This window comes from Amphibalanus amphitrite, unplaced genomic scaffold, assembly GCF_019059575.1.
Source record: "Amphibalanus amphitrite isolate SeventyFive unplaced genomic scaffold, NRLGWU_Aamphi_draft 001810F_arrow, whole genome shotgun sequence".
NCBI lineage: Eukaryota > Metazoa > Arthropoda > Thecostraca > Balanomorpha > Balanidae > Amphibalanus > Amphibalanus amphitrite.
The window spans coordinates 1-105,340 of NW_024883303.1; the positions used below are offsets into that span (position 1 = coordinate 1).

General features: G+C 50.7%; 5 protein-coding genes across 6 annotated transcripts; 4 read left to right on the forward strand and 1 right to left on the reverse strand.

Moving 5' to 3' along the window:
- Nucleotides 1-6,681: 6,681 nt before the first annotated feature.
- On the forward strand, nt 6,682-17,412 carry LOC122375282 (visual system homeobox 2-like; the record flags this gene model as incomplete). Its single annotated transcript, XM_043354577.1, has 2 exons — nt 6,682-6,859; nt 15,980-17,412. Coding segments are annotated over 2 exons (504 nt in total), but the record flags the coding sequence as incomplete, so codon positions are not given.
- Nucleotides 17,413-19,300: 1,888 nt separating this feature from the next.
- On the reverse strand, nt 19,301-27,879 carry LOC122375281 (GDP-D-glucose phosphorylase 1-like). Its single transcript, XM_043354576.1, has 8 exons — nt 27,863-27,879; nt 23,564-23,809; nt 22,941-23,350; nt 21,176-21,278; nt 20,827-20,927; nt 20,533-20,684; nt 20,225-20,290; nt 19,301-20,012 (listed from the first exon to the last, which is right to left on the reverse strand). The coding sequence occupies exons 2-8, from the start codon at nt 23,807-23,809 to the stop codon at nt 19,870-19,872; spliced, it is 1,221 nt and encodes a 406-aa protein (XP_043210511.1). The 5' UTR covers nt 27,863-27,879; the 3' UTR covers nt 19,301-19,869.
- A 1,038-nt stretch (nt 27,880-28,917) lies between these two features.
- LOC122375283 (ubiquitin carboxyl-terminal hydrolase 34-like) lies at nt 28,918-69,223 on the forward strand. Its single transcript, XM_043354579.1, has 49 exons — nt 28,918-28,984; nt 30,557-30,844; nt 31,188-31,290; nt 31,444-32,392; nt 32,701-32,814; nt 33,787-33,891; nt 34,212-34,361; nt 34,729-34,874; nt 35,185-35,298; nt 35,616-35,771; nt 36,173-36,319; nt 36,602-36,935; nt 37,392-37,598; nt 37,800-37,987; nt 38,515-38,649; nt 39,004-39,179; nt 39,515-39,716; nt 39,911-40,289; nt 40,654-40,827; nt 41,192-41,407; nt 41,565-41,670; nt 42,066-43,027; nt 43,404-43,688; nt 44,056-44,169; nt 44,407-44,610; nt 45,031-45,203; nt 45,586-45,755; nt 45,987-46,192; nt 48,642-48,761; nt 49,361-49,659; nt 49,981-50,158; nt 50,565-50,698; nt 51,105-51,216; nt 52,086-52,244; nt 52,792-53,032; nt 53,416-53,570; nt 53,919-54,189; nt 54,513-54,637; nt 58,965-59,099; nt 59,386-59,576; nt 59,933-60,110; nt 60,422-60,541; nt 60,992-61,234; nt 61,645-61,753; nt 66,450-66,682; nt 66,882-67,085; nt 67,480-67,614; nt 67,862-68,192; nt 68,809-69,223. Exons 2-49 carry the CDS (start codon nt 30,793-30,795, stop codon nt 68,973-68,975), a joined length of 10,107 nt encoding a protein of 3,368 aa, XP_043210514.1. The 5' UTR covers nt 28,918-28,984; nt 30,557-30,792; the 3' UTR covers nt 68,976-69,223.
- A 777-nt stretch (nt 69,224-70,000) lies between these two features.
- On the forward strand, nt 70,001-88,594 carry LOC122375285 (mesocentin-like). Of its 2 annotated transcripts, XR_006255373.1 has the most exons (8): nt 70,076-70,190; nt 72,461-72,602; nt 72,846-74,575; nt 75,042-75,245; nt 76,296-76,493; nt 76,800-76,860; nt 87,436-88,007; nt 88,218-88,583. XR_006255373.1 is itself a non-coding variant. In XM_043354581.1 (7 exons), the coding sequence occupies exons 2-7, from the start codon at nt 72,497-72,499 to the stop codon at nt 87,636-87,638; spliced, it is 2,502 nt and encodes an 833-aa protein (XP_043210516.1). In that variant the 5' UTR covers nt 70,001-70,190; nt 72,461-72,496; the 3' UTR covers nt 87,639-88,594. The 2 variants fall into 2 exon arrangements, 1 of the variants encoding a protein (XP_043210516.1); XM_043354581.1 differs by having other exon boundaries at nt 70,001-70,190; nt 87,436-88,594.
- Nucleotides 88,595-91,175: 2,581 nt separating this feature from the next.
- LOC122375284 (mastermind-like protein 2) lies at nt 91,176-92,733 on the forward strand (the record flags this gene model as incomplete). The annotated part of the gene is made up of 2 exons (XM_043354580.1): nt 91,176-91,848; nt 92,584-92,733. Coding segments are annotated over exons 1-2 (823 nt in total), but the record flags the coding sequence as incomplete, so codon positions are not given.
- Nucleotides 92,734-105,340: the final 12,607 nt, after the last annotated feature.

Consider the following 105,340-nt stretch of genomic DNA (forward strand, 5'->3'; position numbering starts at 1 on the left):
TCCTATGGGACTCGGGACTGTTAAATTAATCCCTTCACGGCCGAGCCCCCGGCGAAATATTTGCACCCTTTGCCGCTCCCCAGCGAATTATCATTCATGAAAGATCCTGTCGCCAACAGGTGCCCACCAAATGGGTGCGTAGTCACAAAGGGGGATTAATTGGTAACGGGCGGGAATCGATGGGTGCTTAAAGTCACTTTATTGACCGTCTGTTGGCACCGGGGTGGTCGGGAGGAGTCAGTCAGTCAGGGGGCAATTATCGAGGCAGCGGCGTTCCGAAGGAACTGTATTGCTTCTGTTAAATATAGATATATTAGTAATCTACATTCCAAATGTGCTCGACATAAGAATATATGAATTCGACGTGCGGACTAATCTATTCCAGTTGCAGTCGTTGCAGATACCAAGCGAATCAAATATCGTAATCAGTCAATCAACGTCGAACGATTTTCTTTCTTCCACGAGCGTCGAGCACTGAGTATATGTATTTCCAAGCTGCTCTATTTCACCGGGTTATAAATTTGACATCTTGTTGGCGTTTGTTCGCTAAACCATCTAAAACTACGCTTCTCCATTTAGAATATAGACTGAAAAATGCAACTTGCGTATTGTCTAACCAAACCAGCCCCCACCCGGAACTTCATTTAATTCCTAACTACTTTGAGAAGCTGCCTTCGTCGCATCCGTGTAACAAGATGGCGTCGGTAACACTTCGTTAAGTGTCGGTGGCGGCCTGAAATGGGCACTTACGTGTTCCTGCTGACATGACCCAATTTGGACACGCTACTTATCTTGCATATAACCACAACGTCTAGCAGCCACGACACTCCACGGAACAGTGAACTTAATTGAATCGTTCCTCTGAGACTGCCGCTCTGAGCCATACATTGCATTACTCTCAGTACGTTTAGCGAATCATTTAAATACACCGTAAGCTCCCTTGCTGGAAACGGGCACGCACTACCTTAGTTGGACGGTACTGGAATTAGCAAACCGTTAAAAAATCTAGTAAATCAGTAAGGACGGCAAAAACAAGTCTGCCACCTGCGATGCGAATGAACTAAAGATCCTCTTCAATAAAATACGTGTTAGAAAAGCGTTAGAAAAGCATTGCCCACCTCTTTTCACATTTATCGGACACATTTTTTGCTTAGTTTGCTTCTCTTAAAATTATATTGCCTTCCTCTTCTCAGCTGTGTTCAGCTACTAAGAGCGGCTGGCTTTCTCCTTGGGACGGCCATTAGCGAGCGCGATACCTGACCCGCCATATTGGCTGGGCAGGCTGCATTAGCCCGAGGAGGCCCCATCTGGAGGTAGGAGTGGGCGCGCAGCGACTACCATCGACCCGGCCCGACAGGAGAGAGGGAGGGAGAGAGGGAGAGAGAGAGAGAGAGAGAGAGAGAGAGAGAGAGAGAGGGGGAGAGAGAGGGAGGGAGAGAGGGAGAGGGAGAGAGGGAGAGAGGGAGAGAGGGAAAGAGAGAGAGAGAGAGAGAGAGAGAGAGAGAGAGAGAGAGAGAGAGAGAGAGAGAGAGAGAGAGAGAGAGAGAGAGAGAGAGAGAGAGAGAGAGAGAGAGAGAGAGAGATTTGCTCTTCTACACATTGTGGTCGGTAAGGCAAGTCTATATCATAGGCCTAGATTGAAGCGACGACCTTTTAGCTGTCCCTCCTTATTCCTGGCGTCCTTACAGTCAGGTCAGGTGGGACCCAGCCACAGCGGTACCGTAAACCGGCCCTCTACCCTTCCCTCCCCCTCTGCCTCACGTCAAAGTGCTCAGCCTAATGAAGTGGCCCGGCCCTCCCCGGCGGCTATTTACCGTGCAAACAGGGACAGCACGCGAAACTGGCAGCGCTCCTGTGTGCATACCTCCGGCATGCATGCATGCATGCATGCATATGCACATGATGGGAGTGGGCACTGACGCTGACCAGGCCATTCATCTGTTGCATCGATCGGACGATTTTCAAAACGGACCATATTGTGGCCTGAATTAACGAAAGAAACTCCTACATAATGGGCATTGCAATGACATTGCAAGATAAGTGGCATACGCCTTAACTGACGCGGCAGCCCTTTGGGCCCACACTTAGTGCCCTTTAGCGTCTACCCAGGTGTGAACGGTATCATGATATGCTTCTAAAGTGGAAAATCGTGTTAAAGTCTTCACCAAAATAACTTTTCCAGCTCTTTCTTCCACGATTTTCCACACTGTCCCCCACCCAGGTGCTTTGTTTGGTTCAATTAGCCAGAGGCCTCTTCAAAGCTGTGCATCAAACGTGAGTTATAGATTGAATGAATGAATGCATGGATGAATGGGCACCGAACATCTAGCTCATGAGCCCTGAGGGCGTACCTTTTAAGCATCAATCAGACTTAGACAGAGGGAGGATCCCCGATAAAGCCGAGTCCCGTCGCGCTCACTCGGCTCGGTACATCCATCCTCCCGACATCTCATCCACCGTTTACCAAATACGCCCACCTACGTAGCCCGCCCGTAACGAGCCGTGACAAACCACTAATCACGTTTCACGCCCATCGCCGGTTACACAGGGCCCCTAGACCGGGAGGAAGCCAATGGTCCTGCCAATCACTATACCAGTGCGGTGATTTATCGTGGTCTGACCCGAGTGATTGTGGTTTGTCTGTCGAATAATCTGAATGCACTGTCCCTTCCGACTGTCATCATAGGTATCATTTGCTGACTGGACGAGTCCCAACTCTATAGATGCAAGGTACTAGGCAAATGGATAGTTGGTAAAAGGGAAAACTTAATTACCTTCTAGATAAATAGCCTAACAAATGTGCCTAAGTAACGAACGTTTAGGTAAAGACCGTCTTAGTGTGATAAATAGGCTTATATATGTAATTATACCTATCGGCATCCGTTAACCGTATAGCGATACAACTTTCCGGAAAAATTGTGCCTGGCAAAAGCACCGAGCCACGGAGAAAATGCGCTGTTTCGGATTATGTTCAGTGTTGTGTTCCGACAAACACATGTCTAACCAAAACGGTGTTTCTCCCCTGTCTACAACTGAACATGTCTGTTCGCACTTCAGAGCGGCTGTCGTCCCCCAGTGATAGCGATTCCCGGCGTCAGCAGTCAGCACTGAGAGGGGGCCGATCTCTGCCCCTCGCCCCCGGGGACAGTCCACAAGGCAATCCAATAACAATTAGCCGCCGTTACACTGTGGGGTTTCCAGGCCGCCGCGCCGGGCCCTCGTGCTAAAACCGCTTCGGCGCCAGGGGCTAGGGGCTGGTGACTGGAAACGTTGTAAAGCGCCAACGATGTGCGGGAAATGGAGAGTACGCAAGGCATGCCAGGCTCCGAATGGATCAAGAGGATCGAGGGTCATGCTGATATAAGATATTGAGGCATATATTGGTATTTTATTGCGCCCCGACTGACATATGATTCATGGGCACAGTTAGGTACTGGTTCAGGAAGATTGGTCGTTGAATGCGTCACCAGTCTGACAGAAGTATCATAAGTTTTGGTGTTCTTTCGCTTGAATAGGTATTGCTTAGATTAGAATGGAACATCATTGAAAAGTAGAAAATCGCCTGCGAAGAGATGCTACCCTATGTATTTTGACCGATAAGAACCTCTTTTAGAGTGCATTGGCTCAAGATCGTATCACAATCATCCATAACTATTTTCTCCAGATCACAATGTCTCCAGCTAACAGGCTGTTCTGCAGCACAGTCACCTGCCCCCGAGACTGACACATGACAAGTATGTCGGCGGTCCAGCTGTCCGCCGTGTGGTGGTGAGAACGCCGGTCCGCCGGGCCGGAACGTCTCAATAGTAATCGGATCATCCCCGCCCCGTCCTCAGAACGAGAGGGACGCGGGCCGGGTCCGGCCGCCAGTCAATCCATTGGCGCGTTCCTCAGAGTGGAGCCAGTTAGGGAATTGCCACCAATAATAGTCAGTGTTCGATGGAGGCCTGTTCTATCTAACCGTTGGGAAGGGGAGGCGAAGGGGTTAGCAGCAGGGGCGGATCCAAGGGGGGGTCACATGGGTCATGGCCCCCCCCCCCTTGAGGCCCGGGGGCCCAAAGACCTGCCAGGGGCACCACCGGCCTATCAGGGGTATCACAGTCCTGACAGGGGCACCACAGGACCGCCAGGGGGACCACAGGCCTAGCAGGGACACCACGGGCCTGGTGCCCCTGGGCCCTGACAGGACTGTAACGCCCCTGACAAGCCTGAAGTGTCCCCGGTAGGCACGTGGTGCCCCTGACAGGCCTGAGGCGCCCCTGCAAGGCCGGTGGTGCCCCTGGCAGGCCTGTGGTGTCCATGGCAGGCCTGTGGTGCCCTTGCTAGGTCTCTGGTGCCCCTGACAGGCTTGTAATGCCCCTGGAAGGACTGTGGTGCCCCTGGGCCCTGACAAGCCTGAGGTGCCCCTGACAGGCTTGCGGTGCCCTTGGAAGGACTGTGGTGTCCCTGGCCCTGACAAGCCTGAGGTGCCCGTGACAGGCCCGTGGTGCCCTTGTTAGGCCTGTGGTGCCCTTGGCAGGCCTCTGGTGCCCTTGCTAGGCCGCTGATGCCCCTGGCAGACCTCTGGTGCCCTTGCTAGGCCGCTGGTACCCCTGCGCCCGGAGAGGACTGGTGCCCCTGAAAAGTCTGAAGTGCCCCTCGGCAGGCCCAAGGTGCCCCTGCGAGGCCGGTGGTGCCCCTGGCAGACCTCTGGTGCCCCTGGCAGGTCTGTGGTGCCCCTGGCAGGTCTGTGGCGCCCCTGGCAGACCTGTGTTGACTGGTGCCCCTGCTAGGTCGCTGGTGCCCCTCACAGACCTGTGGTGCCCCTGGGCCTTGACAAGCCTGAGATGCCTGGCTATGACAGGCTCGTGGTGCCCCTGATAGACCAGTGGTGCACTTGCTAGGCCTGTAGTGCCCCTGGCAGGCCTCTGGTGCCCCTGGTACCCCTGCGCCCGGAGAGGACTATGGTGCCCCTGAAAAGCCTGAAGTGCCTCTCGACAGGCCCGTGGTGCCCCTGGGCCCTGACAGGCCCAAGTTACCCCTGCGAGGTCGGTGGTGCTCCTGGCAGGCCTCTGGTGCCCCTGGCAGGTCTGTGGTGCCCCTGGCAGGCCTGTGTTGACTGGTGCCCCTGCTAGGCCGCTGGTGCCCCTCACAGACCTGCGGTGCCCCTGGAAGGACTGTGGTGCCCCTGCCCCTAGTTGGGCAGGGGCACATGAGCCCAACATGAGCCTAGTTGGGCTCATGGGCCCAACAGGCCCGTTGTGCCCCTGACAGGCCTGTCGTGTATACTTGCTAGACCTGTGGTGCTCCTGCTTCCTGGCAGGCCTGTGGTGCCCCTGGCGGGCCTGTGGCGCCCCTACAAGGCCGTAGGTGCCCCTGACAGGTTTGTGGTGTCCCTGGAAGGACTTTGGTGCCCCTGACAAGCCTGAAGTGTCAAGGACAGACCCTTTAGACGCCAGGTTCAAGTTCGTCGGACTGACAATTCGATTTGCTTACCTGATAACGTTCCTGGTAAGTACTTACTACTCAGCGTCCACAACATATATACACATAGCACATTCATATATACTTGCTTACAATTGGTAAATGTGGTTGTGGCTAAGAGTTAAGATACTGACTAAAAAAAAAAAAGAAAAAGAAAAAAAAAACTGAAAATGGGGGCCCCACCAAAATGAAGTGAACGAAATCCGTTGAGTTTTTAATTTTGGGTATAGGTAGGGGCACCACTTCGATTCATGACCCTCCCCTTGGAGTTTTCCTGGATCCGCCCCTGGTTAGCAGGGTACCTACACGGAAAGGAGTGGTAGTTTTAGAAGGGAAGACGCATTACGTTTTTCAGCTGACTGTTGTCATCCTGCTCACGCGGTATATGGTGGGCAAACTTTACTACGTGTGTAAGTTAGATAGGTATTACAGATTATATTTGTGTCTGCACTTGCGACAGATGAATAAGCAAGCTGCTCATCAAAGCCAATAAATAAAACACGCACAAAATAAATTATAAAGCACATGTCAATGTGTTGCGCAATGCGCGGTGCGAATCTTACTTAATAAATATCTCATTAAAACCGGCGTAGTGGTGGCATGGGTGACCCGTGTTAAGTGATAGTATAATCATTAATCACCCATTGTTCTCACTAACAAAGTTAGCGCCGAGCGCGCCACTGAATGTCCCGTCACTCCGCACCTCCTCTCGGCGCGTCTTCCGACGGATCACGCGCGATACACTGATTACCGGTAACGAGGCCACATATTGGCCCGGGCCGCCTGCCGGCGCGCCGGGACACAGGATCAGTGAGTCGTTAGTGCCCCTAACGAGACCCTGTTTTCAGCCGCTCGGAGACGCGCGACGTGTTGGCCGCCGTGGGACGCCATTATCGGCGCCACGTGCCGCCGTGGCCGCACGTGTCACGCGGCACGTCCCGGCGACACGGGCGGTCCGCACAGATATGGAGACGTGACGCCGCACGGGACACCCGGGCTTTGCGAGCGGCGGCAGCGGCGACGCCCTTGTTCTGTTTGTTTCTCATTAGGGAGAGTGAATTTGACGACAGTGTCAAAATACAAGCAGGAAGGCGCAGAGCACAGGCAGTGTCATAAACTACCCTGCACATGCACATACATATCTTTTACGTGCTCTTCTTCAAAGTATTTTCGCGCACAATCAGCCGCTCACGCCCTCCCCTACCCCTCTGTCCTCAGGTGTGGTTCCAGAACCGGCGCGCCAAGTGGCGGAAGACGGAGAAGACGTGGGGCCGCTCCACCATAATGGCCGAGTACGGCCTGTACGGCGCTATGGTGCGCCACTCGCTGCCGCTGCCGGAGACCATCACCAAGTCGGTCAGCGAGGACAAGGACTGCCCGGCGCCCTGGCTCCTCGGTACGCCGGGCGACGGGGAGGGAAAAAATCGGGGTTGGGCGGAGCGACCCACTATGCCCGTTTTCATGTGCACACATTCAGGTGTCAGTAATTGAAATTTTCTTATGAAGCCGCCACCTATAAACTGGTGACCAGAGTCTTAACCCTCGCCGGCCGAGGGGGGGGGGGGCGGGTGCCGCCCCCCCCCCATAGGGTTTTTCGCGATAGCTCCGAACACGCTGGAGATAGAGAGCTGAAACTTGGCATACTTGACCTTTGATCCAAGCCGGATCTTTTGACACCAACCGCATTTTTGGGTCAGGTCAGGTCACTGACCTATGACGTCATAAGTGAACCTCTGCACGGTCTTCAGATGTCGCAACTTTGCAACGCCCTCACTGCCAGAGGAGATGTCACAGGGAAATGAAACTTGCAGGATCTAGTATCCATTATGAGTCCCACAACTTTTATATCTCGGATTTTTCCTAAAGGTCATATGAGGTCAGGTCATTTTCGTGACCTCACCATTATAAGTCAATGGGGAAAAATGAAAACTGCTATTCTGGCGCCGGGAACGATCTCCAACTAGCTCAAGCACACAGAATCGTGATTTGATGCCACTGGCGGTCCCAGGGGGGGGGGCCACGGGGGCCATGGCCCCCCTTTGGTGCTGAAAGATGGGGCCATACTATCTTTTGGCCCCACCTTTCAGATCGAACAAAAGCCCTAGAAAGTTTTTTGTATGTTTCATTTTCTTTCTTGCGCCATCAAAGGACGTAAATTTCACTCATGGAGTGGGCTCAGTTTCGCATTCTGTCAATTTGGCGGTCAGCGTCGCTGACACCGATTCACGAGTATGGCCGGATCTTATATGGATCAGCGTGGGTTTACTTGAGGCTCTCGTAGGCCCAGCAATGGCTGGCATGAGACCCTCTTCGGCAGTGCCGGGTGGGCCCTGCCAAATGAGCGTGGCTCTTCGACATGCTAAAGTAAGACCTCATGGGTTGATGCTGTGCACCTCAGAAGCCCGGTGGTGACGCCGTATGCTGGCTTGGTTTCTTAAGGATTAGCGTGGGACCTCCGGGGCCTGCATAGTGCATAGAGTTTGCATGAGCTAGTAGGTATGCAATCTCAGAGGCCTGTGTGTAATGTGTACACAGTGGCGGTCTCGGGGGGGGGGGGGGACATCAGGGCCATGCCCCCCAAAGGCCAATAAAGGGGGCTATCATATCATTTGCCCCCCTCAAACAACCGATGGGCCCCCATAGGTGTATGGGGCCCTGGCCCTTATTCGATCGTCACGAGGCCTAAAAAAAAACACTCCCAGCTATCAATATAGCTCCCACGCCGGTCTTTGAGTGTCCTACACTGACCTCTGAGGGAACTTCAGTGGCGGTCAAGCGCCCATGTTGGCCGCTTAGAGCCCACATCGACCTCTGAAGCCCCACATCTGGCCTATGATGGCCCCTAACCGTCCTCAGGGGCCCCAACCGGCGTCTGAGCGTCTCACACCGGTCTCTGGTGGCCTTATTTCTGTCTCTGGCGTCCCAAGACGAACCTTTAGGTGCCAATGAGGCCCCGCACTGGCTGTTACAATTCCAAGTTAACCCGCGCGGGGCTGGGGTCTCCAGCCGAACGCGCGGGGCTGGGGGGGGGGGGTAAATTTTACCCCCCCTGTTATCTCCCGAACTAATGGTCTGATTTGGAAAATTCAAACGCCAATCGAAAGATCTCATCACGAACAACTAAAAACATGTACTTAATTTTAAGTTTGAGGTCAAGGTCAAGGTCAGGTCAAGGGTACAAATTGCAAGTTCCTACAGTATCGGCCTTGCACCGTAGTTGCCGAAGAATGGAGTCATGGACTGAGACTGATCGCCCAAAACGTGTTCTTAGGCTACCAAGACAATATTCGTTGCATACAATATCATTCAGAAGTCAAGGTCAAGGTCAGGTCAGGTCAGGTCAGGTCACCAAAAACAAAATATAGAAAAGGGCATGTGCGACACATGTTTTATAGGTCATTTTACTCATAGAATTCAATAGGCACACTCAATAAGTGATATGGACCACCTCTGGATGAATTTCAGGTCGAGGTCAGGTCAAGGTCAGGTCAAGTGAGGTCAAATTTTGAAGTTGGTTGTTAAGGCCTAAAAAGGTGGCTATCTGATGCAGTTTTTCACGGCGAATCGAATGGTGCTATTTTTGTTTCCGTACGAGGTCTATAACTTCCAAAAAAGTCATTTTTCAAAATTTTTGTGTGTCGTGACGTCATACAATTTTGAATAACTCCCACATTTTTGAACCGATTCTTCTAAAACTTGGTATGTAGGTGCACATAGACCACTTCTCTGACATATATTCCGGTTTTTTCGATAGACCCAAAATTTTGAATTTTATAGTTATTTTCCCAAAAAAGTCAGTTTTTTGAAAAAATTTGGGCCAAAATTCAAAATTTTCAAAAAACCGAGATAGCCATTTGATAGACACAGTAGAATTACGTATATCCTTTTTTGTTACGTCTTGATTCCTTTAAAAATGAAGATGTTAGCGGCGTTTGAACTTTTGCCGTTTTTGAGGCGAAAATGGCGAACATGACGTCACTAAAACGTCAATTTCTCAAAAATTTTCCGACGGATTTCGCTCAAATTTTCAGGGAACGTGTCAAATTGATGTAAGAAAAGGTACTGAAAGTTTGGCGGCGCTGCGCGCCGCCGTTTTTGAGATATTGCAAATATTCGCGAGGGGGGGGGGGTAAAATTTACCCCCCCCCCAGCCCCGCGCGGGTTAAAGAGTGTATAGATACACCAGGAGGATGTATTTTAGCAACCAGAAAACCAGACAAACCAGATCACTCACCAGAAAACAACGCCCACTGTCAGAGACTCTAGAGCCACCAATCGCCAGCGGAGCAACGGCCGCAGTGCCGGCTCTACCCTTAACCTATATGACAAATGAATCCCGAGAAGATATGCTCGAGGACTACCCCAAAATTGCCGCCCTTCAAGCCGACATGATGTCGGGTACAAAGTGAAATGGTTAAGTTGGTGCGTTGGGTCCAAATCTGTCACAGAGACCGGCAGATCAAACCGATCCCTTAATTTTGCAGACGCACGTACAAACGAGCCTCCTTACCCCGGTAGACAGCCAGGCAGACCGACTACCGATTTTCAGACACCCGTTTATACATGAATCTGTGGATCTGAGTTTCTGAAACGGCCGGGCAGACCGATCCTTCCACTGCGATCCAGCGACGCACCCGGCCGCGTCCAATGCTGGAGCCCAACTCCCCGCGCACCGCCGCGACCTAACTCGACTACAGCTCGAACCACGTGATTCAACCGGCCAATCCCGAGGCACGCGTGCCCCTGAACGCAGGCTGTGCCGCAGAGCGGCGCGGCGGCTCTGCTCGGCGGCCGGCTGGCGAGCCCAGCGCCGGCACGGGGTACATGATGCACACAATACACAGAATAGAAGAGTCAGACATTTCGTTTTTCTCACAGTCAATGACAATTACATTGTTTTTGGATTGTCATTGACTGTGAGAAAATACACAGAATAAAAGAAAACACTTCTTAGGCTAAAGTAGCAAACCTTAACATCCTCCCCACCAAAATGTGGGAACAAAAAGTTAACACATTTTCCACACTAGTCACAACGCGCGCACAAATCACAAACAAAACACACATCACGGCACTGGCCGCACGCCAACTTGCGGCAGTCCTTGTGGGCCTGGTCAGGCCTTCCGCAGCCGGCCATGGGTCCTTGGACCGGGGGGCCAGCGTCCTCGGCTACGTCCTCTTCTTTCTCCTCTTCCACAGACGTGGGAATGCTGTGAAAAGAGACGGTGCCCCCAGTGTGGCAGCCGTCCTCCAGCTCCGGCTCCACCTCCATCTTGCCCCGTCGTTCCTCCAGCGGCTCCGTAGACGTCGGCTCTTCGGAGGCGGCTGCCGACGGTCTCGCGTCGGAGCCGACAGGCATCGTCGAGACTGCCGGGGTGCTACAGCACTCCATTGGCTCCGGTCTGTCTCGTCCACGGCAGATGATGGGACGAACTCCACAGGAACATGCGAGGAGGGCTTCAGACCCTGACTCCGGGCGACAGCCCAGGAGTCGCGTTTACCAGGCGACAGCCCGGCTCCGCCATCGCCATTTTGTGTTGTGTCATCATTTGACCCATTGATAGAGAGAGTCGTCTCTCCATCCTCGGTAGCCATCGTTTTATGCAGGTCGTCACCGCTCAGGTGAGGCTTTTTTGCATTGAGCAGCTCTTGCTGCGGGGTTCCCGCCTTTGCGGAACCATGATCGGATGGTGGAAGCTCATCCGACTGCATCGTCAAATTCATCTCATTGGAACAGCCCACAGGCTTGTCCCAGTGTGGCTCAGGCAGCATGCCATCCACATCCATGGCCTCATTTTGGCCGACCCTCACTTCATCCAGACTCCTCACCTGTCTCAGCTGACAGTGGGAAGACTGGTGACCGGTCGGTATCAGCGAAACGTCGCCGCGGTACCCGTGAATGGCGTAGCCAAAGACAGTCTCTATGGCTCTAAGCCCTTCTTCAAGTTCCACCTGTCCCCACAGCACGATTCGATAAAGATTGTCGAGGCCGATCAATGCATGAACTTCGCCACCACCAAAGTCGTCGGCCAGATCCAGACCGGCAGGAACAGGGGGTGGCGAAGAGGTGGGAAGGGGCGAGCACAGCTGATCTGTGCTCCACATGTCAAGTTTCAGAGAATAGTCACCAAACAGGCTTCTGAGCTCCACCTGTACCTTGTCGTACGAGCGAGCCTCCTCAGCCTTCTCCTGAAATCCGAGGCAGGCAAAGGTAGCCGTGCCAGTGCTGGGAAGACCGAGTTCCTCTGCCAGCGAGCTCCTGATGTAGGAGGAGTCGGACCCTCCGTCTAGGAGGATACGGACCTTCCGGCTACCCTTGGGTCCCACAGCGTTTACGAGAGCCGTCTGGAAGAAATGTGCTTTCTCATTTGCCGTACTGGCACTGTACCGGTGGCGACTCTGCCCCGTGAGTTCACTTGGGCTGCCATCAGGGCGCGCCACTCTGTCAGTAGGATGTGCTGGAGAGAAAGGTACAGCCCCGGGCGACAGTTCCGACTGGTTGCTGGGTGAATTCGATGGCGAGGGACGATGATTGTGGAGCAGGGGGTGGTGCGGCCCGCCACACTCCGTGCACCGACTGCACTTGCAGTCCCGAATCTGATGTCCATACTTCAGACACCGAAAACACGCCCTCACTGCCTTCACAGTCTCCCAACGGGCTTTCAGATTGAAGGTTTGAAACTTGTCACACCTCTCTAGACCGTGCTGCGCCTGCTGACAAACAGGACACATCACGGTCCTTGGCCCGTGAGGGGGCCTCTGCTTCTCAGAGCCGGGCTCTCGCCGCGCAGTGAGAATGCTTGTGACAGACTGAGTGGAAGCGGACGGGGACACGGGTCGTGTCTGCACCATTGACACCCCTTTTGCCGATTCTCGGAGCCGTATTTCACGGTTGAGGAAGTGAAGAAATTCCGTAAAGTCTCCACTCTCTCTCCTGACCCACTCTAGACGCCAATCCTCAGGGATCTTATCCTTAACGACTGGCAGCAACAGGCTCGAAAAGCTTTCCGGGTGGACGCCAAGTGTACTGAGCGCTCGAGTACGCGCAGACAAGTGATCGATCAATGACCGCATGCCTTTAAGGTCGCCGTGTCGAACGGGTTGCAGGTTCAGGAGGTCACGCATCAGTGTCTCCCGCCGCACATCATCCCGTTCAAACCGCTCCTTGAGCGCGGCCACGGCCTGAAGGTAGCCGTCACTCGACACTGGAATGCCCTCAATGCAGCGCAAAGCATCACCTGCCAGGTGCGATTTCAGTACCACGAATTTCTGGACAAGAGCGTATCCTGAGTTGTTGTGAACAGATATGGCAAACAAGTCCCAGAATTCAGACCACTGCATTACGTCACCATGAAAAATGGGAATTTTCACGGTGAGGGACGTTTTGAAGTCTGCGTTTCCCGCGAAGTTTGAAGCGTCAACCCTGACTGGCGCTTGTTCAGCTTTCTCAAGGCGAGAAAGGAGGCGCGAACCGAGAAACATCTCGTCCTCAAGAATCTGTAAGTGGTTGGTATCATCTGACTGATCCAGCTTATCCAGGTCACCCTGGACACCCTCCATCTCATGGCGCAGCTTCTCCAGGTGGTGAAGCTTGAGGGCAAGCTGGTCAGGATCCACCGTCGTACGATCTGCCTCTCGATACGATCGGAGGTCATTACAAAGTCGGGTCGCCTTTGAGTGGAGTCTGGTTCTGGTCGCCAACAAATCCTCCATGGTTCAAAGCTAGGCCAAATTGTATGCCAAGTATTTAAAGTGGACTGTATCAAACAACTTAGACTACAAACCAATCCAACCGACTGATAACAACACAGCCGACCGGACCGTGTCAAACAAAACTAGACCGGCAAACCAATTCAGCCGACTGATGACAACACAGCCGAATGAACCGTTTCAAAGAATCAGACCGAAACGTCGATCCAACCGACTGATAACAGCACAGCCGATCGAACCGACCATCCGGCCCCAGGAGGACTATGTTACAATTCCAAGTTAAAGAGTGTATAGATACACCAGGAGGATGTATTTTAGCAACCAGAAAACCAGACAAACCAGATCACTCACCAGAAAACAACGCCCACTGTCAGAGACTCTAGAGCCACCAATCGCCAGCGGAGCAACGGCCGCAGTGCCGGCTCTACCCTTAACCTATATGACAAATGAATCCCGAGAAGATATGCTCGAGGACTACGCCCAAAATACCGCCCTTCAAGCCGACATGATGTCGGGTACAAAGTGAAAAGGTTAAGTTGGTGCGTTGGGTCCAAATCTGTCACAGAGACCGGCAGATCAAACCGATCCCTTAATTTTGCAGACGCACGTATAAACGAGCCTCCTTACCCCGGTAGACAGCCAGGCAGACCGACTACCGATTTTCAGACACCCGTTTATACATGAATCTGTGGATCTGAGTTTCTGAAACGGCCGGGCAGACCGATCCTTCCACTGCGATCCAGCGACGCACCCGGCCGCGTCCAATGCTGGAGCCCAACTCCCCGCGCACCGCCGCGACCTAACTCGACTACAGCTCGAACCACGTGATTCAACCGGCCAATCCCGAGGCACGCGTGCCCCTGAACGCAGGCTGTGCCGCAGAGCGGCGCGGCGGCTCTGCTCGGCGGCCGGCTGGCGAGCCCAGCGCCGGCACGGGGTACATGATGCACACAATACACAGAATAAAAGAAAACACTTCTTAGGCTAAAGTAGCAAACCTTAGCAAAAGACCTGATGCCGGCCTCTAAGGGCCTGCATTGGCCTCTGAGGAAGGCCCATCTTGGCCTTTGAGGGCCCTCTGCTAGCCTCTGGGGTCCAACGACGGCTCATGCCGGTCTTTTAGAGCCCCACGCTGACCTCTGAGGGCCCCATGTTGGCCTGTAATGAGTAAGGACCCACATTAGCCTCTGAGAGCCCAACTCGGTATCTGATGGTCTCAAACTACTGGCCTTTGCAGTTTGCAGGCCCTGTACTGGTCTCTGAGGGCCTTAAACTGGCCTCTAAGTGAAAACATACATATGCATGGGCTTCTGAAGCTCAGAGGGCTCACGCAGACTCCTGCACAGCCTTACGTTGGTCCTGATCGAGATCACTTTACGTCCTGATGGTCCCGCGTATATTCCCTCATATTTCGACGTCAGGACCCCATGAGCCGTTGTGGGTCCTGGGGCTGGCAGAGACTGATGAAGTCCTCAGGGCTCAGGGCCAGTCTTCTTAGCATGAGGACTAGGCATTTGAGTGAGCCCCAATAGAGCCGTTGCGAAGCCCACAGGAGTCGCGCGCGGCCCTCAGATGCCAATTTTGAAAGCCAGGAACCTTTGGTCACCAGAGGTCGGTGTACCTAGCTTCTCTCTCCCGCCGCCACACAACTACTCGTATATGGGTAAATGTCATAGTCTGAAAATGCTCTCTGGGTTTCACATGCTTGTTCAAAGCAAGAGGTAGGTATCTGTACCTACTTTTCCGAATTGTTTTATACTGGTAAGGTAAGGTCATGAATCCGCGTGCCCGACCTTCCAGTATATGCTACACCGATCCGTCGCCATGGTGCAGTGGCCCGACCGGTGGAAACACCGTGGGACGAGAAATGGTAGGTACTGGTGATTTTGCCTTAAATTGAGCTTAAAGATTCCACGCAAGAACGAGATGAATGAAGCATAAGTATGGCCAACTGCGCGGCGCCTCGCGGGCGTAAAAAATGAGCCGATCACCCTCCGGTGACGGATAAATGTTATGTCCCGCGAGTGTGAGTTTGGCCCCCCCCCTTTTGCTAGCGGCTGCGACCGCCAGTGTTTGATGCACTCCTTGCAAGGTTAGATGCGTCACTTTTGCAATCTTGACCTTGCGTGACGTCATTTATGACGTCATCAAGGTCATATTAGTTTTTCGTCAATAACTCTTGATCAAATTGAGCTAGCGAGTCGGGAAAGCCACCAATGGACTTAGGAAGGCCTGCCGAATCGAATGATATGCGACATGACCTCTTTCGACCAACTTCGTGACCTGGGGGTGCTGACCTGACCTTGACCTGAGGTCAACACCCCAAGTTGACCTGACCCGGACAAAAAGTATATCATTCGACGCGCCTGAGCGAGGCGAGCACGATGCTGCCAAAATCGGCGCTCTGCGGCCGTTTTTTGTGAAGTTATTCACCAAAAACGGAACCGTACCTTGGGGCACTTGACCTGACTTCAGAGGTCACCGGTTGACCTAAGACCTTAAAATCGGGTATCAATCTCTGCGTCTCGTGACGGCGCACACGCTCGTTTTTTTCCGCGACGCGCTAGCTCCACCAGGGGCAAAACGACGAGGGGGGGGGGGGGTCGTACCCGCCCCCCCCCCTCGGCCGGCGCGTATGTAGAAAACCAATAGGTCCGGCGAGGGTTAAAGCGTCTCTCCCTGAGATGATCCGATCAATTGCTAACTGTCGAGTGTTCAAGCGAAATAGCCACCAGGTTCACGTAAGTAACTAGATAACGACACTTCAACCTCCGAAGCACAGGCTCCTCAGCTTTGCCACTACCCCCAGGCATGCACCGCAAGTCCATGGAGGCCGCCGAGCAGCTGAAAAACGTCGCGGACGACGACACTGGCAGTCTGCCGGGCAGCGGGGACGAGCGGCCGCCGGCCGAGCTGTGCCTGCCGCCGCCGCCGGGCGCCGCCGAGTCCGAGCCGCCCGCCGGACCCGACTTCCGCAGCAGCAGCATCGCGGCGCTGCGGGCGCGCGCGCAGGAGCACAGCGCCCGCCTGCTCAGCGACGCCGCCCAGATGACCTCGGCCATCCTGCAGCGGGGCGCAGCGGACGCCACAGCGCCCCCTGAGCAGCCGGCGGCAGGCATCGGCTGCCTGTTCTGAGGGAGGGTAGGCAGGCTGTCTATTTGGAGGGAGGCTGGCTGTGCCTCCCTTCTCTCCATCAAGAAGGGAGGCAGCTGCTCTAAGGGAGGGTGTGGCAAGCTGTCTGTTCTGCGGGAGCAAGCAGGCGAAACTTGAGTATATGATGGCAGGGAGTTTGATGGGATGGAAAAGTGAAACGCTTTGGATTTTGAACAGCTCAGGAGCACGATCGAAGGCTGAGCTTTTTGGAACGCAAGGAACCCAGGGAGTTCGATCTGAGCTAGAACCTCAGCTTCTACACCCCAAAACTATCACAGCTTGGGTGAGTCGCCAAAACTGGGACTGGTCCTGAGCGCTGTCGAATGTCGATACAGGAATGCCGATGTCGATGTCGAATGTCGATGTCGATACCATGGTAAGCGGTACGCTCATGGTGTCTGTTGCTATAATCAATAATAGTCCCTCAGCCAGGCAGGCCGGTTTATGGGAGCGTCACCACTCTGCAATGTCGGGCCCGGTCAGGTGTATTCGTATTATGAACGGTCACAAGAGGTCCGACGGGAGATGGGTGCGGTGACAAAACAAATACGGTCAATATTTGGTCGGAATAGAGCGCTACGACCGTCATGTCATGTCATTACTGTCAGCTTTAATGTCTAATGGAATGTTGAAGCAGGATGCGTAGGATGAGTGAGCGCAAGAATAACTGATTTTAACTATTGTCGGATTGAGTGTATATGAGTATACATACACTCAGTTATGTCGGAGTTTTATTGTGACAACGCGACACTAACCGTCAGCAGTTGTATGTCAGAGACAGCTGCTGGGTCTTATTCGTGTACCTATGAATGCACAGTGAATGCATGCGTCAGGAGTTTTCAACACATGTTAACACTACAAGTACACGTGTGTATTTACTAGTTGCGCATATTTGTAATACTTTACTTGATGTAAATGTGACCCCACCCCTGCCAGTCAGCTGGATGCCAGTGTTAACAAGTGTGAGACGCCGTTCTTCATAGAGAATCAGGCACTAAACTATACCTAAACTTGTGTTTCCGGTTACCTCGTGTGAACCTGTTGCAAAACTCGAGCAATGATGAATGTCAAAATAAAACTAAACACAAGTTTATCTGCAAAAGCATAATATCGACTGTGCATCAGTTCGTCTGGGTACATGGCTGAATTGCCGTCTTATTAAACCGATACTTGGTAGGTCGGTTGTAAACTATGTCTCTCGGAGGGCCGCAGGCGCTGCTAGAGGGACACGAAGGGCCAGGGGTACGTGCTCCAAACATGCCCTGTTCCCTGGCTTCCAAAATACCAAACCGTTCTTAGGAGCAGCTATTCTTCCAGACGATGCTAATGTCGATATAGTATAGTCGACTACAGAATGATGTTCAACTTTTCACAGGCAATTATTTGCCTGGAGTGGTAGGCTGTGCCGCATCACACGGGCTAAGTTCACAAATTATAGCTTTGTCCCAATGCTCACAATCGACACGCTTAATTGCGCGATAAACGACACAACTTAGCGCTCCGGTCAACTGATAGCTTCTGAGGAGTGGAACATCATTCTGTAGTCGACTATACACGTCACTCCCTATATTCAACATCAGATGGTAGCCAGTCATCGTGCTTACCAGAGTCATGGACAATGCGCAAGGGTGGTACAACCACGCCAATGCTGTTACTGCGTCAATTGGAAAAAAAAGTAGGGGAGACCCGGGAGGTATGGGCCGGTTTTGTGAAAAGGCAATTTTCTTCCAGTGGGCAGTGGCTAGACTCGCTTTTTCACTCAAAGTACGTGAAATTGCCTTTCGCCTGCAACTTGCGCCTGATATTAGGCATCTGGGATCAACTATTTTGTCTCGAGATAACCTTCAATAAATCATTTGCTTTTCGACCCATCAAAATACACCGGGAGGTATGGGCCATGGCCCGGGAGGTATGGGCCGTTGCCATGTTTCATATTCTTTTCTCGACAATGAGAATAATACTCGTAGCTGGTATCCACCTTGATCTCTCTTAGAGCCCAGGAACCGCATAAGCGGCCAACAGCTTGCTTCATGGAGGTCACTTGGGCCCATATGTATTTTGGTAAACTCAATCATGCACCATGAAATAAGATCAGTAATATTTTTCTGTTGGAATGAAATTTGAAGTTAATTTTTCGACCTTGCGCGACAAAAATAAAACTTATTGAAGAGGACATTCAATGAAAGCATCATTTTATTGATTTAGGATCAACAGGGGTGGGTGACCCGAACCTCCCGGTAAGGACGCCATAATGTGCGTAGCATCTCAGCTCAAAATCTTGCAAGAAAGCTTCATATTATCTACCCAGTCTTAATTTGCATGCTTTAAACTTTATGTTAGCGATGGTCTAATATCATAAAACGAGCCTGGTTCAAATTTATCACGAATGTTCTGTATGCACCATATTTTACTCGAAGAGGGCAAAAGCGCTTTATCACCGCTCATTGCCAAAGAAGACTGAGGAAGGTTTTGAAAATCACGGATGCATAACGGAATGGCTGCTACCAGTTTACGTGGTCAAATGTGTAAAAATACGCAATACTTCTTCAAAACTGCGATGGCCCATACCTCCCGGGGGCCATACCTCCCGGGTCTCCCCTACCATATGGAACGAAGAAAGCATGTTCTGGAATCTGGATATTTGGCGAAGTGTCACAAAGCCATCAAATTTTCCGATTATTCTTTTATGCAACTCTAATGCATGACAAGCTCCGCCATCGTCATCGTCCCACCGCACCGCTCGGAATGGCCTGCACGCTGCTTACCTTTTCTATGCAAACAGCTTGTGGACAAAGCAATGGGTGCAATGACGACTCAGACGACCAGCTGAATCCTTGATAATTCTATCACTTTTAACCGAAAAGGATAGCGATAATCCTCATAAGTGTATTTACGGGTTCTTTTCATCGACGTTGCCACTAGTGACTATAAGGAAATCGTCATGAATTAACCAATAAATTAACAAATAAATACGATATGCAGGTAAAATAGACAATTCCAAAAACAATTTATACACAAGAGGGTCAAGTTTCACAACCAAGCTAGGCACTTATGGCGTAATATGAAACTGGGCCGAACAAATAAAGAAAACATTGTCCATCTTAGAGCTAAAAGCAGATGCAATGATATCACATCACCCATAAAACCGAAAACATAATCCGCATACGAGTATGTGTCTTATAATAATTCACGTATGTGACACAAGGCGATACTAGCTTCCACTGGACCTAACTCAGCTGCTACCTCATCCCTGAGAGTGGAAAACAACCCCGCACCGAATACTGATCTGTCCTTGAGCTTCAACATGCGGACGGCATGGTTAGCCCTGGCCCGTAATATCTCTACCCCACCACCCTTCCTGTAATAGTAATCGAGCCAGTCACCTCATGTCTTAACGTTTGCATCGCTGGGTGCAATAGGAGGTAAGAATACATAAAATGACGATTCGGGCGCACATAAAAAACCAGTAAAAACAAAAGTAAAACTCCTATTATTTAACTTCAAATAGACTCGCCAATCACCCTACCATTAACCCCCGGTTTCCACTCAGCTGTCGGTCGACTCCCCACTGGTTTTGGGCAGGGCCTCCGCGACCACCAGCGACCGAACCTGGTCAAAGGCCGCCTCAGTGACAGACCGGAGACTCTCCACGATGGAGCTCTCGGTGAGGACGTCCAGCGCCTCGGCCGCTGCCGGGGGGAAGGGGAGCGGTCAGTTGTGTGGGAGAGCGCGGAGCTACATAAATAGATATGTAGAGATTGATAGAATAGTAGGGAAGATGAAAACGGACGGAACTATAAAGCGACGGGCGGGCGCGCTTATAAAGTTCACGGTAAAAATGTAGGTAAAGTCACGTAAGAGCACTTAGGGGCAAGACTGTGTGATGGAGAACAGAACTTACAAGTAACTGCGATGTGTCCCATCATTTCGCAGGAGGCCAGCTGGAAATGTTCCCGGGGCAGTTGAGCTAAAACAACATTGACATTCAGTTATAAACGGGACATATATGCATCATACACAAGCTGAGAATACGTTCCATACACGACGAACGAACAATATTAAACCGAAAACATTGCTATAACTTGGCTAGGCAGTAGGAACAATATATCATCGAAAAAAAATGAAACGACGCGAAAAATGGACAAAATGGAAACAAACGGACAGTTCGCCCTTAATAACACCGCGGAATTGGCTGCACTAATCACTCACGGAACTCGGGCTGTCGGGGCCACACCATCACCCTGAGGGCGGTGTACAGGTCAGGTCGGGTCGGTCGGCTCGAACACGGGTGTCCGCGGGTCGCCACCAGGTTAAACGCCAGACCCCGGTCCAGAATGAGTTCCGTCAGCGACACGACGCGACTGGAAAGGAAGACATATGAAACTTAGCGTCATCGCACCGAATCTGTTGAAAACACAATAAACCCAGTTACACAGAAACATCGTCAAAACATTCATCATAACATAAAAGGCATTGGTCGGTAAAAATCGCATGGTCACACACCTAGCGATCGAGTTCAAATTAGTCGGGCTGACCTCGAACACAAAGGCTCGGGCCGGGTAGTCCGTGAACTCGTAGATTTCATCGACCACTTTTCGTACGTCCTGCAAACAAAAACAAATTCCTGTAGTCATAAAAACACCATGTAAACGTAAAATATGTAGAATATCGTCGATTCATATCTTTCGGCTCTACGCCCTGTAGAAAATAAGGCAAAACGAAACGAGTCTGCGGAAATGTTCCGATCGAAAACTGTTGGGAAAGAGATAAGCTCACGAGCACTACGGACGACGTTTATTCACACCATTCCCAATTTATAGTTCATATCGCGACGCTATACACTGATACGCACGGCCGTTTCGACGTAGAGAGTCCGAGGCAGTCGGTACAGATGCAGGTGGTAGTGGTTAACGGAAGCCAGCGCGCCCAGACTGTTAAACATGCCTCGCAGACCACTGAAACAGCCGACGGCCAATCCAATCACCAAGTGAGACTGCACCAAACGGAGACGTCGGGTATATTTATTATAGATCGAACTTCACGATACAAGGTTCACTAAATTAGGCGCTTGAGCTCATGTTGAGCAGCTACTCTACACATAAGTACAAGCTGTGGTAACAGACGCAAGCTACAAGCTAGTTCGCTAGCTGTAAAGCTATTCTCACAACGGTAGAGCAACTCAACAGGACGCAAGCAACAGGGCGCGGGTTAACCCGCGCCCTGATGGGGGGGGGGGGGCATTTTGCCCCCCCCCCTAAGATCTCGAGAACCACGCAACATAGCGACAAGCGGTAAACGGCGTTGGATAGCCCCAACGGGGAACTACCTTGTGACCCAATTTGATTGACCTCGGTCAAACCGATGACGTCACAGGTCAGGTCAAAGGTCGAATTTTCACCATTTACAGGCATTTCAAGAAATGCGCTGTAAAATCCAGTAAAATGCATTTCATTGAAAATCATCGATGGGGAAATGTTCTTCAAACACATATTTTTCTATTTGAGGTCACTGATACCAGGTCAGGTCACAGAGGTCAGGTCACTGGGGGGGTCATAATATGAAAGTGTCGTGTGATACATGTTTTATGGTCCATTTTACATGACAAATGCGATTATGTGGGTCAGGCAGACTTTTGGGCCAGCTTAGGTCACGTTTTGGTCAAGGTCAGGTCAAGGTCAGGTCAAGGTCAGGTCAAGGTCAGGTCAAGGTCAGGTCAAATTAGGTCAAATTTCAAAGTTGATATTTTTGCATTAAATTGGTATCGATTCGATGCAGCTCGTCACGGGGAGTTCAATGGTGGTCTTCGTTTTGCGCTACGGGGTCTAGAATTGCTGAAAATTGAGTTCAAAAATTTGACGTCATCAATTTTTAACAGTTTTTTTTTCGCTATAACTTGGCCAAAAAAAGAGGTATCGATCTAAAATTTGGTATGTATATCGAAGAGCGCAGGGACTATCACATATATTCCGGTTTTTTCGAAATTCGAAAAAATTTTGGAATTTTTTTGAGTTTTTCTAAAAATCATTTTTTTTTTAATTTTTGGGGGTCAAAATCCCAAAAGTTCGAAAATCCGAGATGGCAGTTTTGTAGCGCCGTCTTTTCTCTACAAAACCACTTAAAGAACTTTAAAAATTGCTTGTTAACTGTAGAATTAGTGAGCGTTTCAAGATGTCATGCTTTTTGCTAATTTTTACTCGAACATGACCTCAGTTTGACCTCAATAACTCCTGACCTGAGGTGACCTGTGACTTGAAATTTTGTGTGAAGGTGTCAAATCGATGCCCGGTAAGGTACCCAAAATTTGGCGGCGCACACGCTGTGCGCCGCCGTTTTCTCGCTATTTAACAAAAACCACAGGGGGGGGGCAAAATGGCCCCCCATCAGGGCGCGGGTGAAATCTGAGCAGTATGGTAACAAAATGTGAAACGTTATTCACACTTTTCGGGTCTGCATTTTTCTCTTATGCTAAGTCCAAATAAGTAGGTATAGATTTCTTGCGAACATGAATCATGCTTTAATTGCTTTATGCTTAGCTTTAGTATTTCCCTTCAAACCAAACGATGTAAGTCGAGCCCGCAGTGCGCCGGTATGTCTCCCCGATCTCCCTGATATCTCACCTGTCTCGGCTGAGCAGCAGGCAGTGCAGCATCATCTGCAGCCCCCGCGGATCCAGCAGCTGCGGACGGAGCTGCGAGAGCCGCGGCAACAACAGCACGTGACTGCGGCCGATCGGACTGACGTTAATCATCACCCAGTCGTCCCCGACGTCAGCCGGCGCACAGTGGTCCGCTGGCCCATTCTGCCGGTCTGTCGGTCCATTCTGCCGGTCTGTCGGTCCATTCTGCTGGTCCGTTGGTCCATTTTGCTGGATCTTTGGTCCGTCCTGCTGGTCCCCGGGAGCGGAGAGCCGGAACAGGCGCTCAGCGACCGGCGCGCGTCCGAAGTGGAACCGGCTCGGGTCGAACGGGTGCCGAGTGCCGGTGAAGGCGGGCGGCGGCCGCCGGGTGGAGTGGCGCTCGCCGTTTACCTGCCCGGTCACACGGCGCACAGTGGGGCAACCTGCCACTCAGATCTCAAAACAGGCCCAACACATGACCAATGCGGTATGTACCAACCAGAGCGAGGTGAAATGTGTGCCTACTGCCTACTTGCTGAAAGTTAGCATGCAACACCCACACATCTACTGCATAAAATATATTAAATAACTACACAACAGGTATCACAGGAGACACTGACTCACCTCTAAAAAGAATCCGAATTTCCCAGACAAACGTCTTTGGGGCATTCCAGGATTATAAGCGAAACGAAACAATCCCTTATTCATAGCTTCTCTCCATTTCACCTCTAAAAGGGCGTCAAATTCGCTTTGCCCCGCATCAGGGAAGTCTTTGAGGGACTTCACCTCGGACACAAAGTCATTTCCACTGTAGCTAAAAGTCGCCGGGTCACCCGGCATTGAGTTTGCATCCACGCAGTTGCCCTCCATCTGAAAGGTGGGTCACCGCACGATCAGAATAATGCGACATTTCCATGTTGGCGTCGAATGAGCAGCTCTTCGCGTTATATAGCAGTTCAAACAACTATTCTTCCATTTTTCAATTAAACTGCTGGGGCCTGGGTAGTGGCCAGTGGGTATCACTCATCAGCGATATAGAAGACCTATGGCGAAATGCTAAAATGAATAAATGAATGAATTGAGTGTATGAATGAATTGAGAGTATGAATGAATGAATGAATGAATGAATGAATGAATGAGTGAATGAATGACTGCATTAATGGCATGACATGAAGCTGCCCGTTCCCATTTTTCCAGGAAGCGAGAAACTATCAGCTTCCAGGGAGCTAACTTCCATCACATTGCAAGGTCGTGATCATTGACCATGGCCCGATCTTCGATGCCTATTGCGAAATCCAGGTCAAGACACCTTGATGCCGGGAACGTCCTCTCTCCGTTCTTAGCTCTTAAACTTCCCTCCGACCTGGTTTGAACGTCTAGGAATCATCTGGGTGGGGCGGAAAATTGCGTAATTATAGGGCGGCGTTTCATATGATCGACCCTTTCTATACTCGTATGTCTGTCGAGATCGACTTCCGAGGCATACCTACACTACAGCAAAAGCCGTTCATTTCTCAGCGATCATCTCATGCATGCCCTGCCACGTGGCTCGGAACGGCGCCAATGCAGCGCTGGACGGCGCGGTATATAGTAACATATACAGGGTGTCCCATAATTACCCGGACATTGTTAATTAGCGAATAAAATAAGGCAAACATGATTGCGCTTTTTTCTTTTTACCGTCCTATATAGTCAACTAGGGTGGCTGTGAAATAGCACATGCAATAGATACGCTTGTTACAAGATCAGCCGACAATGATGGAAAATGCCAGCCATTGCTGGTTTCAGTTGTTTTACGGGTCTCCCGAAACTGGTTGTAGGCCTGTTTTCTTTGACCTCTTGCCGGAGGATAATACGATCATATAAGATAAACTTGACATCAAAGTGTTCACAGGCCATAAGGTATTATCCCCCAAAACGAAAATTTCTGCCTACGCCACTTTTGCTGCGTTTTTTACATCTGGAGTGGAGAAGCTCCATGTCTGAACATTGCGCAACCTTTGGCTTCCAACAGATTTGATTTCCAAAACAAACCCGTTCATGGCCATTTGGTTCACGGCATCCAGTTTTCGCACTGGTAGAATATTACCGCAGTAGTACTCTGTGCTAACGGTTGTCTTTGGGCCATCATATCAAGCCCAATGAGTGCACGGTGGCTCAAAATGTCTCACAATTTGATTTTCGACGGGTGCCTGGCCGTCTGTGCTGTTGGGGCGTTGTAGCCATCTGACGTTTACACACGCCTTTTTCGGGCGGTTCAAATGACATAATACCTTCGTTAGACCACAAAGTGTGCTTCAATATACTTTTTTGTTGTATATGTTATGTTTTTGGGATGAATCAGAATTGTAGTGATTTGCGCTGCTTTTCCCGTAGTTTTCGCATATTTTTCTGGCGAAGGACCCCAAATTCCAAAATTTTGTCGAAAATAGTGGTGCAAAGTAGACTAATGTTTTGTAGATAATCCTGATCTATTGTTTAGCTAGTTTTTAGCTAGATCGGTGACGTTTGTTGTCTATGACAAGCAACCACTTGTTTGACAACTGGTGCATGGCCCTTTTTGGCCGAGCCCAAGCTTGTCAATCAGGTTTATCTCTTGCTCTCTCTGGCTTCGTTAGCTGATATAATTGCGCTTTGCTCAATCCTAACTGCTTGCAGATGAGCTGCTGAAGCTCTCCAGCAAAAACCATGCCGAAAGTCCGTTTACAAAGTTGAGAACGGGAGTTGATTCACCATGGTTGCCTATTAGTGGCTTAAAGGGACCCTCCCACCTTCAAAAAAGTTTATGAATTGGCATGAAAGTGATGTCGCTCGGTTCAGAAAGAGCGAAAACGAATATCTACCAAATTTCACCGAAAAATATTCACCGGTTTTCAAGATATTAGACTTTTACTTTTGTTTACTTTTTTGGGATCTCCGCTGTTTCTAGCGACTTTATTTTAGAAGTGCGGCGTTTGCGGCAGATGTTGCGCGCAAATAGCATATACCACCGCGTGCTACAAAACGTTTTAGTCAAACATTTAAAAATCGTTAGATATTTGCGCTGACGTCACACATTCAGAGGGGTATTCCTAAGCATTAGCCCCTCTGAATCAAAATGCTGCAATTTTGAAATTCAATATTTCCGATTTAAGGCATTTCTCGATGTTGTGAGTGCCGAAACCGGTAATTGTGAGCCAGGGACCCCATTTTGGCTATCTCAACTCAAATCTAATGTTAAGGTGGGAGGGTCCCTTTAAGCTGAAAACGGAAAAGGACTACTCTTACTTGACTCTGGATAATAATTGATTCGAGTCGTTACCGGCCACCAAAAGCACACAGTCCCCAATCTCGATAGCTAAGGGATATCTTATAAAAGTATGATGCTTGTGTATCATTAGAAGCGAGCGCAGTCGTACTTTTAGCCAGAAAATAAATGTCCGGGTAATTCTGGGACACCCTGTACATATACTGCCTTGGACGCCCTGCTTGGACGGCGCCAAGGGGGCGTGGTTTCGTCTCTTGCGGTCTCGGCAGAGGTCGCACCGTGCCGCACGGGCTGTGACGTCAGCCGCCCCGGGGACGGGGGGGGGGGCGGGGCAGTCGGTGTCCGGTGACCGGTCGAGGCCGGATCTGCCGGCTGGCTGCCCCCCGGCAGTTCAAGTTCGCGAGCCGGCGCCCGGCTTCGAGCACGACTGGGCGATCCGGCTGGTACAGTCTGTCTTAAAAGTACCGCGCAAAGTGACGGTGGATCCATCAAGCCTGACCGAGGAAGGGCCTGCTATAATTTCAAAGTCACCGAACCAACTGACCTGGGGAATGGACGAGGATGTCAATTGCTTCAGTGACTCAAATTTAGCAGGCCCTTCCTCGGTTAGGCTTGATGGATCCACCGTCACTTTGCGCGGTACTTTTAAGACAGACTATACAGTCTGTCAGATACTGTCTATACAGTTAAGACAGACTATACAGTCTGTCTTAAAAGTACCGCACAAAGTGACGGTGGATCCATCGAGCCTGACTGAGGAAGGGCCTGCTAAATTTGGGTCACCGAAGCAATTGACATCCTCGTCCATTCCCTAGGTCAATTGGTCGGTGACTTTCAAATTAAAGCAGGCCCTTTCTCCGTCAGGCTTGGTGGATCCACCGTCACTTTGCGCGGTACTTTTAAGACAGACTGTATAGTCGACTACAGAATGATGTTCCACTCCTCAGAAGCTATCAGTTGACCGGAGCGCTAAGTTGTGCCGTTTATCACGCAATTAAGCGTGTCGATTGTGAGCATTGGAACAAAACTATAATTTGTGAACTCAGCCCGTGTGATGCGACAAAGCCTACCACTCCAGGCAAATAATTGCTTGGTGAAAAGTGGAACATCATTCTGTAGTCGACTATACATTCTGTGTGTGTGAGCACTGTATGTAGGTACTGCGTTCGCGTTTTCCGATGGAAATATATTTCACAATGAACTAATCGTTGTTTTCAGATAAGCCCTGTAACCTTTGGAGTTTACAGCTTAGCGCTCCGATGCTCTATTACACTGGGAATCAGTTTCTTTGGAACATTATTTTGCACAGCGATGCCCGTCGGTATGTTGCAGCACCTGTTCATTTTGGGTTAACATGTACACATGTGCCAAAATATTGAATTAACTAGTTGCCAGCTTACATTCCAGTCAGGACTAGTTCAAAAATGCCTCATGATTGTTGTTCATCAACGAAATATGTAAACCATTATTTCAATTTGCAATGAGAGCAGCTCAAGCTGGCAGAAAACGTTTGGATTGGAAACCCAAACTGAAACCAGTCGATTTTCAACTAGCCCACCGAACAGCCAGGCCAATCACCGGAACATGACACTTGACAGTGACACAAGCACACACGCAATGCCTATGACCTATAAACAATAACACAAGACAATCATTGCACAGTAACACGTCCTAACTCCTCTATCTTCCCATTGCACTCGAATTCCAATTTTGATTTCACTGTTTACTCCAGTGCTGCCAGATGGGGAAGGCTGTAATCCTCCAGATCAGTTACAAAAATCCTCCAGATTCCTCCAAATCCTATTGGTAGATATAGAAAGGCGGTCTTGGACGCTGCGAGGGGCTATACCCCCCAAAAAAGTTTCCCCAAATTCTCAAAACTCATCGGATTTCGAATCCTTTCGCACTGCTGTGCAGTTTAAAGGATACTTTTTCTAATAAAAGTTGTTAAGTTTTCGTTTTATCCTAAAAAAAACGAAAATTTTCGTCGATATCGGGTGCTGCAGGGCGGGCCGGGGGCATTTGCCCCAAATGTCCCCCTTAGATCCGCCAGTAGTTTGGTACCCTCGTAGATATAGCTACAGACTGAGACATTCTGCAGTCTCACGGTGATAAAGGACGTGATATATCCTAACGGGTAGGGTGACGCTGGGCAGGAAAATGCCTTTCTAGTCTCGAATGTGTTATATTTTTCCATAATATTGAATATAATAATCGGGCGACAAATCCTCCAGATTTTCCTCCAGAATCAAAAATCCTCCAAAAGCGAAATTTGTCCGCAAATAGAGTTCAAAATCCTCCAGATTTGCGGAAATCCTCCAAATCTGGCAGCACTGGTTTACTCCACTCCCTCCACTCGCCGCATAATCATTGTAACAAAAGCGCAATTATTGTCTCTTTAAACTGAAATATTTCCTAAATCAGCTGATTTTGGCCAAAGTTGAAAGAAAAACTGCTATTTTGTATTTATAATTTTGCTTATTTTTTGTGATAAAAAAAATAACAAAAAACATAATTGAAATTCAAAGATCGTCTTTTATGATTAAAAATGATAATACTAAGATAAAAATGACCATAAATTGTATTTTTAAAACATCCAAAGAAACAAGTAATTAATTTTCATATAATCAGCTGAGTGCGATATAAAGAGTTTCTCGAATGTGTCAAAAAATGCGAGCGGTAACCACGGTGCATCATAATCGAATTTTAGAATTGCGTGATTTTCAGATCGGTTTGGTGCTAATATTTTCCGTGGGAGATTACTAGTGTTTTTATTGAATTTGATTGTTGATTAACAGGTCAGCAGACACTTAGATTCTGTATTTTCTTTTTGGCCCGGCTGATTCTTCGTTCTCATTCTGCCTCTTTTGTGTGGTGCATCAGGATTCAAAACAGTTGCATGTCTTCGATGCTGGGGATTTGGTCCGGTGTCTTGACCCAAACAAAATCCCACGAACTCAACTTGGCGCAGTAGTGCTGATCGATCCTTGAAATTGGCGGTCTGGAATGTCCCTCTCCGAGCGCAACAGGGAATTTTCACGATGACGGGGAATATTCCGCGCTCTCCGAACGCACCCCTACTATTTTAACAATTTATTGAATGCACACTTGTGTGGTTCATTAAACACTATTATTCGTAGACGGAATAAATTGCCACCCTTCACATTTTTGGGCAGGTCACAATTGTAGGGAGGTTTGGGCATTGAGATTTCATAATAATGTCTATGTAGGCTGCTGGCTGAGTTGCACTCAAAACCAGGAAACTAGGGTAGGTAGGTACCTAATCCTAATTGACTTAATCACATCAGAGACTAGGTATGACATTAAAACAAAGATTATGTGGCATAAATAATCCCAGGTTCCTGAAATACAGGAACTTTGGTGGTAAGAAGACATTTCATTGGCCATTTACAAGTCATTGCTTGATTCATTAGTTGTAAACTCATAGCTGTCAGCTGAGCAATGTTTTAGGTATATTTGTAGATGAAGTATGGTTGGTAAGTTGGTAGGTTGTAGGCTGGTAGGTTGTACATTTTAGGTTCTAGGTTCTAGGTTGAGTTGGTAGGTTGTAGGTCTGTGGTTGGTAGGTTGTAGGTTTTTAGGTTGTGGGCTGGTTGTAGTTCAGCAGAAGGTTGTAGTTGAGGTTAATTCAGGTTAGATTATGTTTTATATCTTCAAAAAACTTCTTTGACACATTTACCTCCTTTTTGTGATAATGACTTATTCACCTAAAATTAGGATCAAAATTGTGTTACACCCTATAGTGCACAGAAGTGATTCCAGTTGTTCAAGGAGAAAAAACACAGTACTTGTAAAATGGTTGTTTCCTAAATATGGTAATGCTATGACATGCCTGGATTCAGACTTGGACTTCAGGGTTACTTCATGCTTAAAGCATCACATTTCAAACATACAAAACATTCTTGTTTTGGTACCTATGACACTATCAAGTCTATCCTCTTCAATGTCACTGACTGTTGCATCTCAACATAAGACATCCATCAAGCTAACTCTAAATGCTGCATTCAAGGTAACATTCTGACTTGGACTTGAGGAGAGATGTCTCATACTGAGGTGTCTCAGGTTGGTGACATGGAGAAGGATGGAGTTGATATGTCTTAGGAATGGAAATGGTAGTGTTTTGTAGATGGATGTGTTAGAAATGTGCAATAATATTCTATAGAAGGACAAACTGCCACAAGGTCATGAACACTATTTAAGACTTGCAGGTCATGCAGCACAAATAAAAATAAATGTGTAACAGAGGCCAGATGGTGGATGGATACACCCAGAGATCCACAAAATTGATGCTGCCCAAATCAAGTGCTAGTTATGATATTCAATTGACTGAATGTTTGCTTGTTTGACAGGTGCTCCATCTCTCTCAGGCAGTTCAGGGGAAAATCAGCCCAGAATGAGCTGGTTCTAGTCTGCTTCTCTTTCCCTGCCTGGGATGCCTGATGATGGGAATCAGTGTTAGAAGAATCTGTTTTATCAGCTGGTTGTTATCAGCATCTGTGTGCTGTGACTGCGAGCAGGCAGTCATCGAGGCTACCTGAAGGCGCGGAGCTGCCCCCTGGTTTGTGTGTAGGGCAGGCTGTCACCAATGGAGTCTGTCTGTGAAGTGTGCTCAGCTGTACGTAGCCTCACCGATTCATGTGAGTTGAACAGGGAGAAGGAACATTTGGGACATGATCAGATGTGCCAAAGAATATGCACCATCAGTTCTAACTTTGCTCATTACTGTGTGGTTTTAACAATGTATTGCTGCAATCACAGCTTGTGCACTCTTCATTTCCAATCGCAGATGGATTTATTTTCACATGACATCATTTAGGAATGTGCGATGTAGTAAAGGTTGATATCAAACTGGCATTTGCAGCTCCAAGCTGAAGTTCACTAATGTCCAGATAATAACGCAAGACTGGTGGTGTTTATGTTTTTATCACCTCATGCTGTTTTTTTATGCTAGACAATAACATAATGTATTGCCTGTTGCAGACAATGAAAAGCTTTCATCTCAGAACTTCCCGGCCACCAAGCCGACCATATCAAGTGCAGAGGTGGCCACGATTGGCAACTTCATCAGCAACCTAAACCACAGGTTTGTAACAATCAGGTCCATAAGTTTTATCTTTGTTGGTTTGTTTATTTGTCACTTTATATTCCAACAGCGTATGGTAGATTTGTTTATTTGCTCATTAGTCAACTAGCATTTCGACCAGCTCATTACGAATATCTGCATTTATCATTGCAGAGCATGCAACTGCTGTTTCCAAGAGCTGAAGCAGTACGGGCGGCTGAACAATGTGGTGCAGGGCCTGCTGCAGACCTACATCGAGCAGGTGAAGCTGATGCCGGGCCGGCGCTGGACGGACCCGCCGCCGGCCGAGCCGGCCCCAGTCGAGGCCGCCGAGCCCCCGGCCGGCGGCGGCGAGGCAGGGGGTGACGGCGGGGGTAGCGCCGGCGGCGCCGAGGACCTGTGGCAGCTGGAACAGGTGGAGCGCATGCTGCACCTGGTGGTCAAGGTGTTTCAGCCGCAGTTCCCGCCCTACCTGGCCTACAAGCACGTGCTGCCGCGGCCCGAGTCGGCCGGCGGCGGCGGCTCCGGCTCGGGCGAGCAGCCGGTGCCCTACAGCGCCTACTGCGACGTGCACGACCCCGAGGTGTCCGAGTTCATCCTGCGCAACGTGTGCTACTTCTGCGAGTCGGGCGCCGTGCAGGCGGTGACGGCCGCGTTCGCCGGCCAGAGCCCGGCCACGCTGCCGCTGGTGCTGGCGCACGCGCTGCTGGCCAGCGTCTCCAACCTGAAGGTGTGGCTCAACTACCGCACCATCGTGCAGCTGCTGGTGCCGCTGCGCGCCGCCATACTCAAGTACATGTGCAAGTTCAGCGACGGCGACCTGCGCTCGGCGGCCTCGCGCTCCATGTCCGACTTCATGTGGAGCTCCATCAAGGACCCGCTGGACGCGCCGCTCTCCTTCGACAAGGACGGACTCGACCTGGCCTTCAAGTTCTTCACCAGCAGCACGCTGACCATGCGGCTGGCAGGCATCTCGCAGATCAACAACCACATCAACATCTTCAACGAGCTCTGCAACGGCGAGAGCATCGTGGAGGCGGAGAACGTGGGCCTGCAGCTAGCCAACTGGCTCATCCAGAACCAGATGGTCGAGCAGCTGTTCGGGCCCAACCTGCATGTCGAGGTGAGTCCACGCTGCCTGCGGGCCTTATCTTGTACGCTGGATAGTGGATGGTGGGCGGAGACTGGAGATTATTACCTTTTTTCTTTTCTAAAACATGCTTAAAGTGCGAATGGACGCAAAAAGCCATTCAGTTGTCGCGCACGTAAGTCTCATTATGCTAGGAAGATAATCGGGAACTCGAGTGCACATTTACCGTCGCAATGTGGCTGATGTTAACGACGTATTACGTTTTGTGTGAATTTCTGTGTGATATTGTGCAGCTCAGACGGATGCCACTTTGACCGTGGGATGCCCGCTGCCCTGTACAGATCGTGAAGCAGTCGCACGTGGTGCTGAGTTTTCTGGCTGTGGAGGGACGCCTTACGAACGGTCACATCGAGCTGATCCTGCAGTCTGCCCAGCTCAAACACTGCAGCAAACAGGTGAGATTGAGCTCAAACACTGCAGCAAACTGGTGAGATTGAGCTCAAACACCGGTCACATCGAGCTGATCCTGCAGTCGGCGCAGCTCAAACACTGCAGCAAACAGGTGAGATTGAGCTCAAACACTGCAGCAAACTGGTGAGATTGAGCTCAAACACCGGTCACATCGAGCTGATCCTGCAGTCGGCGCAGCTCAAACACTGCAGCAAACAGGTGAGATTGAGCTCAAACACCGGTCACATCGAGCTGATCCTGCAGTCGGCGCAGCTCAAACACTGCAGCAAACAGGTGAGATCGAGCTCAAGCACCGGTCACATCGAGCTGATCCTGCAGTCTGCGCAGCTCAAACACTGCAGCAAACAGGTGAGATCGAGCTCAAACACTGCAGCAAACTGGTGAGATTGAGCTCAAACACCGGTCACATCGAGCTGATCCTGCAGTCTGCCCAGCTCAAACACTGCAGCAAACAGGTGAGATCGAGCTCAAACACCGGTCACATCGAGCTGATCCTGCAGTCTGCCCAGTTCAAACACTGCAGCAAACAGGTGAGATAGAGCTCAAACACGGTAACAAACTGGTGAGGTCGAGCTGATCCTGCAGTCTGCCCAGCTCAAACACTGCAGCTAACTGGTGAGTCTGAGCTCGAACACTGCAGCAAACAGGTGAGATCGAGCAGGTCGACCTGTCAGTCCAGACATTGCAGCAAACGGGCGAGCAGTTGCGGCAACATTTTGCGATTTTTCGTTCAGGAACACAGTTTGCGAAACGCATATCAGCTGTTTGAAACCCACCCAAAGTTCACGAAAAGGACAGTGCACTTCATAGTTTTTTTGTTACCTTCGTTTTGTTTCTGATCAATTTTCCGAATCGAAATTCCCAGGTGATGCCTTGAGTCACAACAGACACAGTCATACGACTGGACACCTCTGACAGGACACATTGCCGTACTGACCCCGTAACGTTAATTCCAGGTGTACGACATTTTGGCGCCGCTGATCAAGAACCTGGAGGCGGAGCCGGTGCTGCACCTGTACTCGCTGCTGCAGAAAATGGAGCCCCGGGACCACACCGAACAGGTGGGCTGTGACGATGGTGCGGGGAGTGGTGTGAGGCTGCTAATTTATTGAAACTGTCGGTTTCGGTCTAATTGTGGGCTGTGGTTGGTTTCTGTATTTTATCCATTTTGTTAGCAGCTTCAGGTGTCAAAATATGTCGTGGACATGGGGCAGTGGACACGCTACGGCCAGACAGCGACGCTAGCCAGGGGCGCTGTACTTAAGTGAATGTTTGATACAGCTTTATGTTTATCCCCAAACTGAAACAGATTGCATCCTATATAATGCTGATCACGCTATTCGGCTGTTCATGAATTATTTTTTTTACTTTTTCATGGCAGAGTCTGTACCTGACGTCTGTGCTGATCAAGTTCATCTGGAGTAACGGCGGCACGTACAGTAGCGTCTTGGACAACGTCATCAAGTCTCTGGCGGGCGGCGACGTGAGCAGCAGCGAGAACAGCATCAGCATGGACGCCTCGGACGACGAGGTGGGCGGCAGAACGGCTCTGTGGAAGCCTCATTCGGCTAACTCCGTCTCTCATATTGCGTGCCGTTTTCGTCTCATTACGCCCTTGACCGCGTTTTGCAGAAGTCACAGGGAGCTAGCGCTAGGCTAATATTTTTTCATCGGTATATTCCGGTCTAAGCGGACGATGAAGGGTACTACCGACTGAACCTTGTTTCCGTCTACTGCGGTCGGAGCTGGTAGTGTAGGGGTCCTGTTGACTCTGTTTCCGTATATTCCAGTCGGAGCTCGCGGAGTAGGGTCCTTCCAACTAACCCTTGTGTCATATGTTTCAGTTGAAGCTGGCGTTGTAATATCCTTCCGACTAACCGTTGTATCGTATATTGCAGTCGGAGCTGGCGGCCGTGTCTGGCGCGCGCAGAGAGGCGCCGCCTGACCGGCCTGAGGTCACCGGTAGCCCCTCCCAGCCGCCGACCGCCGGCGCCGGAGCCGGAGCCGGAGCGGAGCTGGGCGCCCAGAACGAGCACGCCGAGAGGTACCGTGGCGGGGAGGGTAGGGAAGGGACGGGCGGCGGTATGGCAGAATATTTTGACGGAGGAGGGATGGAGCGAGATAGGTGTGCACTGGAACGGGCAGGACGGGATGGGGGCAGGGCTAGAGAACTAGGGGCTGAGTTGGAAATTTTATCGGCGCTGTTTTACAACCTTCATTCTTTTGAGCGTAGCCTGTAGGTCGAGATAAATGAGTAACCCCTCCCTCCATCCGTTCACGGCTCTGCATAGATAACAAATATCCTAGTCAGTAGTTCGATAAATGAATAACCCCTCCCTCCATCCGCGGCGCAGCTCGAGGAAGCGTTCGGAGCCGGGCGGCGGCCAGATGATGGAGGGACGGCCGCACCTTCCGTCTGAGGAGGCGCGAAGGAAGAGGCTCATCCACTGCCCCGCCGGCCAGCTCAGGTACGGAGTGGTCTCTGATAGTCGGCGGAGGGCTCAGCGTCATTTGTGGTCGTTTGTTGTTAAGTGTTGGATTATCATAGCGGATGGGACCGTGCGGTTGTTATCAAAGCAGAGAACTCCTTCGCTCTAAGAACACATTTCTGTGAGTTTTTTCTTTAATCATGCTCTTACCTTCTGGGAATATTTCTGCCTTTCATTAATTTCATAAATCTGACTCGGTGTATAGCCGCTGCTTTGTTACATTCATGGAATACCGAAATGCGAATCATGCGAAGTGAAGTGATGACTGTGGCACGTGTCCCTGTCGTCCGTTGCAGCGGTCGGGACTCTAGCGACGACAGCTCGTCGGCCGAGGGGGACGGTGACGGGGATGGGGAGACGGCTCCGCGCGCCGGCGTCAAGCGGCGGCGCCGGGCCAACCCGAGCCCGCCGGCGCAGCGGCTGCTGCCCGCGCCCGCCGCCGCGCCGCCCGGGTACGTGCTCGAGAACTGCAGTGACCCCGTCCCCAAATACAAGAATTTGTGGCGGCCCGTAAGCAGCAAGAACCTAGGGCATCACAGTCCGGTCGGAGTCGACCGTATGTCATCTAATGTCTTAACCCTTTTGATCCCTAGAAGGATTGTAGCGCAACTGGTGTCTGTCAGCGTTGTCGTCAGTTATATTGGCTCTCCAGTCTGTTATATGACAGGCTGGGAGCATGGTATCAGTCAGTTATCTATCAGCGTATCGACTCTCCTCTGTCATATGACAGTCTGGGAGTTCTGGTGTCCGTGCGTTGCGTGTTGTATTGACTCACCCCTGTTCTGTGACAGACTGGGAGCGCGGCTGGTGTCCGTGCAATGCCGTCAGCTGACTCTTCCCCGCTCTATGACAGGCTGGGAGCGCTGGTATCTGTCCGGCCGCCGCCGTCTCCGTCTCTGTCGTCCCAGGACAGCCAGCTGGATGCTGACGTGTTCGCCCACGACAAACTCAAAACTAGTCTGCTGAAAACGGAACTGCAGCAGTTCAAGATGCAGCAAATGTACGTACTTGTCGATGAAATCATGCAGATTGAAGCGGAGTGACTCACGTATTGACTAAGAAACAGTACTTACCTACCTCTCGTCATCATTCGGCGTATCAAGTTGTGTTTTGATACCCTATCTATTTAGTCTCCACTGCCACATCCTGGAGCCTTACTTTCCCACACGTCCAAGTGTTTTCATCCTCCAGCTTTTCCTAGCTATACTCCCCGGCCTGATGATTCACTTTCTCGGACTCCTCTGTCGTGACTCCCACTGACTCGGACTCTCACCGCCGGCAGCGGCCGAGATCTGAGCGACGACGAGGACAGCTGCTCGTCTCGCATGTCCGTCAAATCGGAGAAGAACATGGCCGACTTTGAGGGCGAGGAGTGTGTCTACGAGGAGGAGCTGGTGCAGCTGGCTATCCAGGCGCAGTCGCAGCTGCCGCACCACCTGGCCAGCATGGCCAGCATGTACCAGGCGCGCTTCGGCGCCGTGCCGCCGACGCTGCTGTCCAAGGCGCGCCGGCCACCGCCGGCCGCCGGCAGCCACCTGTTCGCCCGGTACGGCACCGAGACGGTGTGCCAGCCGGGAAACACGCTGCTCTGGGACCTGCTGCACGACGACAGAATCGTACGTATAGGGTGGGAGATGGGATGTGGTGGGGTGTGTGGGAGGGTTTGTTGTGAGTTATATATGCTGCGGTTGGATGGGCTTCAAGCTATCTTTAATTATGCATGACGTTTATAGGACGTGCTTCAGCTGTGGTCAGTTGTGCCGGGTCTTCATTCACCGCGCTCTACGTCATGACTACTAAATCGCCACTATCACAATATATTTCAGCTCAGGGATTGCATTGATATTATAAATTGCATTTAAGTATCGAGTCCAGCGAATAATTAGCGTTCACAACTGTCCTAGCTTGTTGGTCTGACTGTCAGACTGCCTCGCCCCACAGGGTGAGCTGGGCGAGGGCATGGCCGCTGAGTGACCCCGATCTATTACCGATCTGTCCCACCCAACAGGGTGAGCTAGGAGTATCATGGCCGGGAGGTAACCCCGCTCTAACCGAACTGTCCCTCCCCGCAGGGTGAGCTGGGCGAGGGTATGGCCGCCGAGTGCGAGAAGATCCTCTCCAATCTGCTATGCTACAACTCGGACCGGGCCATCCGCAAAAAGTTCATCGAGGGCTGCCTGCAGAACCTGGCGCAGGGCCGCTCGGTGCTCGTCTCTCTGCGCATGCTGCCCAAGCTGTTCGCCTCCTTCCAGCAGTTCCGCGGACTGGACACACACCAGGTGAGGCTGATCTTTTTTATAAGCTTCATGCCTTTTCATTTCCGTCGCACACCCGCGCTTCTTTCGCTGTGCTTGTCTTCACCTCACATTGCGCATCGCCTATTTTATTATTGTCTCACCACTCCTCCTTTGTTTTCGCACCGTTTCACCACCGATTTTGCCCTCACCCGACTGACCGTGCTCCCTGCTCCGTGTTTTCAGATCACGCTGTGGGCCGAGCGGGAACACTCGATGATGCAGCACTTCTTCAACAGTCTGCGGCAGCTGTCCTCTGGCGACGCGGGCTCCTCGGACCCCAGCGGTCTGTCCACGCGACAGTCGGAGGTGCAGGTCCGGCTGCACTTCCTCTCCACAGTGTTCTGCTCGCTCGGATCGCCCGAACACTTCAGGTCAGTGGACTGGGGTCGAACGAACACCTCAGGTGGGTGAGCGTACTAGGGTTGTTCGAACACTTTAGGCCAGTCAGTTCTGGGGTCGCCCGAACACTTCAGGTCAGTGGACCAGCGTGAACTGAACGGCTCAGGTCAGTGCACTTGGCCGTGGCCCGAACACTTCAGGTCAGCCATGCGCTTAGCATGGACGTGGTGACTGTTGACAATCATTTGTATGTCACCTCCAATCACTTGTGTAAAATCACGACACTTTGTTGTGATGGTTTTGCATTTCTTTTACTATTTTGGTCCACGGATCACGTTAGGTCATTACGCTGAATTAGTGGAAAGGATTTTCTGTGTTCAATCGCTGTAAAACCACTCCACCTCGCTCCCTGTCCACAGACTTAGTGTGGAGCAGGTGGACACGCTGTGGACGACTCTGTGTTAACATTCCACCTCTCTATGTCCACAGACTGAGTGTGGGACAGGTGGACACGCTGTGGACGGATCATTATTACCATTCCACCTCTCCCTGTCCACAGGCTGAGTGTGGAGCAGGTGGACACGCTGTGGAACTGTCTGGCGCACGACCCGCGCCACTCGGATGACCTGTTCTCGTGGATGTTGTCCCAAGTCCGCGGCAAGGAGCAGCACGCCCTCGGAATGGACTCGCTCAGGTACGGGCGGATCACATGACTTATTTCGGGCACGGCTGATGTTTGTATAATACCAAACTGCAGTAAAAGGATTGTGTTTTCAATGGGAATTGTCCATTTTTGCTGGCACTGGAAATCGAGGGATTGCTTCTGCAATCTCAAGGCTTGAATCAATTCGCTCGTCTTTAAAGAACGCGAGGCCCGTTGGTCAGCACAGAGTGCCGAAACATCGTATCGTCACAAACACAATATTGTTTCCCGAATCCACCTCCTCTCTCCGGCGAAGCCACTTACCGCCGCCCCGCCTCCCCCACCGCCAGGTACCTGCTGAGAAGCTGCCCAGCACTGACCGCCTCCCCCACCCCACACCTCCAGGTACCTGCTGACGGAGAAGCTGCCCAGCCTGGACCCGGCCGAGATCGGTATGACGGCGCTGAACCTGTACCAGCAGCTGTACCAGCTGCTGCGGCTGGCCGGCGCGCCGCTGGCAGACACCGAGGCCGTCGGCATGGATCAGCTCTGGAAAATAGCGCTCCGGGCCAACAACACTGGTGAGCGGGCGGGGGGTGGTAGGGGAGATGGGGAACGGGGTGAGGAGTGTGCTCATGTAGGATATGAATGGGGGTTACAGGAATGGGGTAGTTTGCAATTTTATAGTGCGAATTGCTAGGCATTTTTAACGGCTTATGAGCAAATTGTGCTGCATGGAACATAAACACTTCTGAACTTCTAGCGTATAACATCAACAACACAAATCTTCCAAAATTACCAGCGCTCTTTCTTTGTCACCTCCACTCTCCAGACTTGTTGGATCACTATAAAACGCCATTCTATCATATTTTCCACAGGCGTTTTTGGTACTTTAACCCGCCCCTGTCCCCCTCAGACGTGTCTCTGGCGGCGATCCAGTACCTGAACTCGTGCTACGTCAGCGGCCGGGAGGAGCGCGAGCGGCGCTTCGTCGAGCGCTGCATGTGTGAACTGGCCTCGGCCGGAGCCGACCTCGGCCAGTCGGACGAGAGCTCGCTGCTGCGCATCCAGCGCGGTCTAGTGCTTCTCAAAACACACCTGCAGACTTACAGGAAACGGTGAGAGCGGGGTGGAGGACTGGGGGACAAAGCTAGTCAGGGGTTGATTTTAATTTTCATGCAATCTAGGCACGACATTTCACACCGTCAACAGTGACAGTTATTTCCAGCAGTTAGCCTTTCGCACTCGTCTGGCAGCCTGTTGTTTGTCCCCGATTCCGTCTGACCTCCCGTCCCGCCCTGCGGTCGGCCAGGTTCGCGTACCAGGTGCGCTGCTGGCAGCTGGAGGGTCACGGCGTGATGTCGCACGCCCAGCTGGTCGGCGAGATGGCCGCCCCACTGCGCGTCGTCCTCCAGCCGGCCTGCTCCTCAGAGAGGAAACCCATCACTCTGGCGCACAACAACTACGTGGCCGAACTGCGGGCCGAGGTGCACGCGTTCTGGCAGCAGCAGCAGGCGGCGGCGCAGCAGGCGGCCGCGCAGGGCCAGCCGGCGCGCCTGGGCGGCCCGGCCGGCGACGGTCTGAGCGCGGCTACCGACCCGGCCCAGCTGCGCATCATCTCACAAGGCACCGAGCTGACGCCCGACTGCGACGACAAACTACTCACCGACGTCGGCTTTAAGGACATGCAGGTGGGGACGGTGCTGCCGCGGTGGATGGAGGGCGGGGCTGTTCGGTAACAGCATGGGTGGTGTCAGTTGTCTTCTTTTGCCGAGCCACACCTTACTTCGGGTTAATCATTTTAAGGTTTGTCATCCACAACAATGTCGGCCGTGAACGTTTGGTGTGTATTTAATTTCAAGTACTCTCAGTGAAAAAGCTCGAATGGGAAATAGCTTATCGACATTGATTACGAGCTTAATGTTGTCTTCGCTTACCAATGCTGTGGCCTGTGTCTATCATATATAATTAATAACATTCCTGTTCCTAAATTTCCTTCCCTGCTGCTCCAGCCCAGCGCTGCCGTTTCTGACCCCTCCCGTCTCCCCGCTACAGCTGGTGTACATTTCGGTGGGCGTGTCGCGGCCGCAGCGGCGGTCGGCCGACGGCGCGGCAGGCGCGGACGGAACCCCTACCCGCGAAAGCAGTCCCATGATGCTGCTGCTCGAGGAGAAACACTTTACCCAGCTGCTGCAGCTCATGAACCAGCTGTCGTCGCTGCGCGGACCGGTGAGACTGGCTCGGATAGCGGGCTGTGTAATCAGCTGGCCTAATTGGCTTATCTTAATCTATTATTGATCTGAGATGCCCTTCTGTTGTGAGGCGATCACTCAGATCGTGCGTTCGCGGGTGTTGGATGCGTGCCATATTCACCAATTGTGTAATTTATTATTAATATATGTATTGGGTGTGCACATCGATGGCAAATTAAGTCAAGCGCTTCAGTGATAAGCCCAAACCTATCATCACAAGACTTCGATATGCCAGCTATTCCTAGACTAGGACCATCGAAGGAACTATTGCAAGCTTCATGTGCATCACTGGAAGAAGCTTACGTCTTGGATCTTCTAACCGTCCCTTCTATCTCTCACAGAACGGCGCTCCGCACACCAAGGCTCAGGTGCTCTCGCGGCGCGTCTGGGACATCCTGATGGTGCTGCCGACGTCGCCGCAGCTCAAGGACGGCTTCGGCGACCTGAGCGCGGTGACGCCGAGCACGCTGCACACCCTGCTGGACCCGAACATCCCCCAGAAGCTGATGTACTCGCTCTACCTGGTCGCCAGCCTCTGCAGCGGAAAGGAGGCCAAGGTATGTTCATTGTGCACAGCATTCTCTAAATGCATAATGGGTTGAATGTGTTTACAAGTTCAGTGTGCTAGTGAGTAGTTATTTAACCGAGTTATCTTATGACGCAATATAACAATCATCTCTATGTAGCCGAGTCACGCTGTGCGATTTTTTTCAGGAGGTATCTGACTCGGACCCGGAGAATAAGCAACAGACTCAGGAGTGGAGACAAAAGTTCATCGAGTGCGGCGGCCTCCAGCATCTTTACGACATACTCATGTCGGGTAAGCGGACCATGGTTGGCAAAGGAATGTAGACTGCATTATAGCGAACGGAAAGCCTGATTACTATGGCTTATGCTTCTTGAACACTTTGAAGCGTTTCTGGCACTGACCAAGCTAAATGTTCCTGTCCAATCAAACAGTTTTGTAACATAACTGCTAAACTAATTACATCTTGTTAAATGAACTGATCAAAATGATCAAACATCAAAAAGCAACATGCAGCTCATCAGCTCGTGATTCATCCCTGTGCCATTCGAACTTTGCTGTTATCCCACACCCATCGTGTTTCGTTTTCTTCTGACGGTCGCCGTTGTTATGCATTACAACTAGCATTTCTCTCTACTCCGTCCCGCCCCTTCCCCCGCTGACGCCGGCCCCCGTGCCGCCCCGGACAGGCGTGCTGCAGCTGCGCGAGGCCAACCACTGGGACGAGTGGCGCCAGGACTGTCTGGCCTGCCTGCTGCAGCTGCTGCTGCAGATCTCGGTGGTGCGGCCCGAGGGCGGCGGCGCGGCGGCCTCCGGCCCGGCCACCTGCTCCTCCTCGGGCGGCGGCGCCTCGCTGACGCCCGAGCACGCCAAGAAGAAGGCGCGCCGCCAGCAGCGCAAGTGGGACCAGCTGACGGTGCCGCGGCTGAGCCCGGCCATGCTGCGCCTCATGGACCTGGAGGCGGTGGCGGCGCGCCTCACCAGCGTGCTGCACGACGCCTCACTGCCGCGCGACCCCAACCACTACAAGACGGGCTTCTGGGGCCGCGCCCAGGTGGTGCACTACGCGCTCAACCTGCTCGTGTCGCTGTGCTACTCGGCGCCGGAGGCGGCGGACGCCATGTACCGCTGCGACCGCTACCCGGACTGGATGCGCCGCCTCCTGCTCGAGGACCCCGAGCCGGAGATGCGCCGCGAGGCGGCCAGCGGCCTGGATCGGCTCTGTCTGGGACACGCCGACGGCGGACAGGCCGGCGATCAGTTCGTGGCGCCCATCCTCAGCGAGCTGCTCAAGCTGATGACGGTGGCTGCCGGCGTGCGCCCGTCGGGCATGGAGTGCGCCGCCGCCGCAGTCGCCTCCGCCGGCGGCGAGGAGGCGGGGAAGGAGCCTTACGGCCCGTCGTGCCGCGAGTACTTTGGTCTGGTGTGCCGCCTCCTGGACAGCGTCGACGAGCCGGAGGCCACCGAGCTGCGACTGGCCGAGCTGGCGCAGCAGTGCGCGCGCAGTATCGCTGACCGCGAGCTGCTGGAGCGGCGCCACCAGACGGCGCCTGACGACGGCCTGGTGGGGCTGCTCAAACTGTGCGCGGCGCTCACCCGCCAGTCTCCGGCGTTCAAAACCAGCCCGGCCGCCACTCAGATGGTACATGAGGTGAGTGTAGGTATTGTATATTGTCAGCGCCTGCGCTTGAAGGTGGTTGGGTGCAGCGGTTTCGATTAATACTTTAAGCAGGCTATTAATATTCATGTGCATAGCGCCAGGCCTTTCACATTTTTATTTTGCATTTTGCGAAGCACGAAATTGACCTCAGACTCGGGGTATTTATAGTCAATAGGCATGATTCCTAAAACAATTTATCAGTATCATAGAAACGCTAAAAATTAAACGATAACAGATACGTAACATAAAAATTAACAGATAACAGATATAGATGCGAGGATGAGTTTGACTTTACATCTATGCACATCCCACAGGACACGGTTTTAATTTACCCTCGCATTTACCCTTCTCCCTCTCTGCCCGACAGCTGTTTGACGCGCTGTTCGCGCTGCCGACGCCGCGGGAGCGGCTGCTGCCCAAGTGTAAGTCTGTCCAGTCCCGGTCGGCCTGCTACGACCTGCTGGTGGAGCTGGCCAGCGGCTGCGAGGCCAACTTTGACGCGCTGCTGGGTCGGCTGCTGGAGCAGACGGCAGCCAGCCGTCACTCGCCCTACCCGTGGGACTACTGGCCGCACGAGGACGGCCGCTCCGACTGCGGCTACGTGGGCCTCACCAACCTGGGCGCCACCTGCTACATGGCTTCCTGCATGCAGGTCGGTCGCGGCAAGAACTGGGGAGGCCAGGGGCTGGGATTTATTATTACGGTTGACGATGCGTCACAAACTTTGACGTCGTCAGGCAAAATTTTAAGTTCGCCACTTTGTTCGGCGTTTTTTATGACAACCTGCATGATACCGCTCTTACGTTTTTACATCTGTGCATTAGCTCGCATTCATAGTTCATTTGACATATTTTTGACAGTGGTGTTTACTAATTTGTTGCTGCTGTGCGATCTCTGTTGATTACTTTGTATGATATCTTAAGTTGATTTCACTCCCGTGTTTTACTAAGCTGTCCATAACCTCAGCAGAGCACCTCCGAACTCCAGCTGACCCCCTCCCCTCGTCGTGTCGCCCGCAGCACTTATACATGATGCCCCAGGCGCGGGCCAGCATCTTACAGGCGGCCGTGGATAGCAAGTGTCAGCACGGCGTCACACTGCGGGAGCTGCAGCGCATGTTCGCCTACTTGCTGGTGGGTGACGACTGACGACGGGCGAATAGCTAATGGGATTTGTTGTGTAGCAGACGTGATGTTTGCGGGACGTGACGTGATGTGTGTGGAGTGGAGTTGGGGGTTTTGATTTATTATTTCATCACAATCTTATGCAGCATTTTGTATGCCCCACCATCTTGCGTAGCCACCAGTATCTCGTGCCCTACCTTGTCTCCCGCCCGAGCCCCTCTAATTGTCCCCCTCTCCGCCACCCAGGAGAGCGAGCGCAAGGCGTACAACCCTCGCAGCTTCTGCAAGGTGTACACCATGGACCACCGTCCGCTCAACACGGGCGAGCAGAAGGACATGGCCGAGTTTTTCATCGACCTCGTCTCTAAGCTGGAGGAGATGACGCCCGAGCTGAAGCGGCTCGTCAAGCAGCTCTTCTGCGGACAGATCACCAACAATGTGGTGTCACTGGTGAGTGGCGTCCCACAGGGCGGGTGACATTCTGATATGTGGGTTGTGGCGTTTGGATCCGTATAAAGTGGTGATATGAATTGAAGTTACTGAAGTTCAATATTTCAGTCATTAAGTTCGTTACGTCATGGTAGGTATACGTCTGATCAAGGATCGATGTGTTTCAAGGATGTTTCTGCATTTTGTAGCGCAGCGATCAAAATTCCATTGAGTTTGGACTAAACGACTTTGAGTAATCCATCGTAACTTTTTTGTTACTTCACGTCATGGACACTGTCGGACCTGAACGCGAGTTCTCCCTCAAAACTTGAACACGAGCACGCGATCTGAGCACAATAAGGGCCCAAGGCTGTTCGCTCGACCAGAAGCCACCCACCGGCCCCAGCTTTGACCCAGCCCCCGCTTGTTCCGTCACCTCAGGACTGTCCGCACGTGAGCCGCACGTGCGAGGAGTTTTACACGGTGCGCTGTCAGGTGGCCGACATGCGCAACCTGTACGAGTCGCTGGACGAGGTCACGGTCAAAGACACCCTGGACGGCGACAACATGTACACCTGCTCGCAGTGCCAGCGCAAAGTGCGCGCCGAAAAACGGTCAGTGCCGGGCAGGGAGTCGGATAAACGCGGAGTTTGCTGGCTGCTAACGTATTTGGAAGTCGTGAATGAAAGCTTAAAAGTTTTAAGTGCTGTTATTCTACGCGCATTGGTGCTACACAGCGTTTCAGTAATATTCATTCATTCATTCATTCATTCATTCATTCATTCATTCATTCATTCATTCATTCATTCATTCATTCATTCATTCATTCATTCACTCATTCACTCATTCATTCACTTGTTCGTCATGCCCATATTTCAACAATCTTTGAACTTTTTCGTTTTTTGTTTGTTCTGCTGTTCATCTCAATTTAGCCTTGCTATTCCCCAAGCATGACCTTTGTCATCACATTACTGACTGTCGTTTCCTCGATTGCAGAGCGTGCTTCAAGCGTCTGCCGCACATCCTGTGTTTCAACACGATGCGCTACACGTTCAACATGAACACGATGATGCGTGAGAAGGTGAACACGCTGTTCTCGTTTCCACTTCATCTGGATATGTCCGGCTACCTGGAGCGCAGTCTGATGCCCAACAAATGCGAGGACCGTACGTGAGACCTGCAGTGTGCTCAGGGCCGCGGTGGTGGGTGGGTTTTGAACTTGGTAGTTATCTGGGAGTGATTTTTAAGCCGTGTTTGGGCGTCGCTTAGTGTGTAGATTGGGATTCAATGCTATCCTTTTATTTTGATGCTGTTTCTATGCTCTTTTGGTTCGCGAATTCAGAGTCTCGAGCTTTGAGTGACGACCGCGACTTGAGTCAGTCTTCCCCTCCCGACAGGCGGAGAGTCGGAGTCGGAGTCATGCCAGTACGACTTAATCGGAGTCACCGTACACACGGGCACAGCCGACGGCGGCCACTACTATAGCTTTATCCGGGACCGCACGGCACCAACGCACAACAGCTGGCTGTTCTTTAACGACGCCGAGGTGAAGCCGTTCGACCCCAGCCAGCTGGCCGGAGAGTGCTTCGGCGGAGAGATGACGGTGAGAGGGGAAAGAGGGGACGATGACGGCGAGGGTGAGGCTAGGAGGAAGGGTAGCTGATAGTGGAGACGCTCAGAAGGGTGGACTGGTCAGGGCAGGACTCAGAACTACTCATTTAAAGGGACTGTCCCACCTTAACATTAGATTTGAGTTGAGATAGCCATCTTGATGGACGTTCTTTGAAAATCAGTGCCGTGAAAACCGTTTCTCCAGCAATTACTTCATCGCAAAGAAATTTGAGTTTGATTTTGACATCTGTGCAAATAAGTGCCACAATGTATTGGTATAGGCACTTAAATCTGATGACGTCATCAGGCTTTCGAACGTCCGTTAAATGTTTGACTAAAACGTTTTGTAGCACGCGGTGGTATATGCTGCGTTGCGCGCAACAAATGCCGCACTTTTAAATAAAGTCGCTAGGAACAGCGGAGATCCCAAAAAGTAAACAAAAGTAAAAGTCTAATATCTTGAAAACCGGTGAATATTTTTCGGTGAAATTTGGTAGATATTCGTTTTCGCTCTTTCTGAACCGAGCGACATCACTTTCATGCCAATTCATAAACTTTTTTAAAGGTGGGAGGGTCCCTTTAATGGATGGCTGAGATTTGTATGTTGGGTTACTGCACGTGATGGGGAATAATAGAACTGGGCAAAGTCTGGTTTTTATTTATTTATTTGGTAGGCGTGATGCCTGCATCAGCACTTGGTTGATTGGTATTCACTATGCTATGCACGTTGCTTATCCTGTATTGAAGTGAGTGTAACAGTTTGTCTCTGCAACTCAATGGCCCAATCTTATAAAGGTTGTGCTACCAAATGGCGTACTATCATTCCACCCCACTCTATTTACGGCACCCTATTCACGCAATCTTATAAAGAGAATAGTATGGTAATTCTATTCACGCCATTTTGCCCACAGTACAAATCAACGCCAGCAGGAAACACGCAACGTGATTGGTCAATATCTTGCCGCCGTCGCTATTGGAAATTATGCGTACTGTTTGCGAACAGCAAAAGTTATGTGTTTTAATTTTTATTGGGCATTTATTTCTTTTAGAGACACACATATGTGTAATAAACAAATTATTTATGGAAAACGTGATAGCAAAGTATGGAAAACACCAACATGCTTGAAGAATTCTCCTGAAAAGTGGATTTCCGACCAAATAAATTTCAGCGAGGGCATTCTCGCGCTCAGAAAATCGAGTGAATAAGGTGTTTCTTCAACTTATCATTTGCATTTATTTGCTGTTAAGACATTGCAATAAGTTTGTTAAAGAATTATTTAAATAATCATTTAATTACAGCTCGGCTACTCTTTCAGTAATTGAAGTAATGCCGTTGACAATGAAGCTCCTACAATTTGAGCATCAGGATACGTACATTAGCTGGATCAATTCAAGATATAGCTTATTTTCCTTCTTATCTTCATGAAGATAAAGCTACTAAAATTCGAAGATTACGTACATGAGCTGAATTAGGTCACTAGTTACAGCTTATTTTCCTTCTTATTCAAGCATAGGTACCAATTACCTAGCCTTAAGCTAAAAAGCAATTCCTCAAAAGATTTAAGTACCCAGTCTACATATCAAAGCTATATCAAGAAAAATACTTGGTTCAGAAGTCAGATCGAGATGCAGGAAGAGAAACAACAGATTCATCACTGATCAGTGACTGTGCCAAACAGAAAGTGAGGAAATACGAATAGTGAGTAGGCATTCATAATTTTTTGACAAACTAAGGTATATCATCATTAATGTAAATATCTAATCAGAAGCCATGAAGTGCCCGTTATTTGTGTCATACGTGAGACGTGAAAATAGGCTAAAGACCCATACCGATTCTATAATGCAGTGGCTGCCGAAAATCTAAGACGGTTACTAATGCTAAAATCCTCTTAAAATCCCCTTTTTATTTGAAAAATAAAGCCATATAACGATGAACACTCGTTTTTATATGTTTTAGCGTGCATTTAGTTCCTAGAAATACATATTTTCAAATTGATCGTTGTCTGTATAATTAAGCATCATTATAGTAAATCATGAGTTAATATGTGGAGGATGTTTTAATCTTAGAAATATCATAATGTAAAATATTGCATACTTATATCATAAAAGCATGGAATTTATCTTAAATCAATTAAACTGTCTGAGAAGCTCGTCAAAGTACGCCACAAATTCTGGCGTGAAATGGACGCCGCTGAAACCGCAAACAGCTGATGATTGTCGGTGTTTTGAGATGTGCACAGCTGCTCACGGTTAAAATCAGTTTACGGTATCCTCAAAACCAGCGGCTACCAATACCGTAAAGAGCGTGCCGTGTTTTCGATTTCACAGAGTTTTATAAGATTGCGTACTATATATCCAGCCTTAGAGTGCTGCCATATCCATTTCACGGCGTTTATAAGATTGGGCCAATGTGCTGACTGGTATGTTTTATTTTATTCCAGAGTAAAACGTACGACTCAATCACGGACAAGTTTCTAGATTTTAGCTTTGAGAAGACGAACTCGGCGTATATGCTGTTTTATGAACGATGTGTGCAGCCATCTGAGCAGGGCGGCTCTAAGGTAATTGAAGGCTCGCAGCAGTGTTTCATTTTTCAGCCTTTTTGGTGGCAAATCACACCTAATGGGGAAAATATTTTCATCCCTAAAATATGAATGACCGACTTTACTTCATCTCTGAAAAGAGTTTCATGTATTCCCAACAGCCAGTTCACTTGTCACTTGACAGTTGATGCACCCACATCCTTTTGTTCCACACCCTGTCAAGATCCTGACATGAAATCCTTGTTTATCAGTTAGCATAAAAATTGGCATTACACCATTTTGCAAAAATACTGCAGTTATTTACTTTCTTTTTTCTGATCCTAGGATTTTTTTTCTTCATCGGCACACCCAACCAATATCCAATTTTAGAACACTGGCTCGCAGTCCTTGTGGTAACGCTAGGGTAGTTCGCTATGCTACTAAGCCTCAACATTCAACAAGGTTCTCTAGTCATGTTTGCAGCTGATGTCTGCTTCTTATGATTGACTAAACCTCAGTGTCGGGCTATGTTCTTCAAGCATGCCACTTAATTTTCTGTTGAAATAGTTGTTGTAATACATGCGCTTATGAATAATGGCTAATTGGTGGCTGAATTTAATTAATATAACCTTTTACAGCAACAGCAGCAGCAACAACAACAAGAGCAGCAGCAGCACGACTCCAGCTCCGACCAGCAGCAGCCGCCGGACCAGCAGCGGCAGCTATCCGTGGGCGACCAGCGGCCCTCGCCGCCGCCGGCGCCGGCCGAGAAGGCGCAGCCGGTCTCCCCGCCGACCGCCGCCGAGCTGTCCCGACCCCACCTCCGGCCCGTCGACCTGCCCAGCTGCGAGCTGAGCTCCGAGCTCGAGGACTGGATCTGGAAGGATAACATGGAGTTCCTCAGGGACAAGAGCATGTTCGATCACACCTTCTTCAAGTAAGGCGTGGGCTGGTTCTCGGTGCTGTCGTGAGCATGCATTGGCTCAATAATACGGGATTTTATTATTTCGAATTCATTCTAGCATCCATGAGAAATTTGTTGGTATTCTACACAATTTGAAATGCATTTTACAAAATCTGGAGCCAACTCTGTCACACGTCATGCGTATTTCGTTGCTGCTTCCCGCGACTGTGTTCGCGACTGTCATCTCCCGCCTTCTGACCTCCGTCCGTGCCCGCCCTCCCCCAGTTTTATGTGGCAGGTGTGCTGTCACTGCCTACACCTCCCTAATCTCTAACCGTGCCCCCCTCTCCCCAGTTTTATGTGGCAGGTGTGTGGCTACATCCCTCAGACCCTGAGCCGCAGCGAGGCGGTGACCCTGCGCGCCGCACGGCTCTCGACCACCTTCTTCCTGGAGATATTCATCCACGCCAAGGAGAAGCCCACCATGGTGCAGTGGGTCGAGCTGCTCACCAAACAGTTCAACGCTTCACAGGTGAGGATTAGCCTGGGACACAATGAGTTGAACGGTGAAAGGCGTGGGCTTATTATGACTCGTTGTAATTACAAGTGTTCAATGTGCTAAATTCCAAGTGTGCTGCAACTTTACTGTTACGAAATGGCCCACAGGGTTCCCTACTGCATCCGTTTCTAAAATAGTCAGGTTAGCTGCTTGAGTAATATAGGTACTTGAAATGTGAATATTTTTATGCATTTGAGGTCTTAAGAGCAACTGGTTCGTGCTCTTTTCAAGCCGTTGACCGCTTGGTTATTCTATATTGTATCATCCGTTTTGCTTTGATCAGCATTTGTTGGTGGCCGCCTCTCTTCAGCTTTTTGGGAGTGTTCCCTGGACCACTGGTCACTCGATCGATGACGCCCCGTTCTTCTGTAATATCCAGGCGGCCCGTGAGTGGTTTTTGGACCACATGGCTACCGACGAGTGGTGGTCCATTCAGATCCTCATCAAGTGTCCCAACCAGATCGTGCGACAGATGTTCCAGCGGCTCTGCATTCACGTGGTGCAGAAACTCAGGTACGGACGCGGACGGGCACGGGTCCGGGCTAGGTCAGTCCCGGGGACGGGGGGAGGGGAGGGAAAATAGAGGATGAATGACTGGTGTGTGCTCAGCTGCTGCTGTGAAGTGTGAAGGCTATGATTTTGATGCCTTCTTCCTCGCCTTTGTGTATCATGTGTATGTCCCATACGTGACCGTGTCTCCACGCGCCCCAGGTCGGTACACAGCGGCCTGTACCTGCAGCCGGCCGAGGGACCATTGCTGTTTGTTTGTCGCGCCTCTGTCTGTGTATACTATATGACCTTGTCTCCATGCGTCCCAGGTCGGTACACAGCGGCCTGTACCTGCAGCCGGCCGAGGGACAGCAGCCGTTTGACTGACGTGTCTGTGTATACTATATGACCTTGTCTCCATGCGTCCCAGGTCGGTACACAGCGGCCTGTACCTGCAGCCTGCGGAGGGACAGCAGCCGCGGCCCTCCGAGCTCGGGCAGCGCTCCTGCGTCACACGCTTCGTACGGAAACTCATCTCACTGGTGAGTCAAAACAAATCAAAACTCATCTTACTGGTGAGTCAAAACAAACTCAAACTCATATCACTGGTGAGTCAAAACAAAGCAAAACTCATCTTACTGGTGAGTCAAAACAAACTCAAACTCATATCACTGGTGAGTCAGACGTCGAAACCGATGGAAGCTCGTTTGAATTTTAAATCGGGCTCCTGATTACAATGCGTACCGCAACCAACGAACGCGATGCGTGATGAGCGATGACTCTTTTGAGTGGGCACTAGTGGTGTCAATTTCAGAAAACGTATGTCCAAAGTCCGTCCAATGTCCAATGCTTACGTCGACTGTCCGTCCAAAAATGTCCAAGCCAGCCATTTGTCCAAAGATGTCCGACACCTACGCAATAGTTTACACTCAACACTTTTTTTTTTTGCATTGGGACATTGTGTTAACTATAATCCGATGACTGATCCGATGACTAATCCGATGACTCAACACTGTTATTTAATTTCCTTTTCATGTACCGTTACCAGCTCAAAAGTGTTAATCATATCGAAAGCTGAGCTTTCTAATAGCTAATCAATGTTAAACCCGATTACTTTTTTAAAATGTTGAGGTGTAGCAAGCGATTGTCCAAAGTTGTCCAAAGCCTGCTGCCATTGTCCAACCGAATTCCGAATTGGACATTGGACAAAATCGGAATTCCGAAGATTCAAGTTCCGATTGACACCACTAGTGGGCACCAGATGGATGCGAGCCTTTCTTGAATCGGTTTTCCAAATGTCTCATGTAGCTGTTTCTATTCTGTCTATCCTTTTGCCTCAACATAATCCGTCTCTTCCTCCGACCCAAAATTCTAGCCATGCAGCGTGACGACCCATGTGTCTTTATTTCAGATGGAGCACGGCGCCAAATCACATCTACGGAATCTCACCGAGTATTTCGCGTTTCTGTTCGAGTTTGCCAAAATGGGTGACACCGAGACCAAGTTTCTGCTGGCCACGGAGTGTATCACGACCATGGTCAACTTCTACCTGAGCCAAATACCGGAGAATGTAAGTGCACTACAGAAAACACCGGATAAGTTACGCTAGCGACATACGAGTATTTCAGAGGCAGAAAAGGAAGACTGCTCTCCCATGGATCCGGTTGTCGAAATGCCTTGGCTGGTTTGGTGTCTTATCCGGTAATAATGAGTTTATATAAGAGTTGACACTCATTTCCTAGTAAAAATGATAGAATAAGTTTCGTGTTCGATGTGTTTCGGTGTCGAGGTTTTGTCCCGATTTTCTTTGAATACTAGAGGATGTGATTGGAGGCCGTAAAGTAAAGCCAAGAACGTTTTGTGAACCTGCATCTCACTTTAAAGTCTTGCCCCTGAAAAGCAGCAACTTTCTTGAACATGGACTTCGTGTTTGTAATGCCCGAGTCACGGTGTGAGCTGAGGTCTGTGCTTCCCGCGTCGACTCGACAGTGACTCTTCCTCCCCCCCCCCCACCGCCACCCCCACCCCCACCCGCCACCAGTCTGACGAGGCGTCTGACTCCCCACCTGTTGCCAGTCTAACTCTGACCCTGCCCCCCCCCCCCCATCGGTTTCCAGTCTGACGAGGTGTCGGACGAGGAGGAGGAAGATGCCGAGACGTCCGGCGGGCCCGGCCCCGGCGGTCCCGGCCCGGGCGGTCCCGGCGCCGGGCCCGGCCCCAGCCCGGTGCGACCCGCCGACAAGTTCCGGCCGGCCAGCCTGGAGAAGATGATCAGCCTGGTGGCGCTGCTGGTGGAGAAGTCGCGGACCGAGGACGGCAGGCTGTCGCTGTCCGCCTCAGACCTGGCCGCCGTGGCAGGTAAGGGTACGGGGGTAGAGAGGACTGGGAGGACGGGAGGGGAGACTGCAGCAGGCTGGGGCTGTGAATGGCGGATAATAGCCACCGTACTAGCTGAAGGCTGTTATGATCCCGTAACATTATTGATAATGTTCATTGCCCGCTCATTTAGGCTCGAATGTTCATTGCTCATCGTCAGATTTAAAATTGTTCAGATAATGGTAAATGAACATATTTTGAGGTTGTGATCCAGCGTGCGGCTACGCCTACGGCCTGCACAATGCACATGCTTTACATGATACAGTTATGATCAACTGTTTGAAAGTGTGTGACCCTGTCAATTACCCCAGACTGACTGCAGAAAAATAAAATCTGACCGCCTACCGTTTCATCCCTGTCGGCAGGCGGCAAGGGCTTCCCGTTCCTGTACCACCAGATCAAGGACGGTCTGAACGTGCGTGCCACCTGCACCCTGGTGCTGGCGCTGTGTCGGTGTAACGAGCGGCTGGCTGGGCTGCTGGTCGGCATGATCTTCCAGGCCGTCATCAAACACCAGGAGGTGAGAGATGAGAGGACGGAGGAGTCGGAGAGGGGATGGTCAGGAGGGACTGCGAAAGGTGCAGCAGGGTGTGAGACAAGGCGGGGTAAGAGACTGATCAGAATGTGAGATCGAGGTTGAGTGGCGGACAGGGATGCAACTTTAGATAGATAGGGTGGATGACAGGCTGGAGGTGCGAACTAATTTATAATCAGGGACACCAGCAGCTGAGTGGGTATGGTTTAGACTTTGAAGCACTCCAGAGTCAAGCCTAGCATCCGATCATCGTGAAAGCGTGAGCCCCGTTCGCTGATTTCCTGAGCACTGACCGCCCTTCCTCCCGTGTCCGTGTCCATCCGTCCGTCTCAGGGATGTCAGCCGTTTTTCCGCCTGCTGACGCTGCTGGTGGAGGCTGACTCTGCCGCCGGCGGGACGGGCGGCGGCGGCCAGCAGCCCTGTTTCACCCAGCTGGCGCTGCAGCACATCTGGGAGGTGGCGCAGTTCTGTCCGCAGCCGGTGCTCGAGTGGCTGGCCGCCCAGGTGCCACGCAACAAACAGGTGCACTCCTGGGTGCTGCAGAACCTCGACAACTGGTGCGAACACTTCCTCATCGGACACGCCCAGTTCCGCGTCAGGGCCTGTGAGTAGACCGGGAGGAGGGAAAGGGAAAGCGTGTTTGGTAGAAATAGAGGCACTGAGCCTCGATTGTGCCTCGTAACCACTGTACTGCAACGCGTTTGTTTGCTGTGTTCCTACATGGTTTAAATTACGCCACTAAACACTACATTATTTAAGCTCTTTCAAGCAGCTATCACTGCTAACCATATTTTCATGGCATTTTTACTGGGTGAAGCCTGCAAACGTATTCGCTTTCCCGTACTCCAAGCTGGTTGATATCTGAGGTCTCCGGTGTGACCCGTGACCAGCTGACCTGTGCTGTTCCCCGTTCCCCGTCGTTTCCAGCGGCCAGTCTGCTGCTGGTGGGCCTGGTGCCGTCCTCTCAGTTCCGGCACCTGTTTGCTCAGCGCCAGCGGCAGAACTCGGGCGACCTGACCCTGCCGCCCGAGGCGCTCACTGTGCTGCATCAGGTCAGTCCGGCTGCGTTAGGGTGGAGTGCGCCGGCCGCTGACTTCGGTACATACATGAACTATGAATGTATTGGATAAGTGTGTATGTGTGTGGGGAGGGTGGGGGTGGGGGGGCAAATGACCGATGGTAACCTATTGATGGATCTAAAGGGGACCTTTAGGGCGTAGACCCCTATCAGCTGCAGCTGCCCTAAAGCGTTCGTAAATACCCACGATGCGACTGTATACAACTCGACACGATGTTGACTGTACAGTAGGTCTATTAAAAAAGTCCCCCGCACCAGTGGGCGCTGCCTTCGCTGAGCCGAACCCCCGTCTGCCTGTCCCATATCGCGCCGGGCTCAGATCAGGTAGGGTCAGCGGGACCGCTCGGTCCGGCCCGCGGGCGGTGGACGGGCGGCCGGTAACGCTTTCCACCAGCCAGCTGTAGAATCCAACAAACGGGACGGCCACCGCTCAGCGCAGCGAAACCGGTGTTAAAGAATGGCAGTAGATGTTCATGGCCACAATGATTATGAGATAGTCATTGTTAGCCCGTGCCCCACAGGAATGCCTAGACTCTCACGCCCTGTTGGAGGGGAACTGGGGATTGAGCATCATTCTTATAACTCAGCCTTGGGCATTTAAGTGATATTCGAAGTAGCGTCAAAAGGAGCAAAAAGAAGAAAAAAAATATTTCAGACAATTTTGGATCAGGTCATAACCAGAGGTCATGTCACTAGAGGTCATCGATGGTAAAATTTTGCTTAGACAGGGTGCGTTGCGCGCACCGGTGCATTGGGTTTCCAATTTCCATGGAAACATCAACAGACTTGGAAGCTCGCAACAGGGGCGCGGGAACTACTTTCCGACTGGGGGCACACCATAATAGAGATCAACCTAGGGTCCCCCAAATCTAGTTTTCTCAACGGTTTTAGGCCACTTAATTTTCATCCCTCGGCTTTTTCAATAAAATAAAACATTTGCAAAAAAGTGTGGTATTCCGTCTCAAAGCTGTGGGGGCACCGCTCCCACGGCCCCAGAGTTGGGGGGGGGGGGGGCAAGCTGCCCCCACTGCCCCCCCCCCCGGCTCCCGCGCCTATGGCTCGCAAGTCGCAACGCTAGCGTGGAGCCGAATTCATATCAACCGCCGCAACAATGCAGCAGCGCAGCGCAGCGTGCTGCAGCGCGGGGCCGTGAAACACCGCCCAGGGCTATCCATGTGTCAGGGCAATCCAACCCACGGGATGGGCTCTGTCCCAGCGGAGCATGACTGGTCCAGGACTCCCGCCCAGGCCCCCTGTCTCCCCCTAATTCCTATCATCCTTCCCACTCTGAAATCGACCGAAAGAGCCTAACCTAACACAACAATCAGCTCGTTTACCGCTATGTCTGAAATCTGAATAATATTGTCAGATTTAATTAGGGTCAACGGCTTAGCATGTAAATAACAACAAATGCCACCATCGGTATTATGAGAAAACCAATTGCTTTTCCACAAACATTTGAAAGTTTTTAGCTTAAAACTTGCATGAAATTAATTTTACCAGCCTCGTGTTCCTCTTATCAAAACGCTTCGAATGAATCAAAAGTTGATATTTAAAGGTCATTTGAAAAATTTGGCCTATGTTCAAAGACATGACCTGACCAGAAATGGTCATAATGCATAGCAGGATATTGGATCCGTATCGTGGAACTTCGCAAACACTTCAGATGATTTCATAACTTAAGCATGTCTATCAAAAATAATTATTACATGGCTCATATGTAAGCTGGGTGTGTGAACATGCTTGCGAGTATGTCGAACGCAACTGATAATGTTCTGTTGGCCACAATTTCTATATTTAATTTATCCTCCCGAATTTCATATTTTTGTTAATGACACCTTGACGATGTCGAGAAAAAACGCTTAGGAGATTTAACAGCCTGAGATACATTCAGTATAAGGAAGGTTCAAGGGTGCTAGATTCCTTCCGTCCTAGCTATCTTCAGGAAAAACCAATCCGCATCGCCCCTAGTCTTCATGCTTCCCTCTCAGGACTGGAGGTCACCCCACCAGCCAACCTGTAGTTGATGTCGGATCCATTCCAGGACACATAATCCTCTTCGGGTGACCGTTTGGGAGACGGCTGGACCGTCCCGACAGGGCAATCGTCCCACGGGAACAGTCTCGCTTCCGCAGATCACTGTCGCTGGCTCGCACAACCCAATTAGGTACTACACCACAGCATAGTTATGTCATAGCTCTGCAAGGACCTTTTCAGACCGAAAAAGATGGCCCCCAACAAAACAAACAATTTTCTCATTCAGTATTGTATCTCATTAAGCACCACATGTTTTCAGAGTGTTTATTATGCGTTCCGTCCAAAAAAGCGCAGTTTTTTTGGACGGAATTTTCAATTTTCTCCCATTGACTTGAGCGGTTGAGCGATCTCAAAATTGACCCGGCCTTTCTGTCAACAATGTCAAACTTGCAAAGTAAACGTTTCAAATACATATACTGTTGCCCATTAAAATCGCTGAAAGTTCTGAAGCGATCGGTTAGTCGGTATATTTAGATATGATGAGCACAGGAACTTTCCTTGAGGTAAGGTCACTTGACATAACCTGATGTTATGAGTTATGACCTTGAATTGAAAGACTTGGGCGGGAAAAAATGGGCCATTTGAAAATCTTAAAATGCTAGATTTTAACAATAATTGCAAACACTATCCCGGCCAAATAGTGAGTGAGAAGAAAGCGATTCCCCGTTTAGCTCCTATAATTGCGCTAGCTGCTAGAGCCTCGCGGAAAAAAACGAGCGCTTGCGTCGTTACGTGACGCAGCGACTGGCACCCCATTTAAAAATATCAGTGACCTCTTAGGGCAGGTCGAGGGCCCCAAGGCATTTGATCGGTTCTTGGTAAATAACTAAACGCATTATCGTCATTTCGATAAATCGTGTTTTCTGTTCTCAGACGCGTCGACTTATATGCTTTTTTGTTTAGGTGAAGCAATTTAGGATGTTTACCTCAAGTCAATGTCATGTTAGGGCAACGCAGGTCACGAAGCTGTTGAAAAGAGGACATGTTGCATAACATTTGGTTCGGCAAGTCTTGCAAAGTCCATTGATGGCTGTCCCGACTGGCTAGCTCATTTTGATCGGGAGTTATTGACGAAACACTCCTATGACCCTAGTGACGTCATAAATGACGTCACGCAAGGTGAACAATGCAAAAGTGAAGCATTAGACCTTGCCAAGAATGTATGAAGTCACGATTTCATGTGCTTGAGGTATAGTTTCAGATCATTTCCGACGCCAGATTAACAGTTTCCATAATTCCCCATTATGCTTATACGACACTAAGTGCATTGCGGATTGCATCATTTTATAACCGACAACCCTGCAGAGGTTTACCTAAGACGTCATAGTTCAGTGACCTGACCTGAAAACGTGGTTGATGTCAAGTGATCCGGCTTGAATGAAATGTAAGGCATGTGAAATGTCAGCCTTCTATCATCAGTGTGCATTGAGCTACCGCAAAAAAAAATGCATGGTGGTGGCATCCACCCCTTCTTCTCGGCCGGCGGGGGTTAAACCTCGCTTCGAATTATTGCAGCTAATGATGTGACCGAAAACAAAGCATTATTCTGTGTATAGAACGGCCGCTGACTTGTTGGACAGGATCCCCAATCTTAATTCGCTAGATCTAGCGAATCACATACCTACCGAGTATTTTATTGCCATCTATGGGAATAAAATACTCGGTATGTGATACATATAGTTATACCCCTCGATTTGCCCTCGCGCTAAGTCTATTCTAATCATCAGTGTCGCTTTTTTATCCGAGATGATGTCGCCGCTAAACGGGTTGTTTTGTTTGCTTGCTTGCGCTGAATGGCCATTACAGATTATTGAAGGATTATGATAAAATAGGGATGGGGCAAGGGAGGATATGCACTGCAGGTGTTTAATTAAGATCACAAAGGCATCATTTCCGGCATCGTGCAGAGTCATTATCTTCCCCTCCTCTGCACTGCGGCATCTCTGCGCCCCACACACGGCGTCCTCACTCCACGGCCGGCCGGCGCCAACTGACTCACTCGCCGGGCGCCGCGACCTGACCCGTGTCGCTGCCGCGGCCTGCGCAATAGAGTCGGGGCTGGAATCCGGGGGTTCGGCCGGCCGGCCGCCTCTGGAGCGGGGGACTTTTTTAGTAGACCTACTGTACACACTGATACCTTGCCTGGCACATATTGGTACCATAATATCCAAACTAACAGCCAAAGTATCAGAGCCTCTGATGGCCCCTGAACCAGACTCTGACGCCGTACCGAGCGTTCTGACGTGTTCTAACGTATCTTACAGGTGTACCAGTGCCTGCTGCGTCTGCTGAAGCCGGCCAGGGTCTACACAGATGTCCAGATGCACGGCAACATGAAGCTGGTGCAGTACTTCCAGCTGATGCAGTACTGCGTCCTCTCCAGAGCCGAGAAACTCATGGTGAGGTCACTGGCCGAGTGTCCGTGATTGAGGCAGTGTATGAGATCGATTGTGAGATCGATTGAATTTAATGTCCACTTTACGTCATGCTTTGCATTGGATACCTATAGGGGCGTATTGATATAGACATATACAAGCACAGACTGGCATCATTCTGTTAACGCTTATCCAGTTCAGAGCGTCCCGTTACATTTACGGCATCTCCCCGTTACATTTCAGCCCGTACACGGACGACCTGTGGACGCTGTTCAGTCTCTATGTGACTCCCCCGCTGTGTGTATTTCAGTTCAGTCCGTACACGGCCGACCTGTGGACCCTGTTCCACCCGAAGCTCTCGGAGCCGTCGATCGCGGCGCACCACAACAAGCAGGCGCTGCTCATCTTCTGGTGCACTGTGTGTATTGACTGCCCGGAGAACGTACAGCTGATCGTCTCCAACCCGCACATCACCAAAAACATCGGATTCAACTACATACTGTGAGTGGCCGGACGTCCAGGGGCTGGATGGGGTTTGTGGAGTGGTGATGGACGTCGCTTGATGACAGCTGATGGGTGTTGTGCTCCTTTCTTTTGTTTTGTATTGTGTTATAACAGCTCCTGTGTCAGAATTCCCGTTGATTACACGATGCTCTGACTGTAATGGTTAGACATTTTTAAACATAAAAAGGAAATAAACGAAGGTAACAATGCTTTGTTGCCATTTCTCTTTCGCCATGGGTCGAAATTATCTATCCATGTCGGGCTTAGTATTCAACCCACGGCCCATCCCACAACCGTTCACCACCCGCTGGCTGCCTCCCTCCCCTCTGATCGCCCCCTCCCTCCTTCCCCAGAGCGGACCACGACGACGACCAGGTGGTGCTGTTTAACCGGAGCACACTGCCGGCCTACTACGGTCTACTGCGGCTCTGCTGTACCCAGTCGCGCGCCTTCGCCCGACAGCTGGCCAACCACCAGAACCTGCAGTGGGCCTTCAAAAACATCACACCCTACCCGGCGCAGTACAGCGCCGTGAGTATACGGGGGAGGCGGAGAAAGGGGGGGGGGGTGGAAGATTTCTCGGTACTGGTCGCGCTCCGAAGTCACCTATTTTGAGGAGATTTGATGTGTTGGCATGTTCTTATGTAAGATTGAGATGCTTGGTAAGAATCATTGAAACGCGTTATGACAATATTATAACTAGACTAACGGGAGAAATTCATCTATGAGCAATCGTATTGGAAGAAAAACTTTTGTACGGGCATTCTCCATGGCTCCCCTGCCAACCTTTCATGTCCTTCTACCAGCTGCAGCTAACGTTTCCGCCGTCCCCCTGTCGCCAGGCGACTGACGAGCTGCTGAAGCTGATGTCGCTGTTCGTGCTGGTGCACCCGGACACCACCGAACAGGAACTGAGGGAGATCGTGGCGTTCAAGCGGCAGACGCTGCAGATGTACCTGCAGGTGAGCCCATCAGGAGCGCGGGCGGACAGCGGGAGGGGCGGAGGGGATCCAACGCGAGCGTGGATGGGCAGCGCTGGGAAGCTATTTTATTTTACGCTAAACCACCCAAATGCTGGGTGGTTGATTTGATTGATTTGTGTTTATTGTGGTGGACAGCATTTTTAGCCTTTTCCAAGCCAGCATTTCTTAATTATCGTGTCTAGATAATTGAACGAGCTAGAGAATCGCGTGCGAGCCGCCAGCCGGAGCCGATGATAGTTGGATGTTGGATAGTTAGATTGGATAGAGTGTCCTCCCTCGCCGTTAGGTGCTGGACGCCCGCTCCAGCCTGCTGGGCTATCCAGTGTCCACTGTCCACTGTACGAACCCCGCTCCACTCCCTTTGTTAGGTGCTGGACGCCCGCTCCAGCTGGGCAGTTGGCACTAAGTCCCCGTCCCTCGTGCCGTCAGGTACTGGACGCCCGCTCCAGCTGGGCGACTCTGATCTCGGCGCTGAAGGTGCTGCTCGACACGGCCGAGGACCGTCTGTTCCTGGTCTATAACGGAGGCGTCACGCTGCTCTGCGAGGCCACTCTGGCACTGCACGCCATGCTGCACGAGGCCACCGCGTGCCACGTGACCGGCGAGCTGACAGAGCTGGTCCGGCTGCTGGCTGACGTGCTGCGCTGCTGCAAAACATTCAGGGATAACAAGGTAGGCCGGGTGGTGGTGGGACGAGTGCTGGATCGGGCATCACGTGAAGATAGTGATGATGAAAGAGAGGTTGGCGTTTAGCTTGTCTTGGTGTGCATAACATCAAGTGCTTGCGCTCACTGATCAGCTTATAATCCAGCTTGTACCCTAGTCCTTCGCTTTACCACAACAGTCTGCAATGGTTGAAATGCTTCGATGTTTCAGTCTTCTGTAGTTTGGATGGTGGTTGAAGTCTTGCGAAGCCTTATTCTGCTTGGCTCATTCATGTTATGCTTCGGTCTCAGTGATATGGAAAGCTAAAAGGCAGTAACTGTTATCATCGATGCTATGGACAAACTGTTTATTTTTCGTGTTGGAGATATCGCTGTAATCGTTTAAACCTCTGAACGAGTTGTCGCTCTCTGCGGCAGGACGTGCGGCACGCGCTCATCAACTGCAAGGAGCGGCTGGAGGTGATGCGGAAGCTGGCCACGCTGCTCAACAGCTTCACACCACCCGAGCTGCGAGCCGCCTGCATCGGTACGTGGTGTGTGACCGGGCGGCCGGTGGGCGGGAACCCGTGCACAGCAGGAATTCAGTGGAACATGGGGACCGCAGCATTTTATGCCGGTTGTTTTATCGTATGTTTTTTTTGTGCTTTAGTACGTTTTGGTTATTGTGTTTTGGCTCCCACACATTCGAGCATAGTTATTCCAAACATATTGTTCGCTTCGATCTTATGTCCAAGGGATTAAGCAGGTCACACTCGTGTATAGTGGCATCTGAAGTAGATGGTACTAGGGTGACCCGCGTGCTCCGCAACGCGAAAAGGGATATTTTCGATCGGCGGGTGTTCGGTTGTTCTTGTGTCGGTTGGGTTATCTATCCATTTCGGTCGATTGCTTTTTGACGGCTAAACGTTTTGGTTTGTGGAAAAAATATCCACCGCATCGAGGTGCCCGTGTCTGATAAGCATGCTTTCCACTTCAGAATCTGTCAAATGTGCTTTGTAATTTAGGCGCGTAGTTTTATGACAAATTAAAGGCGTAGATAATTTTCGCTAGAAATCGTTTTGCAGAGGTTTGAAACATTTATATTTTTAAGAATACTGTTGCTTGTCATGCAAACGTGATGATTGGATCTTGAAGAGAATTGAATTCTCTTTCTAATGATAGCATTTTTAATTGTCAAACGCATCAGGTTAAACAGCAAATCCCGTATAATTATTTAGTGGCACATAATGGACAAATACCATTTTCTCCAGCGATTTGTTCCACCTTGTTTTTGATCAATTAGCTTTCCACAATTTTTCCATGAGAGGTGGTACATTTCCCTTGCCAATAGGCATTGTTTTAACTCTCTAAGTCTGCCGGTCACGTGAAAATAAAATAAAATCCTAAATCCGTCCGAAACGTCAATTTTTCAAACAAAAGTGCCCTCATGGGTGCACGTGGCGCGTGCCATTTTCCACATCGCACACCATTCGATAGCCCGTTCGATTCTCTACACGATGCTGTTTTCCCCGTGACGATCGGGCGCACGGTTACCGAGATATTGCACGGGAACCGGACCCGTGTCGGGCAAATTTAGCCATTTTCGCCCGTTTTTGCAAGCCGATTTATACATGTAAAGTCTATGACGCGAATTTGTACTTTTTGGGCCCGCGCCACGCGCTCGCTATCGACCCGATCGAGCCGAGACCCCCCAAAGGCACGTTGTCCATCCTTGAGCTATAAGTTGCGCAAATTTCAGCGCGGTAGGTGCAACGGTGTGACCTGTAACCCGCGCTACGTAGCACCATGTCGCGACCTCGGTTACAAACAGAAACTACGTCACCACAAATAGTTACGGGGTCAAGTCAGGTCAAGGTGGTCATCTTTGGTCACACTGGGTCAGGCCAGGTCACCTTCGGTCAGGCCAGGTCGTATAGGTCACCACGTCACATCGGATCGGCCTGGGCCACACTTCTACTACTTCTACCAATACCACTACTCCTACCACTACCCCTACTACTACCCCTACCCCTACCCCTACCACTACCCCTACTCCTACTTCTACCCCTACCATTACCCCTACCCCTACCTCTACCACTACCCCTACTACTACCCCTACCCCTACCATTACCCCTACCGCTACTCCTACCCCTACTACTACCCCTACCACTACCCCTACCACTACCCCTACTACTATTCCTACTACTACCCCTACTACTACCCCTACGACTACCACTACCCCTACCACTACCCCTACCCCTACCACTACCCCTACCACTACCACTACCCCTACGACTACCCCTACTACTACCCCTACCACTACCCCTACTACTACCCCTACCACTACCTCTATGACTACCCCTACCACTACCTCTATGACTACCCCTACCACTACCACTACCCCTACCGCTACTCCTACCACTACTACTACCACTACCATTACACCTACCACTACCACTGGGTCATGTGAGGTCACAGACTATCAGATAAACTGATAAACTAAAAAAGGGGTTTCTAACCATGCTCCTACTCGTGTTATTCCATTATTCTTAATCGTTTTTGGTGGAAATGGCGCCTTGTGACAAATGTGACGCATTGCGACAAAAGCGGTGCATTTGTACTTGTCGTTTTGTCATGCATCCTTCCACCGAATTGCACCTTTATCGGACCATATTTGACAAAGTTGTGCGATTTGCGGCAAAAATGGCACCTCGTGACAAATGTGGCGCACTACGGCAAACGCGGTGCATTTGTGTAAGCGCATTGAAAACTGTCTTTATTTACCGAAGATCAACACCTTCATTCGCCTCTGTTTATCAAAATAAACCAGTAAAACGCCTTTTGGGCGACCAACGGAGCGAGCGAGAGGATGGGCCTTGCACGTGCGAAATTGCGAGGGGGTACCTCCAACTAACTTGTGCACTGCACCCTTCTAATCGGTCTTTAGCGATGTGCCAAATTTCAGCGCAATCGGCCTAGCCGTTCTCGAGATCTGGAAGCGGCACACTGCACGTGCGCACGTGCAAGCGGGGTCCAAACTGACTTTTGCACGGCACCCTACTAACTGGTCCCCAACCGTGTACCAAATTTGAGCGCAATCGGCCAGGCCGTTCTCGAGATCTGGGAGCGCCCCCTGCACCTGCGCACGTGCTGTAGCACCCCAACCTTAACACATGCAGATGAATTATCTGATGGAGACCTAACTGTGTACCGAGTTTCAATTCAATCGGCCCAACCGTTGTGCCGTTATTGAGGTTGCAATTTTGGGGGTTCTTAAAAAATGTCCAACTTTACCACGCGCCACGTGCGGTAGTTGGCAAGAACGCATGGTGGCCATCACACCACAGAACTTTTACGTCCAAGTGACATTCAGTAAAGAAGACCGCTTGTCAATCGGATGTCCCGTTCCTAAGATATTAGCTTTTGAAGAGCGTCCCCACGGCCGGCCGGCCGGCCGGCCGCTCATACTCAGGATTTTCCCTTAATTCAGTATGAGACTCCGCTCGCTTCGCTCGCTCCGTAATAAGCTGCCAATCTGCAGATGAGAGGCACCCGCCGCCGATCGTCATGCATTTTAGTTGTAAAGTTCATCAAACCCGGCTGCCGATGCCTTGAAGACCGAGCAAATTTGGAGAAAATGCACCTTTTTCCAGCGCGTGCCACGTGCGAACCATCCACCCCTCGAGACTCGAAACACGCCACTGCACGTGCGCGTGACGTCATCAGCACGCTACGAAAATTTCAGCCCCATCGACCGCACCGTTTGACCTGCGCACGGCGTCAAAGCACACCTCTGCACGGTGCAAACAGACACACAGAGACAGAGTTTCATTTCACAAATAGTATAGTAGACAAGCGGCTGCGCCACTTGCTTCGCGGCGTAGCCATAAAATACGCAGCAGCCAGTTTGCTTTCGAATGGAGTTTGATTCATACCGATGAGCCGTCTGGAAGCAGATATATAAAGGAATATTCTGACGGCTTAGTTGGATAAAATTTGGGTCATCCGGGGTCAAGTCAGGTCAAGTCGGTCATCCCTGGTCACATTGGGCCAGGAAGGTCACCTTCCGTCAGGCCAGGTCGTATAGGTCACCACGTCACATTGGATCGGCCTGTACCACACTTCTACCCACACCACTACCACTACCCCTACCCCCTACCACTACCCCTACCCCTACCACTACCCCTACCACTACTCCTACCACTACCCCTACCACTACCCCCAACACTACCACTACCCCTACCCCTACCCCTACCACTAACCTACTACTACCCTACTACTACCCCTACCCCTACCACTACCACTACCCCTACTACTACCCCTAACACTACCCCTACCACTACCCCTAACACTACCCCTACCCCTAATACTACCACTACCCCTACCGCTACTCCTACCAATGCTACTACCACTACACCTACCACTACCACTGGGTCATGTGAGGTCACAGACTTTCAGATAAACTGATAAACTAAAAGTGTTCCTAGCCTTGCTCCTAATCTTGTCACTTATTATTCTTAATCATATTTGGTGGAAATGTCGCTTTGTGACAAATGTGGCGCATTGCGACAAAAGTGGTGCATTTGTACTTGTCGTTTTGTCATGCATCCTTCTACCGAATGACACCTTTATCGGACCATATTTGAAGTTTTGCGGTTAGCGACAAATATGGCGCCTTGTGACCAACGTGGCGCACTGCGGCAAACGCGTCGCATTTGTGTAAGCGCATTGAAAACTGTCTTTATTTACCGAAATGCAACACCTTCATTCGCCTCTGTTTATCAAAATAAATAAGCTGTCAATCCGCAAATGAGAGGCACCCGCCGCCGATCGTCATGCATTTTAGTTGCAAAGTCCATCAAACCCGGCTGCCGATGCCTTGAAGACCGAGCAAATTTGTGAAGAAATACGCACTTTTCCAGCGCGTGCCACGTGCGAACCATACACCCCCCGGGACTCGAACCTCGACACTGCACGTGCCCGTGACGTCATCAACACGCTGCAAAAATTTCAGCCCAATCGACCGCACCGTTTGACCTGTGCACGACGTCAAAGCACCCCTCTGCACGGTGCAAACAGACACACAGACAGACAGAGTTTCATTTCACAAATAGTATAGTAGATATGTAAGAAATATAACCGGCCTGCCTCTGCCAAACTCAGCACCGGTTTCAGGAACCGTTATCTCCCGGCCGACTGCAGTGATCGCTCCTCTAACTGCACCTCCCTCCGTCGTGTTCCAGACGCGCTCAAGGAGTTCGTCGTGGTGCTCCCCCACGAGAGTCTGCAGGTGCTCACTCCTCTGATGTTACACGCTCACTCTCCGGCGGCGCGCGAGGGGACCGACCCGGCGCCGCTGGGCCCCTTCTTCCCGCGTCCGGGCCAGGCGGCTCCGCCTGCGGGAGCGCCCAACCTGCGGCCGGCCCGGCCCCTGCTTCAGATGAGCGTGCCGCGACTACAGCTGCCGGCCAACAAGGTAATGGGAGGGGTGACATGGCGGGGCAGTGGGCATTCGGCGGGATGGCGAGGGTGGTGGGCTGAGAGATTTGCACGTCTTAGAATGTGGACTGATATGCATTTATTGTTGGTAGATACCGGCCGCTTACCCAGGCGACCTGAATTTTTTGATATATGCCCTCGCCCGTCATAATTCTACCATATGTCCGTGCCGCCAGTGCGAGCGTGACGAGTACGACCGTGCGCTGCTCGAGTACTTCCTGCCGTACCACGTGCTGGCCGACCTGATGTGCCGCGTGGCCATCAACCACGACCTTCTGACGGAGCCGCTGGTGACGCTGAGTGTGCTGCTGGGCATTGACGGCGTGCCCCTGCACCTGGCGCACTTTGCCAAACTGTGGATCGACGTCTACCAGACCAAGGTAGGGGAGAGGCGGGGAAGATGGGGGGAGGGAGATCGGTTTTGGGATGAGATGGAACTGTGCAATCTTGGCAGAGTGTGTTGGGGCTGCGAGAATAGCTGTATTGTAATTGTAGCTCATGTTGCAGTATTGGAATTATAAGGTCCAAGCATTGGCTGAAACGTAATATTTAAGCATGGTATTTTATCGAGACTGGATCCTAACAGAAGAATGCACAAAGTAGTTGAATATATCAGCGTGTGAAACTTCCTAAGCTATGCATTTCCCAAATGACAGATATTCTGCAAAGCCGATGGTATTCTGTTCAACATCCCGCCTGGTATCCCTGCACAACCTAGCACTCCATGCGTTCAGCAATCCTTCCCGAGTCATTAACTGGCCCTCATTTCGCCAGGCGATGGAGAAGCACATCGAGCGTCTGCTGAGCTGCACTCAGCTGGCCGAGTACCTGCAGCAGGTGCTGCTCACCGCGCGGCCATCGCTCACCAACAGCGTCATCTACAAGTTCTGCTCCCTATTCCTGCCAAAGGTCAGTGTGACGTGCCGCTCATAGGGGTTCAATTTGTGTAGTGGCAGGGGGATATGGTACTTTATCAGTGCAGTGTATATTAGGGTCACTGTTTTCCTGGTAACAAAAAAAAGACGATCAATCAGCATGGAAGTTGGGACGAATGTCGCTATTCATTTTCGAGATCACTATCAGATACCCGATTAGTACGAAGTAACTGGACGGGTAGACGGGCCTCTGACCGGTTCTGTGTGCTCCTGTCGCGCAGGTGAGCTGGGAGCGGTGGTCGCCGGCCGCGCAGCTCTCGGTGCTCGCCGACCAGGTGACGGCCGACCTGGTACAGCTCGGGGACGCCGCGGCCGGCGCGCAGGCGCAGCTGGCCACCCGGCTGACGGGCCAGCTGCGCGCGCTGTCACTGCTCTACCACGCGGCGCCGCCGCCCCCGCCGCCGCCGCCGCCGCTGCTACTGGCCGCCCTGCAGCAGACGGCCAGCAAACTGGACCTGCCCGTGACGCCGGCGCCCGTGCCGCCGCCGGCGCAGGAGCCGGGCCCGGCGCCGGCGGCCGCTGCCTCCCTCTCCACCACCGCCGAGCGGACAGGTGAGTCCCCCTCCCTCCCAACTGAGCGTCTCTGGGAGCCCTCCAATTCACGGTGCGTCTCTGTCCACCGACTGTGCGTCCCTGTCCACCACGGCCGAGCGGACAGGTGAGGCCTCTACCCCCCAACTGTGTGCTCTGTGAGCCCTCCGTCCCTGTCCACCGACTGTGCATCCCTGTCCACCACGGCCGAGCGGACAGGTGAGCCCGCGGGCCGAGGTTCACGGGGGGAGGAGGTAATCGATCAGGTATGGGGGCTGCTGGTCGCTGCATAATGTTGTATTGTAGGTGTTAAATTGTGCTCGGCGTGACGCTAGCTGTTGCGACTGTTTGTGTGTAGAATTTAAATGGCATGCACGATTGGACTACATATGCTAAAAATGATTTTCAGTTCTGTTTTCTACGTCATATGTACGCTCCCTACATGGGACAAACTGTATTTTTGTTTGTAGAGCGCTGCACGGCTCCCACCGTGTCGCTCCGGTCCGTGCCCCCCCCCCCCTTCTGACAGTCTGTGCCGCCCCCTGACAGTCTGCACCGCCCCTGACGGTCCGTGCTGCTCTGTGGTGGTCTGTGCCGCCTTTTGACAATCGGTTCCGTTCGTCTTTCTGTGCCACAGACAGCGCCAGCGGCGCAGAGTCGTCGGGTGCCAGCGGCTGCGGAGCCAGCGGCGAGCCCTCGGACGACTCTGGCGACGCGGCCGGCTGGCGGCCCGTGCTGGCCCGCTCGGTCCAGATGCTCAGAGACCAACTCACTACCAGCAAGGCTTGTGATCGCAGGGCGTAGGTGCCCTGCCGCGCGGGCCCGGCCGGCCGCGGCGCGCCCGCCCAGTAGCCGCCGCGCGCCGCCCGGCCGGCCGGCCGCCACTGTATTTATCTATTTTCTTACGTCGCTTTGGAAAGACATTTATGTGATCCGGTTTTTTTAGACTGTCCCGCGATTCATCCTTATTTACGGATTGATGTGTTTGTTTTTTACTTTGAACTTAGTTTGGTCTTGAATATACGGTTGTTGGCCGTCGTGCGCTGCTGCGATTCGCTGTTTTGCTTGTGACGGTTGAATATCAGATGCAAGGCCCTATATACCATCAGATGGTTCTCAGGTTGCATTGGACATACGTGCTGCGGCAAAAGATGCGTGACAGCGTGACAGCTTCTAGGCGAATGGCTAGCGCCTAGCGACCGGCGAAATCCTTATCATTCCGAAGTTCGATCCACCGAGCGCTCCTCTCTGATGCCTGAAACAGAGATGCAGAGAGATGAAACAGAGACTGAGTGGACAAAGACGAAGCTATGCTAGTCTACGTACGAATGCTGGCAGATTTTTCTGGTGAATGGTCTGTTGCTGGCCGCTGGGTCAGGAAAAGGAGAAAATTATCGTGAAGTTTGGATGGAAAAAGCTTAATTTTCCGACTTGAACTGTTAGACAGGAGGGAGATAGTGCGGCGGTGGTCGAATCGGCCTTGGTATTGGTGTAGATCGCTTGGCCCTGAGCTCACTTCCCAAGGTGTTGTGTGCATCGGAAGAAAAGTGCCTTGCGCAAGCTTGCAGCTGTTTAATTGATGACTAGCCTCGATTTATCACAACCTTGAATGACAAGCCAAAAGCAGCAAAGATCTATTCATTTAATTTCGTCGCCTCTGCTCATAAAGATAAAAGGAAAGTTATATGACGTCAAACTTTCTCGATCGACAAATGAGCAACTCCAAAAAATGGTTCATGACGTCATTAATTCAAAGAATCGGCACTTTTCTTATTCTGATTGGCCAAGCGTCCGATCAGCAGAAGTTTGTGAACAGCCGAAGAACATATCGGAAATGAAAAGGCGAAACTGGCGCGAGGGATAGGTGGGTTTTGGGCATTTTATATTGAAAAATGAGATAGTAATGTGGGGGTTGGGATGAGATTCTAGCTGATTCTAGCCTAAAAATCCAGTTATTTGGGTTCAGTCGCATGAAAAATCGCTGGGCCTAGTAGTGTCTTCCTGGCTGCTTGAAACAGGGTGAGTGTTTATTGCTTTAACTTTTGCTTGACCCCACAATATGTTGTGAAATAAGTGCACTTTTGGCAATATCTGGGCCCTGTTTCATGGCACTTCTATGGCATACTGCTTAGCGCTTATAGTGGTGTATTGGGTTTCCATAGAATTTTAAGGAAACTCATGCTCACAATGCTGCCGATGCTTGACCATCAAACCTAATTTGTTTCAAACTCCCCACCAATACAGCAGCGCAGCACAGCGCATTGCAGTGTTGGGCCATGAAACAAGGCCCTGAACTGGAAGTGACTGAAGATGATGATAGTGTTTTGATAGAAAATTCCAACTTGAATAGAGTTAAATGCTTGATTCTGCTTATGAATGCATTCATCAATCTAGATCCTTAAGTGAAGTAAGAGAAGGGCTGCACACAGGCACAAAGACTGCAGTATGCATAAGCCATAAATGATTGGCCAGCAGGCCAGTAGGAGAGCTAAGTGAGAAATGAATCTGGCAATGTTGAGTGCCAATGAGTCTGTCCTGAGGGCTGTTCACAGGCCCTGTGTGTGATCGTACCGCACACAGCCTCCAAGCTCCGCCCACTGCGTCCCTACATCAGCCTTCTGTCACCGCACACAGTTATCGCTGTGGCTGGTCAGTGGTCGGGACTGGCCACAGCGGACCATCCACCGCACGCAGCCGTGACGTTAGAACCGCCTGCCCATCTCCTACCCCCACACCTGCTGCACACACCGCACGCAGCAGTGTGCGATGCCCGTGAACACCCCTCTGTAATATGACGTCAAACTTTCTCGATCGACAAATGAGCAACTCCAAAAAATGGTTTATGACGTCATTAATTCAAAGAATCGGCACTTTTCTTATTCTGATTGGCCAAGCGTCCAAGAACTGACAAGAACTGCTTTTGTTCAAGAGACCAAGAACTTGTGTGTGTTGTGACGACTTCACCGCTACTTGATCGCCTTAAGCCCGAGTACCACCATCCCTTGCCGCCGGTCACAGCCTATCTCCGATTATATATGTTGTTGTATGTTGTTGCCGACTAAACAGCCTATCTCCGATATCAGAGCAGCTTGCTTTGCACAAAAGATGGCATGTGAAGTGTAAACTGTACAACAAGCTACATACATGTAGTTGGATATATAAATGTGCATAATTGGAATTTCTTGTTTCAATAAGTTGATGGATAAACATATGAATTAGGAGTAGGACTTTTAGTGGCCACTGGCATTTCTTGCATATTTTATGGCAAGTGATGATTTCAGGGGGTGCTGTATCATTGTCATATATTGATATGAGCACAAGACAGGTTGTTTAAATGCTGGGCCTGAAACATAGCTTTATTTCCTCGATTGACTTGTATTGGTGAAGACACTTCACTGAAACATCAGACCTCATTTGGCCTGTATGAAAATCTGCATTCATTACCAGCCTACCCCTTAGCTCAGTTTGTGGAGTATTGGACTCCTGGGGGTGAGAGCCCTGGTTTGAGGTGCTCCAGCTCTCAATATTTGAGACTCCTGACAGCGGCTGGTGGGAGCAGCCGCAGTCAGTTGAAATCAGTTGAATGGGACAGCCCATGTCTGTGATGGACAGGTTAAACTTGTGTCTAAATTCTCCTGTTACCCGGAATTGTGCGATCACATGGTAGGGATCAGAGTCTACGCAAGAAGCTCGGCTTAGCGTAGGATCCGGCTCTGTGAATCTGTTCATTCAAACATCCGAGCTTAGTTTATATAGAAAGTTAACAAGTTGTGTTGTGACGACTTGGGAGGTAGCTTCTTCCTGTAAGTTTTATCTCCCTGCAAAAGCTGGTTAGTCATTTCCTCAAATTGCCATTAAATGCTCAAGGTCTATAGCATATAAACAATACACGGTGGTATGGTTGATACTTGATACGCTGTTGCTCTTGTCTCTGTCGATCGTGTATCCGAGCGAGATCACTGAACTGTAGTTGGGTTTATCAGTGGCACTCAGCTGCTCAGTCGCGGGCCGCGGTACTTCACTGCTACTGAAGCGAGTGCCACCAAACTAGCTGCCCTTCAAAGCCTATCTCCGATATCAGAGCAGCTTGCTACCCTCGATCCGAGACCTTTTGACCGGTGAGAGCATCACGTTGTCTTGCTTTATCTCATATCGGGCTTTGAGTGCACTGGGTGACCAGAACTATATTCAGCGCGCTGGTGCAGCAATTTTTAACGTAAGCAGTCATGTTCCTTGTTGTTTCTGGATGTTTTGCGTGTATTACGTCACCGGCCCATGTGTCTCCGCAGGGTGCGTCCTCCGCCTCTGAAGAGCCGGTGGTGAGGATGTTCCCTCCCATGGTGTCGGCGTCGCCGCCCCCCTCTGACGATGAACTGTCGGGCGATGACGGCGATGAGCTGGGCGTCGCTGACTCCTCGTTCGATATCACAGGTACGCTCCTCGGGATTGAGCGTGTTTGATTATAGGAGTGACCACATTGGCTTACATTGATAACGCTTTTGTAACGCTAGCCAACGCTAGCCACTTACGGCCATAGTTTTGCCCAAGCTGATAAAATCCAATCAACTTACTGAACATCCAAACTGCATAATTTGTTCGTTTATCAATGTTGTTTAGCTGTTGCCTCCATTTCTATAAATTTGTTCGTGTCGAAAACCTGTTTTGTTCCCCCAGGTTTATCTCAGAAATTGCCGGTGTGTCAGCCGCCGAACCACAAGCCGCCGGCGCCGGTCTCCAGCCGTACCTACTCCCCGGACCCGGCACGGTCGAGTCCGCCGCCGCCGGCCGTGCACCGTCTGCCCTCGGACGACTGGGGAGAGTTCAGCGGCGCCCCGGCGGGCGCAGACCCCGCCGCGCCGGTCCCGGCACCTCCCGCGGCGCCCCAGCAGTTCTCCGGGTCAGAGAGAGACGTGAACGGTACTGAAGTCTCGCTGTCTGAGGTCCGCGCGGCGACAGTGTCGGTGGATGCGTCACGAGCGACCGGTGTGAGACAAGAGCGCAGTATTTTCTCGGACAGTGAGAGTGACAGTGAGGAGGCTAACGGACCTCAGCGGGGAGGAGAGGCGAGCCCTGCTCCACCGGTGGCGGCTAGTGAGCGTGTGCAGCCCGGTCAGAGTAAGGCAGTTATCGAGGATAACGAATCTGCGAGCGAGGCGAAATTGCACCGGGAAGGAGACAGGACGGCATCCCAGACGGTGACGTTTCAGAATGGAACTGACGAGCTTTCCAAAGTGGCAGCGGGCGGCGACTCCGATAGTGACGATTTCGGTGATTTCGGTGGTTTCAGTGCAGCGACCGCGAGTGAACCAGTGACCGCGGTGAATACAGTGACAGTGGTGAATCCAGTGACCGATCAGTCACTGGCACTGGACAGTTCCGTGCCCGGTCACGGAAGTGACAGTCAGTGTGCCGCGGACACTCCCCCATCTCTAAAATCAAACTCCAGTAACGGCCGAGAGGAAACCTTCAGTACGGACATCGACTCGCGCGTCTCTAATGTTAAACCTCTCGCGGCAGATGTCGGTAGCTCTGCCGTCTCAAATGGACCAGGTAATGCTATCAATGATAGTACGGCAATGGAAGGCAGCTCAGACCGTATCCCCTCTCCGGATGATGGCGTGAAGTCCGCAGAAGCAGTCGGCTCCTCTGAAGTCGCGGAGGACCCACACGATGCCAGCCTGGTCCCCGAGACCGCGCCCTCGAGTGATTCGGGGAGCGCACCGTCTTCCCTCGGCAGCTCGCCCAAACGTGCCAAATCGCCGGATAATGCCGAAACGCGCACAAAACCAGAGAAAGCAACCGACGAGAGTGTGCCCGGGGATGACTTTGGCGATTTTGCAGCTCCCGCTGATGATTTTGGCGATTTTACTGCGCCGGCTGGTGACTCATCAGCCCCTTCTGATGAGTTCGGTGATTTTACCGCTAAAACTTGTGATGTTTCTGCGCCCGCTGAGAATTTAGGCGACTTTACCGCCCCATCTGATGTCCCCGCGCCGGATGACGATTTTAGCGATTTTACTGCGCCAACTGAGGACCGATCCGCCCCTACGGACGATTTTGGCGATTTTGCCGCACCGTCCGGTGACGCCTCAGGACCAACTGACGACTTTGGCGACTTCGCCGCGCCAGCTGACGACTTTGGCGACTTCGCCGCACCAACTGACGACTTTGGCGATTTCTCGGGCCCGGCCGCGAGCTCCGGGGCCGGCTGGCCTCCGGACGGGGTGGACGGCGGAGGAGGGTTTGCTGATTTCGGCGCGGTGTTCGCCGCCCCGTCCACTGAGGCGCCGCTGGAGGCAGAGGGTCAGCTGGCCGACCCGGCCTCGCTCAGTGACGACGATTTCGGCGACTTTGAGGACTTCCAGGCACCCGTGCCGCAAGAGCCGGCGCCGATCACTGACGAGGTATGTGTATCGGTGGGGAGACGTGCTGAAATTTTTAGAGGCTGTTTGTGATTGCTACAATGGTGTTGTGGGAATCTGAACAATGCGGCTATTGTTTAGGCTTGGTACCTACTTTTTATTGCTTTTCTATTGTTTATAGGTGGTTATTTCAACTGAATGTGTGGATTTGTGAACAAAGCTAGTATTGTTAGGCTTATATAGATGCTCGTTCCACGCTTTAAAATTCGCGTGTCATATTTTTGTGGCTGGTGACACGCTCGAGCGCTTGTTTAGCCGTTGTGTACGTCAGTTTCCCCTTTTTGGCCTAAAAAACATCCGACGTAACCGAATGTTCACCGGGGTCCTGGAAATCAATCCCAAGTCCACCTAAAACCCTCTATTCCCTAATAGGTTCTGTATGCCCCTAACGTTCCGCTGCTGTGCCATTGGTTCCGCCTGTCTCACTGGTTCCCCCTGACCCCGCCAGGCGGTGGTGTCGTCGCTGCTGGCGCGCCTGTTCCCGCTCTGTGAGGAGGACCGCGAGCCGGCCTCCATCCCGCTGGACGCCGGCGGCGTGTGGTACCAGCTGCGCGAGACGGACGCCACACCGGCTCTCCAGTACCGCTGGCCGGCCGGCCGCAGCTACACGGCACTCCTGCACGCGCTCAGAGTGGACGCCAGCAATATCATCGTGAGTGCGGGTGGGCAGAGACAGTCTGTCGAGGAAAGCGGCGAGCCAGGCTGTGGTGACAAAAGGCATGTCATTTATTGGTGGTGGATGAAATTGGGGATATGTTAACGTATTCCAGTATGACTGTGGACCTCGGGATACGAACGTGTTTGGTGATAAGAAATTATGCGACAGGACGACTCATCACTTGATGCACCCACTTCTCTTTTTTCAAGGCACTCACTCATGATATTTTTCTGAAATGATAGGTGGTTGCTTGAGTTATGTCGTCGTGCAATGGGCTGTTATGGACTGGTGTCACCAAGACGTTGATTCTCATGGTACTTACGCGTCATTACGTGTATATCGATAGTTCATTGTGCGTTCATTGGGTGGTGCCGCGCCGCGCTGCTTTCTCCGGTGAGCCAGTCGTGCTCACGGTGTGAAACTGCGCTCCTCCCACCTCACTGACACCCTTTACAGAGAACTGCCGCTCTGCCTGATAGCGGCGAAACCGTCCCACTACCGGGCGCCGATGATAGAATGGCGGGCTGGGATTGTCTGCTGGTTTAAGTCGTAGTTAACTCGGTAACTCCGTTGTCATCTATTGTGTATCCACGTGCTTGTGCAAGAGTCAGTGCGTAGTAACGGGACTTTATCATCATTGGATCATCATTTCTTACGATCTCGCCTTCCGCCGTTAGTGGCTCGCCCCAGCGGCCGTGACCCTGCCGTGTGCTCCCAGTATCCGTGGTCCCTGGCCGTCCCCGCGCGGGCGTCGCGTCTCCGCCGTGGGGTCAGATTGGCCGTGTCGTCAGCCACATCATTTGTCACTCGCGGGGTTTGATGAGAGCCGCCGCCCGGATTCCGGACCGTGATGTGGCCTGGGGTCAGCGCGGTAGGGGCAGACGTGTGGATGGCACTGGAGGAGCTAAGATTGAACGTGGAGGATTACTGGTGTTTGTGTACGAGTTTTGCACGGGAGGGATTTTTGTGTAGGCATGATTCGTATGGTCTGCTTGCTGTGGTTTCTAGCCTGTTTTTAATCGTGTGTGTCCCGGCGTTTTGCAGAATTTCGGCGGCTGGGGCGGCCGGCCGAGCCGGTTCGGCCAGCCGCTAGGGTCCGATTCGATCCTGCAGCCGGTGAGGGCGGTGCTGGAGCCGACGCCGGCAGCGCCGCCGACGCCGCCCTCCCAGCCACCGCCCCAGCAGCAGCGGCAGCAGCAGTCGGTGCAGCAGCAGCAGCCGTCACCGCCGGCCGGCAGCGAGGTACAGCGGCCTTACTAAATGATATTTGTGTATTTTCTGATAGCCCGTCGTGTTATACGCTCGTTAGATCTTTTTTGTTGGGAAAGCCAGTGGTGTAGTTTGAACACCGTAATATAGAGGTATTGCTTAAAACATCTATTCACATCATATGCTGGCATTTTTCGAAATGTGCTTTCCTGAATCGATTTGATTGAATGACCCTTTATGATCTTTCCGGATTGAATTACCCTTTATTCGCCACGGCCATAACTCCCAGCCAACAACAGGAGGCGGTGGTCTGAGATATCCCCGGTTTCCTTCCATCAGGTTCCACCGGCTGCGTTTGACTGGAACAGCGCCGGCCTGAAGAACCCGCTGGACTCGACAGGTACGTGCTATCCCTCCCTTCCCCTACCCTGTCGGGCCAGCGGCCAATGCAGACGCGGGTCGTGTCGGGTAGGTCACGGGCAGGCCAGGGGTGTTAGCTAATGCGGCCCGCCCGGCTGTGTCGGTAACGGGGCGTTCCCCTGTCGTGTCAGCGTGTCGTGCGCCGTGACTACCGATGGGGTACTGATGACACGGGGACAGAGGTCATGGGTGACAGCGTGTCACCGTGTTAAGTGTGTTAGCGCAGCAGTCCGTGATCCCTCAGTGGCGGTGGTCCTACCTGGGATGATTGGGAAATTTAATAGTGTCTAGGATTATCCCGGGGTCGACTTCGAGCATTTATTGATGGTTGAGCCACATTGTCTCGAGCCACGTGGCGAGATTTTCGTTTGGATGGATCTTTTCGCGTCATTTATCTTTCCGGGCACCTTCAAAGAAGCATAAGCCGCTCATTGAGATATTTTCAAATAGGTTCGATTGTTATCCTGCATTTAGCCATTCCAATTACCAAACAGAGGCCTCTTGCATCGAAATGCATGCTTAGGTAGATTGCAGTTCTCCGTTTTGTTTGCGCTGAATACACTCTAGAAAAACTTTACCATGACATCTGCTTAGAAATGTACCTGACAACTGTAGCTTTGAGATAGGAAGTGGATGTAAAATTGTTCACCGCCGTTGGTAAGTTTACTGCGTAGGCGCTAGGAATAAGCCAATACTATCTGGCTGGTTATTTTGGTGCAAGAGGTTTCTGGTGATGGTTGCGGCGGAATTTTCCAGGTAAGGCTTGTTTGCAATGTGGGCTGCCGCTGCGGTGAATGGGCTGCTAACTATGTGTATCTGAACTTAACGAGCTTCCAGCTCTGTTTGGCTTCAACTAATCGCTTATCGATTTCCACTGAGGATTATTTGACCGACATGCTTGTAACCGGGACTGCGGACAACCAATGCCATATTGCCAGCCATGAGACTGTTTCCTGTCTCACCTCTACCGATTACAATCATTCCGTACCGGAGAGGTCCTGAAGCACGGCCTTTATCGTTGAAGTGTTATTCCTCTGACCCCGCGGTCCCTCGAGATTTCATCGCTGGCCGAGACCATTCCGTTCATGGCAGGTTATAGCTTCTCTTTTGCGTCATATCCATGCCCGATTCCGTCCTCCGAACGGATAAAGGAATACTGTTACTGTCGACATTATTCCATGAAAGATGAAATGTGCTCATCGCCCATCTCTCGTCGCTCATGCTCTGTCGCTTCCGTCCCCTTACTAACACCATCGGTGGCCGGTGCTTAACCCCCCCCCCTCCCCCCTCCCCTGCCCACTACTAACCCCACCTTTGCTGACCCCCCGGCCTCCATCTGCCCACTACTAACCCCACCTTTGCTGACCCCTCCCCCCGCTACTAACGGCTACAGGTCCAGAGGGGTACGGCCTGCTCGGTCTGGACATGTTTGACACGGACACGCGTCCGGTGGCCGCCTCTGACTCGTTTCTATCGTGTAAGTGCGCCCGGTGGGTCTGTCCGTCTCCCGTCTGTGTTCGTGCGGCTGCTCCGAGGCTGAGAGACCGCGTGGAGCCGCCCCTGTACCGGAGACCGGCGGTGCTCCGTCTGCTTCCTGTCGTATTTCGTTCTTTGGGGATGTTTTGATGTTACATTTTTTCAGTTGGTGACGTCTGTTCTGTCTTTGGATGACGGCAGCTTTCGTTTCTGTATTATTTTGATGCATTTTCTTTCGTTCCCTTATGTTGGATTGACGACGGTTGGCATGGATGGTAATGTTCAGTCATTTTTTATCATGCCTGCCTGGAATGCCAGTGCTGCTGCTGCAACTTCCATCGCTCCACGTGATTCTATGTTTCGTTCATGTTTGTTTCCGTTGCATGTGACAAGCCTGACACCGAATCAGCGGATACGGTGTCCATCGTTTGTTGGCATCTTGCTGCACTGTTTCCACTGGGCTGGTTTTGTTTGGTCGCCTGTCTGTCCCTGAATATGGAATCGATTCGCCCATTCCGGCGATGAATATTTACTTGACTGCGGTTCAAAAAGCCGTACAGTTTGGAGTTAACAGGGAATGCGAACTGCTTAACGTCAGACTGGTGTTTTCAGTGATGTCTATCTTCTTGGGCTGTGCTCTGTTTGCTTTGTGAATGCTTTATCACAAACATTTGTGATGTTTAACTTGGCTATTTTGGTTACCGTCTTCCGTTAATTTGCATCTTGAATGCTTATTAGGCATGCCGTCACGGGTCCACGTCAAAACAGCTAGTGACTATTGAGCTAGTGACTTTTGAGCTAGTACAAAAGAGCTAGTGCTTCAAAACAGCTAGTGACAAAACAGCTAGCGCCAAAATAGCTAGTAATGCAAAATAGCTAGTGCATCAAATCAGCTAGTGACAAAACAGCTAGCGTCAATATAGCTAGTAGAGCAAAATATAGCTAGTGCTTCATTATAGCTACTGACAAAATCGCTAGCTTCGAAATAACTAATGAAGCAAAGTAGCGGATTTGTACTAAGTACGAGCAGCTATTATAGATTCTTTCCCGATGAGTCCTTAGATTCTTTCCCGACGACGAGTCCCGACCGGTAGAAGGAACAGAAGAGCACCGTTGTTTGACACAATTATTTGGAATGTTAGAAGGACAGAGCTGGACGGGATCCCTAGGACAAGCAACAAATTAGAAGCGTGGCACCGGGGAATTCAAGGCATGTTTGACTCATCACAACTATCATTATTGAGATTTTTCACCGTCATCCAAATCAAGTGGCCAGGATGTTCCACACAGAGACATTAATGCCAGATTAGTTAGACCCTCTTCTTAGACCCTACAGGGAAGGCATTATTAGCAAAACAAGAATTCATTCGGGGAGTAGGTTTCAACATCACTTTGAATGTTTGAGATGGCATATCGCGGGAAAAACATTTACAGTAATAGATATCTTGCATTTTCGAAGCGAAGTGAATGGGAAGGGAACAGAGGTCCAACGAAATAGCAATTTTGGCGATAGCTTTTTCGTCACTAGCTGTTTTGAGGCACTAGCTCTTTTGCTTCACTAGCTGCTTTAACGCTAGCTGTTTTGTCACTAGCTGTTTTTATGCACTAGCTATTTTGCTTCACTAGCTATTTTGACGCTAGCTGTTTTTTCACTAGCTGTTTTGAAGCACTAGCTGTTTTGTACTAGCTCAAAAGTCACTAGCTCAAATGTCACTAGCTATTCTGACGTGCACCCGCCGTCACGCCATTCATGCCCGCCGACCCCGGATGTTTTTCGTGCGAGTGTCTGTCGGCCGTACGGACGGAGCACCGTATCCGTAATTCATGTGGCCGGTGCATGCACGGCGGCGCCCTCAGTTGCATGTAGCTCTATGTCGTGCCGTCAGCACGTTTCGCGGTCGCCACCCGGCCGGTCCTAATTTGATGTGTCGTCGGGCAGGACGTGCGACCCCTGTCAGCTTGGGCCGGGCGGGTGACCCCTGTCAGCTGGGGCCGGGCGGGCGACCCCTGTCAAAGCTGGAGGGCGCCCCTCCTCACTGTCACTGACACTGGCACTGGCACTGGCACTGGCACTGGCACTGTCACCGTCACTGTCACCGCTGTCACTGCCACCAAATGCCAGTCCGGCTGACGGAGCCTCATGGGCATGAATTAGCCAATTGGCTGCCGTCAGAGCTGTCAGCAAACTATCGCGAACCGAATAAATGAACAGGCGACCGGGCGACAACTACATAGAATTGGTTGCTCACTTACGAAGTATCTGAATGTTGAGCTGGATTGCTGTCATATTTGATTGCTACTCACTTTTTTGGACATTTACCTCATTCATTTAGTATTTAGCATTTAGCCGCTGCGCTGCAGTATCGGTGCGTTTATGCGGCCCGCCGGCTGTTGTATTTCTCACGGCGGCGGCTCGGTGACCGTGGCAGCTGTCCCCGCTGCCCCCCCCCCCCTGCGCCGACCCGGGCGTCGGTCGCTGATGGGAGTGGCTGCATATTCAATGGGCGCGCATCGGTGCACCGTATTCCGACACCCCGGGGACGCGGGACCGGGGCCCGACCCAACACGGACGTCTGAAGGTCAATGAAATGGACCCGGAGTGAAATCGACACACCTCTGCGGTCTAATTATAGGGCTTTGGTGACAACAAGCAAACATTAAAGGAGGGGATATTCGGGGCGAATATTCATGTGCTTAGACGAAAGTCCTGTGTTGTAAACCACGTCAAAATTCCAGGTGACCTGAGCTAAGTAATTTATGGAGTTGCGCGCTCCTCTCGTTCAACTCATCCATCGTGAAATTGCCCAATTGCTGCGCCGTCCCGCGGCAGCCGCATTGAACCCACTGACCTCGAGTGGGTTAGTAAACGGTGCCATCATCGCCTATTGCGCACTCGAGGTCGATAAAAGTAGTTATCTCGGCGGCGAACTTTTCCCGCTGCTAATATTATCGCCGACTCGGTGCCGCCCCGAATGGTCAGCCGTTGGTGACTTTTTACTAAATGCATGGGACATTTCTAGGCCCTATGAAAAAAGATTGAAATTTCAGAGGCCATGGAAAGTTTATTTCATGATAGCATGTTTTTTTTAATTGTGACAAGCTCAAAGTTGTGCAATTTTTATCTACGGTTTAGGAAAAAAAACTGACTGAACTGATGGACCATATATTGTAATCTATTTCCCCTCCCCTCCCCCAATTTTTAGTATTTACAATTCACAATTCACGTACAATTTGAAGACAATTCACAATCACACTTCTTACGCTGCCTGGAGCTGCCACTGGTCGAGGCCCGGGCATAGCATACCCCATCACCGCCACCGGTGTCGGTCGCCGGCGAATCGCCGGCGGCGATGTGGCGGCGCCGCGCAGTTAGTTACCGGTGACACCGCCCGGGGCGGTACTGCCGACCGTCGCGATGGGGTCACGTCCGGAACCGTGAGGGGTGGAGCGGACGGACGGTCCGTCGTCAGCTCACCGTCCTCGGTGAAACTCTGAGCTCCTCTGCTGTGACAGACGGTGTGCTTGAAATGTCAGTTACTTTGTGTACTGGTGTTTGCGAGGCTCTCGATTACCATGACTAGTGGTGACAGAGCTGCGACACTGGGATATTTGCGCGGCTTGTCCCGCTTGGTGCCGGTGTCCCATGGTCTGGCCCGTCATTATCCCGCCTGTCCCTCGCACTGTTCCCGTCTACCTTGCTCCCCAGCTCTCTCCTTCTCCCTGTTCCTAGCCCTGTGCTCGACAGTTCTTAGTTTTTTTTTCCATCTATCGCCGCATTTGTTCCCGTTTGTCGCGGGTTATGTTCCCTTCTGTCCCCGGTTTTGTTCTGTCTGTCCGCTGCGGTGGACCCGGAGGGGGTCAGCGCGGTGCTGGCCGTTTAGAGTCGTGGCACGTCGCGCGGCTGTCGTTAGTCGCTCGTCGGGAAATATTTGGGCTGTGACCCGCCCCAAACACAGACCGTCGCCCCGGGTCGGTCACCCGCCACCACCCCCAGGCCGGCAGACACACCGGCCGGCGGTCTGGGCGGACGGCGAGCGGGTGTGTTACTCTGGCTGATGGTCTGCGGTGTCTGCAGCGCGGTGTCTGCCACCGCGCTGTCAGTGACATTGAGCCTGCCATTGTCCGCTGCAAAGCAGTTGTGCCTTCGTTTTTACGCATCGAACGTAAAATGATTGCCTTTCGAATGTTAGCCCTCTGTGACGACAAAAGAAATCTGGCTGAACTAATAGGTAATGGACGCCATGCCAGCAATGCCCTGGGATTGGTGATTGTTCACTACTGAACTGAACTGAACAATGTTTAGTTTGTTTTACAGCTACCCTGAAACAACTATGTAAGTTTGTTGTTACATAGTTGAAGAATGTTATGTAAGATTCTTGTTTGTACCTATTACCTATAAACGTTTGTCTTTGGTGTAGGTACCGTAAACCGGGGTGAGTTGATATGGGGTGGTGAGTTGATATAAATTGCTCGAAAAATGTTAAAATGTGTGCTGCTCATCCATTTGTAAACCAATTTTTAGTTTTATTTTTCTGTGAAGTGAAGCAACCAATAAGTGATGCATATAGCTGAGAAAGGCATGCATGTGGTGCAGTGCCTTCTTAACACATTACTTTTTTCAAAGTCCTTTTTTTCTTCTGATTTTGAAACTAAGGAAAAGTCCCCACCCTACAGCAAAGACGGTGGATATTCATGAAACAACATGCACTGGGAAAGAAACTACCATCAATTTACTGTTGATCCCAGGTAGTTTTGGGTTTCACCTATAACAACGCTTTTTTATAATTTTAAGAAAAGTGACAGGTGGTGAGTTGATATGCCATCAGGTGGTGAGTTGATATGCATGATAAAAGCTGATACCAGGCTGGTAGGCATGCAAATTAGCATGAAATATGGGTCTGCAGGTAAGACAAAGTCAATTAGACCAACTCTTCTCCTTTTCTTTCCCCACATCATTCCATCAACCCCAAAAGCTTTAGTTTTTTTTTCTGAATGCTTGAGACGAGGCCTGTTAGTATCACTGATGTTAGTTGTCGGACTTTCGTCCCCGTCTTGAGTTGAGATGTTAGTTTCACAACGTTTCAGCCAGTAGCTTCTCCGGCCGTAGTCAAGCCTGCCTCGATAGTGGAGTGGTTACAACCGTGGACCATCACCGGGGAAACCCGAGTTCGATTCCCGCTGACTACAGGAGCTTTCGAACTGTTTGACGCGTACGGCGCAACGCCACCAACATCCAGGTCCTTGAGGGTCAAAGAACACCTGACGAGTGACGACGGCCGGAGAGTAACTGGCCGAAACGTTATGAAACTGAATCTCAACTCAAGACGGGGACGAAGGTCCGACAACTAACATCAGTAACCCCAAAGTTTTTTTTCTGTGGACATACCTAACATGAAAAAAGGCACAGCACAGCTCCCTGTCAAGTCTCAAGATGGCTCCCTACAAGCTACAAAGGAACACTATAGAACACCTATATTACATACAGATTAAAAAAACTGTTATATTTATTCGTAGTTTCGAAAATGACAGAACTGTCATTTCTGTATGGCTAACAGCGCGGGAATTCTGATCTCGTGAAACTGATTAGTTTTCCTGCTTGGCAGTTGCCAACCGAGAATGAGAGGCAAAATGAAATGGAACAAACAATATAAAGAAATTGACTGGTGTTTAGCCCTCGCCCGTATTCGTGTTTTGCCAGCGTTTAACGTATGGGGGGGGGGGGTCCGTTGGAATCCCATCGTCGTTTGGCCCCTGGTGGAGCTAGAGCTTCGCGGAAAAAATGAGCGTGTTGCCCGAGACGCGAGGAAGCCGATGATAACCAACTTGGTCATTGGTTAACCTTCCAGGCCAGGTCAATTACCCAGAAGTCGGGAAAATAGGGGGTTATTTGAAGTTCGTAAAGCGAGTTTATTATTTTTTTGGCTGTTGCTGATCGCGAATGTCATGTTAGTTTTGCTCACAGATGTCTTCGTACATTTAGGCCAGGTCAGGTCAGGTCAGGTCAACCAGTAGGTGTCCTGCCGGCTATCCATAGGGAGTGTCAAGTGTCAGCTACCACTGACGGTGTCGTAACATGTTATGAAGGCACTAAAACTACTTCATAAATGATCAAATGCATGTTAAATTCGAAATCGGCCCGAAAAAAACTACCCTAGAAACATGTAAAACTCCAAAAAGTGAACCGAGGTCACCAAAGGTCAATGACCTGACCTGACCTTCAGGTGACCTTGACAGTTGACACCCAAAATACTGCGTGGGACCAACATCATTTACATGTTTGGACGTTACAATCACAAAAAGACTGGAAATGCGCGGATAATGTGAGCCGACTACGCCAAATCGCGATTCCGGCCAAGCATGGTCTCGAGAATCAGGTCACAAGTCAAAAACCATTTGAGTCAGAGTCATGAAATCTTTAGAACATGTGTAAAATTGATAAACTCGAGAGGTACTGAAAGTTTCGTCGTGATCGGCCGCTTTTTGCGCGAGTTATGTGCGAAAAGCCGAGGTGGTCCGTTCGCCCGCCTATAAGTGCGAGGGTTAATTTTGGCTTTTGATGCCGAATTCTGTTTTATGTCGCTTAGAATACAGTCCGAATTAGATTCGCTTCACTTCACTTCATTAATATTTTGTTGACTACCAGTGAACAAAAGCTCAGAAGTATATGTATTCTTTCATTTCAATCCATTATTTCTGTCAGAGGCATATCAACCTTGACCCGCAACTGACAATGTGTTTTAATTACAAGAAAATACACTTGTAATTCCAAAATATATTGCCTGTTTTGATACCGTTGGCTTGAGGACACGTGACTAGCCAAGTTCAGAATGTTCTAAGTAAAACTAAGTATCATAAAGCGAAAAAATGATGCTGCTAAAATCAAGCCATTTTGATCGCGCTGTGTTGGACATGATTGCGTTTTCATGAATGTGAGGTCTGCTGCCAAACTACTAGCATTTTTCTAATGGTTTCTTTCAGGATGTGTTCTCTCATCCTTTTTTTAAACACTGGCATTTTATCAACTCACCTCTGAGCTTCTTTAGCCGAGAAATTTTGAAAAATCCAAAATCATATCAACTCACCCCCTGTGGGGTGGTGAGTTGATATGAACTTTGGCGTTTTAAAAAAGGGGCTTAATATATACATTTTTTATTCATTTTTGCTGATTGCCTCCCCAAGGCATGTGCCATGAAACTGGCACAAAAAGAATTCCGTAAATGAATGTCGCTTTTAACGAAATCTAGAATAACCTCAAAATCCATATCAACTCACCCCGGTTTACGGTACTGTCGCGTTTTATTCTCCTCACAATTGACCGTTTGGAATTATCCGAACCGTTTGAGTAGCTGCGTGCGCATTCGTCAGCTTCGAGTTTATGGTTGGACGCGTCATTTGATTGTTATTGGATGCCTTTTGATGGGTCATAGGATCGCCTTTATCATGCAGCAAACCAGTCTATTTAAATCGGCTTCATATTGCGAAAGTTAACCCACGAGCCGCTGGGGGGGGGGGGGGGGGCATAAAGTTGCCCCCCTTTACGTTTTGTGACATATCTCCGAAACCTGATGAGCTACGAACGTGAAACTTGGCATAGCTTCAAATGAATACCTAGGCAATGTTTGAGGAAAGTTTGGTGGTTGTAGCACCTAAGATGACGTCACAGTGACGTCATTAAGTTTTGCCGTTTTCCGATATGGACCGTTTCTGATGACGCTGAGCATGAAACTCAACTGTAAATGAACTAGACAGCACGTGCTGTCATCCTAAAACATCTAACTACACTTCCATCTAGTTTCTGACCAATAATCGGTCCTTTATATTCGGTCCCGTATATCTGATGTATCGTGAGAAATATGAGAGTCGCAAATCTATAATTTCACTTATGACGTCACTGTGACGTCATTTCAAATGGGATCAACACCAAATTTGGACACAACCTCGGCTAGGTATTCAGGAAGATGTGTGCAAAGTTTCGCTTCTCTATCTCTTCGCGTTGCGACGATATCGTCGCAGAAGTAAAGGGGGGGGGGCAACTATATGCCCCCCCCCCAGCGGCCGGCGGGTGGCGCGGAGGCCCAGCGGCCGCCGGGTTAATAAAGTAAGCACGCTTATGTCTTACGATAACGACGTCATTATGATTATAGCGCCGGCGTTATGAACGGTTTATCTGATCGCCTTTATTGAATGGAGACTGAATGGGGCAATCGGCTCATAGCAAAACTCGATAGTCGATGGGTCTACGATACCTAACCTACACAGCTGTCTAATACCCACTGATCGAGTATGTAGTGACTTAGATATAGTAAGCTTGCAATCACGTTTTGTGCATTCCTGAAAATAAAATGTCATTACCTCAAATCCTTGCCATTTTTCACTTGTAGTTTAGATATTAGGCTAACTCACGGTGAAAATATTTCTATTTTTGTCTACCTGCATAATCCTCCGACCTCCGTCTATTATGTTTAACGGCATATGTTTAAACATGCGACCCCGTTTCTTGTATGCCCTCCCCTCCCCCTGGCGAGCTCTCTCGTGCTTGCAAGTCAGCCGACTGCGTTGGTATCCGCATGCCCGAATTCCTTATTAGAAAGCTGAAGTACGAACAAATATTGTGCGAGATGTAACACACCGCAGTACCGAAATGTAAATGTTTTTGTAAACCGTCTGCAAACTTCAAACATTTTTCCACTGTTGAGGAGCTAAAAGAGTAAGATTATCCTGTCTTCAAGCTACCGCAGTGTTTATCCGCTGTAAACCACCCACCGCCCGTCTGACGGCGATGGGTGGTCCTCGCATGCTCTCCCTCCTTTCTCTCTCTCTCTCTCTCTCTCTCTCTCTCTCTCTCTCTCTCTCTCTCTCTCTCTCTCTCTCTCTCTCTCTCTCTCTCTCTCTCTCTCTCGCTCTCTCTTTTTCTTTTGTTCTTTTTCTATCATCTTGCAATCTCCATCCTCATCTCATTTGTATCCCACGCCCTTCTCACGCCGCCCCGCGGTGACCTGCCCGGCCACCCTCTAGCTACCCCCGTGACCGTGACCGTGATCTTACTGTGACCGTGACCATGTCGTGTATCACCTCACAGGTCTGGAGCGTGAGCTGCTCTCGGCTGAGGAGCCGCCGACGCCCCGCTCCGCCGCCGCCGACTCCGTGCTCAGCCGACTGATGGCTCAGACGGCTGAGAGGCCGCTCTCCGAGGCGGCCAGCCAGGTGGTGGCGCGCATCCCCGACATCGACTTCATGCAGGCCAAGGTGCTCATGTTCCCGGTGCGGGGAGCAGACGAGTGATGTGCAGTCCGTGAGTGGGTGCGGTCTACCCTCAGAGTGATATGTGATCGTGGGGTGGTTGTTTGTTTGCTGGGTTTGGGAATGCTGGGGTGGCTGGGGGTAGCGTGCTGTGGGATGGGAAGGCAGCCCGCCGGGCGTAGTCATGTTTTATGTTATGCCATACATATCCCCCTATTCGGCTACATTCCTGTGTTGGCGGGTACGCGTGGCTCCGTGCCGGCCCCCGTGGTCATCGGTAGCTCCTGTTTGCGCCGCGCGGTGGTATTCCACCTCGGATAGTTCCCGTATATATGATTTGTTGTCTAGTCACCTCGGTCGCTGGTGTCGAGGTTGCGTTCCGTCCTGTGGGCTGTCGGTCGGCCTGTCGGGGTCGCCCTGTCGCCCTGTCGGCCGGTCTGTCAGGGTCGGCCTGTCGGGGCCGCTCGGGGTCGCCCTGTGTCGGTCTGTCGGGGTCGCCCTGTCGGTCTGTCGGGTCGCCCTGTCGGCCTGTCGGGGTCGCCCTGTCGCCCTGTCGGTCTGTCGGGTCGCCCTGTCGGTCTGTCGGGGTCGGCCTGTCGGGTCGCCCTGTCGGCCTGTCAGGTCGCCCTGTCGGTCTGTCGGGTCGCCCTGTCGGCCTGTCGGGGTCGCCCTGTCGGCCTGTCGGGCTGCTCGGGTGCCGTGCCATGCATTAGTAGCTCGGCGTGCTCCGGTCGGCCGCCGGCCGTTTTAAGTGGTGTCCTGTGTTTGCCAAGTGGCGATTGTTTGGCGGTCTGTCGCCTGCTGGGCTGGCTCGGGGCGTGGAGGGGACGGGACGGCAGTGGGCGGACCCCGTGGGGACTCGGCAGCGCCCCTGTGTGTGTTAGTGTATACAGTGCGGTCGCACCGAGTGTTACGGCGGTGTGCTGGTTCATATTGTTATACATCCATATTGCATCATACCGAATCTGACAATATATAACTGATGAGTAACAGACGTATGATTGAGTGTTTATTTCTTCAGTCATGCATCACTTCTGTGTTGCACTGAGTAGCTGACATTTTGTCCAATCGTAAGCCATGTTTGAATATCAAGCCTCGCGTCTATCAACGAAATCCTGCTCGGTAAATGCGCCTCTGCTGAGGCTTAGTTTCGTCGTTCGCACACCCAGTAATTGGCAATTACAGTGAACCGTGTTGTGTGCCGGAGCCGGCAGAATTAGCTCGCTTCTGTAATCACTGTTTGACTAATACCTACCGACTGGCGTTCTCACTGTGTGGGGAATGCGCGCGGACTGCTGATGAGGGCTGAGGATTCACGCCCGAGAAATCAAAGGCGCCAAACAAAACGATTGAGGAATATGCAACACCAGCATACGCCAGTATGCCAGGCATGACTTATGGGAGTTGCCAGTGTCATTTTAAAATATAAAGATTCTCTCATTGTTATGGTCAGCACCTGTGGGTTTTGTATCTGAGTTCCTCCCCTGACATTTGCCGTTCTGTTGAATTGGGACCGTCGTCGCGGCGCCGCGGTCCGAGCTTCCTGCTGCCATGATTGTCTCGGGAGTGGAGTGGCGGAGTCATGCGCCCATCCCGCCGGGTCCGTGTAACGGCGGGGGCTGTTTCAGCTGTCTGAGGGAGAGATGGGGCACCTCGTCAGGTGTCACCTCATAATAAACAACCGTCGCACCAGTGGTGAATCTTATAAGGTTCCAACCGAATATCGTAACCTGGATTACATTCGATGTTGTTTACGCAAGGCTATGCAGTGTGCGGCCCATTTGACCTCGAATGTCAAATGCCAATGACACTGAGCCTGGGCCGTCGTCAGCCTGAACGTCCTACAGTTGAATCCAAGGCGCCTTTGTTGTTCAATCTGCATCATAAGTTGATACAATTTTCTATAACAAAGTACATAACTCATGCAATGCCACAATAACTTGTGATCCACAGAATCCTTGTGATCATGGTGTTCTGTCTATCATATTTCATCAACCCAGACGGAGCTCAAATACCCGTAATTGACTTAGCCTCTGCGGGCTGCGTCGCACTCGGGGTGTGATATTTCGGCCTGGGGCCGAGCCCGGGCGGCGCCGTCGGGGCGTCGACGGCCGTCGGCGAGTTACCGTCGGTACCGACTGCACGCCGCCGCCAGTCGGGCCCGGGTGGTCAGCGGAGCCGTCGGGCGGCGCGCCGTGCACCGGAGGGGTTGGGCTGTCGGCCTGTCGCCGCCCGCGGCCGGTGCTGTACCTGTAGCTGCTGCTGGTGGTGTTGATATTGGTGAGTACGCTGCCGTGTGCAGACGCATGGGGGTGTTGGTGTGAGCAAGCGGTCCGCCAAATTGGTGTACTGGTGCCATATGCTGGTGACCGGCTGGGTTAGACTTCCCTCGGGTGTGGTCCGAACCCGTGCGTGTGAGCTTCAGTGAGCAAATGGTCGAATTGTACCGCGGCCCGTGGCCCGGTGAGGCGCAAAATCGATAACCGTCTCAATGCAATCGTGTGTAGCGGTGGTAATCGCTGATTTTTGATGAGCTGCGCCATGTGTCTCAAAATGTGTCGGTAAATGCGGTCTGTTGTTTCCAGTTCACTGGCGTGTAGTGATTGTGCCTCTTTGTCCCACGATCCCTGGTCCCGGAAAACTCGTCCTCCCGAGGGACAAGGGCTCTGATTCTTGGAGCACCCGCCGAATGTGAGGTAGCTGAGACAAAGGATACCCTTTATTAAGTTATACCTATACTTTTTACACTGTCATCAAAGGTATGCCAGACAAACTTACGTGGATGTTTCATCAGTCGACGGAGGAAGTGATCATTGCATTATATCTATGTAAATGTCAAGCTTTTGTCGAGACAATTCTTTTTTGATAAAACTCGCTTTATCACCGTACCGGACCGGTCGCTTTCCAATAAACTTTGGTAATCTAATCATGAGATAGGCGACGTTTTCGGTACTTCCGAAGCGTGATGTCATATTATCTCCTAGCTAAAGAAACCCATGACAGTCTCAGGGACACGGGTTTCGGGACGATGCTATTCTCGGGGTGTGAGACTAGCTGCACGCTCGGGAGGCCTGAGGGATGATATTCGCTCTCGTCTCGTCGGAGGCGCAAAAACCTTCAGCTGCTGCCCGTTATTACGGCCGCTAATGACGAGCCGTCGTAGTACCGTTCTAAGGACACTTATCATTTAAATGTTTAGTCGATTCGATCCTTGTTGAATGATTCTGTAAGGATATGTGCAAGAACAAAACCCTTTTTTCATCATACCGCTCGGCAAGCCTGAAAGTATTTTTTTTTTAAATCCACAATTAGCTTGTGCGACGAGCGTTTACTGAATATTATGTGCTTTGCAGCGAGGCTGATGCAGCTATTTCTGGTCATTTTCGCAGCTACCATCTAAAGGCACAGCTCGCGTTCGACCGACCTAGCCAGAAGAGGACGGAGTGACAAAACACTCAGCAGAGTGACGGCGAGTTGTGAGACTCGGCAGAGCGCCATCTGACCGGCGCGGCGTCTACACTGAACAAGGCAGCGAGCTGACCGGCGAACCTGCTGAATCTCTACAGAACGTGCTGAGCGATGGCCGACACCCCCACCACCTCCTCCCCCACCGCCTCGCGCCCGCCACCCGCCGCCGCTGGAGAGGTGAGATCCGGTGGCAGTCAGCCTTCCTCACTGCCGGCGGACCTAAGCCGGTCGGTGGGACTCGGTGGGAACCGTCAGGATGTCTTCACTCCGCGGACGTCTGAGCAGCAGAAACATCCAGTGCAGCGACAGGCCAGGTCTGAGGGGCAACCGACGCAACAGGATGTCTGGACAGGTCAGTCAGATCACCAGGAGAGCCAGCTGTATCAGCCGGCTCAGCAGGACAGTCAGCTGTCTCAGCTAGATCAGCAGGGCAGTCAGCTGTATCAGCTAGATCAGCAGGGCAGTCAGCTGTATCAGCTAGATCAGCAGGATAGTCGGCTGTATCAGCCGGCTCAGCAGGACAGCCAGTCGTCTCAGCAGGATAGTCAACTGTGTCAACAGGAGGCTCAGCTGCGTCAGCGGGCTCAGCAGGACAGCGGGCTCCACCAGCCGTCTCAGCAGGAGAGCCAGCTGTATCAGCCGTCTCAGCAGGGTGTCTGGTCGCACCAGCCGGTCGGTGGGCCGTCCGGCCGGGACGCGCGGCTCAGCCTGTCCCCGGAACTGCTGCCCGGAGCGGTGCCCTCGCCCGGAGACAGCCTGGAGCTGGCCTCCCCGCGGGAGCCGGGCCCGGGGCTGCGGCCGGGCGGCCGCTCGCCGGGCCGGCCGGCTGACCAGAGCAGCTCGGACGGACGGCCCTCCTCCAGCGGCACTCCCTCCGGACACTCGCCCGAGGACCTCTCGGAAACGTCCGCCGAGTCGTGGAACCAGCGGCCGCGCGTGGGCTATCACCTGGCCAGTGGAAGCCCCTCGATGGCCAGCTCTAATGAACGGTCGCCCGTGACCAGTGATCACTGCGGGATGGATTCGGGCGAAAACGGGACGGATGATAACGTAGCGAGGAGCTGCGACCAAGACAGTTCTAAGATCAGCAACCCGGTAAGGCATTCTGACCACATTGTGGAAATCGGTAGCGAAGAAGTGTCACCTTTCTTAGACACAGTCCCAGCAACAGTACCAAGTCAGGAATCTCAACTTGCTGGAAGTTTGCGACCAACTTATGCATCACGGCATGAGCCAGCTCAAAGTCAGGACCAGCGTCCAACTCATCGTCAGACTCTGAGTGACGGCCTGACTCAGAGTCAGAGTCAGCGTCAGGGCCACATCCGCTGCCCGAGTCACGGCCAGACTCCCGTGCAGAGTCAGCCGGTGCGGAGTCGACACCAGGCGACTCCGAGTCAGAGCTGGAGGTCAGCGGCGCCTGGCTCGGCTCGGCACGGCTGGCAGCCGGTGCCGCGGTGGTCTCCGAGGGTGGCTGCCGGTCCGGACACCGGCCCCGGTCCCGGCGCTGACCTCTCCGCAGACCCCGGACCGGACTCCGGCTCCGGACCGGACTCCGGCTCCGGATCTCTCCCGGCGGACGCGTGCTGCCGCTGCCGGCCCAGCCGCTGCTGCTCAGTTCGGCACGTACTCGCCTACTTCAGAAGAGCCTGGATCGGAGTGCGCTTCAAAGGTGAGAGCGGCACGTGCCGCCGCCGAGGGTGGCGACCCTTGAGTGGGGGCCCCCTCCCTCTCCCCGGGGTGGAGGAGGCTGGGCACTGCGGTCGATTGGGTGTGTGGCCAGAGAAGCCTTTTACCGGACAGGTCCACTAAAATCGGTACCTCTATCTCAAATGCATCGCAATTCTGCAAGATTTTTTTTTTCACAAATATGATTATAATTGATATAATGACTCCAGTATTCGCATGAGTGAGCGAATGTTAGGCCTAGCATGGTGCTCTAGATCAGAGGGGCTGTCGCATATCCCTGTTGATAAGTGGTGCAGGCTATCTTAACTGGCTACCGTGGCACAAATCCTAAACTGGCGTCAACACTAAACATATCAAATGCCCATTTGGACTTTCGATGAGGGGCAATTCGTGGTTCTTTTTACCCCGTCTGCCGAGAGGGAAAGAATGGAGGGGGAGGTAGAGAGACAGAGAGTGCGACAAGTTACCCGATACGGCTTTCAAAATAAGCATCGATTCGATTAGATGCTTATTCATTCGAAACATCATTAAAATGCATGAGAGACTATGCAAATATACACACTTTGGGAGGCAAATAATCTTATCGCTCACGTTATCTTGCTGGATTCGTCGCTAACTTAACATGGTCACGGTATCTTGTAGGCCGACTCAGGAATGAATCCCCAATGATAATCATGAAACGTACAAAGATAGAACAAAGCCCAGCTATGAGCTAACCGGGCACTGAAACATGTCAATTTACTGGAAAAGTGTATCGCGGAAAACTTCTCTAGATAGCTAGGTGGGCGTTCTTTGAACTGTCTTTCAGTCTGTCCAGGAGACCAAGTTCACCATGGGAGGAGCTTTTCTGTCACGCCACGGCAAACTTGTCACAAAGACCTCCAATAGCGATACCATCAGCGCGACTGATGTTGGCGATAATCGAATACTTTGGCGCTCGCTGGAATAGTCTTGCGACGTTACTGCCGTCGTGTGTCACGGCTTTCAACCCGAGTCCTGCACGAGTGCTGCAGTCGCATGAACATTATTTTGCACATTATTGCATGATGCAACGTTGTGCTAAACCATGTTTTTTTGCCATACAGACAAAGCTACACTTTCCAGCTACATTTGTGCTACATAGATCCTTGAAGAAACGTTTGTCAGTATTGGCATTAATTCATTTTGAGGTCGCCTTTCGACCTAAGACTAATACGGGTAAAGCTGTTGGTTATTTCTGTGTCCAGGTACTCGCCATATCCACCCCTCTTGTCACCCACGAAGACCCACCGTCGCCCCCCCCCCCCCCCCCAGTGTCCCTCAGGTCGGTCGGGTTTACCTTTGATCAGCCTCGGGGCAGTGTCACCGGTAGGCCAGACGGGGGCGGCGGGGGCGGGCGGCGGACCTTTTATCGGCCGGCGGGGGCGAGAGATGACGGCGCCACTCCACTGGCGTCCGTATCCGGTCCACAGATATTCAGCCGGCGTGGTGCAACTCAATCGTGGAACTAAATGTTATCTTGAGCTGAAGGGATGCATATCAAATCGTACACACAAAGGCGAGCTTATATTTGAGCCACGATATGTATTCTATTGATTTAAATTGTTCGTTTGTCTGCCAACCCAAGGCAACATCGGTGTCACTTCGGGTATATGGATCTGACCTGGTGTGCCCCAATGCCTACCAATAGTTTCAGCGTTGTACCGTAATACCTATTATGTTAAAATGGAACTGGACAGGGACAAACGGATAAAGCAGCATGTCTCATTCTTAAAGGGACACTCCCACCTTAACATTAGTTTTGAGTTGAGATAGCCAAATTGGTGGCCATGGCCTGCAAATACCGGTTTGGGCACTCACAACATCGAAAAATGCTTTAATTCGAAGATATGGAATTTCAAACTTGCAGTTTTCGGATTCTAAGGGGCTAATGCATTGGAATGCCCCCTTAGAATTTGTGACGTCAGCGGAGATCTAACGATTTTTAAATCTTAGACTAAAATCATCGTTAACACGTGGTGGTATACGCTGCTTTGCGCGCAGCGTCTGCCGCACTTTAAGGCTGCCAAATTATTGCTTCCAAATAAAGTCGCTAGTAACAGGGGAGATCCCAAAAAGTAAACAAAAGTAAAAGCCTAATATCTTGAAAACCAGTGAATATTTTTCGGTGAAATTTGGTAGATATTCGTTTTCGCTCTTTCTGAACCAAGGGACATCACTTTCATACCAATTCATTAACTTTTTTGAAGGTGGGAGGGTCCCTTTAAGGCCCTTGCCTTGTCCGCGGCTGGAAACCCCTTGTATAGCTGCCATGGCTGGTTCTGCATAAGGCATAAATCGGCCAGGGGAGATATCTCTGGTATGCTGCAAACATGTTGTCGTAGCAGCAACAGCGCCGTTAGCCCGTCTTTTGAAACGTATGTTTGCTGACGAATGCCCTTAATCTGATTATGTGTATTGTGTATAACTGTCCCTGCTTTCGTAGGTACTGCACCCCGCGTAAGCAATATTGAAATGCGAGGAATTGCGCGTCTATGACCGTGAATCGGAACTGATTAAAGTTATGTCGAACATAAGTTTGGTACACCATTATATTCATGTTCATCATAAATTAAGTACATTAAGCTGCATACACGATGAGGAGTATTTTTGTTAAGAAATTCTGCATAGCAATTAAGAAATATGTATTTTGGGTTAAAGCTTCTAAAACGTTTGGCTTGGAATCCTGGGTGTGCAATGTGTGTGACTGCGCACGCAGTTTATAACAGTGTCAACTGGGTTGGAACAATGGAGCTGGCGACCACTGAACCGGGGCGATAACAGGGGAATTGATGAACCACTCGGCCGCACCTTTGAGGTGGTGAGATACGGACCGGTCAGCGGGTCCAATCTGATTCGGATGTGGCGAAACCACGTCCCCGGAGCCGAGGGTGGGCGACATGCCTGGCGCAACGCTCATCGAAAATCATGTCAGCCTGCTCGACATAACATTATTTCTCTTATATTTCTTAGAATCTTGTCAACAAGAATACTTACTGTAAACAAATAAACAACAAGTGCAAGATGAGTTTACATTCTAATAATAACCGTTAAACATTATGCCGAGTCGAAGATAAATACAAAACACCATTGAATTTAAATGAGTAGATACGTATACTGTCATAAATTAGGTATGCATGCTTTGAAAATACTCTCACATCCGTACCTGAAAGGATTCACTTACTGCTTAGACGTTTTTCATCACAATATAAAAAATCGTCAAACTTTCCCATAACCCGAATCTACCTGGTCCAACGACCCGACTGGGGTGGGGTCTACGTCTGACTTCGAGTAGTCCGACCGTTTATAGCACTCTTGCTTGCTTGTATAAGATTCTAAGGCCTGACCGGTTCACCCCGCTACATTAACTGTGCTATATTCATCAAACCTGGCTCAGTAGCCTTTCAGCGAGTGGCTTGATGTAGCCCCGGCCAGCGAGCAGTGTCGGTGGTGTACCGAAGCTGTAGTTGCGCTGTACGCCGCAGGTGGCGCTCAGGTCAGCAGAAGCCCCAGGTCCGTCCGTAAGTCTCCGAGTCTGGGCAGAACACTTTAGAGGGATAAGTGGCTTCAGCTGGGTATCAGTTGTTCCATTCCAGACACCAGTTTTCTTCTGCAACGATTGACCTTGACACAAGTTATACCTTCCGATGAATATAGCGAATTTTAACCAAAATTTTCAATTCAACGGCGGCTCGTTGGCTTAGTGCCTACTGCCTATATGTAGTTATATTGACTATTTTTAAACTCATTTTCCTATTTGACAAAGTATTATGCTCTTTGACATGTGAGATCAATAACAAATTTAGCTCCAACCTTAGGGCACGGGGGATCCACAGCTGTGTTCGAAAAATAAACCCGACTGGACCAGTAGGTAGGCATACCTTTTATTACCTACCGGACAATGTAGCCGATTTCTTTAGGACATGAGAACTATATTGCATAAAATATTCTATGCAACATGCTATAAGCTCAACCCTCGCCGGACCTATCGGTTTTCTACATCCGTCCGACCAAGGGCGGTACGACCTCCCGACCCTCGCTGTTTCGCCCCTTACTGAGCTAGAGCCTTGCTAAAAAAAAAAAAAATGAGCGTGTGCGCCGTTACAAGACGCAGCGACTGGTACCCAATCTAAAGGTTTCAGGTGAACCGGTCACCTCTGAGGTCAGATCAAGTGCTCCATGGATTTTGGCAAATAACTTCGCAAAAAAATGTCGCAGAGCCGCGATTGTGGCATCATTGTGTTCTCCATGTACTCAGGTGCATCGAATAATATACTTTTTGTTAAGTTGAGGTCAACTTAGGGTGTTGACCTCGGGTCAAGGCCAGGTCAGAGCCCCTCAGGTCACGAAGCTGGCTGAACGAAATCATGTCGCATATCATTCGATTTGGTAGGTCTTGCCGAGTCCACTGATGGCTTTCGCGACTCGCTAACTCAATTTGATCGGGAGTCATTGACGAAAAACTCCTTTGACCTTGGTGACGTCATAAATGACGTCACGATGTCCGATGCATGACAGGCATGAAAGGAGTGCTTGAAATCACGATTCCAACATGTGCTTGAGATAGTATTAGATCATTCCCGGCGCTAAAATAACAGTTCCCATATTTCTCCTACAGGCTTGTAATGGTGAGGTCACGTGACTGACATGACCTCAGGTGACCTTAAGATGAAATCCGAAATATGCAAGTTGTGAGACCTCTGGAGGATACTAGGTTCTGTAAGTTCCATCTCCCTGTTAACCCGCGCCCTGGTGGGGTCTGTTCATAACGCGACCTGGTGGGGGGGGCTATTTTTGCCCCCCTCGTATCTCCGAAACTACCTACTGGACGGATCCGCAAAATTCAAACGGCGTTCGAAAGCCCTATCAAATTTGTCCGGGGAAATTCATTGATCTCGGGGTCACCGATGACGTCACAGGTCAGGTCATTGGTCAATGATAAAAATTTTTGCCGGTCACGGGTCTTCTAGGGAATGCGCTATAACATCGAGTAAAAGGCATTTTATCGGAAATCAGCGATAGGGCGTCAGTTGCCTAGTAAATATGTTGCTATTAGAGGTCACTGATAGTACCAGGTCAGGTCACAGGTCAGGTCACCAAGGGTCAGCACATGAACCCAATTTTACTAGGGCATGTTATATGGCCATTTTTTCATTTCAAACTCATTGGTGTTGGTTATAAGATCAGGAACGGTTTAGGTTACTTCCTGGTGGAGGTCAGGTCAATGTCAGGTCAAAAAAGGTCAAATTTCAAAGCTGATATTTTGCATCAAATGGGTATTGATTCGATGCAGCTTGTCGCGGCAATTCTAATGGTAGTCTTTGTTTTGCGCTACGTGGTTTAGAATTGCTAAAAATTGAGTTTGAAAATTTGACGTCATCAATTTGGAACAGTTTTTTCGCTATATATACCTTGGCCAAAAAAGAGGCATCGATTTGAAATTTGGTATGTGAATAGAAGTCGGTAATGACTAGCACATGTATTCCGGTTTTTTCGAGACTCGAAAAACTTTTTAATTTTTTGACAATTATATTCAAAAGAATTTATATTTCTTTTTTTTGGGTCAAAATTCAAAAAATTAAAATTCCGAGATAACAATTTTGTAGTCCTAATAATTCTACACCTTTTATATTTAAACGTTTTTCTTTAGCTTCAAAGCTATAGGCCTGACAGCTCTTCCCGCGAACCCTTTTTTGGGTTAAAAACTGCAGAACATGATGTCACTCTGACGTCATTTGCGACCAACCTATCATAGCCATTGTTTTTTATTTTGTCACAATGAGTAAAATTGATAACCGGGAGAGTGTTGAAAGTTGGGTGACGATCGGCGCAGCGGTTTTGGAAATATATCGAAAAGTCTGGAGGGGGCAAAGAATAGCCCCCCCCCCCACCAGGGCGCGGGTTGAAACTCCTCTGGGCTCTGGCACTGAGGGCATTGCGAAGTCGCGACATTCTAGGACCGTGCAGGGGTTCACTTATGATGTTATAGGACAGTGACCTGACTTGACCCAAACATGACCTGACTTGACCCGAACTCGGAATTTTGATATTGATGACCTAAGGTCAGGTCAATTTTGTGACCTCTCCATTATAAGTCAATAGGAGAAAATTGAAATGCTCTTCTTGTGGCTGCAGGCTGAAAACATCCTCAAACATCGGGGCACAGGTGAGTGTGACACACTGAACCGGAAAATTGCACATGTGATCCCTTTTATGCCCCTCAAGTCACCTCAGGTCATAAAACGTCTCTAACAGTTTTTTTTTACAATAACTTCAGATAAAAGCATGCTAGAGCGCTGAAAACACCATGATGTGTTCAGCTCAACAATACGAATCGAATGACATGCAACATGATGCAACATGACATGCAACATCCCGTGACCTTGACCTGAGGTGAAATTTTTAAATTGACCTATTCAGGTCAAATTATAGTTGATTCGACTCGTCTCGACAAGACAAACGCCATGCCGGTAAGTTCAGCGTAGTACAAGCGTAGAGTCAAAAGCTATATTACAAAAAAAAATTGTCCCTAAAACGTCAAAGTTTGATAGTTTTCCCCCATAGATACTAAATCATTGATCTCAGTTGAACTCTGAGAACAGTATTCGGAAAGACCTTTGAAACGGCTATCGAATGCACTTATTTGCAGCGCTGTAGCTCTATTTTTCCCGACTTATGCGCCGATTTGTGAAAAGTTGTCAAAATCGAGAACACAAATTCGTGAACATTTTACCCTTGGTGACCTCCAGTGACCTCAGCGATGACTTGATAAAAATGAACAATATGATTCTGAAAGATCTTATAGCGAGCTATGTATTGCTTTTTACCGCGGCTTTCCGAGATAGCCGTGTGGCCAAAAAGGCCCCCACCGGCCACCATGGCGAAGTTGGCTGACCCGGGTGCGGGTTAATCATACCTACATTTCAATGAGCTGAATGGTAAAAACAGGAGGAAGAAGAAAAGGAACAAGGAAAGTACCTACATAATAGGGTAGGAACTGCCAAGTACCTGTGGGCTGTAATAATAAAGCTCTGTAGGCTGCACAGGTTCATATCACATACCTCTTTAATATTTTATTACCTAGGTACTTTAAATATAATTGTCAACTGCTAGGTTTATAGAAATCATAAATACAGTCTGAGCTACATATTTAACCCTCGCCGGCACAAGGGGGTTGATGCAATCCCCCCTAAGGTTTTTCGCGAATAACTCGCGTAAAAAGCGGCCGATCGCGACGAAACTTTCAGTACCCTCGCATTGCTCAATTTTACACCTACTCTGAAAATTTCATGACCCTGACCCCAATGACTTTTGACCTGTGACCTCTTTTCTGTGACCATGTTTGGCCGAAATCGCGGTTCGGCGCATGTCGGCTCGCATTAGCCGCGCGTTTGCAAGCTTTTCGTGGTTTCAAACGTTCAAACATGTGATTTGATGTTGCTCCCATGCATTAGGGTGGGTGTCAAAGTCACCTGAAGGTCAGGTCAGGTCATTGACCTTTGGTGACCTCGGGTGACCTCGGTTCACTTTTTCGAGTTTTACATGTGTCTAGGCTAGTTTTTGGAGCTGAATTCGAATTTAGCAACCATTTGAACATTTACGAAGTAGTTTTGGTGCCTTCGTAACATTTTACGAAGCTGTCCGAGGCGGTTGACACGTATTACGAATACCCGTCACAACCCCTACCGGTTGACCTGACCTGACCTGACCCGACCTGGTCTAAATGCTTAAAGACATCATCTCTGATCAAAACTATCACGATATTCGTGATCAGCACCCCAGAAAACCACATAGCAGCCACACTTTACGACTTTCTAACAGGTCCCGATTTTCCCGGTTTTCGGGTCATTGACCTGATCTGGAAGGTCACCCGATGACCTAGGACCTTAAAATTGGGTATCATCGGCTTCCTCTTGTGACGGGCAACACGCTCGTTTTTTCCGCGAAGCTCTAGCTCAATCAGGGGCCAAACGCGAGGGGGGTTGTACCAACCCCCCCCCCCTTGTGCCGTCGAAGGACTCAAAATGGCCTGTGCCGGCGAGGGTTAACCCGCGCCCCACTGGGGTCTGCGTATAACACGCCCTACTGGGGGGGGGGGGGGCTATTCATAGCCCCCCCCCTCCTAACTCCGAAACTACTGGGCCGATCGTCAAAATTCAAACGGCGTCTTATAGCCCCGGAAAAAACTGTCGAGCGAAACCTAATTTCATTGACCTTGAGGTCACCGATGACGTCACAGGTCAGGTCAAAGTAAAAATTATTAGCATTTTTGCTTGTTCACGTTTTGGGCTCTGCAGCCGCCGTCTTACAAGTCAGATCAGGCTCATTTTTGGTTCACACACTCGTGAACAGATGCCCTAGATACTCTGAGGGTACCAAACTTGACCTTTGATTTTCAGGTCAAGGTCAGGTCATCACAGGTCACGAAAATATTATATCATCCGTCGGTCACGTGACACATGTTTTATGGTCCATTTAGGCCACAAATTTCGAATTTGATGTCGTCTGTGTCATTCGAGGTCATTTTGAGTCAAATGAGCTTAGGTCAGGTCACTTTTAGGTCAAAAAAGGTCAAATTTTGAAGTTAAAATTTTTCAACAAAAAAGGTGTCTATTGGATGCAGTTTGAGCTCAGGAACACGATGGTGCTATTTATACTGGCGTACGATGTCAAATTCGTGCTGAAAAATTGATTTGAAAAATTAATAATTGTTAATTTTTTGCAATAATGCGTATAACTTGGCCATTTTTGAAGATATTTAGCTAAAACTTGCTAGAGTTAGTCATGATAATGCGTTCTATCACATATATTCCGTTTTTTTTTTTGAAAAATCAAAAATTTTTTGAAAAAATGTAAAAGTATAAATTTTTGAATTTCATTATATAAAATTTTCAAAATTTTCAAAATTTCGAAAATTCGAGATAGCAGTTTGATAGCGCAGTCTATTCTGAGTCCTTTCATGCAAAGAAATTGGATCTAGCTTAAAAACTGAGCTCTTGAGAGCGATTGCCGTGGTTCAATGTTTTGCGTCGAAATCGGCCGAACATGACGTCACTCTGACGTCATTTCCGGCCGACCTATGGTAGGTACGAAGTTCAAATTTTGACACAAGGTGTAAAATTGATGCAGCCGAAGGTACTGAAAGTTTGGCGTCGATACGTCAAGCGTTTTGGAAGTTATTGCAGAAAAACGGGAGGGGGGGCTATAAATAGCCCCCCCCAGTGGGGCGCGGGTTAATGTACTTTTTCATCAATAAAATGATTCAATTTTGAGACAAAGTTCGGCGTTTTACGAGCTCAGCTCAAGAAGCGAAGGACTTACTCCGTGTAGCATCCGCAATTGTTTGTAACAATACGCGGCTCCGGCCGGCGGCCAGACCGCTGTTTTGCGCGGCGCCTGTTTGTCGCGGCCCGCTGAAACTGACAGTAACACGTCCAGAAGAGTTATGTGTGCGGCGGCCGAAATTCCGCCGGGCCCGAGACGATATTACCGGAAGAAAACACCTGAACGCCGACTGCCTCCGAGGGCGAGATTAAACTCGGTTCAGGCGGGTATAATTAAATGTAGGACGCCGTGGAAAGAAAAAATGTGTATTGTAAGAAACAGACGCCTTTTTCTGCCTTTTAATTAAAGGCCGCCCCACACTGGACCTCGCATGCGGGTTGCGAGTTTGCGGGTTTTGAGTTTGCGGGCATTACTAATTCATAGAGTGATTAGATCGTTCCCTTATGGTAACTTCATGAATGCAGTGAAGCCGGTACATCTTCAGAAAATCACATATGTATAGTTGCAATACCAGCGCAACCAACCAAAATTCGACTCCAGCGAAAAACCCGCAAGCCTCGCAGAACTCGCAGACCTCGCAGCGAGGAAAATCGAAAGTTGACTCAAAATCAACTTTTGGAATGCGATGCAAGCTGGCTCGCATGCTAAAATCATGCAGACTCGCTTGTTAGATGGTATTGTGGGTCACTCTCACTGAGCTTAGATTGTATTGTTTGCTTTGAAAGAAACCCGAAAAACCAAAAACTCGCAACCCGCATGCGAGGTCCAGTGTGGGGCGGCTTTAAAGCAATTTTCCTCAAAACATATTGAGAACGGAGTAGCTAGCCTTTACTTTATAAATTTAAGCCGAAATGGCGATGCTGAAAAGCCAGTCTGAAACGGCGATTGGCGAATCTAATTACAAAAGCGAGCTATAGAGCCCTATAGCAATGTCGGGACTTGGGAGTGAGCACATGCAAAGCCTGTAATAGTCTCAAATATAGACTAGGGGAAGTTGGGGGAACGCCGAATACTTTTTTCTGACGCCTGTAGCACGCAACGTAGACAACATAAGCTATTCTTGTTGGCGTCATTCGAGAGGCCAGTCGTTTGCCTTTCAAACATACCAGGCGCATTTGATGAATTCGCATACCGTTAAGCACACAAACTAAGAATATCAAAGAAGTGACTTTTTCGGCGCTGCCCCGGACTGCGGGGAAAGCCGAAAACGGGAAAAATGATCTACGGGGAATGCCGACATTGATGTTTTGCCATTTTATCTCAAACTTTATCCAGAATTCATCAAAGCTGACACGCGTTTAAGATCTTGAGGACGCTTGGTGCACACTGGAAGTTATAATTGTGTGATATAATAAGAAAATGCCAGGTAAATCATTCCTTATAGGTAACAGGCCGTTGTGTCGGTTGAAAGTGTAATTTGTGTGGCTAAAAATACGCGTTGCTATTCTACAGCAGTAAAGTCCACGTAGCGTGCTTTAACGTGCGTAATTGCACGTTTTCGGCATTACCCCAGCCAGCCATACTTTCATTTGCAGGCCCATTCCTTTTCAACGTGCTGTATAAATTTCAAATAGGCAGCACACTTATGCAAAGACATGCTGAAGATTACTTGACCGAATTGGCCAGACAAACGGTAGCATAATGAGTAACAAATGCAGCTTCAAAGGCGCATGTAGTACAAGGGAAACGTACCTACCTTGAAAACGCTCTTGGCGCCCTGACAGCCGAAGTTTTCCGAATGACGACTCGTAACAAACATGCGATAATTGTAGTCACTTAAGATTCAGAGCATCACTGACAGGTGGCATTCATGTCGTACAGTTTTCGAAGTATCTCGAATTTCGGCTTTGCCCCAACTCCGGCATTGCCCCAACTTCCCCTACTCATCCAGCAGCATCGAGTCGAGCTTCGAATGCATCAAAGACCTTGCGTCTCAAAAGACAGCACCACGCAGTTACGAGCCCTAGAGTCTCGGCAAGCTGGACCTAAAGCAGCGGGCGCAGGAACAAACGACCGTATCAATCTGAAGTCAGAAGTCTGACTGAGACTGTACCAATCTGTGGTTAGGCGTCTGACTGATACTAATCTGAAGCCAGGAGTCTGATCCAGAGTCCAGACCGTATCAATCAGAAGTCAGGAGTCTGACCCAGACCGTATCAATCTGCGGTAAGAAGTCTGACCCAGACCGTATCAATCTGAAGTAAGGAGTCTGATCCAGACTGCATCAGTATGATGTCAGGTGTCTGACCGAGGCCGTGTCTGGGCCGACCGTATCAATCTGCGGTCAGAAGTCTGACCCAGACCGTATCAATCTGTGGTAAGGAGTCTGACCAAGGCTGTGTCAATCTGTGGTCAAGAGTCTGACCCGGACTGTTTCATTATGTGGTCAGTCAGTCTGACCCAAACCGCACCAAACCGAAGTCAGAAGTCTGACCCAGACCGTATCAATCTGCGGTCAGAGTCTGACCAGGCCCCGTGTCGCCGCCGCCGTGGAGGCACCACCTGTTGCCGGCTCATAATCAATACATTGAGCCGGCGGCGGCGGTCGGCGGCGCGGACTGCGTGCGGCGGCTGCGCGCCCCGCCGACGGTGCGTCGCGTCGGCGTCGGCAGTGGACGGTGTGGCGTGCTCCGACGCGGCCGACGCGCGCGCTCCGCCGCCATGGCGCGCTTCCTCCGCCGCAGCATGCGCCGCAAGAAGGGAGCCGTCCGATTTGGCAGTAAGGAGGGACACGCGGGGCGGGGGTGGGACACCCTGGCTGGGACGGGGGGGACACCAAAACCCTGCACCGTGAGTGGGCCTTACGTGACGGGGCGTTATGACGTGAGCCGTGACGTGACGTGCTCTCGCGTGGTGTGACGTAATTTGAGGCAGTAAATGGTGACGACATGTCCTTACGTTCTGTGCTGTCCTATACGTTAGTAACTACATAATGGACAGGATGACGGTTCGTAGCTGGCATGCCGTCGTAAAGGACTAAACACCACGGTCACCTGAGTAACCACGCATGCACACACAATTATGCATTTAAAAAAAGGTACAAAAGTGCCAGCATTTGCCTAAACAGAAGCACATTGGCAGTTCATACCTACTTGTGCTACGTCGGGAGCTTGTTACGGTATCTACATATATCCCTGCAAGACGCTACTATCGACAACGGGCGATCAGCGACCCCAGACGATGACTATAGATGCTACAATTTGCAGTGCATGTTGGCTTCAGATAAAGCATTCCTCCGTGATTTCCCGTAGGATTGCTGTCCTTAATCCTTATGCGTTTGTGTTTCC

What these genes read in the sequence shown, in the direction of transcription:
- LOC122375283 (XM_043354579.1), top strand. Translation starts at nt 30,793, where the DNA reads ATGGAGTCTGTCTGTGAAGTGTGCTCAGCTGTACGTAGCCTCACCGAT. An exon ending in CAGAACGAGCACGCCGAGAG is followed by an intron (nt 34,875 to 35,184) that starts GTACCGTGGCGG and finishes TCCGCGGCGCAG; the next exon opens with CTCGAGGAAGCGTTCGGAGC. An exon ending in TGAGCCAAATACCGGAGAAT is followed by an intron (nt 52,245 to 52,791) that starts GTAAGTGCACTA and finishes ATCGGTTTCCAG; the next exon opens with TCTGACGAGGTGTCGGACGA.
- LOC122375281 (XM_043354576.1), bottom strand. Translation starts at nt 23,809, where the DNA reads ATGGAGGGCAACTGCGTGGATGCAAACTCAATGCCGGGTGACCCGGCG. An exon ending in CTGCTGCTCAGCCGAGACAG is followed by an intron (nt 21,279 to 22,940) that starts GTGAGATATCAG and finishes CGGCTGTTTCAG; the next exon opens with TGGTCTGCGAGGCATGTTTA. An exon ending in GCCCCGACAGCCCGAGTTCC is followed by an intron (nt 20,291 to 20,532) that starts GTGAGTGATTAG and finishes ATGTTGTTTTAG; the next exon opens with CTCAACTGCCCCGGGAACAT.
- LOC122375285 (XM_043354581.1), top strand. Translation starts at nt 72,497, where the DNA reads ATGTTCCCTCCCATGGTGTCGGCGTCGCCGCCCCCCTCTGACGATGAA. An exon ending in CTCCTCGTTCGATATCACAG is followed by an intron (nt 72,603 to 72,845) that starts GTACGCTCCTCG and finishes TTGTTCCCCCAG; the next exon opens with GTTTATCTCAGAAATTGCCG. An exon ending in GAACCCGCTGGACTCGACAG is followed by an intron (nt 76,861 to 87,435) that starts GTACGTGCTATC and finishes ATCACCTCACAG; the next exon opens with GTCTGGAGCGTGAGCTGCTC.